The following is a 144,179-nucleotide window of genomic DNA, read 5'->3' as shown; positions in this document are numbered from 1 at the left end:
TCAGCCCAGCTGAAATTTAGAGCTAAAAGAGGCCTGACGCGTTGATCTATCAATCTACCAACCAAATATAACGTATCTAAGTCGAAGTTGGTTCGAAACCGACAGCAGGCCCCTGCCAACTAGACATTATTTAATTGTAGGATCATCTGCCAATGAAGATCACAGAGCACTTTTTTGTAACATATTTACCTTAGCGTTCTCAAAGACCCCAACCTATGCCTAGCCTTGGGTGCGGCGATTCTAAAGGGCGAAAAGGCAGCTGTGGTCTCAACTGGCATAATGCCATTCTGATGTTACACATATATGTATGTATGTATGTATGTATGGTCAACAAGCTGTGCTATTCTCGAGTAATCGAACGACTCTTGATAGGGCTTCGCTTGAAGGCTGAATAACCCTTTAATAAAAGCTGTATTGACCGTTCTTAATTGGGAAAGGAAACATTCAAACGTTTTTTTGCCAATGGTAACTCTTACATGATATATTAATGATGCCTATAGAAAATGAAAGCACTGAAACGTGCGTTAGGTAAAGCTCCAAACACGAATGGCAGTTTTCATTAATGAAACACTACGCTGAAACGTGGCTCTCAATTTATCTATTGGATTTCATATTGGTTATCCAAGGAACATTCACATTTGGATTTAGATAATGGTAACTTCACTGGTACAAAGTTATATAAATAAAGTTAGATAAATGCACCAGCTTCTCGTGACATTTAGTAGAGAAAAAAGTCAAATTCAGGTTAAGCGTCATTGTCTCTATTAGTAGGTAAGATAATAAGGGGATATAATACTCCGGTGAGCATAAGTAGCACAATCGAAACTATTATCAGAACTTTTTCACTCACTTAAGCCCCAGTATAATCCAAATAAAGTTAACTAACTGAAAAATATAGCCTTTGTACCGCCAACAGATATATCTCACTTTTCTATCTTTGTATTCATTCCCCGAATGATTTTCAAGTCTGAATTTAAAAATGGTTCTTGACGGTTTCTTGTCACATAGACCTTGAAAAATTTGGCAAAAATAGCCAGAGAAACGGGTTTCAAAATGGCCATAACGATTATCATACATAAAGAATAGGTTGGTGCAGACTGAAATGACTACAATCGCAGAGATCAAATCTTATATTCATCTATGGTACCCTTCAGCTAGCGTACCATGACTGCGAGAAGGCTTCAGTGAGGAACACATAGCGACTATACCTGCAGGAGCTATTAACGAAGCCGCACGAGAGGCGACAACCGCTCACTTTCGAACAGACCCGAAAGCGTGCAATATATAGCAATAGGAAACGTCGAAAGAAAGCTAAATATATTTATCTAGATGTTGTTAAAACGAAAGATAGTTCTGTTCACCGCTCGTTAAATGGCGAAACGTGTTATTACTGCGTCGTTGCAGGTATGCCAAATAATAACTGCTTCTGTCAAACGTAACGTGGTGTAAGATATGACTATTGTATCTATACTGGCCTATAGAAGCAGGTCCCACTTTCCTGGTCAAATCCAAATTCCCAAATTTCAGGTTAGGTCAAGCTATCACTAATCACTGTTCCTGGACGCTATATAGGTAAAAAGACAATAGATTGATTGCATCGTAATTTTTCAAGGAAAAAACATATCGAAAAGTTGAGGACAACGTAAGTTAAGGCATCTTTGAAGATCTACTCCTGGTGATACGAAAATCGCCACGATAATATAGCAGAAGGTTTGCCTTCCGCGGTTCATTCCAGCGTCTAACGTTTTTCATTACTTTTCTGATACATTAAACACAAAAAAAAAAACGCACGCCATAGTGACAATGACAGTAGAAAAAGTTAAATAGTGCTAAGTAAGCAGTCTTATTTCTGTAGAATTGTGTAGCTTAATGCAATTAGCGAAAGCATAGGTATTTCTAAATGCCTCTAACTTCAGCCGAGGAACTTCGTTTAAGAATTCAAAATATGAAAGGGTTGCCATTTAAATGGCTACTAACAGAACTGACTGCCGTGTTTTTGGACCAAATAGACTCACAGCGATTAATTATCTATAGTACTTAATAAATTTGTACATCAGGCTACGTCCGTCGTGTCTTGCTGAGACCAGAGCAGCGTTTTTAACCTTGTATGACTCTTAGCTCTGAGTAATAGACGAGGAAGAAGAACTTTGGCAAACTCTAGCTTGCCTAGTCCGAATATATGTATTGCAACACCTTCACTTAGATCAGCTTCAGCATATCTATGATGAAACGTGTCAAGACCTTTAAGAAGATTTAAAGTTCGCTAAATTGTGTAACCTATTTTAACAAATCGGATGTATAACTTGCCTAGGAAGGATGTGGTGCAAAAACAATACACGTTTGTATTGCTGATATAACCATTGTGGTCAACCTTTCTACAATTCTAAGAATTTATAGCTTGTACATATGGATATATATATATATATATATATATATATATATATATATATTGGCTTTTGCCGTGGTATTAAGATGTCAGAAAAGATGGCATGAGCCTAAGTAGAATAATATGTACCAGCAGTTACTGGTAAGTTTATTTACGTAGTGGTGGAATGCGAATTTGGAATTCCTTCCACATATCTCCGCCCATGTTAACCTGAACTTAACTTTACACCCTTGTTAAAAATCGGCTAAGCTGAAAACACAAACTTATATTCTCACTAGGACCAGGTGCACGATATGTGTTCAGTATATTTCATACTCGTTTGGTTCAGGCATCAATTATGTCGCCTACTGAACGGCTGATAGACCTAGTGATAATCCTTTTAAGAAGAGCATACGTCTATCTTAGATTTTGTAACATAGCTAGGCCAACTAGATACGGTAATACTTGCGAACTGGCAAGTCTTGTCGCGCCTATGCGGAAGAATAGTAAAAGTGCCCTTAACAATATTGTGGTACGATCAAGGTCGCCTACCTGTTTATTCATACGAAAACGCGGAGATCTTGTTTTTTTCGAGAAACGCTTCGAACTAGCTGGAAACTACTCCGCCCCTTCGTCGTTCGCCGCCAGGCAGACTGCTTCCGTGTGTATGTAGCGATTTTCTTGTGTATTCATCATATACCTAGGTAGTGCAGTCCTATCCTTAATCCAGCAAAGTAACGTTCATTTCAAGAATCTTTAGCCGCGACTGAGCCCTTTCAAAATGGATATAGCTAATCTTTGTTCAGGCCTTTATTTTACCGAAGCTGCTCAATTAGAGGACGCAAATATCACTAGTATATGTTCCGACAATGCTCTTTTTGCTTATTTAGGAAAATCTCATTTCGTACTGAGAGAAGAGTCGAACGATAAAACACAACTTAATACTCTATCAGTGATCATTTATAGCTGCACACGAAATACTAAGCAGGACAAACACATCAAACAATTACGGTCTATCGAATTCATACATGTCTGTCATTTCCACATCCGCCTATATGCATTAAAGTCGTAGAGAATACGGTGTGCGTTTTGGCTTCGGAGCGAAAGGTCGATATCCTCATTGAAGAAAATCTTGGCTCATAATCATGGGATTTCAAGAAAAAAAAACGAGTAAATAAAGACGATACATATTTGAACGCTTTGTAATTTTGATAAGTCTCTAGCGTTATCTCTTTTTATGTGTTTTGTCTATCGAGCTTGTCGTTGTGCGCCGCCCGACGGCCGTATAGGACACTGGCCTACGCTACGTATGCGCAAAGAAAGTTATTAGAATCCAACTAAGACTTCTCTGAAAGGGACGTACGCGCTGATAGGTCCACATACAACACTAATTTTGTTGTTATAATTACAGGATTGTGTAATTTCTGCTCGATGGTGCGGCTCATTGTTTACAGCTACGTGAGGGATGAAAATGCAATCTTAACGAAACATTTCTCTCAATGGAACGATCAAATGTACTGTTTCGAAGGGTAGCTATTGGTCCGCATTAGGATGATGAGCGTAAGCATTATCCAATGCGTATTATATAGTACACGTCGGACGAGTGGGTAAATTTACGATGTAATATCTGGCCGTTGTGGTAGGAAGGAGGGCCATCTGGTACTTGGAAGCCTCAACGAGTTTGGCTATCAACATCCAGAACTACCTGCTACTTGAAAGCCTTAACGAGTTTGGCCATTTAACTATTGTGGCACAGTAGAGAGCCGTCTGGTACTTGAAAGGCCTCAATGAGTTCGGCCATCTGGCTATTGTGGTAGGGAAGAGAACCATCTGATACTTGAAAGCTCCACTGAGTTTGACTATCAATATCGAGGACTACTTGGTATTTAAAAGCCTTAAGAAATTTGGCCGTCTGGCTATTGTAGCAGAAATAAGAGTAATCTGGTATCCAAACGCCCTAACAAATTGAGCCACCTGGTCGTTATGGTAGAAAGGAGGGCCATCTGGTACTTGAGAATCCCATTAAGTTTGGGCCATCTGGCCCTTGTGGCAAAGAAAATAGCCATCTAGTGCTTGGAGGCCCCAATGAATTTGGTCATCTGGCCATAAGAAAGACGGCCATCTGGTATTTGAAAACCTCAACAAGTTTAACGGTCAGGTCGTTGTAGCAGAGGAGAGAGCCATTTAGTACTTAAAAGCCCAACGAGTTTGGCTATCAGCATCGAAAACCATTAGGTACTTGAAGCCTGAATGAATTTGACCATCTAGCCATTGTGGCAGAGTCATCTGGTATTCAAAAGCTCCAACGATTTTGGGTGCCTAGCCGTTGTGGTACGGAAGTAGGCCATCTGGTACTTGAAAGCCCTATTGAGCTTAGCGGTTTGGCCGTTATGACAGAGGAGAAAGCTATTTGGTACTTAAAACTCTCAATGGGTTCGGCCATCAACATCGAGAACCACTTGGTACTTGAAGCCCGAACGAGTTTGGCTCTCTGGGCGTTGTGGTAGCAAAGAGAACTATTCAGTATTTGAAAGCCCCAATGAGTTTAGCGGTCTAACTGTTGTGGTAGAAAAGAGCCATCTGGCACTTTAAACCACAACGAGTTTGGTTATTTGGCTGTAGTAGGGAAAAAAGCCATCCAACCTGAAAGCCCCAGCAAGTTTGGCTATTTGGCTGTTGCAGCAGAGAAGAGAGCTATAAGTACTTGAAAGTCCCAATTAGTTTGGACGTCTGACCGTTGTGGCAGAGGAAAGAGTCATCCGGTATTCGAAGGCCCCAGTGGGATTGATTATCTGGCCGTTTTGACAGAGAAAAGAGCTATCTAATACTCGAAACCTACAACGAGTTTCCACACAGAAAGAAAGTTTTTGAAACTCGAAGGAATACCTAGTTTCAGGGTATAACAGCCATGCAGGAAGAAATTGTTAAAACTTAGAGGAGTATCTCCTGACTCAATTTTGAACGGAATTTCTATGTACAAATAAATTGCACCCAAAAAACTTGCCGCGTTTCATAATCGATTTGCCACATACAAAGAAACTGTTAAAACTGAAAGGAGTAATTTCTGGCGACGCTCCATAACAAAAATTTACAAGGAACTTGTTAAACCTCAAAAGGAGGCGGCTGGCCCAGTTTCAGGGCAGAGTTCATATCAGAGCAGAAATTAAAGGAATAACTGCGGAGAAAATCTTAAGGCAAAATCCTTATACATAAAGAAGTTGCTAAAACTTGAGGAAATAACTCTAGGTCTTGGTTTAAGCGCAGGATTTCCGCGTATAAATAGTTTGTTAGAAACCAGACGAATAACTGCCGATTAGATTTCAGGACAGAATTCTCACATGCGAAGAAGTTCTTAAAACTGAAAGGAGTAACCCCAGATATTATTTCGGAACAGAATTTTCACGTACAGGCACGCTGTTGAATCTCAAAGGAATGACTATTGGCCTTTTAGGGCACAATTTCCACATATAAAAAGACTATTAAAACTCAAAGGAGTAACTCCTAGCAAAACAAAATTCGCAAACAGAGAAATTGTTGAAACTCAAAAAAGTAACTCTTGGATCTGTTTTATGACAGAGTTTCCATATACAAAGAAGTTCTTAAAACCCAAAGGAATTTTCGAAAGTCAGAAGAGTAACTTTTGGGCCAGTTTCAAAAAAAAATTTCCACATACAAAGAAGCTGTCGAAACTTGAAGGAGTAACTCATAGCCAAGTTTCAGGGTGGAATCCCCATATATAATACAATGTTTAAAGCTTAAAAGTCCAGTTTCAGGACGAAATTCTCACATGCAAAAAAGTTGTTAAAACTCGAAGGAGTAACTGCTGACTAGAGTTCAGAGCAAAACTACCACACACAAAGAAATTGTGGAAATTGGAGAAATAACCATTTTTCTGGACGGAAATTCCACATGCAAATAAGTCCTTAGAGTTCAAGGAAGTAATTATTGGCCTAACCTTAGGACAAAAGTCCTACATGTAAATGAATTGTTAGAAATTGAAGGAGTAACTCCTGACTATGTTTCAGGAAAGAATTCTTCATGGAAATAAGTTTTTCAATCTCAAAAAGTAACCCTTAGCTAAGTTTCTGAGCACATACAAAAAAGACCTCGAAAGAGTAACTCATGACCGAGTTTCAAAACAGAAGTTCATCATAGAAAACAGATGTTAAAACCCAAAGGAATAATTTCTAGCCCAGTTTCAAGATAGAATTCCCACATACAAATAAGTCGTCAGAAGTCAAGGGGGTAACTTCTGACTACATTTCAAATCAAACAATTGGGCTCTTAGAATTTATAGAAGAAATTTTTGGCCTAGTTTAAGGACAGAACTCCCACATATAAATAAGTTGCTGGAGCCAAAAAAAATTAATCTTGGCCAACTTTCAGGACAAAGTTCTCATGAACTTCTTTATATATCGAGAGTTGCTTCTCTAAGTTCTAAAATCTTTTATATGTGGAAATTCGGCTCTAAAACTTGGCCAAAAATTCCTTTTGTGAGTTTTAGACACTTCTTCGTACGTAGGATTCTGTCCCGAAGCTTAGTCAACAGTTACTTCTTTGAATTCTAACTATTTATTTGTATATGATTATTGTACCCTGAAACTTGGCCAAGAGCTATACCTTTGAGCTCTTACAACTCCTTTGCGTGTGAAAACTTTGTCCTGAAACTTAGCCAGGAGGCATTCTTTCAGGTTTTAACACCAAGAGTTATTTCTAGGTCCTAGCAGCTTATTTGTACATGGAAATTATATTCTGAATTTTAGTGAAGAGTTGCTTTTTTGAGTTTGCAGTTATTTTTGTATGTACGTTCTAACAACACCAAGATATCTTTCAAACAGCTTCTTTGTATGTAATTAGTGTGCCTTGAAACTTGGTTAAACGTCACTTCTCTGAGGAATACTGTATTTGCATATACATTTACTACAACTCTACCGGCCAAAGACTCTACTGATTTGAGTTTTGTGACGTGTATGTATTAACAGCAAACCACTCGTTTTATTCGCTTTTTTTTCGGTTCGGGATGTCGTCGTGGTAGTACATTAATGTTACCAGGGAAGCCACGTCCTTATGACACTATTACTGCTGTCATTATGTTATTGCCAATATATAGTCTTCACTTGCCTTGCTGCGCCAGTGTGATGGCAAGTGCCTTGCGCATTGGTGCACTTATTCGTGCGTTCTTTACTAAATCGATCCGATTCAAGTGACGAACCCGTACCGCACATTCGTGAGAGGATATAACGACGCAACACATACGAAGACAGACGATATTCTACAAATTGACGTCGTTTTGCGTTTTTGACGATTAAGGTTGATTCCTGACTGTTATTTATTCCATCCCTTACGATGGCTGGCGGCGCTGTTTCAAAAATTAAAGAAACCATTTGTGTTGTTTATGTGAAGCCTATCGTATTTTTTCTTATCTCGCACTGCGAAGTCCTTTCTAGTACCTGACAGAGGTAAATTTTGGCTTAATGTTAGTGTAGGATGTCCAAGAAAACTGACTGTTATTGACATAAAACGAGTATATGATGTTTAATGGGAGCCATTGCTAATAATGCCGAATAATTATATGACATTTAAGAGTAATTAATATTAGTGCTGAGTTAGCAAAACAAGAGTATATATACACCAAGTTATAGCGACCCAGTGGAACTGTTTCGCTATGCTCCGCTATTATCTACCCTGCTGTAGTGATCATTTCGTGTCGGAATATCCCAGCAGTTACTTTTTTGTAATTAGCCCATGTATTTTAATTGTCATATTGTGACCAACCTATAACTGCCCCGCGGAAATCATCTTGCTCCTGTTTACCGTGGCTTAACTTATTGCTAATGTGACGTCCACTTTAACAGAATCTGTAACTTTAATACATTTAGTATTGTCTATCCCGTTGCAGTTGCCTTCCTCCGCGCATTCTGTTTTTCCATTGGGATGTTCCAACAATCCTTTTGTCAGGCCGCAGCTATCTTACCAGCCTGTTCTGGTACTTACAAACGTAAAATATTATCGAACTGTACATCGACACGTTTACTATTATCCCTATTACAATTACCTCAATATTCATATCATCCAGTCAATTTCTCACATCTTGTCAGTGACGCTGCTTTTTGGTGAAGTTCATTTATGAACTACCCTATGTTAACAACTGATTTCCCCCTGCACTAGCTGCGTTATCCTGATGAAACATAAAATTTCCCATTTGAATATCTAAGTCGCCTCCTTATTTTATCGGAATTAATTGGTATCCATATTGCAAGTATCTTGCTATTTGGCGTCAAAATTATAGGTAAGTAGCAATCAAATTTACCACATTTGTACACGTAAAAGTACAATAGCTGCTTTTATGATCCTCTTTCATTATTTCAATAAACCTGTTCTCCAAATTCTGCATCATATGCTTCATTCGGTATGCACTATTTCGGCAAAACTACTATCTTAATTTAAAGTTCTAAAGATGGAAAAAGCAATCTATTTATATGCAGTGCTTAAAAAGGTAATCTTCTAATATTAACTATTCATATATTCTTAACGCTAGTCGAAGAAATCGCCAAAAATAGGCAAAATTGCCCAAGCTAGCATTATGTTTTACAAAATAAATAATTTTCTCTCAAAAAAATGTTTTGATTTCTTGCAAGTGCTGGAGTGCACACCCAAAATAAAGCTCAACCAACCCATAAAAATTAGCTCAAAGCCATTTTACGGAGGCGATTTGTTTAGGACCGGCAGCAGACACACAGAATAGCAAACACTTGATTTTAGTACCCTAATAAACAGATAAACTCACATTAGACAGACAAACTTCACACAGATGAACTTATAAACGACTTTTAAAACATAAGAAAAATATAATTGTATTAATTATTGAGATTTTGTAATTTCAACTACAGTGACGTAGATTTGCGATATTTTTACAGTTACGTAAGTATCAGTTAAGCACAACATCCAACTTTATTCTCGTGGCTTTCAGGAAGATTGTTTATCCAGAGACTCTAGTTTCGCTATTGTTCTTATTCAGTGAATCTAAGGAAATGCTTTTGCTGCGTACGCAGCCTTCCACCACACATGTGGCTGGATTTATTCAGTCACTTGTTATACAAAAAGTAGCACTCATATCAAAATAACAGTTCTTGAGCTGATTTAATTACGCTCAAAATCCGCTCTATTTGTATAGACAGCTTTGAATCATAAGGCTTGAGCTCTAAGCTGTTATCCTCACTCACAACGAAGATCAATACGCGTGTGCAGTTACCATGGAGACCCCGTATCCTGCCTCTGACAGAAACCTTTTGTTAGGCTTACACTAAAGTGGTGTCTTTGCTGAAATAACCCTGTGAGAATATCGTCCTTTTTAAATGTCGATGATGCTATGGTGTTGTCTGACTCGCCAGTAAAAAAACTATACAAATATAGTTACTAACTTTTTAAAGAAATCTCGACGCGCCAAGTATCATCAATGAAACCATACGCTATGGTGCTTCCTTCAACGTGAGTGGCCTAGATTTCCTTTTTAAAAGTTATGTCTGATGACAACTGAAATCGTCACAGAACCTATGCTTATGACATTACTTTCAAATCTTGGACGTGTTTTCCATATTTATTTACGCATTACTGAGGCTTCTTAAGAAGAAAACTTCGATTAAAACCTACTGCTGGTGGCGCAGTAAGGTTCGTTTTGAATATATTACGGATAGAGATCTTCTTTAATACTTAGATCTTTATTTGAAACTATTAGTTGGTCTGCAACGTTTCAGAACTCCTATTAGTATAATTCACAACGCTGCGTGTCCATTTACAACTAGGCGTCAATGACTACTTACCCTGTGTCCAATTAAACATTTTAAAAGCTATAGGGATGCCCTTGTAGAATACTTCTGATATTGGCTTATAGGAAAAGTACTGGGCATTTTGAAGCCAAAATTAAAAAAAATATTTGGTTATTTTAATATAATAGAACTAAGCTAAATAAGCGCTATTCTGATAAATTATGTTCCGCCATTTTTTGGTAATATCATAATCCTAACACTGTAAAACACTGTAGAACTGTGATCCGTGGACGAAAAATTTGGTTCACGTGTGTCTAAAATACGACAGGTACAACAATGACTATTGTAGCCATTTAAATGATTTTTTGACTAACCATAACAACGAAGTCTAAATCTCATGTGATAAAGCTAAAGTAGTAGGAGTCCATTTGCGTGGGATCTGATATTGTACCTCACTGGCCATTTATTTGGCAACTCTGTATTCAGAAATTTGCGCCAGGTTATTATGTAGAAATTTTTCGTTGAAAAGAGGACTTCGCTACTGTATTGTTGAATTAGCCGTATTAGGATGATGTCTCGTAGTATAGAGAAATACAAGCCTTGCAAGAGCAGCACGAAAAGAGATAGGACCAGTCACCTTTTTAGACGAAATAGCTGTCTAAACACCGATTGTACAATACAGATATGTCGAAGATACACTATGCTCAAGAGGAACTCTTGCCTATGTTCCAAGTTTTTCAAAAAACGTTTGACTTACTAGTATTTGATTTTCTTCGTGAGTGACTGTTATTGGTTTGCGCGTGGCATGCCAAATGAATCCAGTGGCCTCAAATGTATCGCGTACATGTAGACTCTTTTCTTGATGATGGCGTGATTTCAAAATTTTCAACTCACTTTACCAGATTTGTTCGGTGTTTTGCCTCTCTCAGTAGATGTTTGATAATCTACTTTTTTTTCGTTCGGTCAAAATTAATTAAAATATCATCGGTGTACAAAATCTACAATAACATAAAATAGTCAAATTAGATCATCAGAGCGAAATATCTGGCTTGTACTGTATGCGGTACATTACTACCAACTTTTGTGATGCTGAAAGTGAAGTACATTGCCTTGTAATACATTAGCTTGTAATACATTACGGTAGCTGCCTCGGGGCAACGAGTTTCACTAGTTGGGGTGTAATTTGGAACGCTATAAGCTATTCCGCTCAGTGGTATGCAGTATACATCCGTAGCTTTCTAAAAACACGATGTTACGCGAGGACTTATCACGTAGACTTTAAAAAAAAATCCAATGTGGCCGCAAGTATTGGCTATAAGAGAAGAGAATTATAAGATGGAGTGTGAAAGACTATCGATTATATGTAGTATGCGCAAACTCTAAAAAACCGTAGCAAAGTAACGCACTTTTCGTAAGCTCTAAAAACGTCGGCACAATAGCTCGTACATAAAAGCTATATATTTGCATTTTGTCGAGAGTTAGCAACTTTATCTTTCGTATTCTGTTGAAATAAAGGATGATGCAATTCAATGCACTACTTACGAAGACAAATTGTATTCAGAGGAATGTTATACCACATATATATATATATGTGGGTCGTGGTCTATATATACATATATATATATGTATATATTGAAATAGACTTTTAACAGTAAGAGAGGCCCGAGGCAAAATTTGCGAGTCGGCCTAATCTATTATATGTATCTATTCATTCATCTCAAATCGCTTCCGTAAATTGGCAAAGTGGAAGTTTTATTCTAATTGCGTAATACGCGTAAGATCACACTGATTGTTTGCACATTTTTTCGGAAAAGAGTTTCTTTCTTTCATATAACGTAGTACTAATTTGGGCAAGTTTACCATTTTTAAAAGATTTGTTTCCGCTTCCAGTTCTAGAATCATATTTCTATACATGATATATATATATATATATATATATATATATATATCTATATATATATGTATATATATATATATATAAAGATGGCTACACTCTCAAATGGACATTCTAAAAGTTGCTCCACTGCCAATCCCCAACCCAACTTGCCACAGCCGTGCTACACGACGGTCGACACATGGGCTTTACAGTTAGAATCCATCGCCTGTGCCCAGAGTTGGCTTTTGGGCAAAACCGTGGTTTGAAGCATGGAAAAGGCGACGTCCGAGGCGGCGCCAACAGCGTGGGCAGTTAAAGACAAGGCCGTCGAAAGATTCCCAGAAGAGGTGGCACATGGCCTTGGAGTACGATGCCAGCAAAAGGCATCAGAGAAGATCAAGAGAAACAGAGAAGATCCGTCCAAAAGGACGGATTAGGACGTCTTCGAGGCTTTTCTAAGGGACAAGATGCGGAGTAATAATTTCATCAACTACTTCACTAGGCTCTTTCGGCAAGTTTGAGGCGCTTGCGCAACTCCACCTAGAATATCGGAACTAGGAACCTTGAGCAAAAACAGACGAGAGTCCGTGAATGGTCACGGACGTAACGCGGCGGTAAGGCTTGATGAATGCCCAGCAACTAGCCGCAGGTGCATCAACTCTGGATAGCAGAAGGTCATTTAAACGGTTGTGCACCAGGGTCATTTTAAGCAGAGGATAATTTCAGTAGAAAGCAAGACGGAACTCCTACACAAAAGAAAGTTGTTAGAACTCAAAGAAACGGCTCTTGGCCAAGTTTCAGAATAGAATTCCAAGATACAAGAAAAATTATTGAAAATCAAAGACAGACCTTCTGTATAAGTATCGGTATGGAATCCCACATACAAAAAGTTGCTAGGAGTAGAGAGTGAAAATTTTGGCCAGGTTTTGGGGCAAAATGCCCACAGGCAAGGAAGAAGCCAAAGTCGGAACTGTTGTTTAGATTTGTGGACAGAATCACTACATACAAAGAAGTTGACTGGAAAACGAGTAGCTCCTTCTCAAGAATCAGGATAGGTTTTGAAGAAAAAATTATCAGCCATATTTTGGAATGGAATTTCTATATACAAAGAAAACTGGTGAATCAAAGAAGTAACTCTTAACTAAATTTCACGACAAAATAATTATATGTAACGAAGTTGTCGGAACTCAAAAAGTAACTCTTGGCCAATTCTTAAGGGCGCAATAACGATATACAAAAAAATTGTTAGGATTTAAAGAAGTAACTACTGACTAAGCTTCAGGATAGAATTCTACACATAAAAAAGTGTTTAAATTTTGACGAAGGAACTTTTGAATAATATTAGAACACATACCGACGCATGACCAGGAAGAGAAGAAGATGCCGATTTAGTAAGTTCTGTAGTCAGAAAACGCTGGCTGCCATTATACACTATCGTAGCAAATGCCTAAAATTGAGGCCCAATGTTCGTAACCAGGATTTTCATAATAACCTTTTAAATCATATCACTAGAAAACGTCGTATCCCAGTAGCTTGATTCGCTGTCTTGCAGAGCTGCTCGCTATATTTTGAGTTTTACATCTAGTGTTGCCTTTAAGCGTTTCATCACACGGCTGGCTCCCGACGCGAAATAAAGTCTACCTACGCTCGGGTTCGAACGTAGACCACAATATGTCCCAAAGACTAGCAGCAAACACGCTACCGACAAATCTACCACGGGGACTAGCACAGCTCTCCAACTGGCTTAAAGCCGCTCATCATTCACCTTCAGCTTATGTTAATATATTTCCCACCGACACCTCTGGGCAGTTTTGCCTTCTCTTTCTTATTTTAGGTGCCGACGTTGAGTACTTTAGCGCGTTCGACTATAGCCTTCACAAGCACATCTGGTCTATGAGTCTTTTACAAGTTTTTGAATAAATTTCAATAATTTTTTTTATATTCTCACAAAAAAATATATTTCCACACTAAGAAAAGGATGAGAAAAACAATGTGAGTTTTTATTTTAATTTATGTTTTTAATGCTCTCGGCTAATCCAATTATAGGGACAATCTCTTTTTTTGCTCTTCATTTTTTGCTCTTCAACCTAACAGGTTGACGAGCAAAAAATGTGCCACGTTGGGTCCACTTGAAGCCTCGTCCGCAGTTCATTAACGCATGTCACGAAATATGAATTAATCCCATATTTTTGTTTACGCAATACTATATTTAGCACTTTATAGCTAATCGATATGAACCTTATTTGCAAGATGTTTCAGATTTTAGGATTTTTAGTAACATGTTTATAATATGTTGTGAATAACGCCATGATAACAAAATGGTTGCAATTACACATTACCACATGCAGCTTGAGCACTGTTATTATTATTATCAGTAATAGTAGTAGTAAGTCCTATCCTTTGGATTTCATTTAAGAACTCAGTTAGAACACTTACATTAACCTATATAAAAAATAATGAAACCTGACATATTTTTATTGTTTTAGTTGTTCCTCTAAATACAGCTAAACATGTAACTTCCGATACATTCTGCACCTAATCTATGTTTCGGTATCATAACAATTCTTGTTGTATAACTGTTATATGTTCTGCGTGTTTGTAGGGCATTCTTCGGGTCCTCCGTAGGTAATTTTTTTGTGAAGTCATTTAATACCGGAGAGGCTTATTTGCTTTTGCTTCTGGTCCTTGCATTTACGGTAAGTAAATATTTTATTGTCATACGTTTTCCCCTAAATTTAGAAATGCAGAACTTTAACATTTTCACTGGGTATGTGTCGTAATGACGATAACTATGCATTGCATTAATTAATTCAACAGATCCTCCTAACAAGAAACGAAATATAATTTTTTGGTTGAATTTTAAAGATTAGTGTTACAAACGCCTAATTGAACAGAAATTCCTTAGGGTGCACGAACGGGATTCTTCGAGATCTTGTGCGCCGTTTATTTTCAAAGCAGACTAGGATGTACTCCAAACTGGTTCTGCCTATGTTTATTCTGTACCTGCAGCAAGACCTCAAATTTGGAGATTTTTAAAATTATACTTAAGTTATGTTAGAATATGGACCTGATGGATAATGTGCAACACCAATTTGGCAGCTGAATGCGGCAAAACCAAAATCCTTTTTCGAAATTTCGCCAATTTTGTACAATGACGATGCCCAGCGCTTTGGAACCAAACATATTTGTGACAACATTCCATACTTCTATCTTACTTCACCAACGTCACCGGTTACACAACGCATTAAACCTTCGAAAACAAGTTCAATAATACCAAATGCGTATATTTCACCAATTATATTATAGGTATATCTATTACTAACTTGTTAGACAATTCTTTATGGATTTTCAAGCATGTGTGCGTGTTTATTCGCTGTAGGCTAATAGCCAATGTATAGCTAATAAACATGATAACCTTTCGTGCAGCTAGTTCTGTGGGAATAATCAGATGCGTGGTGAGCCTGACACACAATGATGGGTCTACAGGGCTTCTCCATTTCTGATCAATGTCTGCGTTTGGCGCTGCTTTTTGTGCAAAAGATCGTTACGTTGGTACTATTTAAGTTAGATCTTCGTAGTGATCAATTAATTATAAGATATATGTATCTTCGAGCTATTTACAAGCTCGCTTCGCTCGATGTTTGGGGTCGCCGTCCTCCAGAGATACGCCATTTGAGAATTCACTTTATCATGTTATAGTCTTTAACAGACAGTCCAACCCATAATAAAAATTACCCATAACAATCTTCATCATCGTTGTGGCAGAATCCTCTAATATTGGTTTAAAAAATACAGTCTTTACTCTCGTAGTTGATGATCCGCTTTTCCTACTTCTCTTTTAAAAATAAGGCTTATGAGGTTACATCCGAAAATGTTTTTAACTTGATGTCAACTTCCCGTTACTCGACAGGCAGCTTATACGTTATCATTTGTCTTCTTACATTTGATTGACGTGCGAGTTACGTGGGTTTATACTCTGGCACTTTACACAATCCATCAGCTATCTATTACCCGGAGTTAATGAACAGAATTAAACAGTTCCATTGTCGTACCATAAAGTTAGACACACTCGGCGCAAACATCAAACAATACCATCGTTACAAAATTTCTGTGCACGCCTTATTATTTAAAGTCACCTGCGTCTTGATTTGCCCTTTATGCGTTGCGAGCTGCACTTTGGAATAACCATTCAGGCACCACATCGGGTATCAGCAGCACGCTTAGCAATCCATACCCTGAACAGCGACAAAATTCTAAATAAGCTATTATTATTATCGCAAAAGATAGGAAGTATCCGAATAGAAAAGTACACTTACGAGCAAGGTGCACATTGCATCTTATTAGTAGCGTACATTTAAGGGATGAATACATATAGTTTGTTTTGTTTCATACTATAATTTTCCTCACATGGCTGTTTAAAGGATTATCTTAGCATTCGTCCTCGTATTTAGGTAATTAAGTAACCCGAGCTAAGCGGCCCACTTTAATGAAATTTAATTACAGGCGAGTTAGAATTTGAGCCGTTAAACTAGCACACAAAAATGATACCGTTTCGCCGGGAACAGTCATAGTGATCAAGTGCATGCATTTTACAGATGACCTACGGGCTAGGATATGTGGTAATGTGCAAGATTTCTCCACACTACAAGGAGACAATGAGTCCACCTCTTGAAAAGGCAGAGGTCATTAATAACAACGTACAAGTTTCTGACATTCCGCATGTTAATACCCACGAAAGCAACAAAGTAAGTTGAAGTTCATTAAAAGACATAGAAAATAATTACGGAACCCAACAGATTTGTTTTATAATAATAAAAATCTTCAATCTATAGATCAGATTATAATAACTTTTTATGAAAACAGCTTTCTCATAAAATATGACACTCCAAAATTGTTCACTTTTCATAGTACCATATAACATGAAGGCTTTTAAATAAATAGATTCTGCATTAAAATGGCGTATCAGACTGTCCCGCATTTCCAGGCGGCACCAAAGTTTATAACTAGCTCTCTATCTAATCTTCGGCAGGAAAGATACTGCAGACGACATTTCAAAATGAAGATTCGTATAATCATATATTTTTTTTATATGTAGTAGGTATTAATGACAGCTGAAACCTACATGCAGCGTTTTTACAACATCGTGAATTATATTGTAAGAAATCTATTTGATTAGCAAGACTGGAGCTAAAATTACGTAATTGCTGGGAATTAATGAGGAGCTATTTACGGTCACTAGAAAAGAACGCTTGCGTAAGCTATCCCGTGGTCAATAAAAAAAAGGGCTCAAACAGTCTACGTTGTTGGCCTTGACTACTAATTGTGAGAATTTGGTGGCAAATAGAATTAATTAGGCGATAGAAATGCGCACGCATACTGGAAAAAATTTATTATCCGACTGAGCAGAGCAAAACCAAGTGTTATCGTGTGTATGGGGAGATGACTAATCCACTTTGCTTCACCACGAGTCTTCCAGCGTGCTTCAGTGAATGTAGTGGGCTGCCGTGAAAAAGTACCTATGACGTGCAGTAGTGTGTGAAGAACAAGTGAAGATCTGTCTGGCGTTTAATGAGAGGGTGATTCTCCTGTTGTCGTCTTTGACCTTGGTCTATTGCATCAACCTTGAAATATGGTAGTGCGAAAAAGGAACTATGTCGAACTAGCCACCCGGCATTGCAACTGGATATATGGCTTTCGATAGTGAGTACCTTGTGTATTGAAGAAAATCACACATGCTTCGTTTGTCTCTGCGCTAACATTGGCCCGTCAGCGCGGGGAATAGACTGTCATCAATGGACAGACTTTTTTAGCGCGTCTTTGCGTATTTCTCTCTTTGGATTGTGTATCTGGATATACCATAACAGACAGCCATCGGTAGACGCGCTTTTTGAGGATGTCGTAGTAAGCTATCACTAATGAGTAGATTTGCTGATATTCTGCGGCCTGGTAGCTGGTTGTACTTGTGGGACAACACTGGGTAGAGATATTATGGTTAATAGCACTCTCATAGTTTCTGTCGGTTCATCAATTACAACAGTCGATATAGGCATGGATTAACTGTGAGTCGTCGTGAGTGCAGCTACATCATTTAGCGGATCTTGTCAATTTCGTTGGCTGGCGAAGTAGTCAATTTCATAGCTCATAAAAATCCATGTGAGCTACACACGATAATTTAACTGAATCTCAGAGTTAAGGGTTCGTGAATACCAGATATATACCAGTCTTTCGTCCAACACGCTAGTTAACCTGGTTCGATCTATTTCCCAGCCGGAAACAAACTGGGTCTTCTCTCAATATTTACTGTACTTAAACCTTTACATATGTCCCTCGTGTTTGTAGCGTGAAACATTACCACTGGACCATCGCAGGAGCCTCGACATAGCTGTATTAAGAAGCTTACGTAATCAGTGGCATAAAAGGATAGAAAATCTTTTGTGCTGCTAGCATAATCTTGCAGACTATGTCTTTATAGTTTATTTAGTTAAGAGAAGTTGATTTACTTTTTATATTTTAAAACAGCATCCTAATTGTTAACGCCGTAGCGGACTGACTCTAGAAACCCCCGGTAATCGTTGTAGACTGCCGTTAGCGCTTACAAACCAGCTTCCAGCTAGTTTTCAGCAAGGAACAAGTTAGGTCTTCTCCCAATATCTATTTTTTTATATATGTCTCGAAAATTTTTAGGCGGAGACATTGTTACTAAACTATCACACGGACACCAATGACTGCCTTGAGAAGCTGGCGTAATGAATGGCTTTATGCACATACAGAAACGAAAAACCGTCTTTGTTCTTTGCGGTATTCTGTCGACTATTTCTTACAGAATTTGAAGGAACTGTGCACATCTAACTGCTAATGTCATGCACTGGACAATCTACTAGATACTTTCGTGATTTATGTATATAAGACGACAACGATGTTTTGATCGTTGTGTAGCAAAAAGGAACCGTTTGGTTGGAGCCACATATTTCCGAGGTCCATACTGCCCACGTAAGACACAAAAAACTTAGTCAACCTCCAATATCGCTCACCTTAACCGTTTGTGCATTTACGGTTAAAATTTAAAAAAAGATCAACTAAATCCCCGGTACAAAATCCGCATCAGACACGTTTGGGGTGCATTTTTTTTTCTCAACAAATACTTTTGGGTTTTAGTCATTCAAATAGCACAATATTGTTCGTTTGCAAAGCCATTAATAGAAACATTGGCCTCACCGCTAAATAATTGTGTTGGGAACTCCGCTCTTTTACTCATTATTGTTTATTTACCTAATATGCGAATTTTTTTTTGTTATGGCCTGCAGACCCAAGATGTTGAGTCAGCTGACCTTTATGGACGCAAAGGCACAAATCTTTTGTTAGAATACGTTGCTTAGTGCTTCGTAAAATGTTGCACACTTGATCTATCGAATGGATGTCTCCGCATTTGCAGCCAGAGTCTGACAACAAATTGTGTTGTTTTCTTTAAAGCGGCCTAAACGAGCAGGCGTTGACGGTTTGATATCAACACTGGATCTTGTCTTCGGTTAATGGCCAAATCTAAGCGCAAGTTGATTGGGTGCCATGCCACTTAGAGGCAGACTCTTGTTGCAGCCGCAGTGCTGCTAGTAGTGGCAGGTTGTAACTGGTCACCATCCCTTAAGCAAGGGAAGGAGGGAAACTTAATTGCGAAAGACCCGCTTTCGAAGAAGGGAAGAAAGAGATCAGACGAGACTGAACGATGGTGGTAGCTGGCTGTGTTGTGCTAATCAATGTTCTAAAAAGGAGTTTTTCTTAAGTATCCGTTTTTTCACCATTAAGTTAATTTGTTAGGCCAGCGTCAACTGCCACAAATAATGAGAACCGTTAAAGACTTTTTCGAATTGTCGACACTCCAAAAAAAAAATCTTTATTTTTCTTGTTTGAAGTGTCGACAACATTGACAGCAACTCTAGCAATGGTGATTATCTTTGGTGGCTGGGCTTGGGCTAAAAGCTTTATGATGAGAAACTCAACTCGAAAAAATTCATTTTTAGATTTGAAATATAAATACCTAATCTGAAAACTTAAATTGCTCGATAACACTCACTATACAAACATAAGGAAGCTCGACACACTGTTGAATTATTTGTTTTCTTTGTATCTAATATTTGTTGAATATTAGGTACAAAAATCTCGCTAACGTACATATTTCGCACGTCAGAAATTAAAAATAATACTATTAGTGGATTGTTGTAAATAAATATAAATATCGTAATGCGTTGTAAAATGCAAATTGTCTATAAATCATCTATAGACTGATTTCTAGTATTGTAATCTATAGGTTGGGCAACATTTAGGTACGAAGGGTTTTGCTAAAGCAAAATACATTTTCTAAAATGGCGTTATAGTTGTCGTTTACATTCTGGTGATTTTGGATCAATGAGTCCATGAAGTACATAACACATAATTAGATAAAGTTTTTTTTTGCAAATATAATCTGTATTGTCAAAATATCGTTATGTTTCAAAAACTTGGTTTCGCTAAAATCTGGTGGCACAACAATAACAAAATTGTTAATAATTTGGTTAAAATCACTAATCTTTATCAGAAAAAAATCATGTTTGGTACTACTTGCGCACAGGTAGGACAGTATACGGATTGATACTGACTATTGTTTACGTAAGAACTTTGGATTTGTTTTTAATTTCTAAAAAAAGAGCTGCTGTTACCCAATTTAGTATACAATATAATATCTAGTGCAGGTTCAATAGACGGAAAAGCTATCGTGAACTTGAAACCAGCTTTTCTAGCCACTTCCTTCGATATGGTGTATAAATCGTAGACTTCCAGTTTCAAGATCAAATTGCCTGTTCATCACAAAATATAGATGTTTTTTTATAACACGCATTTTTTATTTCGATAAAGTTGTGGTGGAAAGTAATAATGTTATATATTTTAACTATAGATAGCTATTTTACGCTGCGTAATTTCCAAAAACAATAATATCTATATTAAAAATAATCCTCTTCTCAAAACGAGCTTTTGTATTGAAACAAATCAACTTCTCATTTGGCATTTTGAACTTTCCGGCAAATTACTTTTTCAGACAACGACATTAGAGGAAACGGAGGGAAAAGATACAGAAGACGACTCTGACCAAGAACTCGGTACACAAAGTCGTCCCTTAAAAAAAGGTCTCTATGACGTAGAGAAAGACAGGGAAAAAACGGCGGGGTTATCCAAAAAGGTTAAATTAGATGACGAATCTCATTGCATTGACAAAGACGCCGTAAAAATGTCACCAATATATCCCAAAAATCTAAGGAAATTAAAAAAGAAAAATGATTTTGTAGTGCAGTGGTCTGCCTAGATGCAGAAAAAAAACCTAAAGTAGAGAGTGTAAAATGATTAAGTATTACGGAATAAGGTTTTACGGAATTGCCAGCGCTTAAAAGAACTGCACTATGGTAAATGTTGCTCATGGCACTGACCTCGATAGTATAATTCAGTTGAAAGTGAAGATTCAAACTTAATAAATTAATGCGTCGCGTTTTACACTTGGAACCGCATTAGTATTGAGTCAGGGCCTTTCCAGCCGTGAACTAATTTGCCTATTCTATGATCCAAGGCCAAGATGTATATGGACATACACCTCGTCGCTGTATCGAGCAGATGCAACAAGTCTATTGTTTCTTTAAAAGTTCGGTGTTCGACAGGAATCTGCAAGTCACGGCAAGAAGAATGCTGGAGTTAGTGGTGGCCAAAGCAGGAGGTGTGTGAACCGCGGTGATCATTGGCGCTACAATTGCAGAAAATTGCTGCGGACGCCAGGAAATCGTCATAACTTCCTAAAAGTCTTTGAGGTCACAGAGCAACAATTGTTTAGATTACGTAGTCAGACGATTGACAGGTAACCACTATGTTCAAACTTGTCATTATATATTTACCATAATTACATTTGGTTATAACGTACTACTTAGTATGTAGTTAGAACACTGGTTTGCGCTTATTTACCAATTCATAGGTAGGCGCACAAATAAAGCCATGAAAAGCATTATGTACAACAATAGTATATTTTGTCACTATTACTTAACGCAGCAACAAGTCTCATTCATAAGGTAAAATGCTTATTGTGCTTGGGACTTTACACAAATCGACTTCCAATGTATATTTTTGTTGCTTAGAATAAATGTATTTGTGTCATTTGATGATTTATGCTTTTATTGTGGTTCCTTGATTTCTGGCGTAACTTGTTAATAAGTTTCAAAAGTATGATACCAATAAGGAGTCCTAAAAATAGGCTTCGCTATATTTTTGACTCAGGATTTTGAAAAATCCACAACCTTTAAAAAACAAGAACAAATATTATAAAAGGTTTAATACATTTTTACATCTGATTATGTCACTTCGATTGTTTAACGATCTTAGTTGCCTAAATGCTATAAAAAAATGTACAATACGAAATGCAGGTCAATGTAACGCCTCAATACTCCATTAGATGATTTAACGTGTTTTTCGTATTTCTTCGATCACAGAGTGCTAACATAAAAATGACGACAAGTACATGTGGAGTTATTGGACAAATACGAGCTCCTGTATCGGCCCTATGCGAAGCTACAGTGATACAATAGCAAGTGAAATAATTCGTTTGTTTAAGAAAAATTTCACCAGCAATGCGCAGACCTCTAAATAACGGAAAAACATAATGGCTGAATATCTGTAACGGATTCACATTAATACTTGTTACAGTTTAAATCATCATATAAACTATAAATATATATAAGCTAAAAACACATCACCTAAAAAATAGGGGCTACTCTTTAGCGTTTATTCTACGGAGCAATCTCTAAAACGCTAGAAGCGAGTACCGTGCTTTTAGGAAATTCTCCTTACCTAGTGGCGACAATGGGTATCTGTATATTCTGATAACGTACACTAAAATGATTCGAGCAATCATTTTATTGCACGGTACTACAGGTTCAAGCGATTGAGTTCGATATTGCTTTCAAGATCCAAGGCATACATATTATTAGAATGTTCAGTAAAAACAATACGTTTAAGCTATTTTAACGTCAAACTAATATAAATTGAATAATATAGTCTTGAAACATTTTACAGACATGATTTGAATAACCTCAATTATATCCGCGTATTGCTTGAAACGTGGCTGCTAAACAGGCGAGAAATAAGTCAACTTGGATAGCATCAAAAATATACAAACGTGAATATATTTCTTAACGACAAAGCATTGGAAAATCACGTTCACAAACATTTGAGTAGTGCTATTTTATGTTCCTCGACGTTTATATTCGCGGCCATAAAACTACCTGAGACTGTGAAAAATTCTACCCTGTTGATTGTTTCATTCAGTTTGTACAAATTTTGTTTATGACATACTTTCGGACTGAAAGTTACACATTGTCTTCAGCGCATTATCTGGAAATGATGTTAAACATGCGATTTAGAAAAGGACATATCACAGTAAATTTTTAAAACGCCACTGTATGCAAGACGTTTCTAGTGGTAAGTAACAGCTAACACCAAGGATAAAGGTGAGAGACGATAATAGCTATGCGCACCTTCGTTGAATTATCCCAAATCCCAGGGGCTGTAATTCGTTCACAAGGGTACAGACGTTACGGGTTTATATTTCACTGATACAACAGACCGGATAGATAACAACCGATGAAGGACAACGACACATAATACTTCACATTAGAGTTGACTTTTTGTTACATAAGCTTGCTCCGCGCTGGTTTCGGTGAGCAACTAAGGTGGACCCAGTTATGGGCTTTCTTTAGGATAATCCCGCAGTAGTACTTTACGCTTCATATGAGAAGTTATTTAACATAATATGAATAAAGGTTAAAAGGATTTCTAAGAAAGCAAGTTTAAATCAGAGAATCACTTAAAATATGCAGCAGTACACCTGATTCTATACCTTAGTTATTTTAAAGAAAAACGTTGCCGACCACCATGGCCACACATGTAGTACAATTGAAGAACCCACATAATTGCTCACTTAATTTTTGAGGAAGAACCATCTGAAATGGAATGGAGCATCACGACAACAACCGAAGAAAGACCTTTGAACCACCACTAAAAGGTTCAATTTTGAGGGAGATCGAGTCGAAAAGAAATATTTCTCGTTATAACCTTAAATTTGTATGCATGAAGAGTATTCCGGTGGTATGGCAGATACACGGTAGAAAAAAAGCATCCTCAAATTATATAAACAGTTAATCGACGCTTATTTTCATTTCTTACATAATCCTGCTTTTGTAGCTCATCGTATAAGCATTAATAACTGTTATGTGGCGTCCCATAAGTCTTTTGGTATCTCTTAGTAAAATCGCCTAGCAATTGTTGGACTTTTAGCTCTAAGCTAGGTGGTTCCACCGCTGAAGACAAGGCATCCACGCTGTGCAGATGTGTTTAGACCCGGAATCCCGTTTTCGAGATCAAACAATAAGGAAATTAGGCTTTTTAACAGTATATCGGGTTGTGTGTAAGGTACGTTCTCAGCTTAGGACACAAACAGGGCTTATTTTACGGTAGCTAAATTAGACATTCAGTGTGTCCAACAACAACTACGGCGATATAACAACTTTAAAGTAGGTGACCATACTCCGGGCAATGACATCTTGACATATTTGTGACTGGCGGTCCTTAATCAAAAGTTGGCGCAAGATATGCACAGTCTTTTTTTACCACTCTACAGCGCTTACTGCAACAGAAATTTTCCTTTTCCGATCAGCGTTATCTTTGGCTGTTACTGCGAAGAGCTAAGAGATAGTATGATAACTGTTTGATGATTACCAACTCGTTGGTTTGAATAGATCAGACGGTTAGCAAAACAGCGTGAATTTATCTCTAACAAGGCAGTATTTTGTTTATCCGCTCCGTGAGCAGGTTTTTCGCAAGAATCATGAATGGTCCTTTGCAGAGAACAATAGGACGGTACAACCCTAGAATTCTCCAAAGGTTATTCAAAGGAACCATACCCACGAAAGGATAAACTTTACGGTTTAAATCAGGGTGAGATAATGCGTGACAAGGCGGAGTCTAGTACGAACCACACCTGTCGCAGCAGGAAAGGGAACAAAGCTCCCACCGGTGGACATAGAAAACAAAGTCGACGAATTTCTGAGAAAGAGATAATCCAAGGTCATCAAATAGCACACAAGTATTAATAATAGCTTACTTCGTTTAAAAAATTGTATGTTCAAGACCACATAAATTTGAATTTTTCTAACCAGATGCGGTTGGGCAAAAGGCGCGGCATCAATAAAGGCACCCAATATCATCAGTTCTGAATAACATAGTTTCCAAAGTAGACAGTTTAATCAGGCTGCCCAGGTAACATCCGGACATATATGAAGGTCGCACTCAGAAAATTATTTAAGGGTGTACCTAGGATGAATGAATTATATAAGAGACAGTTTTGACAGAAGAGAAAGATGAGGCACACTGGAAAGAGGACAAAGCCCACAAGGAGAAAGTTAAAAGAACTGAAGAGAAACCCAGATGATTGCGAGAAGGAAGCAGTAGGTAAATACAATCAAAAAGTGAAACTTTTGTGCACAAAGTGAAATGTGGAAAGTTAAAAGAGAAAGACTAGAGTAAGCGATGATTACTGGAGGCAAAGCGAAAACACTAGTCAGGGATTAGCCGAATAAGCTCTTCCTGCGGTCTAGTGTGTGCGACGAAAGCATCCAAGCGCTTATTCCCAACCCAGAGCTATGCTCTTTACTAAAGCCTCTGATAAGAATGCGGCAATTCTTAGACGATTCACCAACCAGTTTCCGTTATCTCCTAGAGCATGTGTTCTCTCAATTGACTCCACAGCTGTTCGGAGAAACTATGAATGCTTTGAAATGGTCGATGAGAAAGACACACAGGCCCTGATGCCCTTTGACCAGTAATGCCCACAATATCTCCATTGAGTCCGCAGAGGGCTTTTTTAGAGTTATTTTGAAAATGGTGATCAAGACAAAGGAGCTAAGCATAAAAGATATCACTTATTCGTATCTTGGAGGAGTTTAAAGTGAAAAAAAAAACCGAAAAGCGTAGATATGTACTCCCGAGAAAATAACATCAACCAGATTTTGAACGGGATAAGCAAGATGCAACGCTGTTCGAAACACAGGGTATTAGGTCGGCGGAATATGTGGGATTAAGCATAATAAGTTTAAAAATTGAGTAAGGTAAAAAAAAAATTGAAATAATACTCATAGACATAAAATTACATATGCAACCAGAACAAGCGAATGCAGGGAAAAAAGTTATCAATGAGATACAGGATGAAGGCCTGCTGATCAAAGTGCGGGAAACTAAGGTGATGAAGTGAGTTTTTTGACGCGACCATAAGCAAAGACGCTAGAGCTCAAGAATATTTTAGGAAGGCTGTTGTCTTAAAAAACGGTGACTCCTTTTTAGATGCCCTTATAGGAAAAAAATAGGAAAAAAATGAAGCCGACACACTGAGTTTTCTTAGGGGCATGAAACATCGTTCGTTGAAATCCAGAAACGGCATTGAAGGTTCTTGATCTAGTACAGTAATAATTCCTAGTAAACCGGCCAGAAAACTCCTTTTGTTGAAAAAGGTGAAGCTAGGAAGCACGTATCGCTTACCAGAAAAATAAGGTTACTTGTTGATATATGATTGCTACTAGAAGGTGAGACACAGCGTTAAGGAATTTAAAGCAACAAAGTTGATGGTACATGATGCTTCAAATGTGGCTCGCTTAGACACGTAAGTCAAGACCGTAAAGGTTTAAGGCCCCATTGCTGCACGTGAAAAACAAATTAACGCGCAGAGACTTCATACAATGCGTTAAATACTGGAAAGTAGTGGAAAAAATAAAACAAGGCCCTGTAAGACCGACATCTCACATGCGAGCCGAACCGAGGCACGTAACAAAGACCAGCAAGTACAGGAAAAAGCTAAAAAGAAATTGACAATAGTCAACTTGCAGTCCTGCAAGTCAACTTGAACCGCAGCGGACAAGCACATGGCCCACGGACACAGTGTGATAGTGCAAAAATTGAGAATGAATATGAAGCCTGCTAAGCAAGCTAAACAAGTAGTTGGTTCATTAAAATGGAGCTAAAATGTGCATTTTTGATAATCGTTCTGATTCGGTCAAGTCGTCGTCGAGAAAATGTAATTGTTTTGAATTTTTCTTGATGCAGAAATCAATCGCAAAAAAGCACTGGCTTGCACATGATCCAAACAATGTTCTTATAGATTAATAATATAATAGAAGTAATTTCTATTTTAATAATGTTCATATTGGTGTGGTGTTCAGTGCAGGAGACGTCGTATTCTTTACAGAAAGGCAATCAATGTATTAGCTGGAAATCTGTCGTAAAATAGTCATAAGTATTGCCTTAAATATGCCGTAACTTTCAACATATAAGTCCGAATTAATCTTGGAGTCAAGCTTCCACATCTGCAAGATACACTTCTTGAAGAAGACATATTTATAAAAGTGTACGAAGACTAATGCCTTAAAACAATGCTTCGCCTCTTTTAGAGTATCTGAACAACGTTTTTCAACAGAGTACCTGAACAACGAAAGCCACACATCACTTTTTGCGATTAAACGTTATTCAACAGTAACTGCTATATTTCGCGCTGGAAATATTTTATGTTATGCGTGAATCGAGTTTTATTGGCGTGCACAAAAAGATTACTTATGTTTCAGTTTATATTTTAATGTATTCCATGTTCTTGATTAGTGTCTTTCAGAGAGTGAACGAATCATTAATTTTTGAGTTAAATTTTGAAATAAAGTGGCAACTGGTGAAGGTACGGCTTTATAGACGTCACCTGGCTATGGAGAGAATCATGATGCTGGAACGAAAGTACGACCTGTTTGACCCTTAAATAACAAACCTACCAGGCAAGCAATCGATTTCCTACCTCACTGGAAAACATTTGTTCATCACAACTAAAGTTTAGCAATAAATCCAGAAGAATGCCTCGATGCATTGCTTAGACTAATTTTTAAAAGTACAAGCGAACGTCTGTCGCCTTAGCAGGGCATAGATGAAAAATCCTACTTCAATAACTGTACTCGGTATTTTCAATAAACAGACTCACTTCCTTCCAGAAGTATCTAGATCATTCCCCCCGATGTGCAGCATGGTCATATTCTGGTCAAGGCTGCAAAATATTGTAACTTTTGAAAGTAAAATAGTACACCACCAATATTTCTTACACGGGTTCTGATTCACTCATGAAAGTTCTTTGACGATTTAATTAATGGCTATACAGAATGGCTTATTTAAATTCAAAATTTTCCTCATGCTTTACTTCCAAGATAGTCTCTATAACATATATCTAATTTTTTTCGCATATGTAAATGCACAAATGCCGTGTTGAGAACACGAGTAAACAAGCAGCGTTGTCATGCCTGGACTTGTCGGAATCACGCTTGATGCACCATCTTATTAAAAGACGTAAGGCGTTCCTATAAACACTTCAGCTATCCAAAGTCGCACAAGAGCCTGCGGATGTTGATACGTTTGTCTTTCTGATAAAAAAAAATATGGTAGCATGATGTAGCCTTTGTCTAGATTCAGAATACAAATATTAGTCGGAAAACTGCTTTTACTCATAATAGTGATGCTTTTTGAATATTGAGCACGACAGCGATTGTTTCTGCAGTTGATGTTTGCATGAATAATGAAAATGTTTTCGTCAGAAACAGCCTGTAGTTCTATTCTTAAGAGAATTTCGAAGCAAACGATCGATCGAACCACTTGAATTGAAAGTTCTCAGAAGGCATCTGTTTAACTTTTATAACATATGACGTAAACGATCGTTAATAATGCACCTTTGAGCGATATTCATTGAGTACGCACTCATTTTTCTGCCTTGAATTCTCCATTGTGCTATATTAAAACCTGCTTTTGTTTCTTTTGCAACCGCATACTTATCTGCAAGGTTGTAAGCTGTCAATTCCGAGCAGCAAAAGAAGCCTATAAGTCTATAAGCGCGAAAAGATTAGGATATAGTTGATTTTCGAAAACTATACACTTTTTTTCAAGCTCAGTGGATGTCTGCTATACCGACCGAAAAATGTCGAGAAATTTATGCTTATAACCTTTAAATTTTTTCTACAAAATGGTTATTTAAAAGGTCTTACAGGCACCGGTTTTGATCCGCTGTTAGCAAACGAAGCAGTCTTGTTGCGAACCGCTGATCCTTCATTAAATATTGTGCAAAATACGTTACATTCAGTTGATTGTTTGACAAAAAGAATTAGAATTTCCTTAAAACTTCTTCCAAAAGCGTTCGAAAAAATTTTATCATGGAATGCCCGTTCAACCAAGTTTAACTACAGAAGTCTGAAGTAACTATAAAATATTGAAGTACATGAAGAAGGATTACCATTAAACGGCTTTTCTTCATGTACATCCAGTAAGACCTCATTATGTGTACATTGAATATGGTTCCGCTTATATGTTTCGAGCTTTTAAACTCTCAAGGTAAAAGCAATATATGAAAACACAAGAGCATATCTTGGTGTCTTTTCTAGCTCTGAGCTCCAACATAACACTTAAGTTATTCAAAATCTTGATGGCTGCCAGCAAAAGAACGGATGTTTCTAATGACACCCAAATAATGTGGCATGCAGCATTCTTTATAGACCATTTCTACTACTCACCTAGTAAACTTGTGCATACATAGGACGTTGCAGCGAGGTAAATTTGTAGAATTCTCTCTTACTAGTATCATACATATTGCTGTTTTTATTCAAAGTGTGGGCAAGACTTTTTAGGAATTTTGCTATCATATGTTCTTTGGAACATTGTCTAATATGCACTGTAGTGCTTAGTAGTGGATATCTACAAACTTGGCATCGAAGAACTCTGTTGGAGAAAATGACAGCTGCAATTTTGTTATTTTGTGTGAAATCGTTCGATGCCATTTTGTGTCGTATTGATCGTAACTTCTGAACGCTGTTTCACATCGGGATATCACACCCGTTCTATCTGCGATAAGTATTGTCCAAAAAATATAGCACACATTAATAGAGTGGTAAAGGAACCTAATAGCCATTCGCAGTGTTTTACTTGAAATTATAGTACCTGTTCCAATAGAGAAACAAAATATCCTTCTTTAAATATGGTTAGTTATTGAGCGTGTCTCTAAATTAAGAAAATATAGTTTTAGTACTAGACAGAATTGCGACCTTGGCCCCGCGCCTGTTTTGTCGTTGATTCATTAATTTAATCTGACTCATATACCTGAGTTTACTAAAACAATAGGTCGAATGAAGATTAACAGTTATCTTGTAGCAATTGCCTTTCTCCACTTATAGTTTACTTCTCTGCAGTTATTTTCGTAGCCAATTTAATATGTTCGCCATATAGTACACCCAACTTTAGATGTGTTTCACTCGTTATATATTAGCATTTGGTACATTTCTGAAACGTGACTGTGGGTTTTTTTGGCTGACTCTGTTCCTGAAATGTACGTGAATGGACTTAATACTCAGCCGATCTCTGAGGTATGTACCTGAATAGAGTAGCCTTGCTCTTGATAGAGTCGACTAACATATTCATTGTCCTGTTGCCAGGACACCATTAAAGCTTGAGGGTTTTCATATTCCCTTTTTTGATAATAAAAACCGCTCAAAACGCATTTTCAAAAAATAACCTATACGACCGACAGGAGTTTTGCCATTTTCATTTAAAAATAGGCATTTCAGTTATAATTGTATGTATTGCATTTTTATTTAGACTTATCGATTGGCGTCAAAAAAAAGCCCTTTATATAGTATATTCTAGTATTCACTTTTTAAATGGTATTTTCGAACCAAAACTGAAAAGTAGGTATATAAACACGTATGAATTTCGATTCAGCTTATGGAAAGTTTACAAGAAGCACCTTATCTAAATATAATTTCATATAAAGTGTTTCATCCAGTGTTACATGAGCGAAAAACTATTACATTTGAAATTGATTTTGGTTATAGGAAAGCAATTTTCATTTTTGCTCAGTTTGTTAACATCTGTCAACTGATGTAACTAGTTGGCCTCGAAAGAGTTGTACTTGCCGTAGAAAGGGATATTTATTTTTGTGGAACTTTTTCAGAAGATCTTTTAGAGAATATTGTTGAAAAAATGTCGACTATATGCTGCTACAACCTCCCAGTTGATGCTAATTAGAAATTCGTTTAAAAATAACTAAAAGTAGCTCGAAACGAGCTTCCATCCCACTCCCATGCGGGCGAGACAAAGTCCTTAATGAGTTTTGGCCTTCTTTACGCTGAAATATCAATTTTAGCTATAAAAATATGCATAGCATTCTGACTCAGTTCGGCAGAGGCTCTCAATTAATATTTAGAATGGACCTTCCTTCGTAAACCTCTTAGAAAACACGTTATCACTTTATCAACAAAAACATTTTCGACTAAAATCTTACAAAAATATACCTCATTCATCTTTATTCCCAAATTTTTTTTACAGACATTTGTAAAAGATTCCTACAAAAAAAAAGAGGCAGGAATTATAAAAAACGAACAACTTCCCTAAATTAGCATTACACCCCACAAAATATTAAAAACAAATTCCCCCGAGACAAAGCGGTCATTTTACGGTTTTGCTTATAGTGTATTCATTTAAGGTTTTGATTTACGGATAGCTTTTCTCAGAATGACATTCTACCGCTTAAAAATAGCACAATTCAACCATTTTGAAGGGTTGATTTGGGTCAGACGAATAGACACAGACAAAACAGTATACTAGAAGGGGCTTATGGACTTCGCACCATTCGTGTTTTGTTGTCAAACATATTTTATCTCACTCTTATAGAGATAAAAAGTTGTATCTATAATAGAGATAACGAAAGACAGAATAACGGCTTTGATTAAGATTGAACTTATGGTTCCTTTTACAATATAGTGTAAACATAGTTTTGCACGTAACGTACAGCTAGCTTGAAGCCGGCCGTTGAGCATCTGGCACGCTTCGCTCCGGTCCTTGAAGTAAGAAACAATGTATGTGGCAACATTAAAGAAATTTTTCGTGCAATGAACCTTTACGTTTGCCCGAAAATGGTCATCTGCTGGAAGCACGACGCAGTGACTAAGGTACCTAAGGAAGAAAAACGCGGTAACGCACGGCAGCTGTCCTGCAAGTCAAATTCCAAAAATGGTGAAAGCGGCTCAACAACATGCTAGCCAGAAATTACCAATAGACGTTTTTTAATGAACAGATACAAGTCTGCAAGTAGTTGCAGTGTTGCTAATTCCCCGCATGCTATTCGCAAAGTTGTCAACATATGTAGAGATATTGGCTGTGTGTTGTCGCAGTATTACAAGAGCGGTTGTCAAACTACATATATAGAAGCGTTCAGTGTAAAATACTGCCAATCGCAATGTTTGTTGTAGTATTGCGTTTGAGAGGCACCCTGACATTTACGGGCACACAGAGACGTCTGATAGTAACGTAGAATTAGCCGTAGTTAGTCTTCAACATAAGTACTTTATCTATGGTTTGGCCTTATTTTTTGTGGGTTGTCACTGCAAAGCAGTTGTATTGGAAATAGACCGAAGCTAAATAGTACATCAGCGTCTTCGGAAAAAGTGAGAGTAGCAGCACAACGTGGTGTATGAATCAGTTCATTATAATTTCAGCGGCAATTAGATGCGAGTACAGATCGCGCACGACTTTCCTGGTGCCGGTGAATAGTTTCGCAGAATCAATGTTTTTCAGGAAAGATATCGGGGCGCCTTTTTATGTTGAAAACTGTCGATGAACTGGATTGTAAAGTGTGCCATGTTGACGTCACCTGATGAAACGTGCAGCATATCACCGCATTCCCCGATAAAATGACGATGCAAGAATTTTTAACGTCTCGGAGCATTCGATAACTGTATACATTTATGCATGTTATGGGAAAAGTATCATAGATACTTTTCGCACTTTAGACTTTGATAGAAAGTCTCGAGGGAAACAAGTGTGCATATTTCGTCGATTCTTATCCACTATATTCGCGCTGTATAGTATTATGTGCAGAATAATCATATTATTGGCAGTTTTTTAACGCCTGTTCCTACTAATGTCTAAAAGGATCTGGCAACAGTCGGTACGAATTGTGTACCGTGAAATTTCTCCATAGATGAGAATTCTTACTACTTATACTTATCTTTAATATTGATATATGTGTGGCTCCTTACAACAGGTAGCAGCTGGTGAACATCACCACTGCACACTGTCAAAACTTCGCCGAATGCCAGTGTTGTGTATGCCGCGGAATGATTGGTTAATGGTCCCCAAGACTTTGCGTTGAATCATAATAAATGCTGTTAGGCAAAGATAATTTCGAGCTCTAATGAGTACTGCATAGCATGTCTTTGCTAATCTGTCTGGTAATCTTGAAGCGGGAGTGTGCAATGCAACCGTCGAAAAGTGACTGCAAACAGCTCCTTCCCGGTAGCGAGCACCTCCTAAAGGCTAAATTAACAAGGTTATGTCATAATCCCTAGGCTTGTTATCGAAAATAATTTTGCCTAAGTTTGCCTTTAAGTATGTGCAGACATTACTGTAGATCACGCTCTACGCGTCATTTAGAAGTTACTCATGTATGATTTCGTGCATTTCAGCAAGGTCAAATTGGAATAGTATGGCAATATCAGCGTTTAAGTTCATTCCTGGGTGTTGTTGTTGTGGGAAAAGAAAATTGAAGTTACGTAAAGTTTTGTTGCACTTCGCCAACTCGCTCTATAGGTACGTCAGCACTTGGCTGTTGTAGGCGTCAGCGCTCGGGATATGTCGCGTATCCACACGTGTGCACTATATAGGAAATCTTTAGCTATTGTATTGGTATTTCTTCTGCGTGATTCACAGATGAAACGGATTGGGTACTTCCTCCGTCATCAAGAGTACCACAGATAGATTTCGAATTATGTGTGGCATCAGTTTGTTTGGTCCGATATTCATCGTCGAGAAGAAGTCCTTCCCAGAAAATTCAAATGTATTAGAGCGCTGTGGCCTTATTGAAAAATACTTAGCACCTCTGAGGTAAGTGCCAGTGAAGTCGCTCAACAAGTTCCGTTCGAGAAGTGGGGAATCCAATACTTGTGAGACAGCTTAACAGGGCCCGATGTGTTTTAAAGATAGCCTTGTCGCTACCCTTCAGTGTGTACTTCGTAATATTGACCTGCAAGAAGAGCATGTTTCGACGTTCAAGATCATGCATAAAAATTTAACTGTATGGTACAGAACGCATATCATGTGCTTCAGCACCGCCTGCACAAATTTGTCGTACGTTTTTACTGGATATTTGAAAGGTTTCTTTTTTGGTATTTTAGGATGGTAGATATACGATGGCATTTCCATGTTTTTGCATGTGATAACATATGAAAAGGAACTCTTAATCAAGTTTGGCCAACCTTCAGACCACTAACCATCAAAGTGCCGAACAATACCTGGCTGCCGGGCGCGCCACTTGATAATTTGGTGCGATGAAACATTGCTGAAAGTGCTGATATACGTTATTGCATTTGTGTAAGTCTTGCCACCTATCGTAAGCTACTTCTAAACGTCGAGGAAAGGATGCATTGCTTTTCCACAAAGACTAGGTCAGGACATTGTCGTTTGCTATATTAAGACCCTATATATTGTTGCTTGGCGAAAATATTGATTACACTGAATATGATGTATTCCAACTTTACTGCCACGTCGATAAGGTACTGTCGGTACAGGTGGCTTGATTGATGTAGACAGTGAAAATGGTAGACATTATAGCAGAGGGCGGTCAGTTTCTTGTTGCTTGTCCGTCGCTGAATGTGCCATAGTCACAGGAACAGAAGAATCTACTGAGGATCGCCAGAGAATCGGTGTCATTTTAAAATGACCTGGCATTTGCATTGTGCTTAATCATCGGGATGTCTCCGAGGTGCCGAGGTTTTACGGAGAGGCCGCGACCGCCTTGGATAAAAATTTCTACCTCACCGGCCGTCGGTTCACTACATGTGTGACTGTATGAGCCTAGTAGCTATCGTTTCGGATTGACAATGATGCGAGCTTCTCAAATGCTTTTCTTTGTTGTGATGAGGTCATGAATGTAGGAGCACAAACCTCTAGATATTTGAGGATGGGCGGAATTTAGAACAATTCATAATAGCCAATCAGATGAATGCACTGCCAGCAGGTATGTTGGTTCTGTAGGGCGCGACGAGCTTTGTGGGCAGATTGATATTATTTAATTTTATTTTACCTTCTATGCAACAAAAACGTGGGTTTTCGTCTTTCAACAATACAGCATTAAGATGACGTGACACCTGGTTTATTACGCGAATACTTGCCAACAGAAACATAATTTGATGCCCGCTTCGTTAAATGAGCCATTGAATAGAAACCGGAGAGGATCATAGAAGTGTTAATAATTCTTTGGGTAAGATTTGGTTGTCCATTTCGTGCTCTATTTTTGAATATATAAATCCAAGTCAATATTTGGCTTCTATTGAAGATCGGATTCTGAGGTATAGGCATACAGGGCGGTATGATCCAGACAGCGACTATCGCAGTTGTGGCCAAGGGCTCGGAAATTGCTTGGAGGGACCATTGGCAGAGGCTAAGTTGTTCACTATTATTTTCATTGTGCTTTCTTGCGACTTGGTTCCTTAGAGCAGCGGCTTTCGACCAGCGGGGCCTTGGTCTTGTGACGCAAGTAGAAGACGCTTCGAACGTCGCGACACGCTTTTAATTGTTAGCGACAATGATATTTCTCAATCAATCGAAGCAGCGTGGACGAAATAAAAGGAAAAATGTTCACAGAGTTTTAAAGACACCACAATTTGAGTATACGGACACAGTGTTTACCTCTCAACAAATTTCTCAACCAGTCTTTTTGGAAGCAAAATACGTGTCGAACGGATAAATTAAGACGAAGTTATACGTTTAATGATATATTAGCGTGAGCAATGCTAATGAACGTCGTGATGTTTCTGAATGGTCCTGTTTTGTTTTCAATCGAAAAAAATAAGAAGTTACTATCGTTGGTTCACGATCAAATAAATCAGCACTACGCTTGACGCAGAAACAAATTTTTCCCTGTACGAGTAAAAATATTTGACAGATAGGTTTCATTTTCTACGTTTCTCTTCCCAAGAAAGAACTATGTCATAAAAAAGTCAGTCTAATCTGTTAACATTAAAGGGTCGATTTAAATCGGACACAGCCTGCTACTCCAATACTATCAGTAGATAGACATATAGATAGATTACATACAAATAAAAAACGAATGACTAGAATATCTATGATGTATATAATGCGCACCCGATAATGAGTGTAATGAAATTTCTATTTTTGGTCAGGAAACAAGAAGAAATCTAGCGATTCTTGTTCAGAGAGATGTAGCCGCATGGACAAAGGGGTTTAAATTGCGAACATACTTCACAAACCAATCATGTGAACTTCTGCTATGGGCATGTTACACGGAATAATTGTGGAGTCATTCTGAAATACATATTATTGAATTACGGTATTATTTAGAAGGGTGAATAGTATTCTAAAATAAAGCACTGACTCAAAGATATATTGAAACTATCCAGCAGTTTAAGAGATAACTCTGCACGTAATATGCAAAACATATTATATGCTTCCGTAACACATTATAATAAACTTGTTTACCGGCCATCACCTACTATCTGTGCCCGTTGCCCGCAAGGATTTATTACTGTAGTGTTTCGTTGTCATGGCGACGCTTTTACCCTCCCTGAAAGAACTGTACCGAGATGAATGCAGGACACCCATTCTTGTACTGGTTCACTATTCACTATGGAATGACAGTTGATTCAATACCGTTGTCCTGCATTTGTCTGTTCAGTCAAATTCGACCACGACCGGCCGCACACATTGTTCTGAGATCACCAGAAAATCTTTGATAATTTTGCCTTTTTGGACCACGTTACGTGCATTATTGTCCGCGGCTACATGAAGTGAAGCGTTCTAAATAGCGCTCTATCACCACTCATTATAGCACAGGGGCACGTAAATCCCTACTACAGTACAATAAAGGTGAGCTTATAATACTGTGAAACGGTTCTGTTTCTATTGCCGAAGTTTCTATTATTCGAATGTAAGGGCTGTTTCGACCTTGCAGAGGATTTCACAAGTTTCCAGCATCAAGAGGCGAGTAAAACTCGGAGATTTTGTTTATTGTTGTTTCACAACTAAGACATTTGACGGCCAAAACTATTTATGTGTTAACATAATACATCAATTGAATAAAAAGGTCAAATATATTTCATTATAATTTTTATTATTAATATAATTATTATTATTATTACAGAGTATCAATAAAGTACTAGATTTAACAAGGATATATTCTGATTAAATGTACTACGAAAGTGACTAACGCCTATTAAATTTGGCACAGCTTGATACAATAGAATACAAAGGACTGTCAAAACATTTATTAGAAAGAACGTTTTTTAAGTCAAGTAAAACTATTAAAAACGTATCAAATGTGTTCAATGGTCGAAAATGCGTACACACATCTCTCATCAGCAACTATTGCGGTGTTTACCTTATGATAAACGTAGTAGACAAAGCAGATTTTTTTTTGCTTTTTCCGATCTAGTAATTACTTTATTGTGTAATAAATTATGAATGTATAGTAATACAAAGGTGCGCAGAAGAAATTCATTTGTCTCAGTCAGAATTTGTCATTTTTATGTTATGAATTACCCAATCATATTCCTGTATTTCGTGTGGTTTTAAAAAGTCTGTATGTTTTAATAAACGTGGGAAATGTGTAACATTTTTTAAAATTTCTAGTTCAAATTTCGTTTTATTCATTATTTATATAATAAATGGCACTTTGCCTTATTACACATTTTAGTGGATTATCTTGCTGTTTTAGGTTTAATTCTTAAAACGAAATGAGGCAAATAATAACGTTTGCTTTTTTTGAGACAAAACAGGAATAATTGTTACATGTATATTGCGTAATTGCTGCAGATCGTTAATATGCATATTTACCTGCTTATATTGATTATCGAACAACTTTTTTACAAAGAAGCTTGCATCCAGACCTCAAACGAATAGGTATTTGTTGTTTTCTGTGTGGTTTAATTTGAACGACTATCAGGGTTATTCCATTCGGGTACCCTGTCCCTGCATCCAAAAGTTCGAATTATATTGGATATTTCTCAAATTTATAAGTTTGTATTTGGCATGGCTTCTGTATTTCAGCATCTTACTTTTCAATGTCGTTTTTTTGCGAGCTCTTTTAAAAAAAAATAATTTAGCGCAAAAGTTGTTAAGATGATTTTTGTGAGTCTTTGACTTTGTCGGTTCATGCGTATGTGTTTGGCGACGATTTTGTTTTGGTATATTCATTGAAAAATTTAATTACAAATAGCGTTTTAAAAAGACCATATTGTTTAAGATAGACAAAGAAATCAAAATATATTGCCCAACAGAGGCAGCCATATGTACTTTAGGTAAAACATTCGACAAGCATAGTAAGGCTCGCAATAACGAAAAACAGCACCTAAAACCTTTCTGGTGAGCGCAAGTTTTTCAACGGTATGACTTCGTTGCTTACAGTCCAAACGCGAGTTGTTATTTTGGGTGGAGTCATGTAGAGGCTAACGCGGTATGAATTTACTACTAACCGCTCACACATTTTTCTCGAGCAGTCTCAAATGTTAATCTGAGCTTGAGGCTGCAACTCAACTAGTTGTTCAAAAATTGTATCACCCACTTCTGCTTTCCATTTTTTCTATATTCACCTATGATGATCAGTATAGTTGATATGAATAATCGGTTGGACTTTCATGGTGTCATTTAAAAATATAGAACTAAATATGAAAATATGAAATAGTATATCTAAGCCAAGCTTAACTTATTAATTGTTAGAATGAATTCTCTCTTACCGTTTATTATATAATTTATATGTGCTACGAATGGGACAGGAGCAGTAAGACTTTATGTGGTTGTAGACAGATCAAGTGTCAGTTCAAGTTTAGTAGTTGGTTTAAAATTTTTAAATTACGATTATTTGAAGTCCTCCATAAAAAATATATTGTTTTTTTCTGCCTTCACAAGTGATCATAAATTCGCCGAAGGCTAGCAGCATAATACATCAGTTACATCTGACACAGAGTCTGCTGCTGGTGAGGACAAAGACAAACTACTTGCAGTAATTTTACTTCAGTGATAAAAGAAGCTTAAGGAAAAACGGTTGTTAATAAAAATATTTTTTTTAGCAAAAGTTTGGCATTCAGCTCACAAAAATGTCATCTATTGTTAAATAAATAATTGTAAGATAAAGTAGTTGTCTGCCATTTTTATTCAAAAAGATAATATTTTGTTATTGTAAGCATGAATATCTTGATGGAAACCAGTTTAATAATAAAACGAATATCATATTCTTCGTTCGGTATGAAAAAATTTTAATCCCGGAAAGTAGAGTATTTACTATAATGCGTTTCATTAGTGATTACAAATATGTGTGGTGCATTGACCTCTAGTCTGTCACAATATTAGGTGGTCGAAAAGAATCCTGGTAAAATATGCGGATCCGACGTGAATGGGGTCATCTTTGGGGTCCTCGGTGCTTTAAGTAGGTGGTGGCCTTCTGCTCAAGCGTTCGGTCCAAAAGAACAGGTCTAGCTGGATTTTCCGGTGTACTGTTGACGACGATTTCGAGTTGTTCATACCAATCTATCAAATATTATATTTGTATATATTATCACATAATACTCTATAGTAGTATATGTTCACATAATATTTCGTTTGTAGGGTTGGGACAACATGATAACAGTACGTATCTGATCTAAGATAGCAGTTTTTAGATAGCATGGTAGTATTTCACCTTTCGTAGGTCAAATCCGAGCGGCCTAGTAGCCTTGAATTGAAATTCAAGCTTTCTATATCTTTCTAAGCTATTATAGTAACTTAGCGCCGTAAAAATACTTTTTACCTACTCAGCAAATAAAATGAATCTCATACGTCAACTGTTTTACCTACATATATAGTTTTTGGGCAACACACGCGTGTCAACGAATATGGGCAAGGGTTTTCAAACTTCAGTTCAACGAAAGTTACGAACTGGGTTTGGGACATAAAGGTTTTTTATTGGTGGGTCAATCTTACGTGTTGGTTGCCTTTAGGTAACGTAATTTGATCTATTATAGTATACGATCAGCTTTAATAGTTTTTAAATCTGTTTTAACTTACTAGCCGTATCTACTTCGATAACTCAAGCAAAATCAAAACTTGACCGCGAGCTTCTACATATATCTAAAGCATCCCAGACCAAGTTGTACCTATCAAACTATGCACTGACAGAATGCACAGAAAAATTATGATGTCGGTACCGTTGGCAAGCTAGGTACTATAAACTTGGGGACACAAAGGCATCAATAAAATCGTATGATATTGCTCGGAGCACTGATTGCGTCGCTCAACTATTAGTTGATAGATAGACAACGCCATTGGTGTCATTTCTACATGTTGCGCATTATTCGTCCTTTTTGTTTAACATTGTCGATGATTGCGCATATTTCCAAATCAAATTATTCGAATAAACATGAAGTTTCTTGCATCTCTGACTTGTAATGACAATGGCATTCCTTACTCTCGCCTGTGATCTGTCGAACAATCGTTATCTGGCCCGACGATGTTCTAGTGAACTGTTCTTCGGGATTTTAATACTGCGTTTTCTTGTGTTCCACTGGGTTTGCCGCTGCAGCGGCAATGTGTCGTATCGCCCATATATGCGATTAGTAGAATACGGAATATATGGCATTTAATACTACGTAAAATCCACGCTGTATGATTAAAGCACAGAGTCTGAATATGTTGTGTGACTCTGTTTAAAAGCATACGCGTTTCTTTGATGTTAATTCATGGGTTCTATTAACATTGATTCTGCTTGATTTGAATTATCGTGTTGTCGAGTTGTTGCCCTCTCAGTTATGATCTATCTAAGGCGATACTGTTATTCTCCTTCTGTTGCATATGTGGCAGGTTTCCTTAATGATAAGCTCAAGTCTTATAAGTGATGCCAGGTAGTCACTTTGAATCTGGTAATTTGCAGTTCGTGCGCTAATATTTTCTGGGTACTTTGGCTCTAAGTCGTTTCAAATACCAAATAAAGGTAAAAAAAATGCTTCAAAGCATCGAATAAGAAGCACCTTGCACATTCTTTGTAAATTGTTCTAAGTAGGCGAAAATTCGAAGACCACAGAATGTAGTATAATCCTTTATGAACCCTTTACGAACGAACAACAAACCGAATAAAGATTGAGCTGGGTGTGATCTTATTGGCATACCAAACTCTTCTACCTTTTGTGGTCAACACAATCGTTGAAGAAGGAAATGTGTGGCTAGCCTTCATTTTCCTGGAACTAAACGGCATTATCCATATTTGGAAGATCTAACGCGAACAACTCAAAGCTTTCCAACATACAGTGAAAACATCTGTCATTTATTATTACTTTTCGGCCGTCGAATTATCAGTTATTATCGTAAAAAACATGTGCAAGCACAATCCGCCCTTGACTGTAAACCGCTCTGTGTTGGAAACTTAACACCCTTATGTTTTTAAGTATTACAGCCTACGCTTTATGGCTCTTTTCAGACTGCTTACTGTTTCGGATATAGCATTTTAATAAAGAATGCACTGTAATTCTACCACATTTCTCTCACTCGTGCTATCCGTCTCCGTCAACTAAAGAAGCCCCATTCCTTTCTCTTGGAGCTTAATACTCGGGTGCTATAGTAACCACGGGCGATAGAAAACCACCAAATCCTTTAGCAATTTTCTCCTTGTCTTTTTAAATATATATCTTTATATATGAAGGTCAAAATAATTGTGGAACGCTATGAAAGATTAACTAAAATTTGATGGTTTTAGAAGTAACGTCTAAAGCTTTTTTTTTGTTTTATAAATAGCGATGCAAATAGTGACAGTTTATTATAAGATAAGAAAGAGAGTATTTGCGAAAACTCAATTCCAGGATACGTGGAACCGGCCATTAAGTTTGGCGCTAACTGAGGCCATTTTTGTGGACTGTTTCACTTTTCCTTTTTAAAAATGTACGTTATTATTTAAACATATGTCTACAAAACAAATGTATTGCAAAAAAGATTACTTTCAAACTTAAATTAGTACTTATAGCTTTGCGCACCTTTCTGAACGCCCCAACATAAGAATAAACATGTTCGTGTCCGTCGTGTCAATCTAGTTTATCAAGCACGCGGTTAACTTTGCCGTAGTCAGGCCCAAATCTGCCTGAGCTCAGAAAAATAATCTTGCCTTTAATCTCGTATGTTATTCGTCGGCTGCCACTGCTCGTCTAGTCGTAAGTGCAGTATTTGTGTTTTCTTGATTTTCGAATGTTCGCTTTCGTCTAACTGCTATTTTTCCTTATTGGCTTCTGTGGTGTTTTTTTTTCAATATCTGTTCCTATCTATCAAGCAACTTTGTTTGGTCCTACCAAGGCTGTTTCTTTTTTTTCTTTAGTTTCTGCATTGAGCTTTTATCATGCTACTTGCCCTTCATTGTATACTTCATTGTATGTTTTGGCCTTCTACACAACCAGCTAGAACTTGTTTTCTTGAGCTTCAGCGCCTTTTTGTTCACACCAATTAATGGTTTCTCAGTTTGGTGCCATCACTTCTATGCTCGCATCAGTGCCTCTAATGTTTGCGGCTTTCCTCACTTTGTGTGTTGCTAACCTCCCAGCAGCAATTTAGAGCTTGAATCACTAACAGTAGGTTTCAATGTACAGCCAGTACAAACGGAGCCTCCATTCAAACACGTTTATCGGTCTCTCATTTAGTTTCGATTTAAGTACAGTCACCTTAAGTGCCAACTTCCAAGTACTACTGTGGACCTGTTACTACCGACAGCAAAATCGATAGGCTTTTCCAAGGTGGTATATTCAAAAAATTGGCTAAGATATTTGCTATGTAGTGGCTCGCACCTATTTCCTATTATTTTTATTATCGCACTTCTTATTATTTTTGAACCTATACGTTAAATATGCTTGTTATATTGAACAAAGTCAGGCGAAACGTAAAAATATATATGTATATATATTTATATATTGGCTGATCGATAAGGTATCGACCGTTTTTGAAGAAATTTTGAAAAATTGAAGAAAACATGTTTTAAGTTCCAAAATAATACTACTAAACTGAATGTGCGCCATATTTATCGACAGAGCGTTAAAATCCCATCACTGTAAAATTTATGGGATTTTCGGGAAAAAATTGTTGAAACTAAGTTAAAATCAGTAGGGTAGTTCTGCAAAAACTGAAATAAATGATAGTTTGACGGTGCAGGATCCCGGCTAAACGGCGGATGCATCAAAATTTTTCACCCAGGTTCTTGCAATTTTTACTGGGTAGCTAAAAATGTGTATGGTTTGGCATCTTCATGGTATAAGACGACGCCTTTTTTATTCGCTAGTTTTGGTTGATTTTTCTCATCTTATCAGTTATTGACAATAAAAATCCAAATCAGTCATTTTACTAAAGGACAGGATCTCATAGTGTACGTACTGTTTCCAATCCTGCCAAGCACGTCATCTTCTTTAGTGTCAGTTTGGGCTTTGTTACAGACCGCAGAACATACCGTTTTAATTTTCTTTACACATAATTATCGTAAAATGATCTACTTTTCATCATCCATAATCAATTTCTTCTGAAACGGCTCGACTTTATTGTGTTCCTGTGGAACTTCACAGAGAGAAATACGATCAAATAAATTCTATTGCGTTAGTTTTGTGGTATCCAGTCATCGAGATTTTTTTATAGTTAGCTTTCTTCAAATCATTTAAAACTGTTTGATGGTGAATACTTAGTTTTTTTTGCTATGTCAGAATTACTATTGTCTTGGTTTTCTTCAACTTCTTCTGTAACTGGTCGATTCTTACTAGAAGTATCGAACTTTACTGAACAAAATTGAGCAAAATGTCTTTGGACCGTGCCTTCTGTTAACACATCCTGATTATAAATAGAATAATCTGTTTAAGGGGCTGGACACCATTTGTGCCCTTATTGCAATAAAACTGAAAAATATTATGAATTTTTCCAGAAATTTCATTAATTTTCAAAACATTCTGTCTCATATATTAATAAAAACATTCCAACAATTTAGTGCATCTACTATTGCCAAATACAGATTTTAAATGATACCAACGCCAAACCGATATTATTTATATTACCTGAGATATGTGACTCTAGAGCCATCTAGCTAAAAAAAAATAATTGATACTTCTTCGACAACCCAAAATATGCATGCAAATTGACCCGATTTGCTACAGGCATCACAAATATGCTACCCATATATCAAAGAACTAAGCACACGCCCGTGTATTTCATGAAAACTGGGTGTTGAATTTCTTTGCTTTGGGATTTGTTTTAGCAACTACGCATTAAAATATAAACTGTGCGTATACGTGGAAACCAAAATAGAAGCATATCGGACAAAAATGTGAAGGCTCTCGGTAGAGACATAGAGAGGTAACACTCCTTTTGATTTGGATAAAATACAGCTTCCTTGCTTTTTTATAATTATTGTATATGGAAGTGTAATTTCCTGAACACTTGGTATATTCTCAGATGCCGCTAAGTGATCAAGCGGTGTCCAGTTCTGCGCAAGGCACTGCTAAATACCCTGCGACAAGCAGGTCTCAGCAAACCTTATATGACTACTGGAGAACGCTTTTAATGGAAGAGGAACGTAATGCTGTGAGGAATGAACGACTACTGCGTAAATTGGAAGATATTGAACAGAGGACCAATCTTCTTTACCACAGGACAGAGAGGCTATCACAACTCAGGGTTAGTGACACCTCTTGTTATATTTGCTCACATAATAACAAATGTATAAAGAAACATACAACAGAAATTATGATATTCACTTTATAAGCAAAAAATGATGATTTCACAATGGTGATAACCTTGAGCGTAGGTTTTGCCTTAACAAGGATATTCTTTATTTACTTTTGGAAAGAGTTCTTGGCTTGTGGCTTATCTCTTAGGAGAATTAAATCTGATAAATGCTAGTTTTTTTAAATGTATAGTGCTAGCGGAGCTGGCAACTTTAATGAACGCGAGAGTACAGAAAATTAGTTGTTTAAACCGGTTTGAATGGAGTCTGTCTTGTTTAGAATTAAGATATTGCAGTTGGCAGTAATTAGCTTCCCTACCACGCATATCGCCCGACTTGTAGGCATATCCGAAATACTACGAGCGGCATATATCGATAACAAATCCAGTAAAAATTTTTATATGACCTTGGAAGTTAAAGGCGATGGGGTTGTTCTCGGTACATGCGAAACCAACAATGGGAGCTAACGCGATTTCCCTGAATCTTGAAGGAATTTTCTTTGCGGCTGCAAAAGTACGTTTTCCCGTGAAGATTGACACACACCTGTGGGTACAAACAGGAAAAAACAATTTTAGGTTGCAAAAAAGTTTTCCAAGGCCGCTACTCTATGTCTCTAGAATTAAAACGGAATATCCTTTCGGAAACACTGTCGTTGACCGAATTCGGCACCGTGTTTTCAAATTCATATTTCCTTCCATACAGCCTGCTGATCGCATGCTTTTTAATTAATTAACTTAAGTAGGCTGTCTGCGGCTCAACTCCGATGATTGGACTTGTCTCTGCCTGTATCTTTGTTCTTTAGTTCTCCATTCCTCTTTAAAGCTACTTCATTTAACAGGCTGATAGAAAGGAGTGGCTTGGTTACCATGCTGGGGTTACTTCGGTTAGATCTCCCACTTAACCAGACGAGCTGATTCTTCACACAGAAGCGTGTCCTACTCGTGTATTCTCTAAATGTAACCCCAAAGCACCGTCCAAGACGTCCCCCATGCTTCCTAAACGTATCTTGATCAGGCGATCTTTTTCCTCCAAAATCGCTCTAGTCAAGGTCTCCTTTTATCTTAGCACCGGCGCGGTTAAGTAACGTAAAATGTGTTCCCGGTTAAGGCAGTGACCGCGGTCGTGCCAATAGTGCGATACGCTAAGATAACTTTAACGCTATTATTCGGGCTTTTCATAGTAACTCCTTAGTCGTATTGATCATGAATTCTTGCAAGGTTTAGAGGAGAGCCCAAACACCGCAGTCGATTCCACGATTGTCGTTAAAAGCTTCCTCTTTTTCTCTCTAGGTCCGTGAAAGTTTAGCAAAATCCTGAATATTTCTAGAGATACCCTGATCGCTCTTGCCACAACCTGTCTTTTACGGTATACTCCCTCCATCGGGTGATCTAACTGAATTTCTAAATATGTTGTCGTTGTAGCAAAGCTTATTCTCTCATTATCCGGTACCAATGTACGTAGCAAATATTTCCTTCTGTCAATGCGCAATATGGATTCCGATTTCGTAGAGACCAATCGTAATCAACAGTCTTTCATCCATATCAATATTTCCGCGAGCGTTTGATTGGCTCGTTTACTCCAGTGTTCTTATTCGTAAGTGACAGCTTGATCATCTGCGTAGACAGAAATTTCTGCTTTCAGCAGGAGATATTTTTATCACAGGACTTCATCATACACCAGGATTTACAGTGGTAGACCCAGTATGGACTCTTGCAGGATTACATCAGTCACAGGGAAAAATAATTTTCACGTTGTCTTCCAATCTATCCTCGGCAAAGCATCTTTAACGTTTAGAAGACCCAATAAAAAGGATCTCTTGAGTCTATTGTATATTCTTTCATTTTTCCGGCCCTTAAGAGGATTTTATCAATGATCGAAAATGCGTATCTGTGTGCTCTATACTTAAGCTGATTATCGCTCAAAAGTCCTTTTTCTTTCACCAACGTTCTGAACCTTTGCTCAATGATAGCCTCAGCGCACTTTGCAAGTGTCCCTAAAAGATATAGGTTGTAGGGTCAATTTCTTGTTGGAAATAAGCACCATCTCCCTTTTTTCTCTTGAGGAATAAACTAAAGACATGTGTGACCACCACAGCCACCATGTGCAAAAACTTGTTCAAAAACGTTCTCGTGACTCTGATTGGGACTATAGAACCCTTACCTAGCTTAACTCGTTAATTTGCTTGTAACACCTTTTTCGCATAACCAATTGGATGTTTCTGCCGGAATTCTGATCGCTAAACTTGGTTCTATTAAAGAAAAGACGGAATAAAAACAAGGATTTGATCATCCTTTCTTCCTGTTCTCTCTTCCTGTTTGCTTTTTCCGTGGGAAGCCTGTACGGCTGATCTCACGGATCTTCTTGTATCTCCTCTAAAAGCTCATTTCCAACAAGCCGAATTGTTTGTTTCAGTCAGCCTCCTAAGCTTTTCTCTTTTTTGCGTGTATTCGTTCAAAACTGCCTGTAACACCTTTGGGTCTCTCCTCATCTTATTCTGTTTAACTTTCTTTTGATACCGCTACATTCTTTTCGCTGTGATTCAATCCCCTCCCTCCACCAGTAGCCGAGTTTTCATTTTGGATTAATTGAACTTTTTGCACTACTAACATATACTAGGAGCTGGTGTAGGTGCCTCTTGTTTTGCGTAATGCCGCGTTCCTGTACTTAGCGATTTCTAACTGCCACTGCTTCTTCCGTTTTCAAATATATCAAGACTAAAGCAGATCGATTGCGGAATATATAGTGTTGTCATCGCTTAGACCTTCTTCCAGCACCCTCCAACCGCTAAGGCAGTCCATCGGTCAACCTTTCACATCGTAAGATCTGCGAAGAAAAGCCCTGCGTGATCTCGAAAGGTTATATATAAGACCCATGTTGGGCGTAGCCGGAGTTGTGTAGCCATATACTCTAGCAACTACTGATTTCTTTTTTCGATCCTAAAAATTCTCCATGCTTCTAATACCGCGTATAATGGTGTATTAACCATTAAAACACTTCCTACTTCATTTATCAATTCTGTACAGGCTGGATTATTTATCTCGTCTAAAATTTTGTTTTAGTCTTCTATAGTCTCATTAGGACTTGAGTACAAAGAGTAGTAGTCTCGCGATAGGTTTCCGAGCTGTTACTCATGGTAAGTATTTCCCTATTTTTTATGCACGACGTGTCGTCAAAATACTAAGTTATATGATTGTTCCGTAGGTCAGCGTTAAGTTCACTAATAATTAGGAAGTCAGCCCCTTTTCCCGAGCTAGGTCCTCGAGTAACTAGTGAATGGTTTTGCTCATGTTACAATTTAGCTAGACCATCCTAATTATTGTTCACTTGTCCTAGAATTTTTTTGTTCCGCTACTACCGTTGGGGAAGAAGTTACTGCGACTTTTCCGCTGTCCGATTTTGTCTTAGGCTTTCATGGTGTTTCGAGGTCATCGTCTCTAATGACCTTCTCAAAAAGAGCGGGTACTGTAGCCCACGTATGTTTTTTGAAAAAATTAGCAAGTGGTTTATGAAAACCATTTACCTGAACTCGCCTGCAAGTTTCTTTTTCGATATTTCTTTATAATTTAGACAGTTTGTAGAATATGCAGGATGATCCGCCCATCCATAGTTGTAGCTGTAGGGTTTATTCCTACACATATCCTGTTAATCCGCATCGGTGACATTTGTTCACTGTGATATCAGGCTAGATCACTAAAGTATCCGTGCTTAATATTTTTATATCATTGTTATACTTTCTTTTCCTCGAGATCCTTTATAAGAACTTGAGGCGCTCCCACGCATGCATCTTTTACATTGATATTCACTTCACTCTTTCGAAGAATTTTAGTCCCTGTGAACTCGTGTTATAACGAATCCCGCCTTGGCTTCGTCAAAACGTCATCAAAGAAAATATTTCCGTAAACATGCCTCAGTATTATAGAGCTTGAGGCAGTGTCGCATGTCCCCTTAGTAGACCACAATATCAGCGATCTTTCTGAAAACCCCGTAATTTTCTGTACTTACAAAACATGGTATCGAGCTCTTAAATACACGTTCGGACCAGCGGCTCATTAAGTTAAAGGGTTCGTTGAGAAGGCTTCCAATTTTGGTTAGTGAGGCCTTTTGCCTCACGCGAACTGCAACCATTACTGTCATTCGCAGGGGATACCAGTGCGTATATCAAGTTCCGACCACCTTGTAGCCATTCGAAACTACGACGTTTGAAATTATTTATGAGCCTCAACACGTCACGTGTTTGGTTTGGCAGACCACTTGAACGATTTAAAATAATGACCATTTCCTATGAGGTTTTAATCCGCGCTATTGTAAAACAAAACAGGTTACCTAAGAATAATAATAAATTGCCCCAATTCTAGTCTATAATGCTAGTAGCAATAAAATGGCGATTTGTATTTGTCCGACCGCACCTCGCGTTAAAATTGGCGCTAGGCTCGAACCGCTCGTCTGCCTGTAATCGCGGCGCTAGAATTTATTAATTTGACTAGAAAAATATTGGCAAGTCGCTAATCTTACTACTTTGGGTTCCAACTCAATCACGAGAACGCTATTTTCTTTGAAGGTACTTAGGCAAAAAAGCACTAACAGCTCAAATTCCATTGATTTTCGGGCGCTTGAGTGAGACACGCGCGGTCTTTACAGCACCGAAACAGGACCTATTGGCCACATACTGGCGAGGAGATTGCCAATCTCAGTTCATAATTTTGAAGATTTACAGATTTACGTCAAGCAAGAGGTTCTACGAGGTGTTACTGTTTGCAAATCTGTATACTGTAAAACGAAGCTTTAGAATCGGTCCCACGGGCTTTGGACAGCATCAATACATTAGATATACGCACCTTGGTAAACATCAACGCCGTCATCTCAAAAAGCTGTTGATAAGGGTTCGATTATGCGTTTGATGGTCTATAAGATATATTTAGTGGGCCACTTCACACACTCAAGTGACAATACTCAATTCATATCTATGAAAGACGGACTGTTTGGATTTCAAGCTGTTTTGCTAGGCTTAGGTGAACCGTACGCATAGGCGAATCGCTGTTAGATACGAGGCACAAACGGTTACATCCAAATTTACCTTGCACGATTGATATTTCTCAACAATAATTGTTTCTGAATGTTTGCGGCCTTACTTTTTCATTTCTAGCTAGTAGGTAGTCCTTTCAACAAGCTATCTATATTCAGGTCAAACGCCTCTAGAAAATCTAATAGGTTCGTTTAAAGGGCAAATATAAATAAACAAACTAATATTGTTTAATTTCTTTCTCAGCGTAGGTTCGCGGAAATGCTTCGGCAGCAGTATCTCAATGATCCTGATTTCAAATACGAGGATTATCCTTACATATTTAAGGTACACACAGCTGATTTATATACGTTCAAACGTTTTAACTTTTACCTTTGACAGCTATATATTTTGTCAGACAGTACCATATAAATTAATAGGTAAATATTTGAGAGAGAAGTAGTGTTTGCTTTAATCAGACGATACTTTTAACTGTATCAAATTTAAGTATGTTTCCTAAAATGTTCGTTTCATATTGAGAAAGTTTTAAAAGTGAAATTTAAAAGCTATCATAAAAAACATTTTCTAGGATCTCAACTTATATAACTATACAATTGCTACAAAATCTAGCGCTGCCTCGCATAAGTTCATAAAAATAGATCTACTAAAAATTTGTTAACTTGCTTTTTTATATCTACGAAGGGCCATTCGTTAAATGAGTATAAATGAACATAACTGTACAAATATATTCCTATTCTGTGCTGATGTGCTCTGTTTCTTCACGATAGAATCACAAAGAACGAGGCGCTAATTTGAGGATCTTCCTCAGGGGAAACTAAAACATTTGCAGTTTTGGTGATAATCGAGTTTTGAATATTTTTAATTTGGCGTAAATATGCGTATATAAAGAAGTGTAGCTGCTGTTTGCTTTCGTTCAAAAGCTCCTTCTTATTTCAGGTACAAGTCCCTTAAATGGGAAAATTCGTGCACAAAATTGTATTTAACAGCGATGCTTTAAGAGTGTAGTACATATATAATCTTTCTACGATGCATCGGCCTTAGGCTTCGCTGCCGGTCCCATCGGCATAAAATTGTTATACTTATTTAACGATATTTCGATTCCGAAGTAGTCGGATGCAAACAATAGTCTCATCCTGGTATATAATGTATTAAGTATTATAAATTAAATAATTGGCAAATAATCTAAAGTGAGGTCGCTCCGTCCCGGCAGAGTGTCCATAGCTAATTTCATTACAGTATTGCCCGCTAGATTTGAATGTTCCGGTCTGCGTGGGTGCTCGTAACTAAGACTGCGGTCCTATCTCGTATATTTTATAGTTTACATATCTTTTAAATACTTCAACGTCGATGGAATTGCGCAAAGCAGATTGTATATTATGCTCTATGTTTGTTACTGATCAACAAAATTAACTTACTGTTAAACCTTTTTTTCTAGTGGTTTCGTACTGGCCTTTTAAGATAAATAGTCTGTACCTCCAATAATGACTACACAAGATCCAGTTATAACTGTTCAACATCATTATAAGTTTAGTTTAGACTTAACATGTCTATTAAGGTGCCTGGAATTATTTGGTTAATTAGAAATTTGGATAACTCTTAAGCTGTAGTAGACAAAGTTTAATCAATACATTCGTCAAGCCTTTGGCTGTCTACTACTACTAGCACATGGATTATAATGAGAGAATTACAAAGTTAGAAGCAAAAGTTTTTTAGCGCTGAGAGCGAACGCTCAGTGATTGTGTATGTGTTTCCGGAAAGTGAAAGCATTGAAAATAAGAATGTTAAAGCAAAGTCGGGACAAAGAGGCCTTAAGTAAAGCATAGTTTTTTTCTAATGCAATAATGTTAAGAACGAAAAGTGAGGAGACAACGACAGACCTTAGAGAAGCCCTTGAGCAAAAAAGGGTATTTACAACACGGTCCTTATCGGTTCAGTATGGGACATCCTTAACACGTGTTACGAAATTTCACAAAAATAACGAAGATGAAGGACAAAAGCAAGAAATTATTTCTCCACAGATTGAGTTCAGGGTAGGTAAAAACACGTATGGTGTGTTCTAGAGAAAATTTGCATAAATATTACCTATTTGAAGCATACTGTTGGCATAATGGAGACACAAGTGGGTCTGTGCCACTTATTAGATTTAGGCGAAAGAAAAGCATGAAATTAAAAAAAAATCGGTGGTAGTGCTGAATGAAACCGGGCGTAAACTAGCTTCTGAAAAACCTTATAAATGTAATTCCTCATAAATGCGGAACGCGACAATCGATAGCACGTAGTGTGATTACTCGACAAAAATGCACAACCAGATGGCCACGCATTAATCGCAGTATGAATCGAGACAAATAAAATTCAGTGATGGCTTCAACTCCCACATTCTCCGGATTTAAGCCCTGTGATTTCCATTGGTACCTAAAAAGGTACGATCGTTAGAGTAGCATATCTTACCGTCGGTTCTCTCAAAGAAGCTATAACGAGATTAGATATGGTAACGTGATTTCAAATAGATAGCTGTAGAGAGGCTCCCATATTAGTGCGTTAACGTCGACGTATGAACAATAAATTGGAGTACATCTCCTACATATCAAAATATTGCTGTTCCATGATATTTAATATTTCATTAATAGAAATATCCGCTGTTCACAATTTCTGGACAATCAGTAAATCATTCTGACGTCATAAAAATCGATGTGGCTTTATACTCACGGGTTCATTATAAAGTATACTGCTCGTATTACATAATGTTGAGTGAGGAATAACTTGAATGGGTTATAGGCTTAAGATGTATGTGGAGATAAAATTATAAAGTTAGACAGCATTATTATCTCCAGTGTGGTCAATTACGGTTTTCAATACTGAGTTTTTTTTACTTTCTTTTACAGGCAGATCAGTATGTGGCGCCATCCTATATACCGGATCCAATTTTATTTGGTTTAGATACTCCACCATGGATGCCATGCGAAGATGATTTATTTCCGGCCAGAAGATCTAAAGAAATCTTAGAGCAAATGGATGCTGCTTGCGATTCTCATAAAAAAGCCGGTACACAGTCGACATTAAAAGATCAATGTCAACAGGGCAGCGGAAGTACCCCCAACATTCAGGAAGAGAAAAAGGATCAGGAGAAAGACGTTTATAACGGTGATTAAAACTGCTTATATGAATAATATAAGTCGGTATCCAATTAAAGAAAAAAGACTCAGGTTGTCTCAACTTTTAAACCTTATTGCGCAGCACTAAAGCAAGATGTTTTTAAATGGTTTGCTGCTTATGAAAACAGAATTATTGTTCTTTACAGTAGCATCTCACATATCAATAAAGACATCGGTAAACATTTCCCAATGTGATACGTAACACTAACATGTCGTATTTCAGTGATCGATTTATTAACATATTATTTCAGCTTGCTAGAATCGGAATCCAGTAAATTCAACATTCATATTTTACAGTAATACCTCATAATATGCACAGGCGGTAGGTTCTATTTCATCATCTCTCTGTTTCAAGTTGCACGTCCGGTATTCGTTAGGTATTCCACCCAATGACTGGGTCTCAGTATGAAACGACGCGTGTCTATGCTTTGTTTGAACCTGAACCACAACGTGTTTCTAAAATGAGTAGGCAAAAACGTTACCTACTAAGCTATTACAGGTAGCTCATCGTCTAACATGTCAAGTAAATCTTAAATGAACTTAACTGGTTTAAGTGTTTTCTGGTGATTTTGCATATTCACATGTGTCATGTGTGAAAATGAGAAGAGGAACAGGTTTGACTGGAAAGCCGAAAACAGCGATCAGCGAATTGCTTTAGCAAAACCAATGTTAGAAACTGAGGGAAAATTTCTCGGTATTGTTGTATAAAATCAGTAACAAAAATCGTACTACGGAGCGTAAAAACTGTGTGATAGTTTACAAACTCCGAAAAAAAAAGCCAAAGAAAAAAGGACTGTGTGAAAAACTACGTTTCGCTGCCGATTTAGAGGCTGGGTTCAAGAGAACTGCCTAGAGACCTTGCTTGGATGCTTAAATTAAACGAGTTCGTCTTCGTTGGGTAAATTAAATAAATAGGTGGGCGCTTGAGAACTGAAAAAAAATCAGTTTTTTAAACAAACCTCCTTTTGAATTTCGGGAAAAAGCTTGTGGTGCTTTCGAACGTGTTGGTGAATGATTTTCCGAAAACTGCGCTATGGCAAAAATCAAACATCTTTTAGAAGTTATGATGCAGTTTTTAATTTCTGAGAAAGGTGCTGGGATGATACATTTCTTATAGGGAAGTAAAACAGCAGGAGTATACTGAGGTTATCGAGATACAGCCTCAGGTACGAAAATGGTTCCCGCAAGGTGACTAAGTTTTCATGTACAATGACGCGCCTCGTCACAGAGCTCGGGAGTTTGTAGGGTACTCACTGCCAATGAAGTTCAAGTGCTGCCACCGACCGCTAATTTGGCAGACCACAATACAATAGAACATGCCTAGAGAAGAGTTAAAGCACGGGTTCGGAAAATACAGCCACAAAATACAGATGTTTGCAAATAAATCACGCCATTTGTCAGCATTTTGAAAATGTTTGCTGACTTCTTTGTCGACATGTAGGAAGCCATCGTAAATAATAATATTGTCGCAGTCGTACGTCAAAGAGCATTTAAAAGTATCTTACTTTAGTGCTACGCAATTTGCTTTGAAAAATAAAAGTGAGCACCGATTATATATATATATATATATATATAGTATACTTCTATTACATTACAGTGTATGCTGTGGGTAGCCGGTTGAGAAGATGCCTGGAGAGAATTGCATGTCTGGCAACGAACCAACTGTGACGCTAAGACCGTCATACGGCAAGTGCGGCCTTATTCACATGGCTTTGGTCCGTTGCAAATCGAGCCAGAGGTACACAACTGGTATATTGCTGAACCAAAACTGAAGGAATGTTTCTCCCTGATGAGTCCCCCCCCCCCCCCAACAGATTCTTTAATTGTGTAAAGGAAACTTCATCAAGATCAAACGGGTTCCAATATATGGGAGCTAGATTAAGACTACATTGATTTTTTAACATGAAGAAGACAGTGAAGTCCGTCATTTTCAAGAATTTTGTCTGGGCAACAAATCTGATGAGGCTTATGCATAGGTTTGACGGCTAGGAAATAAACCAAGGAAATCAGCCTTTGGCTGACAGGTCTAGCCGCATCGATTGTGCAAATTGACAACCCAACGTGCCGCCGCTGGCAAGAACGCGAGCATTGCTAATTACCCGCGCATGCGATAGACAGGCGCCGGATTTCATCAGTTGGCTTTCCTAACTGTCCAATTTGTCGGAACTGATACCCCGTCAGAGAAATCGACATCAAGCAGTACGGGCTGCACTGCATACCGGCGCTGCAGTAAGTGCCTGTCGGTTGTACTTTCGAATCACACCGCCGTGTGACCTCGGGTGCAGGCTGCCCCAAATGCCCGTTTCCTGCCCAGACTTTTCGCTGAAGTAGATGTAAATTTTATGGTACTGCTGCATGTAGTGAAACATGCTCCTTTGTTCGTTATTGTGAGTATAGACTACTGCACTTGTTTCATTCACCTGTTCCCAGGTCGAGGAATGACAACCCGAATCGTGCAAGAGGCACTGTCTGCTCTTCAAGATCGTTACGGGGCCATAGATGCCGTCTTCACAGACAACACAAGCTACTTACGGGTCAGTGCGTCTAACAGCATTTGACGTGTTTTAATACTTGGCATGTAAGAACTGCTACAGCCCACCCGCAAGCGAACGGACTGGTAGAGCAGAGGACCCGCGCAGTTATGGAACGGCCGTTTGCGCGGTTGCTGGAGATGCCCGCCCCTTCCGTTTCCGTGGTACTTCCTTAACGCCTTCCTTAGTCGCCTTAACGATGAACACAACGGTAAGCGAAGCCCTAAACGCAATGACGTGCGAATTGCTCTATGGGTTCGAAGCCGTATTGTTCAGAGCCGCGATCCGTCCAACTTCCAGGTCCCTCTGTGTCTAAGCTACGCAAAACAGCCTGCATCCGGTTTTTCGGCGGGGACAGATACCCTAAAATAAAACCCCATTCGCGCCGATCGCCTCGGTTTGGGGAGCCTCACTTTTTACACCGCCCTCTTTAACACTTCTCAAAAACTGATGTCTAATTGAGTTGCCGTCAGTCCAACTGCCTAGTCTCCCTGTGCCTAAGCTTTGAAGGGCAACTCACATCCGACTCCTCGATGGAAAGAGATCCGCAAAACTACACCCCCTTTACCTCGGTCGCTTTGGCTTGGAACGCTGGGCCTTTTACACCACTCTCGTTAGCAGTCCCTACAGCTGCTTCTTAAATTAAGCTTGCACAGTGCGTGGAGAACATGCCGCACCTTGCCTTGCGTGAGTTCAGGTTTAAACAGAGCGTTCGAAAGACTTGCTTCTCTACGCTTGGTCTAATGAAGTTGACTTCAAAATACATATTGATATAATTTCCCGGCCGGTTGTGAGTGTAGAATACTCTCCAGTCTACCGACTAACCGTTTGTTGCCAGAGGTCTGACTAATATTTAGTACAAGTGCATTATATAAGGCCGCTACAAGCGATTCCGGCTGACCTAAAAATTGAACAACTTTTGAAAAAAAAAATGGCTGGCAAATACTAGAATCTTTTAAAAACAAATGAAAACCAGTTGGGTTTATTTTAAGTGAAATGGGTTCACAACAAAGAACCTCACATATTTTACACTAAAAAAAATACTGAAAATAAACAACCTTGGATGTTTCACATATACTGAAAAAATACGATAAATGCAGAAACTGGATTAAAAAAATGGGTTTTCCGTTGACTTCAGTGCTCGTTGGAAATTGTGTAATACATTCTATGTACAACTTGCCTGGGGCGTAGACGAATCATGGTTCAATCTTCACTGCCAACTGGACAAGATTAAGGCGAGAGAATGACGTTGCCCTGGAGAAAAATTTGGTTCGGTGGCTGTGTCTAGTAGGTTTAGGCGTAAGGGATAGTAGTACTTATAGTCGCCATCAGAAGTATTTGAGAGATATTCACCAGAACTGAAACAGTGAACGGAGATCGCGATCAAGTCATTCAGCAGACTTATGGACCGTTGACGCGCCTATTTGTCTGACCGCCAAGCTTGCAGTCTGGTTACTTGGTGACAACGTTAGACCTACGGCCATCCTTAATTCTTAAGTCTCAATTAGTTTCTGGATTGCGCAAAAGAATACCCAGCCTTAGCTTCAATCCATTTATATCCCTTGTCTGAATCCATGCACTTTCCATGAGCTTTCCATGCACTAGAAAGGGCAATTGCTGGACAAATATATCCCACTATCCATTTACTTCGAGAAGCCATAGATAGAGAAATTAAATATAAGGACGCGAATGGGAAGTATATAAGCTGCTAGAACGCTGCGACAAGTAAAAAGTAAGAGTTATTGTTACATTATGGTATTAAAAAAGCATCATTCTCATTGAAATATTTTAAAAATCTGCGAGATTCACTTGTAACAGCCTACTCTATTAATTTATCATGTTGAGAGAGGGCATATGTTAAGTAATATTAATTAATATAATTAAAAAATAGGTATGATAAAATACTGATAATAATTTTAATAATTTCTGGAGCACTTAAAATGGAGCCTTGATCTTAACCTATAATATCTTAATACATATTTTAAAATCATAAACCAGTGTATATTTCCGTATCCTACTATTGATTGCATGTGGCAAGTTAGTCAGTATGCATATTACCGATCAAAGACATAGTTTCTCCGCAATTTAATGGTAGCGACAAAGTCAGTGCCAACTCGAACTTTCTGGCGGATCCGAAACTACAAGAAGCCAATATACATGGGGGAGCTGTGATATCTGTATTATATGCTGTCTGAAAAGCCAACAATGCCAAATACTTGGAAGGATATCATCGGCTGCAGGATCAATAAAACTGGAAAGATGCCATGATCACAGAGCCGTAGATTTTGGATCTCAAACGATGAAAGAACGCGTCCAGCTGCTAGATACTGTTTGTAGATGGACTGCGTCCAACTAAGGAATTATGTAAGCTGTATCTAAGAGATCTGGCTGTGAACAATGTACGATCTACATTGATATGGTACCTGGATAAGAAGGAATTACATACCGCAGTCCTAATTAAGTGGTACACAATTAACAGTTGTTTTTACTATACCCAAAAGGCATATCCTAACATATCATCCATCGAATACCTATTTCCTAACGAGAGTTGACGAAAGTAATCGAAAGGTATCAAATGCGTAAATTCAGCAATAATGTTGTGATGGTTGGGGTAGATTTTCAGCTCAGCGAACGTGTTCTGACTGAGCTTCTCGGCGAGAAATTCAGTAGTCTTGAATTCTAATGAACTGTTTTAAGTTAGTAAACAAGGTGGACGATAAGAGGTGCACATAAGATGCGGAATGTTGCAAAAGGTCGAGGTTACCAGCTCCATGGTGCATTACTGCGTTCGAACTTTACAGGATAGAAAGATGATGCAGTGATCAAACTGACTATATAAAAGCCGATACAGAAAACTAAAATATCTAGAGTAGGAAGTATTTCATGTTAAATTATAAATAAATTGAAGTAAAAGTCGCTGTTTTTTCTGCAGCTGAAATCCACACACGTGAAAGATAAAAACGAATCACCGATTCCTTATTTACAAGAAAAGTCGAGCCGTGGATCAGCACACTGATCCGGTGCGTAAATTTTAACCTAGCAGCTGACTTGCTGCGGCATCCTGGACGGATATAGCTCTTGGGCTGAAAAGCCGAATACAGCTCGCATACTGCATCTATCACACATCTATTCAGTCTTATTAACCTATCGCAGCCTTTTCAGGGTTCCTGCGAGAGGTTTCTTTTAGGATATTAGTCCCCGAACCACCATATTGTGAGTTATAGCGTCCTTGATAGTCTACTGGGTATTTCTTTTTAGGCCCTTTAATGATTCTACAAAAAAAAAGCATTTGTATAAGGCAATTTGTCGTTCTACCTGCTTTCTGCTTGAAGCACCAAGTTGCCTTTTTCGGTGGAGGTATCCCTGCAAGAAACCTGCTTGCTGTCTCGAGTTAACAATACGTAGTCTATATCCTCAGGCACGGAACTCCTTTTGCGTAAAACACAATTCCAATGAAAGGAATATCACTGGGCAAAGCACCGTGAGCACGAAAGTGTAAGACAGGCCGACTTCTGAGGCCATTCTTCACAGTGTCAGCGGATGAGACCGAGATCAAAATGGGTCTAATAACGAACTTTAGGAAAAAAAGACTTATAAAGATCTATGGAATTAGATTTTATAGACATAATACGCAGAGGTGCGAATAGTGAAGAAGACGTTAATGAGGTGGTGCGGTCAATTATAGTAGTGATCTTACGTGATGCCGACATTTATTTAGATTCAGATGGGACCGAGTATGTCTATAATCGAGGCTCAGACTCCTACCAAGCATAAAGTTCCGTATAAAAGGTTTCAGATTAAAGGGAAATGTTTTATGGCAATAGCTCGTTATATAAGCTATGGAGAAATTTAATGAAGAGTGCGTTAGCAGAAATGACAAACAGGTTCGAAAACCCTGCTGCATAAAGTGTTGTGGGAACAAGTACAAGTGCTCTTTCAGTTGTTCTAATTTGTAGAGAATAAACTACGGTGGCTTTTACTATAAACAGGTAAAGAGTTAGCAGACAATGTAATCGGAACGCTAGTAAAAGCTATACTCTGGGAAAACCAGGTGTACCAACGAAGAGCAGTACCTTCTCGATAGGGCAATTATAACCACAGCGACTCCAAAAGGAAACGTCATAAATTTATGGTATGTTCGGTTAAAATTAGCCAAAAATGAAAAAGTAGCAGTTTCTCCTACTAGATTTCACAGGGAAACCTACAAAATACGAACGTACATATATAAGGTATACTGGCGAACCTCATAATTGGTAAATAAAACAGATATGTTATTTGAAAAGGAGTTCATTTTTATTTTTAGGAAAAAATATTGCCCACTTCTAAAACCTAAATCTGTAAATAATCCTACTGGATAATATGACGAGATATGCCAGTAGTGTATTCGTTAAGGTATTTAGCGTTATATTGTATATCATATCCAGTAACTTATGATTATGGTTTTTGTTCTTCTACAGAATCCAATACAGAGAAGCGTTCTACCGTGGAAAATGCTATCACAGTGAAGCGTATAGTGAGATCCGAAGTTGACAAAACACCGCAAGAATCAGATCAGTTGACAGGTATTGCGGATCATCGAGAGCAAGAGATGGATGATGACCTACAAGAAATCAATCGAAAGGTCAATGAAATTGATCGGGAGATAGAACGACTCGAAATGGAGGTATGTTGGGCCAAGTCATTTTACTGGCAAGCGTAACAATGAAATATAAATGGTTTTAGTTTGAATACCACGGAACCGACCACATGCGTACCGACATGGTACTGTACTTCTGAATTTAACATATAAATAGATTTTTATTAATATTTTAAAACATGCACTCTAAAGAAGCTCTTTCCTTGAAATTTCACCTTTATATATATATATGTTTATGCAATATTTTTATAACAGAGGTTAATTATCTTTCGATATATTAGTTGCTACCTTTGATCTTTCTATTTATGCTTTGTATTTTAATTACTGCTATTATTATGTCTAGAAGATCATTATAACTATCATTGCAATACTCTTTATTAGAATACTTGTTATTTATACCTACTGCTCATAACGTATTTTATGTGCTTATTATTCATAATATACTTTATTTATTACATGTACGAAGCAGCTTATTTTCGATTCCTATATTGCTAATCTTCCATTTAGTTCTTCTTAGTTCATGTTGTCTCTGTATCTTAAAACTATGTCTGATAGCACCGCTCAACTCCTTAAAAATCTCACAACATGTCACATTGTTTTCCACAGTTCCGTTATGCATACCATATATACATTTCTTTGCTCCAAATTTCCATATTCTTCTGATTCTAGTGAACTTTATCCTCGTTTTTAATACGCCGCTCCTAGTATCCAACAATAAACCTAATGCTAATGTAAATTATACGGAAGTTCTGAAAGCAACCAAACTACTTTTTTCCTTTACAGCCTTGAAATGGTTTTTGGTTACACCTCTATTTTCTTTTTTGTCATAAGCTGTTCGGTGTATTCGTCTTTTGGCATATTTCGTTATCTTTTTACAACTGTCAGTATTAGCTTGATATATATATGTGCACCCATTTGAATGATTCGTGCATGTGAGTTGCAAATCATACATTCGAGCGTTGAATTCCATCTATTCGTTTTGCTAGAGTATGTTATGATAAGTACAAGCAGGCTTTTTTTCAACTCGACATAACAACTAAACCTGTTGCAAATGCTCAAACGCAACCACCACAATTTTTCATCTCTTTATAAAAAACATTTAAAAAATATACATAAGACAATTCCTAATCTTTTTTTAGATCACATCTGCATTGCAAGCTCAATTTCTTGCCTTTTATTGTTATTCTACTTTCTTTTCCTATATAGATAACTCCGCATACTGTGCGTTAACTTCTCAAGAGATTACGTGTTTGTAAATTGACCTGTTGAAGGTAATACGATATGTATAGGATATTTTTATGGCAACATGTCTACACATGTACAAATCGCCATCCACAGTGGCACCATCGAACAAGAAATGCTGTTTAGCCCATTGTTAATGACTTCTTTGATAAATTATCTTAATGATCAATTTATAAAGTCATAGGTGTTTAAAAGATTTTTCCCAAACAATGATGCTCTAAGGTACGGGATCGCGAGGTGCTCCGAAGAAGGGAATCAGAAGATAAAGAAACGCTCTCTCCTGAGATAAAAGAAAAGCTACACGTGGAAGGGGACCGATTTGAAGTGATACGCAAAGAACAAGAAGTGATGAGAAGTGAGGAGCATTTAACACCACTCAGCGTCGAGGATGTCTCTAAGATGAAAGCTGAGGAGATTCGGAGAAAGCAGGAAGAACACCATAAAAAGGAAAATGAAAAACTTCGTCAAAGGGAAAGTCGAGATAAAAAAGGAAAAATGCACCAAGTTGAAGGGAATAACGCAGCAGAACGAACTTGCAGGTAATAAGATCCATAAACACCCCTCATTAGCATACTCGCAGCTTATATATAAAGGATGGGACTACATGAACCAAACCGTTTATTTGAGTAAGGGAACCTTGCTTTCGAAAATAAATGCTGTAAAATTTTCAAAAATTTTGAGTTCGGTAAAATTAGCCTTACTGGATCGTTTTTAGTACCAAATTGTAAAATGTGCTGTTTTTTGGAACGACTGAATGTTTTTTACATCCCTATCGAGTTTCTCCTAAGCGATACAAATGCAAATGACCAGCCTATTTTCTTACTACAGTCTTGCCTGCTTTACAGCTATATTTTTAAGGCAGACTAAAAGGATGTTGCGTTTAATAATTTAAACTATATTTAGGGGGGGGGGGGTGTAGAAGACAGGCTGAGTTGCCAATTGACAACGAAACTAAACAGACACACAGAATAGGTGGCATCGCAACCGAAGTGCAAGAAAGTATCGGGTGGCTCTTTAAACACGGCTCGATCGGCTTTCCTTCCGGCAACCCAACAACCTATACTTTGCACGTTGATGAACTCTGTGCAGAAAGCGTTCGAAGTTCATTTTGGTAACAATTTTTCATCTTCAAATCTCTTTAATTTAAATTCTAACTAATTCTCCAAAGGTAATCATGCACATATATTGCCCGTTTGCTTGGGTAATATCACAAGAACGCGGGGATCTAATTAAGATGCTTGCCTTCATTCCCGTAAGTGGGACATTCCCATAGCACCTTATATTTCCTAAGGTGCACTAAAGGGAATATATGCTAATGGATGCACTCGTGAGAAGCCAAGGTTTTGCACAGTTGTCCGGATGGTTCAAAAAATGAAATATCTAAAAATTGTCATGAATGTTTTATTGTTTTCGGAGAATCACAAAACTCGTACAATTTTTAATGTGATGAAGTCAATTTTAGAAAATGACATCTTCATCAATATACTAATCCCACACTAGTTAAAGAAGCCACAACCTTTACACGTGTCGGACTTTGGACTACCCACAGCTTGGCTCTGTATAGCTAAATAGAACTTTGTTACGGTATAAGAATTGCATTTCACGACGTATTCCGTCTCGTTAAAAGTTCATACAAAACATGATCTAAGATAATAAGAATTGTTGAAGGATTTTGGAAAACAGGTATTTTTCTACAGAATGAATCCAGACAAACGGGGAATTTGCGTCTAAGTCGTGAATTTGTTAACGTACGATTCTTCTAAAGGGCAAAAGCGGGAATAACATAAAACTTAGTAAAGGTGCACGAGTTAATCAAACAGCGAATAGGAAGTTACAAGGTAAGAAACGTATAACTGCGTCCTGAGCTGACAGGTCCTCACGAAGAAGGGAGAGGTGTCTTTTATAAAAGGAAAAATGCTATTGATGTTACGCCGGAAGGATATATGTGAACGATGTGTGGTTACGAAGTTGAGCCGACATACCTCCTCAAATGTCCCAAAAATCTCAGGAGCAAGAAACTGAAAGGCATTTTTGGCCAAATGTCAGCTGCAGGAAATTTTTTTAACAAGCAAAGCTTGCAAACCATTTGCCATTCTCACAAAAAAAAACATTGGTAGCTCAATTTTTAAAAATTCTATCTTTCCTTTCAGCTGTCAAATAAATCAGTTTCAATCAGTTACGTTACCCAAAAAGTGCTGTGTATTGAAAACAAAATTTGAAAAAATCGATCCGTTTAGCAAAAAATCATTAATGACCTCACTTCTGTCCCATTAATTCCAACTAATGGGACTATATAGGTCAACGACAGAAACATTTTTGATCGATGATTTTTCGAACATTAGCTTATTTTGCTTCCCATTTTAGACGACAAGATTGAACGACGACCAAGTGAACCTTACTTTTCGACACACTGCTTCTCTTCCAATCGCGGTACTGTGCGATAACAAACTAGTGCTCTCTAAATCGCTATAAGCACCTCTTTTATCGTAATGTTCTTTGTTTAACCCGTTTACACTAGTTATCCATAATTCGTAGATATAACACTTAACATAGTTTTTAGAGTCAGGGAATTTACATATATATATACACATGTATATTGTTTGAGCTCAATAAATTTAAAACCATTTTTAGCTACCATTGAATTTTTAAGTCGTTTAGGTCCTGAACTGTAGATATTTTGTATTTAACACACGCACACATTTTGATTACTAAGTAAGATCATCGTATGAAAACTGTTTATGTGATCGCAAGGGCAGAAAAATTACGATGCCCGTGTTAATTTAGATCCTTTATTTTTTTACCACAACCACACTATTTGGGTCGTGTCTAAATTTTCAATGAACTAGATTGCCTGATACCGATTGACTGATAACTAAGACCGAGAATAACCGATTTTTTGCTTCTAAATCGACTGTGTTTTATTAAGATGCTCATATTTAGGTTATATAGTAGAAAATCTTGATTGCCTCAGCATTTATTTCGTGCAGGTATAGAAATGCAAATCGATACATGTTTTTTAGTTATTAAAGATTTTTTTCATTGTTGTCTTGATTTTGCGCGAGCCACTGGTTCTCTCAGTGTACTCAGTGTTGAATTTTCATTACACTCTATAGCTCTTCTTATACTCCACGAAAGATTTGTAGTAATGGAAATCTTTACCTGTTTTTTCAGTTTTTTTAACTAAACTTTTTTGTTATAATTTTTGACTATTATTGTAGAGAGTCATCTTATAGTTATTTCTAGTAATTCGTAATAAACCAGTTAATAAATAACCAAATAAAAATATTTTTCAAAGTTTCTGAAGTTTCTATTTCAAAAACAAAAGCTAAGGCTTTTCAGTTATTTCGAGTACGTTTTAAAAAGATACACGGCTTTAAATAATGATCGGAATGTAAATAGTTTTCCCTTTTCCATAACAAAAAGACAAACATTTTGGTATGCATTGCTATTTTTTTGGGAAAAGGCTGTCAAATGCAATCACTGTTCCATGTAAGTTCTATTGTAAATAATGCTCAAGTTGATTAAGGTGACACATTGATCGAAGATATCCAATAAATTAAATTAGTCGAAAGATATTAACTTCGGAAAAGCGTTAGATTATCTTTACCAAAAATTAAGAGCTCCATTATTTGGTAGACAAATGCAAAATATTTGTTCGATAATCACTTTGTATGAACAAAAGTTCGGTCGCATATTGTACATGTAAGAGGTTAAAAAGACCTGCGAATATATCTTTGGGGTCTAAACTTTTACGGTATCGCATCCTTGTGATAATCATGACAAGAAGTTAACAAAAGTCTAACGCTTTCTTATTCCTAGTTAATGACTACCTTGTTTTTCTTTATTTGAATCTTAGGTACTCTGTAGGAAATGGGAGACTACCACGAACTTCAGAGCGTAAGAAAGATATCGATAAGAGACACAAAAATTTAGAAGCGCCCGACGGAGGCCAAACGGAGCAGGAAAAGGGGAATATTTTGATAAAAAGCAAGTCATCTTGTGAGACTGAGAATGAGCACGTTAAAAAAAGCGTATCAAACGATGAACAGTGCAGAGAAATTCAAGAAAACTATACCTCAGGGGATGACAAGAGAGGAGGAGGGGACCGGAATACTCGAAAGGAGTATCCAATACAAACTAATCTTTCAAATGACACCAGCATGATGGTAAGTAAAAAGCTTCGTAGAAGATTTTGATGGGAAAGCTTTACTTTTTCCCAATATAAAGCTCCACAAGGTTCTAAAAATACGCCTACTGTACAGTACAAACTTCACGCCCAATGCAGGAATTTATTTGTAACGAATTCAAATAATCAAGGATAATATAATAAGTGATGACATTTAGAAGAGACATATGGGCACGAGGATTCCGTTACTAACCAAGAAGTACGGACTAAAATAAGCAAGCTAACAAGGAAAAACGCGCAATACTATATATAATATCATATCAGCGTCATACAAGAACGTCGTCTAGCATACATAAATAATCTTATGATTGGGTCAGAAGGAGTGGTGTTTTCTCGTTCAGGATAAGCTCACGAAATCTCTGGAGCAGAAGCTGATTGGTAGAAAACAAATGACGTTTGTTTTGCATTTTTACAGGTTTTGTTTTCTGACTTCTCATTTGCTAATGATACAAAAATTTAATTTGCTTACAAAATTTTAAGCTTGCTTCAGGCTCTAATTTCGAATAATAAAACGGCATTTTCCAATTTTTTCTTATTTGAAAATTATTCTAATGATGTTGCGGAAGTAACCCAGGATATATGTCTCGCGTACGACAACGTTTTTATAGCCAAAATATATAAGTTTACTTAGCAATGATATTCCTCGACGAAATTGACAAATCAACTGGAAAAGATTATTTAGGTCAAAGATACTACTTTTAAAGTTAGCAAGCTTTCTGTAGCTTTTGAGTCGTATTATTAGCTGGCACATATCGCGGAACGTTCCCGTGGAATTTTGGCTTTTGAGAACGACAAATATAAAATGTCAAAGATATTATTATTTCTTTCAGACATACCTATGGAAAACCGTTGAAAAAACTGGAACTGCTTATATACCAACTTAACAAAAAAAAATTTGATCAGTGGATAACACGGATATAAGAAATCTCACTGATTTCGGTTAAATATAATGTGTTCGAACACATGAATCTTAAATTGTTCTTACATAAAAAAGATACATAAGCTTATGATAATCACAGAAATAGTTTTGCTACATTCTCCTGATATCCAGACAGCTCTCCCAATGATTATCAGCAAAAACAGTGACTAGACGATGAAACAACTTAATTAATGGTAAATGCAGGACACGGGCATAACGGCATTTTATGTGCCACCTTGACAAACAACATGGATGTTTCGACTGTACAAAATTTAAGAAGATTCCAGGTGGCGAATTGGTCAAAGAACCCAAAGTTAGGAGCTTCTAACCAATGAATATTTCCTATCGACTTGCTAAATGGTCTAATTGAGAGGACATTTGACAATACTCAAGGTAAAACAAGCAGTAATAATATAACGATATGTATGTACAAGGCCAGTTAGAAAGGCTTCATAAACAACAGTTCCCACTTTCGCCAAAAAGAAAGATATTTTATTGGATTTGTTCTAACAAAATTTGGACGAACTTAGACCAAGTCTTAATTGGATTTTAGAAGCTAACAAACATGTCAATTCTCGACAAATATATAGAGGAACTCTAGCTAACTCCTTAAGAACGGTAATTTGAGTGAAAGAAATTACGGCAAACACATAGATTATAGTTCGACACTTCAAGTAAGTTCGATAAGTCAAGGAGGTGTGTCTGACGAAGCAAGGACGTACTGAGTACGGCGGGCTAGGTCAATATTTTAAGAACCTCAGAGAAACAAAGAAAAAAGCAAAGGATTAGGAAGGATATACCTTACCTACTAAGCTATTATAGGGACAACCACTTTACGTCTAGAGAACCTAAAAAATTCCGCTAAAGTGAAAATGTTTAAAATCTCTATACGATGAAATGTAAATAATATGCACTGCCAATAATGTAAGCATGCTTTTATCTAATAAGTTTAGAAAGAATGGGCAACATCTGGTGCAACTTCACTAAGATGACACCTAAGAAGCTTAACCCACATGGTCAAAGCATCTACAGTAGAAGAAATAAGGCCTCTAGCCCATTAGAATTAACAGTAAAATTTGAAATACGTATGTTATGTTTGAAATCCATATTCCATTAATGGACTACATATGCAATAATTAAAAAAATTTATTATAAATATTGCATACAAATGCGAATTAATGTGTATGAATGTTATCGACTCCTTTGGTCTTTTAATTTGTATGATGTTTAAAGAAGGAATTATTCTTGCACAAAAAGTAGGTAAACCTTGCCGTCAGTTAGTTCATCATATTATCAAATTATCGTCATCAAATCATGTGCTCTAGTGCTTTACAGTAGTAAAATAAGCATTCTTCTTCTTCGGATAATTCTTTACTGAAATGGCGAAATTTTTATTAACATAACGGATGCGCAAAAAACAGATTCTGCTTAAACTAATGAAGCGGCTCTTATTGGTTAACTTGTTAACCGTCTCAGCCGTATTATATCAGACTGAATGGCCTATCGATGGTTTAACTACAAGTTCTTAAGACGATCGCCTGAATTTCTGCGCATTAAAGTTATTCCTCGTATCCGGAGCTTTTTATACATGATCTTTCCTATCAAACTAAACCTAGCCACGAGGACAGTGAAAATCATTAAGGCCGCTCTCAAGATTTTCTGCATACCTGTTGCGCCATCCCTTCAAATTTTCTTAAATTTGATATGATGAGAAAAAATAAAATAAAAAAATCCCCTAAATTTATAAATTAAAAAAGCCACAGGCAACAAGGCCGAATAAATGAGTGGATTAAATATGAAAGATTATTTGCTTCGAAGGAGACGGAAGAAACTAAGAGCAAGCTCTACTAAGAACAGTAAAGGATCAGAGGAATTCTTCCAAAGTTTCGATTATTTGTGAAGAAGAGACTCACGCGATTTCTCCAAAATTTCGCGACTTTATTCTTAGATACTGTAGGGCCTTGAGACATAAATATATATTAAAGAAATGCCTTGCAGCAGCAACATTGGTGAGAAACATCTTAGCGGTATGCTACTTTATTGTTAGTTTGAAGCTCTTATTTGGAACATGTAGTAACCATAAAGCCGTAGCTTGTCGCCTCAAGCTCCTTCAAGCACTGCTAAATCTTTTTTGACAGCTAGAAGCTTTAATGACACGACTACTGGACAATGTCGTTCTGCTAAGGATATTTCTCTAAAAACATCTGTCTTGATTTTCGCTACATATTTGTTTACGACCTACGTAAACAGCGGTCGGTAATAATGGTCTCCTATTCGTCACGAAATCGAACAAGTAATTAGAAATTTGAATGATACTTTAGTTTCCTCATTATTTAAACGTTCGGTGCATGATATTTCTTTCACGACACAAAATGTGCGCATGCTTTTTGTTTTCTTGTTTTACACTTGAAAGTTCGCCTAACATTGCAAATTGTCTAGGGCGTCTCGACGAATTGATTAGAGGCCTGCTTCGTCTGGACTGTAAAGCGTCTGCTCGAAATAGCGTTTTTATTTATCGAGAAAACAAAGTTAATTGTATTTTCCGAACTTTAATACCTAGAAAATGTTTAATTTACGGGAAACAATAACCAAGAATGAGTCACCTTCATTGTTGTTCAGCTGGCATCTCGTCCCGAGTCGTGTTCCTTGACATACGTTACGGATCAAAGTGAGTTCCACCGAACGACGGCTGAGCTCGAGGAATTCCGAGAACCAGGATGGCATAGCGTGGATCCAAAGGATCATAGCAGCCAGTTTAAAGGCAAGCAAGACAGTCCCTCTGAAGCAAACGATAACGACTCGCAAGCTTATCGATCTGTTGAATACAGTCAGCAGAATACCGCAAATCCCGAAGACCAAACGGTTTATAGAGAAGTGCCAAAAAGTGGCCAGCATACCCCACGGCACAACGTCTTGCAACCAGGACCGGGAATCCTTAAAAATAAGGTGAGTCTTTAAGACTATCCATTTTGCGTAAGACGAGCGTGGTAGGTCTTTTTTTGCCTTTTATGCCGAAGTTATGCCTTATCACAATCTTTGATAATTATAGGTAAGTAATGTTAATATTTAATACTGCACCAGAATTATACAAAACAACCAGGTTGTAATGAGAAATCAAAAAATACCTATTTCTTTAAACTAATTTATTGACATAAAATACAAGGTAAGCAAGCTAAAATAGGCTAAACCTCGCAAGTTGTGTCGCTTGTGTCTACGAGCGACACAAATCTTGAGTGCATTTGTAACTCAAGCAGCAAAAGTTAAATAACATGTTTGGGGCATCCAAAGCAGGACACACAAGGCCTTTTGGCATATCTTTAGAGGCAGTGGCTAGTGGGCTAACAAAAACGTTTAATGAACACAATTACTGAGAGCGCATACAGAAATTATTTCGCTCCACTACAATAAGCAATTTCGCTGTAGAACTATTATAAGAAATTAAAGTATCAATAGGCAAACAGTTTCAGCAAATCAGTTATAATGAGACCTGTATTAATTATGGCCTATACTCGCTATCATAATTTGTGATTTCGAATAACGGGCGCTGTAGAATCGTCATTGTAGACTAATAAATCATACATACTCGCATGCATAAGGTACGTTTTAGTAAGCTGTAAGCCTATCTCTTACATTTATCTCTACATTTGTGATTTCTTCGCCTCACTTGTATCTTCTCAGAATTTGTAATTTTTGATTCATCACTTTGCCTATTTTGATGTGTGTTCGAGGATGTCGTAGCAGAACCTCAGTAATTCCATCTCGATGCTTTATCATTGCTGTAACTCTTTGTAGGGGCACGACTAGAAATACAGTATTGCATTGGTATATAAAGTAGTCCATGTATTATGTTTTACAATTTGATGTTTTGAATTGTGTGAGTCTTTTTAGAAATCCGATTCAAAACCGTGAAAAATCCATTAAGAATGTAGAATGATCATAGTGGACTTCGAAATACGGGAAATTATACGGATAGTAATCTTACTACATCGAAGCTACAATGTATGTGACAAAGTGACTGAACTTCAATACCGACTTCTATAAAAAAAAAAATTACTTCTCGATTGAACCAAGTTACAAGTTTCAACTATTGATTTGTGTGTGAAAAAAAATTGCTTTCTTAACAATGTATAATATAACCAATTGCGGCATGCTGCGTATTTTACATACACGTTTCAAATACCCACTTGTAAAACTGCAGGGGGTTTCTGGTATCTCTGACACGAGGCGATCTTCATTTGTATCACGCGGAGCGGATTCGACAATCGTGGAACTCGACAGGCCACAAGATGATCCTTCCTCCACACCACTTGTACCAGTTTCTGAGCTCTATAACAAAAATAGCCAGGCACAGACGGATAAGGCAACTGAAGATACCGTTGAATGCAAAGATGACACGCAAGAAGGCTCGGAAAATAAAGAGTCCTTGATGATCGAGGAGGATCAAAACGATATAGGGCGCAAAGTGAGTGCTCAGTCGAAATAGCTATCCATGGCGAGTTGTATTGGACATTGGTATTTTCCCATGATACGCGAAGATGTAATAATGATTTCAGTTTTCAAAATCAGTTTTGAATTTAGACCACTATATTGTTAATCTACGACCCGCGACCTCCTTCACCGACTCCTTCACAAAATATTGGGTTGCGGAGAAAGTATTAAGCGTTTTGTCAGATAGATAGCTTTAAGGTCACATATAATATCGGCTTTAAAAGTGGAAATTTGACAACAGCAGATGTACTAACATTATAACAATGCCTTTCAGATTTAAAATAAAGCGCCTTTTGAAAAGAAAAAGAAGTTTCCGCAAAAATTCGCATGTTAGTTTTTTTTTGCGATAACGGCACAAATGCTGTCCAGACCTTTGAAAACTTGTGCTGTTTATGGGCAACATGCGTTAGCGGAAAACACGATTCAAATAATTTTGTCTCTTTCGTTCTGGAGATTTCGATATAAAAGACGCTCGTCGTAATGGTTGATCAATTACATAAAGTGCGTACAGAATATGAAAGCACTTTTAATTGTACTAAACATTCTGTTTCACTTTTGGGATTTAAAAGTATAGGAATCTAAAGGGGTGTAAATTTAAATCGGAAACACTGATACGTAGATAAAAAAGAGTTAAGTTACATCGCACATGAGCCATAATATTGATTCTCCTTTGAAGGCTCAATATATTGAAAAAGAGATAGAGAGAAGACGTGGAATGATGCAGCGAAAAACGCAAGATGGATCCGTATGTAATGAAGACGAGGCACGGGAATGTGGTGACCCAGATGCGAAAATAAAAGCACACATACCGTGTCAACATCAAAAAGGATTCTGGCAACAGACGTGGGAGGAAAACCATCTAGATAAAAACTTACGGGCTGAAAGCAAAAGGTGAGTGTGCATTTTGTAAGCGCTTAGCATGCTGTACATGTTTTGCTATTTATTAAAAGATACGATTAAAGAATAGGCTAACATATATTTTCCTAAGCTGCCAATGTCTGTTAGTCAGGCTGTTCGCAAACCTCTACTATAGCACATCTTATGAGGCGTGTGCGTGTTCATTCATATCTAATGCTTAAATTATTCTCTTCAACTCATCTGTTTGTACTGTAAACATTTGGTTCGAGCTTTACCCTAGATATCCCAAACGTGTGGGTGCAGCTCAAAGCAGATGTATTGTATTATGTGCAGGTAAGGGGCAGGCCACCGAAAAATGAAAGCCACTTTATGTTCACTTGCGTTCTGTTAAAAAATACATTAAAATACTGTAAGCTTGGATTCCAAATTAATGTCAAAAGCGCTTCATCGAAAGCGGTTTTAAAAAATTCCTTGTATTTTTTTTTGCCTTTCTATTAATACAAAATGCCGTAGGTGCGTCAACTATTAGACTACTACTAGATCTGAACTGCGTTTTTTTTATTCCCAGTAATAGTTTCAACTAATTGATACTTTGGACAAAGCAATGCTGCTACGCGCACAAACGCAGCTTCATACGCCATTAATACATCATGACTAAATATATAATTTACAAAAAAAAAATTATGCTGACTTATTTCTGATGTACGCAGCTAAGTTGAGAAAAGTAAGAACCCTACTACGAATGGAGTAACTTAAAATTAATAATTAGCCGTCAAACGAGAAGGATTGAACATGATTCACCGCCTATCTAACTAGTGATATAAAATATATAGGAAAAATAAATTTCTATAGTGCAAAGACACCGAATTTTGGCCCGAGATCTATCCTTATCACATTTTAAACGCTTCAACTTGCCGTTATCATATGGCGCCTGAATGGAAATCCTGTAACCAGTAGGTCACTTTTATACTAGAACTTCATTATTATCGGCAACATCGGAAAAAAAATTTAGCAGTTCACTAGTTATGATCCACGCAAAAATTTTATTAGGTTCCAGCTAATATTTGTGGACAAAGAATTTTTCGAGGAGGGCTTAAAAGACCCTAAATCCTTTTCCAGATACACGAAAAAATTCGGATGTGTGAGACTTAGTTGGCCCTGCTAGACAGGTCTAGACGATTTGTTTTACACACCATGTGGCTGTATTTGATTTGTATACCTGTGAATAATTGCATTAACTCTCACGGTGTGATTACATCGCTCTTCCTTTACCTGGACCGCAATAAGCATTCGGGAATGTTTTCTAATCATATGTACCAAAATGTAGCCCATTTCAGCAAAATCATGGAATTATGAAGATCGCCGAAAGAGCCAAAAACAAAAATGCAATTCATAGTCAAATGATGGCTACAATTGTAAACACAATGGTGATACAATTAAAAAGGTAGAGATCAAGCACTTGAACTGTATTAGCTAGCGCAGTGCTTGATTTTTTTTGACTAATTGTATACTGGTTTACTTCACTACGGGACTACAGAACACACTGAGGCATGTAAGACGATGCTCGTGGCTGTCATCATAATGCTATTCACCGACGGTGTTGTAGTTGCGGTAGCGGTAATTTCTAAACGTCATCATAAATGACGAAGAAGTGCTGTTGTTGTCGCGTTCGTCCCTTTTTAACCGTCAAAATTCATAAGAGCGTGTATTCTGTTTTGACTATATCATCGCGAGCTTGTAGGCCTCTCTAGATTAATTCCCGTGTGAAAACAAGATACCGCTGGAGGAGAATAAATTGGGGGAAAAATCCACTAAAAAATAGCTCAGTCAATTTCGCCAGACACTCTTCAGAACAACGACAAACCATTAAAAAATCGAAATAAAAAATGCACTTCATAAACAGACAAAAATCAATAATGTCAGTAATAAAGTTAGTAGGTTTAAAATAAATGAAAATCAAAAAAAAGAATCTTTTTAAAGGCCCTTTTGAAGCACTATAGGCAAACCCAATCCAATTGTTTTGATTGACAGCTACCTGTGTCACAAACAAGACATAGCTTTACGTCATGTCAAGAAATCATCCTTAAAATGCAAATCTTAGTTCCGGCATATGGTACACGTAAATAATTAGCTTGAAGTAGCTCACTGCCTATATTTAAAATGCTCTTAATTAATCACATATAAACGTTCTTATGCTTGAAGAACTAGAGAAGATCTGCATGGTTTTATAACACTATTTAAGTCATAGCACTTTATAGATGACTTATATATAAAACTTGGTTTTAGGGATTCAGTTACTTTTTACTATTTTTATTTTATTATTCCTGCTAATATCACATTAGATTGCAATACTTGAAAATAGTCTTAGATTTTAGGAGTCGGACATTCCATTACAGGCGGAAAGCCGAAATAGTATGCTGATATCCATACGACAATTTCTATGCCAAAATATCAATATCCTTGGTATCACATTTACTATATATAGAATAAACCAGCAGCTAATACCAGTTTCGAGCGTTATTTGAGGTCTATGCCTCTAAGGTCTAAGAAATCCCAGCGAATTTCGCTTTTAATAGAAGTGTTACCAATATTGTTAAATTATTTATTATCAATCATTATGTATATTTTATTTCTAAAAGGAAGGTATTTTACAAGTTTTTCTTGGCAGGTTTCGTATGCACAACTCTAAAGTATGGTGGTTGTACATGAAGAACACCAGTGAAGTATCGGACGGTGTACCATATAAATTTACAAGACACCTGTCCAAGGTGCAATATTCCAAGAAAACACGTTGAGATATCAAGTTTACACTTCTATGGCAGAATTAATCTTAAAATATATATAACTCAAGAAGCTATGTGCTTGACACATTTTTCAATTTATCTCGAAATAATCTCAAGTAAAGTAGCGGAATGAATGAATATCATGTTTCTTGGCTCAAAAACGAAAAGAATCAATTTTTTTTAATTCTAGAAGTGGAACATATTAACTGTGTGTGGTAAAAGACGCATAAATGGCTAGGACAATCATATGCAATTACATACCTCGGGATCTGCAGGTGTAATTTCTCACTACGGCTCTAAAATTCTATAATTACATGTTGCAATTTCTTCTTTAAGCTTTTTTGTTTGCCGAATGTAAAAATATTCACATCATCAGTAAACGACTCATACACGGCTGAAGTCAACAACGTATGTGTAACAAAGCGCGCGTAATCAGGAGACCCTCTTCGTCTTTATCACCATCGCCCTAAAATATTATAACTGCTTGTTGCAGTTCCTTCTTAATGTCTTTTTGTTTACTAAATATGCAGATAATTAGGTTGTCAGCAAACGACTTCGCACAGCTGAAGTCAACAGCGTATATTTAGCAAAGACTACCCTAACAGGGCTTCATATAGACGAAGCATAGTATTTCTCAGTATCGAGCTTACGTACGAAATGTTTTGTAGTAAATAACTGTTTTATCATGGACGCTTTGTGGCTTACCCTGTCGAACGTACGTGAGAAATTGAGGAATTAGCGAGCCGCATCGATTTCCGCCGGTCATATATACTTCAGCAAACCACCTGGATCGGTGCCAAATATTTGTTATACCAGGGGCAAACGTTTGACATAAAATTTAGAACTTTTTTTTGACACAATCATTTTAAATCAGCCAAAATAAGACGTATGATTTAATTAAATTTAATATGAAGAAAAGTACATCTGTAGCGCAGTGTTATTTAGTGTAATTGTTCCCCAATAACTATGATGAATCCATTCTGTGCAAAACATTAAACTTTGAACTCAATCGTGATTGTGTTATTCATGACAAATTATAAAACTGTACCATTTTGTTAATACGTATTTGAATATTGTTTGTTTCTTTATTTTACCACACTTATCGTATAATGCAAGAGTAGTCTAAAAAGTTTTTAGCTTCAACATAAAGATGAAGCTACTCGTTAGAACTGTCATATCGTTTCTACAAAAATTGAAAAATTGAATATTGCGCCGTCACGAAATGTTTGCATTTAAAAAGGCAATGTATGGGTACACCGCTAGGTTTCCGAAAGCATGGAATACTCGAAACGGCCGATTGCAAACGCTGAACCGACTCTAAAAAAGGTGACAGCAGCCCTATCATCGGAAAATAATGAGTGTTTTTTGAGATATTATTGATTGAGTTACATTAACTTTACCAGAGCGGGCTTCCAGCGACCTTTTTTTTTAGGAGGTTAGGGTTTTATCGAGTGAGGTGGCCATCATATTCGTATTTTGCAGGTCAAATTGCAAACTTCTGCTTAGAGAAATTATAGAGTTGAAAACATCACTGGAAAAATGTATAGACTTATAAGGAAACTTACGTTGAGAAATAAAACAGCATTTAGGAAGACAGAATTCGTTTCTGTTCAAGTTATGCAGACTGCGTACGTAAATGTCGCTGGCGGAGTTTAAACCAGCGACTCCGATGTTTATCAGCGAAAGATTACACTATAGGTTAATATTTTGGTAAATCTGCGAAACTGTCGACGAAATATTAACTAAGTTAACCTTTTTTGCAGTTTGCCTAACAGTCGCTGAAAATTTGTGAAAATTATTATACTGGGAAGTTTTCGTGTTTTCAAATTCTAGAGAATACTTATCATCGAATTTGAGAGAAGACTTCCGTCTTTCATCTCCTTGCTTGATTTTGCTTAAATAGTTGGAAACTGATGAAACATGGATTATCTCAGTTTTGTGTCTTCTTCAGCTGGATGTATATTTTTCTCCGGAACATAGGATTTAACTGAAATAGAAGAAGAACATAAATGCAACATGCTACCAAAGTTGCGAAAATCTGGTAATGAGAGAATGGAAATCACTGCAGGAGGGTTTCAGGTCTGGGTCAGGTAAAATCCTAGACTAACGCAGCCTGTACTGTCAGATATCAAGTTTACATTTGAAAGTAAAATAAAAAGATTTGAATATATATTAGCAATTTTAAAGTCGAGTTCAGTTATTTTCTCAAATAATGAGGTACACGCAGTGCGTTAATAGATTAGCTAAAACAAAGCAGCTAAGTTAATGGGACATGGGGCATTTTTAGGACAGTCCATAGGAAAGCGAGATCATTCCAGAAAGATAAATATTTACTGAAATGAGTGAAATAAGTCCACCAAAATAACGAAAATATTGACTTGAAATGAGAAATTTATTATGCCGATAGATGCAATGGGATAGCATAGTTAACACAACGAGGCAGGGGAATCGCAACATTCGTAAATATCTCAGTTTGCAATCGAGCAATACCTTATGCTACTGGAAAATTAGAGGATCACTACCAGAGGAGAACTACAATCGATCGTTGGATGCGACCAAGTAAAATGGAGTGGTTGGTCGCATTAAGTTGCACAATGTAACGGGGTTGCTGAGGGTATTCTAAACGATTGGTCGGCTCAGGAAAAAGAATTTCTGTAATGAAGTAGCTGTTCCGGGTCGATGAACTTGGTATATATAAGTATATATATATATACATACGACTCGTATTCAAACGCTTCCCTTCAGTAAATATACGGTTTTCCCTATAGAACACGCTGATGTGTTAGCTTGAATGTTAAGCGGCATCGCATCGTGAATTGAAGGTTGAAACATGAAAAAGAGAAAAACGAGGAGTCTATGTGGATGGAGTGATTTTCAAACTTGACGTCGCTTAGATGAGTAAAGAGTTGAGGCGATCTTCGACAGCGCTCAATGCGATGCTTTTTAGGTAGAAAATTCCATTTTTAAACAAGTGAATTTAAGTAGTTCTCTCAGTTACAGACTTTTTGCAATATACACCCAACTTTTTTGGGATTGTTTTCGAAGCACTTTGGCCTCGGTGGAGCGTTTTTTACGACTCATAGCAGTTTCATGAATAAAAAGTCAAAAACGTCAAGCAATAAACAAAAAAGATCATAAGCGAATAATACTGAATGTTTGGGACACATCGAAGCTAAATTGACGTCGCTTGTTTATTGGCTGCGTCTTAATGAGGACAAATTTTCAGACGTATTTTTTTCATGCACCGGTAGAAACACACCTAACGAACATGTTTATTTCATTGAACTTCTCTTTGTTTGAAACGTCACGTAAACCAAACCGAGAAAATAAGGACCTGGAAGTGAAGCATTGTGGCTTACATAAAGAAGCCAATAGCCTATCAATAATCCCATTTCAAGACAAGCCTTTAATGTGCTGCATTAAAATTAGTTATTAACATCATCATACATGGAGTTTGTGCATTTTTTAACGAACTTTGCTTTTTTGGTCTAATCCCTATTCTGGATCTTGCGTACTGATGTATAATTTCTTACATCATTTGTATACACTATTATGCCTTGTTTTAGGCAGTTAATTTTAGTTTACTACCTTGGTAACAATCTGTCCGGTTTGAAAATAGTAGACCATAGCAGAATTTTTTTGATATTTCAGAAATCAGGCCCCGACCGCCATAATAATAAATTAATCTTTCGATTCTAAAGTACACGGGCTTTCTTCTAACACCAACAGCTGTGAACAAATGCACGCCCGCTACAACAAGGAACTGGCAAAAATGTACCCCGAACACCTCCGTCTTAATTTAGCATTTAGCGTGATCTAGTGTTAGTACACCAATTTACGAGTGATTATGGGCTTGCAGATAATATGAAGGAGCAATACGATCGAAATTGAAATAAGCGCAGAGAAAGTAAGCAGACATAAGTTTTCGTGGTGACTTAAACCTTTGGAATGCTAATGGTTTCTTTTAAAATGCACACTAGTAGTATATGCATACACATGTATAAAACCGTCCAATTCTCGTTTAGTGAAAACTACGTTTAGAGTTACGAAAATAAATTAAGTTTAGAATTGGAGTGAACTCAAGAAAAAACAGCCTACCTTTTTCTAGCTACGAATTTACCTCTTGATTCTACCTACTCGAATACAAATTGTGATTTGGTGAAGTAATGTTGAAAGATAACATGAACGAATGTATTGCGCTGATACCGATAAAGCCTACTATTCGAACTATGAGTGTAAACTCTAACGTTACGTTTCAGTGTTATTACACTTTGGGTCTATTTCAACGCTATTTCAACACTGTGGCCTATCTCTTTTCATTGATGAATAAAGAATAAAGGAAAGTCTGATGGCGCAAATGAGCGAAGAACAGCATAATATGGGTCGAAATGACCAAAAGCAGCAGTCAAATAAGGGAGGCGGACAACTTGGAGGTCTAGATCATACACAAAGGAAAACTAGTAACATTAGGCAAGGAGGACTGAGTCATAAGGAGGAATCTCAGAAAAAAGCCAGTGACCAGGAAACTGAACGAGATGCAGGCGATGACACTAAATGTGAAGAGCATTCTCCACAGGTAAGACAATTTCGAATTTAACTATTAATAATGTCCTACACAGTATAATTGTATTGTGAATACAAATTGCTATTTATTTTGAATTTGAAATATACTTACAATACTTGAAAGTTCAATTGCTGATGGGCAGGCTGGTCTTCAGATGCCTGGCGTTTGATTTAGAAACAAAATGAATAAATCGCAACTACGGTTGTAACGCGTCTTGATGTTGCGAGATTCATTGCAATTGTTGCTGTTGTACGAGATTTTGACACTATCTTCATTTATCGATAAAAAGAAGATACAAAACCCATTTTACATCATAGATCTCTTAAATGTGCCAATGTTTATTTTCAAAAACTATACTTAACGAAAATTAACATTTTCGTTTGAGACGTGAATAACTACCAAACATGCGATATAAAAATATTATTCCACCAAAAGAAAATCCTGAAACAGATAGAAAATATTTCGAAATCAATTGCAACGTACCTTCGATTCCAAAAGCCCTCGAATATTGCTGTAGTGGCATGCCAAATATACTATGCGATAATTACAGTGTAAGCATAATCGCTATTCAAGGAAGACACCTTTGGACATGAGCCTAAGTGGTGTCATCGAGAGGGGCCACGGCAACGTACGCAAATGTAGGTTTCGTTTGGCTCATGATACGATTTATTAGCACGTACATGGTGGAAGCTATGCGCTACGTCGCTGATTACTTGCCCTTTCTGTGTAGCTCCCTAGATGTTTTTTCACCATATATTCGGAAGAAAAAACTTTAGGTCGACGCTAATCATTTGTTTTTCCGATTGTCGTACGAAGTCATTTTTAGTAGATCTAAGTGGCGTTGAAGATCTTTAACAAATCGAAACGTATCCATTAAAAAATACACGTAGTGATTTTAACTGGATGTGTGCACGTCCAGCGCTCTTTTGGGAAACGCAGTACCTAATTTAACTTATGCCATTTAAACTATGTTAAGGTTCCCCAGACGAGTTTGATGCCATATAAGATCATTGCTGCGAGCTTGATATTAAAGAAAAAGTACAGGCCTCTTTACAGTTACGCTCGCAATCTAACACATTGTATAACATTCGGTGTAACAAATCCTGGAAGAGGATATAGCCAAACCTGCGTGGCAAACATGCTTCACATATTCTAGTGGGAAAAGTACAATATCTAGTATCCGTGCCTTTCGAAACTTCATAGCTCTTTGGTCTTTTCCGAGTTGCTTCCTAGATCACGATTATCACGTATAGTTGAAGGCGGGCCGATGTCTGCCTAACTTCACCCCGCCCGTGAACCGCGAGATTATCATCGTCCAGTAGAACATGTCAGGTCTCACAGGGTTGCGGGTACCGACTATGCTGCTTAGGAAATCGTTTAAGAGAATTGAGAAAAGTAAAAGCTGAGGTTATTGCTCGGAGCCTCTCCTGTCATTTGGTGAAATGGATGTACTGTTGGTGGGGTATTTTGTATCGCAATGGGCTTCTCCTTGTAAAACCAAAGCCCTGAGTTGGATGAACTCTTATGAATTTTTGCCTCGACGGTTCCAAACTAAACCACAGAACCAAATTCAGGGCTCTTGGTATTTCGTTAAATCGTCGTGAAATCGACGAGTACAGCCTAGATAAAGTATTTGGTATTTTTTATCATTTTTAAGCAATCATTATTATTTTCCGTTCTGTTAATTTCCGTTAATTCTGGGATCATGCCTTGAATTTCCAAAAAAGTGGAAAGACGCATGAAAAATATGGCAGAAAGTACCTTGCGGCAATAGCTTCTTTTACCAGTTAACCTTTACAAGCTTTACTTTCGAAAATCACCTTTACCCGTCAGGATAACGGCAAAGGGTATTTTCTGCAACTTATCCGGTTTATTCATGTAAACAGACCACAATTTAATTCGATCCTAAGCCTTGTTAGTGTATGTTAAAAATACAACTCACCAAAATTCAATTTTCTTAGCGAACTAATCCGCAATTCCTTATTGTACCTCTCGAATATGTTACATGTATTGCTGTACATATCTGAATACGTTTGATCATCAATACTTACGTTGTTCCTTGATTTTGTTTTAACACGTTCGTGGACCGCGTACAGCTGCAAGTCTCTTACACGTCATGAAACTGTGTCTCTCTAATGACAGCTAGTCATTAAACATACAGTTTGTAATGCACCGAACTGTGTCATCTCTTGTTTTGAGAGAGTTTTAATAACATTGTTACTAGCGATTTCCTCAAAAGACTCGCATGGTATGTCGCTGTGCAACGTAGTAGAAGTTAATAGTGGTGTACTGTACATGGTATAAATTAGAGACTTCGCATCGCTCAAAAAAATACTCCATGTTATTGTAAGTGTTGAAGGCTGAATATTTCAATACGGTTCTGACTGACGATAAACGGAAGAGTATGATAAAATAACACTGGAAGACGAAAAGCTGTAAGCAAGACAGATAAAAGTATACAAGAGAACCACATCACCGGCTAAAAAACGATACGCCCAATATGCAACAAGTTTGAAACTCTGGGTGCAGACCCTCAAGTGTCGCATAGTTATTATGTCGCAGAAGATGCCTACTTAATGTTAGAACAAAAACTGGATCAGCCTAAGGTCAATGTATAAAAGGGTGATTGACCCTGTATTTTCTCATATAGTTGTTACAAGAGGTGATACCTCTTTATGCTACGCGATATTATTCTGCCACTGCTCAAGAGGCAATATTGTTGGGGTGTTTGTTTTTCAGTAACTGGCTAATACCTTTTTGTAGTAACCGTGCATCGAACGATATTTATAGCAAGTACGCTACATATAAAAGATTCCAAGGGAATCAAATTTAGAATTTTAAATAAGCTGGACAAAATTCAAACTCTCAAAATAGCCATAGATTTCAAAAAATGCGGAAGTATCAAAAAGACTAACTGTGGTAGCATATTTCGACGGCTCAATCAATAATTAATATTCTCCATTCTAAAACGGCAGTTAATTTTTATATAAAAATCTCTCAAAAGATAATATAAAAAAATCTCGAGCTTTCTGAATCAAAACTTCGCTTAAGATCATTGCGAGGAGGACTTGTCATACGCAGATCATCCTCGGATTGTGTACAAACCACATCAAGCTAGCAATAGCGTAGGTCGGTGATTTCGTGAAAAAGTTTTTAATTTCTGTGGAGTTCGTCCAGCACGAAGAGGCTGGGTAACAGTTTGTTGCCTTGTTCAAGATTTTTTTCTTGTACTGAAATAGTGGATGAACACAAGCACATACGACAGCCAGCCACCCAAAGTGTGTCTTCACTTGAAATGCTCTACTATGTACATATCTGTATGTCAAAAATATTACTTTTATAGTTTATATATATATATATATGGTTTTATAGGCTTTAAAGTAACATATTTCAGATAATATAGGTCACGTCTATTGGCACTGCTGTTATTCAAAAGCCGATTTTTGAATAGTTGATATCCTAGGATTGCTGGAATGATTTTATCCAAACTTTAAATAAAGCGCGTCGATAATAACTAAAATATCTCCGAAAATTCTATGTTTGTGTTCTATGCTATGTTTTACAATCTCAGTACGATAAAGCACATGTTGCCTAGGCCCATGTGCTGTTTATAATCAAGAGACGTAATCGAAAGTAGCCTAAAGATGATTTTTTCGCTGTCGTCCTGGAAATTTTGATGTGAAGGATGCCTCTTGTAGTATTGGACCACAGGTAGAAAAAGCTGATGAAATTATCACGAAAGTTAAATAAGACTGAGACATCAGTTGCCACGATTTTATCAAGGAACGTCACCAGTTTATCACCAGTTATAAAGCATTTGGACACACGTGGATACAAATCTCGGGTGCCACCCAAATCGACACAAAAAATAATTACAATCCAGACAAGCGCAACAAGATCGACCCATTTTTAAAGCAGTATGGGTGCTAAAAAGTGGATTGTGCACAATAATGATATGAAAATGAAAAAAAAAAGTAAAAAATGTGTTTTACAATCTGTGGCCAAGCCCAGACTGACGCAAAGATGATGCAGCATGTTTAGAAGGAATAGAAAGGTATCGTACATGATGAGTTCCTGCTGCCTGGTAAAACGATTGCTTCTAATTTTTACTGTCAACAACTAACAAAATTACAAGTCATTGAAAAAATCCGAAGCTAGCGAATAGAGAAGGAGTCGCCATTCACCGTTAAAATACTAGACCGTATACATCTATAGCTACTACAAAAATTGAAAGTACTTGTGTTTTGATGAATCAGGTCTATAGCACTTGATCTTTCATCACCAGGCTATCAGTTATTTCGATCTCTGTAAAACCTTTAATGGAAGAACGCAAGAATCGCTTGTGAAAATTTTTCATCCAGAAAGCACAGATGTTGCAGTGTGGTGGGATTATGGTCTTGGAAAAAAATGACAACAAATCAAAATTACGCATATTTAGTTTATTATTTTAGAATACAAAAATTGTTCACTTCAATTTTGGTTTGATAATGGCTAATACTTTTTTTTCAACAGCATAATATATATGGAAGAACACTCGTTTAGCTTTGTCATTGGTCCGGAGGAACGGTTGCTTTATAGCGGTAGAGGTTAATTTACTCACGAATTCACGTTATAATATTTGATTCACTAAAATTTTGCCACGCATACCCGGTGAGGTATCTTCATACAGTGGTTGGTATTTGCTACCATTTAATGGTTTTAACTCTGCATTACACAATTTAGGCTATTACGTGATTTTATCGCATGTATGTGGAGCGGGATTTGATTCTTTCAAAATCGACCAGCGGGCGGCGTAAGCACGGTCCTTCGACACCGGGGAGGAGGGTGCATGTTACAAGTCCGCCGTAATAGGTCACCACAACCAAACCTCCCGTCGCTTTGAAGTACATCCTTTGTCATGATAGTACTCATATTCATTTTGGCCGTTCGCCCTACCCAATAGACCTTCTACTCATTTGGATTGTCGTCGGAGTGCATACTTTCATGTATTGTGATTTTTTTCCGCAAGCTGCACCGGTGCACAGCTTAAATATTTCTGTTTAGAATATAATATGCTATTAAGCGACGGACAGTTTTCTCTACACTTGATTCACCCTGTATCAGTTAAAAAAAAATTATGGCCTCGGCTGCCCGTTGAACCACGAGTTGTTAGGACGGTAGAGGAATCTTTGCCTAAACAAAAAGAATTCTACTTTCGCATTTCACTAATTACTGTTGCCAATCGATAGATCCTTAGTTAATACGCTGCGATGTTCACATCGTTGTACAGGTTTGTGGTAATCGAGATAACGGGACGATAGTACGAGCTGCACTCCTGTTACCAAGCAGGAAGGGGCTTAACGCTGAAACAGCACGTTTTCTAAATACGCTCCCTTCAGCAGGTGCCCGATCTTTCTGGTGTGTAATCTTGAACTACGTAGACTAATTCAGCTTAACGAGTTAGCCAGTCGTCATGAAAAAGAACGAAATGTGCCGATCTTGCGATTCTTCAAGTGCTACCAAAAAAACTTTAAACTGGAAGTTCACATTTAGCTTATTAATTAGAGACTCGCTGAACGACAGTCCTCTGTAACAATACGAAACATTTAAACGAGCCAGCCTCTTTTAAAGGAACGCGTTTGTATGGATTTATTTAAAAGCTACCTTATGTCTCCCCTGTACCGATTTTGAAATCCAAAGTCCGGGCCACTTTTGCATATATGTTCGTGCACGTCCCAAAATCATTCATTCCTTCAAGTTTTCATTCCTTCGCAAGCTACTTATACTCCACAGTCCATCACTAGGGATTCTCCTAGTGGAATTTTACTTGGGGGCCATTCGCAATTACATAAGCAATAACTTACCACACCGCCAGTCATTCACCTTTGTCACCAAAATTAACGGGCTGGTCACGTGTTATTGTTAACTCGCAGAAATGTCTCAGAGTGACTCGCTCTTCGCTTACGTAGCTAATTTCCTATCTTAACATTTGACCCATTATATATATATATATATATATAATGGGTCTATAATATATATATATATATAACGTATGTATTTGTGTTTCCAGCTTGCTCCGCTAAATACTCATTTATCTAGAGGATCATATCCGTTACCTGCTCGCAGGAACGATCCGATCGAACACGAAGTTGTTCCAATGGTTCTCAGCCCGCGCACCCTACGCACTCGACGAATCGCCGAGGCAGAAAAGGAGATGCAACTCAGTGAAATTGCCAACAACTTGCGAGATGATTTACATAGAGAGATTATTCAAAGACAAATTGATCATCATGGCGATAACGTAACAGAATTCGTAAATCATTATTCTTGCTACCTTCCATCAATGCGAAATCCTAACGTGGACGTACGACGATTCCAAAGGGTTGGTAGTGCCAAAGCTTGACTACTATTTCTCGTTTGATATGTTTTATGACTTCAATAGCTTTAGGAGATATTAAGAGGATTTAATGAAGTTAAATAAATTGTATGTTAGTTTCTAGCTTCAACGTAATAATGAAACGTGGCTGTTTCGGTGCTAAATTCTCTATGCCTGACAGGGTAGATAAACAGAATGTATCAGTTTTTTAGAAGTTTCCCGACCTAATTATCATAAAGTCTTCTTTCAAAAAGGGACAAACGCTGTTGCAATTAAAATACATAAAAGGTATTCAATCTCACTATCTGTGCTTATAATTTTAGAGCCTTAAGCCCATGTAGCTGCCAAAGAAGTCAACCTGGTATCGAGTTCTGAAGAAAACGTAAAAATGGATTTCTCAAGAATTGAGCCTCGGATAGATGAAAACACGCCTAGTATACCCTAAATATAACTTGCGCAACTATTATAAGCAAAAACCGCCTCTAGGTTAGCCAAAGACAAGTAGCTCATCGTTGTTTTTGTTGATGTTTTGAAGTGCAAATACAAGTTCCGTGGCTTTCAGTTCCCCGATCCAGTTACACCAGTAACAGACTGCTATTTCACTTAAGGTTTCCACGCCCGGTGTCTTTACAGCCCTTCAATAAAATCTGCTAACGCTCTCGTAAGAAACTCAATGACCGAGCGTAGTTTTTGGGGTGAACGACATCTTTATATTTATACCCATTATTCTCGAATGATACTCAGTCAGTTCATAGTTGTAGATAGCCATATTTTTATGCATACATTTACGCAATTTTGTGCGCTAATGGTACGTAGTTTAAAACCTATTCAAGTTTGTCACCCTTGCAACACTCCGTGTAATTTAATATACCTTTACGGAGAATGGGCCAATGGTGGAATATAATCGGTGGAATATTGTATAATTGAGCAATGTTCAGTTAATTGCAATAACTGAGCGATTAAAGCAAAGACCGTGTTTGTATCCTACCCAAAAATTGTGTACATTACTGTAAAGCATGCCTCTAAACTGACTGAATTTGACGCCTTGAGAATTAGACTATAGAGACCCAAAGACCCCCAAAACGTAGAAATAATTTCGAAATCTTTTTGTTTTTTTTTTTGTTTTGACCGTTGATTCATCAGGACTTGTCGATGTGTCCCCTTGAACCACGTAGAAAAATATTCTTTACCATGTCTTAACGGATGACAAAAGCTTGCTTGCTTTACGTACCTAATTTTAGCCAGTAAAATCACCTTAGTCGGGCAGATAGAAGGTTCAAGTGCAAACGTTTGAAATTGCGGCATCCAGTTGAACCTGATTCGTTTGAGGTAATTGATGTACCAAACGTTGCCAGCTCACTGGGTACGCTGGCTTGTCGTAATTAGAATTAACTTACTCGAGGCTTTTTGTGTGTGTCCCAATTTTCTGAGTCGGTACGCCGTGTCGGCTTTAGAATACTTTAAAATACATCTTTCTTTCGCTCGGCTGATGAAAAATGCTACAGCAATTGCGAGCATAGCAACTTGGAAGTCGAAATTGTACCCAAGAGCATATAACTTAGAATTGAAAAAGGAAAGCTTACACGGATTATGTGATATACTGTTTTGGGGATTAAATCTTAATAGGAAAAATGTCAGGTGTCCAGATAAAGGCACTGCGATCTTGAGTTTTAAAATTAGTACCATTTCTGCAAAGGTGGTAGGCCTGAAACGCTCTCTGCTATATCACTGCTGTGTATGTGGTTTTGTGTGTTTATATAGTATCAAGCTTATTCAAGATTTCGCACATGTCAGTAAAAACAATCACGAGAGAGCTACATGCTTTGGTGAATGCAGAAATTTACAATTATAGTGAGCAAGCTTAAATGTTTCGAGTCTTATATCCGGTATTGGCGCAAAAAACTGTTTCGAACGGCTGGCTCCCAAACGGCTGGTTCTTAATTTTTTTAAAAGCGTAATGTGTAAATTTGGTTTACAAACAATGACATTCACATCTAGGTATTCGGCACGGTTGTATGGAACTGGGACATATTTTCTGGCTACAGTGAGATGCAAATAGTCAAAGAGCAACGTTTATTTAAACGTCGATATCGATGTTCTTCTTTTCTTCAAACTAAACCTTCTGAAAATTTCTTTGGATAGCTTGCATTTTAAAACGAATATAAGTTTGATTGCATTTTTGATCTGTCACTTGAATGTCAATTTCTCCAGGATGTGCATACACCAAATCTAGAGGAGTTAAATATAAAAAAGACGTCGCAAGTGCTGATATCAGGTATTCACGGAGCACCAGAAAGCGGATGTTCTGATTCGAGTCCTCCACCCAGGTGCAATATCTCTCCTCTAAATCTGATATCACCGCCTGGGCAATATACATTATATCATATCATGGAAGGCAACACTCAGGACTATCTTCACCAAAAACTTTCAGCCGAACAGGTAAGCTTAGTTCTAAAACTGCTTGTGTACTTAACTACTCTTGTTGTAGAGTATTTCCCTGGTGCTTCACTCTTCTATGACAGCGACTGTCATATATGTGTACAATATATACAAGTAATTGTGGCCTAGAGGCGATACGCCAATCATGTCTTTTTAACAAGATAACGTACGTTTTAGAAATTTAAAATAATTACCATAATGTGAGATAAATGAGGTTTGCTGTAATTCCAATAACGACATTATCATGTACACCGTACAGACACCGCTTTCACCTGCAGTAAGCATCGTCAACATTAACTCATTATGAATCGAATTATAGAAGATGTATTAACAAAGCCAAGTCCGAGATTATGAGGTTTAGAGCAAACAGTAGGCTCTTCACTTCTTCTACTTGAGATGCAAAATAAAGTCGAATTTATAAGGCATTTTTAATCGACTTTGTGTTATAAGCTGTTTTTTGGTTCACAGGTGCGAAAAGAACAAATATGAAAAGCCTTTATTGCAGTCTGGTATTTCTCGTTAGGAAGTTTTAACTGAGCTGAAATACGTCACATATATATGAAGAATGTAGTTAAGTATAAATCCAAATCTTTCCTACCTTTGTTTATTTACCCATCTCTCTCCTCGAAAATTATTTATACTCTCCGGTAAGGTCACTGTAATTTCATTGGACAGAATATTACGTCGACTGCAGGTTCTAAAAGTGGGGTTTACAGGTAGAAAAAAAAAAAGCAATACTATTCTATTTCGCCTTTCGTCGAGGCTAAACAGCGGCCGAAGCAGCGCCGAATATTTGTAGCGTGTACAGAGAGGACTCTGGGAAACTGGTTTGCAAAGCTCAAGAAAGCCGTTCTGGGACTGGACGATACACTTTTCCCCAGTCGGCCACTTAAGGTTGCTAAAGACTGATTAAAAGCACTTTTAAGAGAGAACGGCCGGCAAAGAGTTTGTGAATTAGACTGAACTGCAGTCATAGAACCATTGACAGGTACATAATATCTATAGGATTTATTCAAAAGCTAGAAGCAGGCATGCCTCCAAAACTAAGTGAACACCATAAAGGAATACGTCTTATAATTGCTTCTCAACATTTTATCACACCGAGCAATGCTCGGTCACAATGACAGGTTTCTGCGCAAATTTGCCACCGGTATATATCCATGTCATTGTTAAGTAAAGGAAGAAGTGGGTAGCTCCAGAAAATATACTTAAGGTCAGAGTTATGTCAGATCTTTATTCCAAAAAGGCCATGATTTGGTGTGACCCGAAAGGTTTATATACGAAGCCATGTTTGGTAAAACAAGAAGCTCCTATATATAGCCAGCTGCACCGGGTGAACGTGGCTAGCCACCAGAGTGAGCCTCTCTTACACTCACAATATTCCCCAGATTTCGTTCCGATGGATTCTCACCTTTTTGCGATGACTGGCGAAAGGAGTAATAACGTAAATGAGACAGTGAAGAGGGTCTTGAAACCTGGCTGGGCAAGTTCCTCAGCACCAAGCCTAAAGATTTCTGGCGAAAAGGACATAAGTTGGTTGAGAGATAGGAGAGAATTGGGCGAGAATATAATACAATTATTTCTAGCGAGAATTTGAATAAAGGGTGCGTTTTATTAGATTTATAAAATAAATTACTGCAGTTCTAACCTAATATAAGCCAATTAAGTAAAGCCACTTAGAATGCCACACAGTGTCTTATTTGATGCACACCATAAATAAATATTCGCGTACGGTAAATTTCATGTAAAAGCTGCCTTCCTCTACCTTTAAGTGGTTGCGCGCGCTAGAAAAGTAGTTTTAAACTGCTGTGAAATAGAAGGCTTTTACTGATACGTGTGGTGCAATGTCTGTTTATTAGATCATGTATGAATATTCGAGCCATTACGCATATTTCGGATCTCCGTTTCCGTTGCAGGAAGAGATATGTTTCAAGATGTATAGCAACTAAGTTACCCTCTCGTCTGTACGCGGACAATGACGTTGTTGTGCTGAATATTTTTAAAAAATTTCAGCCATTTCGGTGGTTTTGTGATTACATAACGAACTCGTAGTGGGATTATGAAAGAACCTTACGAAAGCAATGAACTCTAATAGCCAGGCCAATAGAAGAAAAGTGATCACGAAGGGAAATTTATAATAAGTATCAAATATAAAAAATATAATCTAAATATCAAAATGTATACTTAACAGTACAGCTCGAAAAGCTTTAAGAAAAAGAGAGCAAAATCAAAAATGGTGCAAAAGACAGCAAGGAAAAAGGAGTGGCAAAGCGCGAAGTCACTGTGCATAAGGATCCCCTGACACCGTACGGCTTTAGATGTCGTAAATCAGCCAAAAAACTTTTGTGAATTGTGCATAAGAGTATGTTTTGAAGGGGCCAACTTTAGAATTAGAAAGCAGTGGCATAATTCCCATTTGCGATGTGAGAGCTCTACGTTTCGTGAACGCGATTATGGAAAAATGACAACACAGTGAGGCGATTCAGACGAAAATACTATCTCAGATAGTTGCCGGGTACAATATGTATTCATGTATGACAAGTCATTGTGTCATAGAAGAATGTGACTCAGGTATGTTTACTGCTAACAATGCTGAAGTTTTGCCATAGCCCGGAAGTTCACTCGATTTGAATCGGGCGAAAAACATGTGACAGTATATCAGAGGGTGGGTCAGACTCTGAAAGGACATCATGAACAACTCAGAAATCAAGAACACAATGTTCCAGTTATGGACCCACGACCTGGCTGTGACGGAAACATCCGGAAGTACATTCAGAGCATGCCAAACGTAAATTGCAGCTGTGGTCGCAGAGAAAGGTGGAAGGACTAGAAAGTAGTCTCATTAATCAGGCACTGTTAGCCCGATAAGAACTGACCCTGAGTTTTGAAAGAGCCTGTACATAGATTATATATAAAATAGGCCGTTGGTTAGGAACCGACAAAATTTTATGGAAGCCACATCTAAAAAGACATCCGTATATGTTTGACGGTATTGCTGTGTTATATTGTTAATAAGCTGTTTAGAGACGTTTGTTTGATCAAGTGTCTATTATTCGATTCATTATGATATCTTTGTTTCTTCACTAAACATCATGTATCATAAATGGCATAACTCAATAGATGATGACTCGCGCAGGTTCATAAGGAGCTAAAACATAGGAAGAAAAATTTTTGTAGTCTAATACATCTTTTTGTAGTCTAGTACATCTATCATTATTGGTAGATGAAATCGAGAAGTTTTCTGCAAAAAAATTGAGCTGACCGCCTATGTTGCTTTGTGATATAGTTATTCAAGTCTTGCAATTACTGCGCATTAAATCATAATTGGGTCAGAATACGCACAAAGCCGAGCCGTGTCGTCATATACAGCCGTATTTTGGCTGGTTATCTCTTTATTTCTAATCTATTATTTCTAAAAAGAATTTCCAACGTACTTAGCTCTCATCTCTCGTTCACCAGGTTACTTTCCAGTCCCTTATAAGCTGTGTTTTACAATCTGGTTGCAATCGTGTGTCTGTTGTTTTAACATTATAATATTTTTTCACTTAGTCCTTTACAATTTAATCTATATAGAACATATACACATTGTTTTTTTTCATATCATTAGTGCCGTCTATTTCTCATCGTTTAACCGCTGAGAAGGAAAAACATAGAGAAAACAACTTGTGCCCTCTATATATAAAAATATATATACGAAAAGAAAAATAGATAAGGCAAAACTGACTATGTCTGGTAAAAATTTTTAAAACCATTTTGTTTAGCGGCTGAATTAATATGATTGTGCGCAGCGTGGAAAGCGGTAATGCGATACAACTGTGAGCTGACGTTAAAGCGGGCATTAATCAACAAACTCATTTCGCCAACGCAATCATGAACACCATAACACGTTGTTTCCTTTCTTAGCTGGTTAACACAATACACCTAATTGTGTATACTAGAAAAATCGGCTTCACCTTTTATGTATAGTATCAAGATGTAATATTTCCAAAAGAAATAATAGACTTAATTTTTTTCATGCTTCAGCCTTCCGAAAAAGATCGCGCTGATAAGGGGTGTGCTGCAAATACTGAAAGTCAAAAACGTCTAGCAACTTCAATTAACGAAGAAAGATTGCCTGATAGCCCCAATGTATCTCATAAAGGAAGGAGGGATTCAGCACCAAATCACTTCGACGAAGAAAAGGTATGTTTAGAGGTTCAGAGAGACTTTGTAAGGAATGTTGCTAGCAAAATTATTCTCAAGGAAAACAAATTCATAGCAGTTAGAGACGGATGGGACTAGCCGGATAGTGCTGGTAACAGTCAGGCTGGGTAAATATATTCGTTTTTTTATGAGAATAAGGAATTTTAATCAAATGCCACACATCGTTCCGGTTGGTTGAAGTCGGCATCGGCAAAACTTGTAGAAGCACCTTTGCCGAATGACTAAATGGTGGAGTCTCTGAAGAAGCTTTATGCTCCTGTCGATAAAAGCTTGAAATTGACGGTTACGGAAAGATAAGAAAGATATACTCCCAAGCTAAGCGACTTATTTCTGCCTAGAAGGTTGATTCTATTCTGGTCCACATCACAACATCGATGACGGAGTTGCCTTCTAACATACGTAGGCTAATCAACAATAGTGTTTGATTTTTTTGGTAAACTGAATCTTTATGAATGTATATTAAACTTATAGAATAATAATATAGGTATATATATCTAATAGGTTATCTTTACTTATAGAATAAATAAAGATAACCTATTAGACATAGATTCGTATAGCAGTAAAAGGGTGTAGCAATAAAAAGGTCTTCCTAATTTTGAGCGTTGAGCGATCACTTAAATTAATGGGAAGTAAAAACTTTTTAGTCACGACTCCAAAGAATTAAGCAGGCAGATCAGCTAAAAAGGAGCACGAATTTGTGAGAAATGAGAATCCAAGCCTTAGTCACTGGTTACAGCGGAGAGCCATTTTTCAACTTAACCCAAATTTTCAACGAAGTTCACAGGGCCTATCACGAATAGCTAGGGGAGTCTCTCCTTTAGAAATTAGACTGCTCGAGTTATCGAGCTTTTGTGAGATCATACACATTTGCTAGTGACCAGCAATGTTCGACTTTAAAGATCACATTAGCCCTCGTCGGCTCTGTTGCTGGCTCGTCAGCAGTACGTGCATCAAAGTTTAAAAGACTAGTCAATCTGCGCGTGGAGGTATGCGCGACAGCCATGTCCAGCAAGTCGCCCACACGCGTATTTGAAGTTAGAAAGGCAGCAGAGTTGAAGCAGCTAATCTAAATAGGAAATTTATGATCATATATAGTTAGAATAGAATGAACAAGGGTGTATAAGCGTTAAATAGTGGTTACGTATGGATGGCCTGAGGTAAGAAAGGCTGTAAAACAGATTGTGACGCTTCAGTGTTGGGGAACAGATAGGCCTTCCGTCTTGATGGTTCGGCACAACATTTGGACATGGCGGAACCTGGATTCAGCGATACACAACTTGCTTCATAAAGTAACCGTTCCGAAACGGTCCTTCGAGAAGCTGGGACTGGGTGTTGCCCCAAGAAGCAGCAAGCCTTTTGCGTGTAGTCGCCATGTTAAGCCGGTACTCTGTATGTGCTTGATCGATTGACTGACATCCCGGACTAGATTAGAGTCAGCCACTTCTGGATGAATTAGCACCCAGACATCGAAGGCTTTCATAATTAGTCGGCACAAATCAAGAATTGTCGGTAGACCAAGCAGTTCTTCTTTTGTTTATCTGTTAAACAGGAGCGTCATTTTATAGCTAAATTCTCAATTAAGTGCGGTTTTCTCAAAGAATGCTGTTACGTAGTGCACTAATGAATGAGCGACTGTCGTTAGCCGTCCGGCATCGTCTCATACAAAGCTGGGTGGTACATTCATCTCGGTTAAGGGTCACAGTACTTAAGTCACGATAATTCAATAACGTAAAATCAAGATCAACCTCATTCGATTAATAGTAAAGAATGCAGCGCAAAAAACGATGTCCACACCTAGTAGCCACCTCCTTAGCCTGTGAATGTATGCTGAAGCCAGTATGAAAACGTTTCGAAATCTGCTGCACAGTTTTTTTAATTGTTCTTAGCAATTTTTTAAGTAATGTAATTCGAAGAAATGGTAGTTTCGGCGGCAACAAAACGTCTTTCTTACTCTGTCAAAGAGTTCACTACGGAATTTAGCTTTGCAGTTTAGACGACCACCTCGTTTACGCTTGTACTGATTCTCAGCAACTCGGCGTAGACGATTCTATATATACATATGTAATATATCATACAGTCATTCCTGACATATTGCACAGGATACGGATGGGTTGATGAAAATAATAATGATGCAATTGATCAAAAAATTTGCGGAGACAGGCTCACTCGTAGGACCGAACAAAAAAGCTTTAACACAGGGACAACGATATACACGCCTACCCAACGATCTTAACGCAAGGTTCGTAACACATTCGTTAACATCTGGGCCTGTGGAAACACATTGTGGTACGGAGTTTGAAGCGAATTGCATTTTCATCTCTAGAGGATGTAGTTGATTCAACAATTACAGTTCCAGGACTATCATACGTGTCAATTATCCATCGACCGCATATTAAATAACAGAGTACATGCCAGCGACTTCTTTGATCACTTAATCTTCTATGTAATTTTCATGGTATGTGAATAAGCAAAATTTTGCATTTGCGGCTCACAGAATGCTAGGGCAACTGTCGACCAACGACTTCACTTAAACGAGGAAACGAAGGTGTGAAGGGGGTTTGTTACCTTGGGATATCGCGACAGAACGGCAACAGTAATGAATAACGAACCGCACATGTTTCAAACAGTGGACCAGTATAAAGGCATTGGGTATCAATGACTCTTGGTTTTAACAAGATAAGGCAACACAGCGAGCGTAAAATAATCAATTTGTTTGCAACCACGTTTCTAACCGGACTAATCGGATGGAGTAGTTGTGATACCACGTGTACGCCTCAGCCCTAATGTTTGATTCGCTTCGAAATTTCATGAGGAGATATGAGGAAGACAGTGTGTGTCAAGCATCGCCGAAAACAATTCGCAGTCTAAAACACCGCATTCATAAAATAGTCGGTAAAACTGATGCATAGTAATATAAGTCTGTATATATATAATACAGAACCGGCATCAATATGTCCTTCTTACAAATGTATCGGACAGATAAATCCGCTTTTTTATATAATAATTTGCGTATCTTCTCCTACTTTATGGAATGAAAACTCTTTAGCTGTCAAAAGGCTTTTTTAAACGTACTAATATACTTCTTGTGGGCATCTTCACACTAGACCGGGTTACAAGAGGACGACATACTCGTTCACGCCCAGCTGGCATGTGTATATCGGCCAGACTGTACATTCGTGTATGATCTTTCATTATTGGCTGATATATGATGACGCGTGACTACGATTTCTGGGTCTTGTTATATGTCTGTGTATAAAGTACACGAAGTTATTTTAATCTGTCATGTCTATAGCGATAATAACTTAAGTAATCATCATGTTTGCCTTTAGGTAAACGAGAAAAATAACGCGGGTCGAAAGAATAGTGTCGTTCGTGGAGCGTCTCCCGAATCGCTGAGTTCACGAGACACGGAAGAAGTAAATTTAAGATTCCGTGTTAAGGAGAGTGAAGCTTCGTCAAGGTCCGAAACGCCGTCGTCGTCAATTGAATTAATTTGCTCTAAAGATGATGGTATGGGAATTGAGCAACAGTAATAATATGAAGTTTTTGAACTTTTAAAACTGTTTGTTACTGTTCAGGCTAAACAAATACATTTCGTAGTAACAGAAGAACCTCAACCCTTGCGTAAACCTAGTCTGTGTTTGGCTCAAGTTTATGCAGCCAGTTTTGGCTATAGCAAAGCTGACTGCATAAGCCATTTTCAAGCATTCTTACAAAAAATTTTTGCACGTATTTTTTGTCACAGAAGATATCTTGATAAACGTTGTGAGAACGAATCGTTATTTAGCGTTAATCTATAATATGGAGCAGTCAACAAATACGAGCGATTTAGCGTACAAATTTAAACCATTCAGTAGAGGTTTACGTACTCAAAATGTATATAGTTCGAATCTTCATATTTCGTTGGCGCAATGCTTGTGATGTCGCACGTTGTTGCTTTTTTCTCAGTGACCACTGCGTGGCGCAAATGTTTCTAACTTTGAGCACTTTGAGCACCTTAAATTGTACGGCCAGCACCAAATATAAATGAATACATAAATATGTAGAAACATTGGCTCTAATGAGACTTAATGATGGGCAGAATAAATAGAAGCTTCCCGTACCCAATAACCGTTTGTAATTTTTAACGCAGTTTCGCTAAACAAGTTTAATATCGTGAGTTACTGTGATCTTTAATATAGAAAATCTGGAAAAATGGAACTGAGGCATCATAATGACTAGATGATAAATATCGGTGCATACTTCGATGAAAGAGGCACAGCGGGGCAATATGGCATGTAGTCCAATAAACATATTTTCTGCCGATTATGTTATGATTAGTAGAAATGGAAAATCTTTTCTTAAAAGCTTTAATGCCATTTAATTCGCGCGTAAAATATTTGTTCGAGCAAACCATGAACTTATTAAGCTTATGCAAACTAAAGGAACATCTCATCTCCAGTAGATTACTGCGTAATATTATTTCTTGTAGTTCATTTTAGAACTCGGATATTTCTTCAGTCGAAAAGTCGAAATATTTCAAGAATCTTTTGTTAGAAAAAAAATGCCTCAAAAAACTCTTGACATTAGTTTTCTTTACTATGTAAGGCCACAAGGAACGCTGCTATTTTTGTACCAGAATCACTTAAACACCGTGTAAGAGCTTAACGAATACTTCAATCTATTTTGCAGGTAAGGATGCACGATCGGAATACGCGTTATTGATGGGGAAGAAAATAGATGAATCACCAAAACCTACGGCAATTCCACTTCCGCCTCCCAGTCGAAGACCCTCGTTGCGTTCATCTTTTAAAGAAATAGAGGACACTAGTGGTGAAACTTGTACTTTTACTCCAATGGCGGTTGACCTCGACTTCAAAGTTGACGGGGAAAACTTGAATACGGCTGTATCCGATAAATCCACGTAAGTTAGGTTCCGCGATTTATAACACGTACTAAAATGTACGTGGCTCTGGGTTCTCCTAGGTAACCTAAATAGTTAAATCCAACAAATGTCTGGTGACATTTTTAAATGCATCTAAGCATTTACTTAACCAGAGGAAAATTATCCCCTAATTCGCCATACATTCTCTTTGGAATTATCTCGATAACGATCTATCACACTAGGCTACTGACCGTTATTACTAACACAGATTTTACAATAATTTTTTTACTAACATAGATTTTATAATATATTAATAATATATTATAAAATCTATGTTAGTAAAAAAATAATAATATTTTAAGTCGGCCATACGAATTTTCCTAATTTTTTCGTAACCGCTTTACTATTATTTTAAATGTGATAGGCATGTGACTATGCAAGTGAAGATACATTCAAATCAACCCAATAACTATAGTCTAATCGATTGTGAGGCCATAGCTTGCCCGTATTAGTTGATTGAGCTGGCTATTAAAGCCACGTACTTGAAAAGCGTGCCTAGGCAGCAAAAAAACCGGCTAAGAATTTTATAGGTGGTACATATACGCGGTTGGCTTCATTTTTTTGACTATCGTTTTTGTGACGTCCCAATTTCATTTTCAGCATAATTTTCTTGTACATGCACTACTTTCTGCTCTAGCAATCATGGGTATTTATTAGTTGTTGTTTATATTAATTAATATATCCGCCTATTAAATATAATCGCAAGTTAGCATGACTGCCACTAAACTCGGTGCTAATTTGTGTGTTATTCGTTGGAGGGTTGGGCGTACCACCTGTGATACCACTAAATGCTTTAACTCGATGTCAGGGATTTACTTAGAAAACCTTTCATAACAATAATGTATGCTTACCTTAAAAAAATTACATTTGCGTTTTCATAGTGCATTTAAGTCTTTAGTTATGCTCGTATATTCCTTGAATTTTGTGTTCCTACTATGACTGATATTTTCTACTTGGCTTTTTTTTGGCCAGCATTTTTGTAGAGGAACCTGGGCAAAACGCAACTTTTCACTGCCACTAAATAAAGCGCTTGAAAAAATGAAGACCCATTCTATTACTGCCAGAATTCTCGCCGTATTTTAAACTCAATTCAAGCCACATGAATCCTGGTTATTATGTATTGCTGTTTCTCCGAGAGGCCCCCTCTCTAACATGTTCTATGACTAAGCCACCCATACGATTGATTCGATTACAAAAGTATATGCGCATTTATAATTATGCTTAGTGTATTATATTACTTTCCTAACTTTACCTAGGACTTTTATGTTATAAATAGAACTCATAGATTTATTTGCCTAATTATTTTCTATGAATAGCTGATGTTCTCGACAGTCTAAAATTTCATTATATATGATCCACTGAACCTTTTCACCTTCAAGTGAAGTTTTTATCAAACATGGACACATTGTTAGGCCTTTTTGCCGATAATAAGGCACAGCATAGGCTTCTACAGCCAAGTACTGAGTAGGCGTATACGCTAGTGCGTTAAAAAGGGATATCTGGGCAGTACTGCTCCCAGTTGCCTCACAGATGGTATTTGCATCTTGTAAGGAGATTTTCTTGACTAGTAACCAAAACCACAAATGGTGTATACCTATCATAGAGTTACCAGTGCCAGTAGAGTGCCAGGCATTACACTGTTGTTACACTTATTGATGTAAGATCTAACCCGACCATTTTTCTCAATAGTATTTCTGAACCTAAGGATTGTCCCTACAAGTATATATGAGATCTATTATATTTTACTAAAGCCCATTATTTTTGGAACATTGCGGTAGAACGAAACGTTTATCATCAAAATTTATATCAAGGCAAAAACACGCTTACAAAATTAATTTCGCTAACCTGGTACTATTGGAAGTAGCAGCAATTTATGGTGATCAATAATCGGCGAAATTAGTGTTCAAGTTGATGTGTTGCTCTTTACCCACACTTGTCATGTGGTATATGTCTAAATAATATACACATAAGAAATATGAATAGCTTTCAAAGTATAGCAGACATGAGGTAAATTCTATATGGATCTCTTAATTAGGGTTCCGTTAGTTAAGGACGGTGCAGTTGCAGCTAATACTCAGCGTCCTCTAAAATATATTTTTGAATATCATTTGCCTTTCTTTTTCATTTTGAAGAACATCACTATGTGAAAGTACATCTAGAGAGCAAAGAAGGAAAATAAATAAAGTGGAAGTGTACTTTTGAAATTATTTAGTTCGGTTGGGTAACGTTCTGAACATTGTACGTATATATAACGTGTCTTGATAAAGAAGGGCCAAAGCTTTCTAAAAATGTTCTTCTTGTGTTAAAAATGTCAACATATTAATTTTACATTTCTCATCATTCTTAAATGATTGCCAGCGTATTTGATTTGAATGACAAAAAGAGCCATACTTATTAAGGATTCAATCAGTAGTCTTTTTCAATAATTCAATAAGGCCTTGTGGGCCATTCCGGTTTCACTAGTGTAATAGGTGGTCAACATGACACTCATGAAACACAATTTTGCTGCAGTGGCTTTGCTTTCAAGTTTGTCTTGCCTTACGGCGATAAGAATGATGAGATGAGGGTGTAAAACTCTTTCACGTACAGGTGTTTCGGTAAACTCACCATTAAGATCACCTTTATCCGTTTCATATCTAAATATTCAAATAGACTTTTCGGTCATCAGTGATACAAGAATATCCGCTTAGTTTTTTAACCATCTTAGGGAAAACTGAGTAAGTCAAAGATCTGCCAATCGCTACTGTAATTCTTGATCTTGACGTACTTCGAAACACTTCTGTGGGAGAACATTGGTCACAAATTTTTGTAACTTATCTTTAGCTCTGCCGACTACTATACCTACTAGCCAATATGAATAGCTCCATATGGTAAAAGGTCGGAGATGCCTACTTCTCAGGGAAGCCAAATGGCATTTGAGGTATGAGGTAATATTTGTGTTGATTAAGACATATATCGCTAAGTAAGCAGAAGTGCTTTGCTCCCTCAGGAGACACATTTTCTAGAATATGGAGAAGTACATCTTCGGTTTTGTTCGCACCAGGCGTACCCCCACGCCCAGTCCACGTGTAAAAATAAATGCTTTTTGATTTTTGGAAAAGTTGATTACCTCAATACTAATAATCTGCATATTCTTCCCGTGAAAGTAGTTTTATTAGTGTCTTATTAGTGATGTTCTTTCATCCGAGATAACCATAGTTTTTGACTTTACGTACAACCAAATATTAGAATTACTTTTTGTACCTGCTGGCTAGATGCAGCCTGTAAGATGAATATCTTGATGGAAGGCAGAACGGAAAATGGTAACGCTCAGGTCGATGTTCTTATAATTATTAGACAATATCTTAGATATTTCTAAGCTTCCGAGATTTCTTTCCGGGATTGAGGTTACAATAGTGAATAGTGCAACGTGGTGTGACAGCGCGCAACGCCCTTTTTAAGGTCTTTTGGCTACTTCGGTACCGGGTGCATGCATTGAATTTTCGTGCTACTACATTGTTTACTATAGTTCTTTTTTGAGTCTTTTAACAATGGACTATAAAAAAAAAGCTGCTTCTCAATTTCATTTGGTAAACCTGAGAGGTCAGTGTCAATGGCCTTGTGGTAGACCATATAGCTTTAATATAGTCCTAAAACATATATGTGTAAAGAATATGTCTAAAACGTCCTTGATGGCATTTTATCGTGCTTGGGCCAGCCCGGCCGACTTTGTACAACTCAGACGCTGCAAGGACGACTCTGCTGATATGCATACGTTCACCACAAACTTCATTTTGGTTGCTAATTATCGGTTTGCGCCAGACATAACATCCAATATATAGGAGTAAGAGAATGCAAAGAAGGTGGGTAGAGCTAAGCCGATAGCTAAGGAAACGCCCATTCCATCGAGCTGAACCAAAAAGCTTCCCTGGCCTAAAAGATCCTCGTCGAGGTCCAGGGAATTCATCAAGATTGGAACAATCATCCTTCGAGAAAAGACCCTTGGCAGCAATTTCATGAATTCCCTGATGTCGCTCTATTTCTTCAAAACCTCATAGGTAAAGCTCGCGTTTTGGTGACTCTACCTACAAGCTACTCCACTGCTCGAAGGCTTTGGCGAATCAACATCATCGAAAATCACGTGAGTATTAATACCGAGCAGCGTGTCATCATTGGGATAGGGAAGCGGTAGCGCAGTCCCCACTTATGCAGTAGTAAAGTGAACGCAAAAAAAACCTAATATTTCTTTGTCAAACCCCTGCATGAAGGGATGCCCTTCACATGTTAAAAGTGTGACGCCTGGACGCAATGCACACTTTTACACCTCAGCAATATTTCTTATTGTTCTTAAGAAATATGTTTGCTTTATGTACGGCGGCACAAAAATGTTCCATTCTGTATTGAATAGCATATCTGCCGCGGCTGGTAAACCTGGACATGAGTGTTAGGTAGCATTGTTATATTGTGATTTCATCGCTTGTGCAATCAACAATCCAGCTGCGCATTAAGTGTACACCTCCTCTACTCGTGGTAAAGGAGTGAATCAGTACCTTCTTCAAACTGGAGATTTATACAAAAAGTTCTATGGATTGCACATTAAAGAACAGAAGCATACATTATATTGGTTAAGTCTTTGCCATTTCCTGGGTGTCTAATACCATCAGCATATCCATCATTAGATTCTTACGTTATATTCTTAAATTACCTTATGTATTAAATAAATTGCTTATAATCATATGATAGCAGATATAATAAATAATGAAATCAGATTCTCTCTTGCATGAATTTATAGAACTCGCCTATTTTAATACCTTGTAGACACATCTCTTACACATTCACCCCCTTGTCATTGGAATTCATACAACTTTCGAGAACATGAATGACGTCGTCATACTTCGCACAGATTTCACAAAAGGATTTCGGCCTACCTTATATTTATTAGACGTGCCTCCAGCATGTCCCTTGTGGACAATAGACTTTTACAGGTACTTTCTTTATAGTTATAAAATACAAAGCCTAGGGAACGCATGAAGGGTAAGAAATGAGGAAATTAGTATTTACAATTTCATAAATTGCTCTAAGAGTCACTCACACAATACAGTTATCCGGTGTGAGGGTAGAATGTTGTTTCCCGTTCATGGTTTATTTTTGTACAATAAACGAAAAATCTTCGAGCAATTTTTACATAATAGGTTAAGTACCTCTAACAGTTTATTAACCGCGCGCAATTAACACAGCGCCTACATTCTCTCGTACCGGATGAGATTTGCGCAGTAACTGTCATTGCTGCTTCTGTTAATTTAGAGGATACGGCAGAATTCGATGATCTGTTCTTTCTAAAGGATATTTAATGTAACGTGCTTCACTCACTCTGTGATGAGCTTGCTTTAGTCCTATTAAACGGCGTATTTGTTCAACTTCATGATAACTACTAGGCTTAACTTTAAAGCCCGTTTTGCATAGCTGTCAGAGGTTACACTTCTTACTTTAAAAAGTAAGGAAGCCCAGACCTGCCGACCTGTAGTATAGTGTTGCGAAGAAGATATGCTAAACCGTTACCCTTTTTAATCACGATAATACTAATTCGGTTTCTTAATATCGTTGGCGTCAGCATGAATTTCAACGCAATCGATGAATCATGACGTCGTATAAAACCCTGTTGGCCAATATTAAGCATACTCTGATTAAGGAAACTCACCTATGTCCAACATATTTTCAGACTTGAAAGCAGCTTTTGATTCTGCGCCAAGGGACGTCATTGCAAGTGAATTTCCTAACGAAGAGGAGGGTCCCTTCAAAAATTCTGTAGCTTCTAATGATTGTCCTTCACAAAAACCAGATAAGGATTGACAATGGCGTGGCAGAGCTTTTTCCTTTTCTCAGACATAGGTTTCGCAAATATTCTTCAAATGTTCTTTGCGTTACTAACAGCATATCATCAAGAGCCCGAGGCCCCATAGACTTGGTAAATGTAATTCTTCACGGCGACGATTTGGTTATCCACGAAAATGGCTAGACCGCATGCGACTTCTGCAAACCTGACAGTAAAGGTGGTAATCGAGTTTGAAACGGAACGGTAAACTGCATCTCAAAACGCATTTTGTTGTGAAGTCGCCCGTCGTCTATGCAAGTAATTTTTCCTGGCTCGGGCTACCTTTGTTAAACAGTAAAAGTTGATTGTCACATATCACAGAATGGTGCAATGGTAGCGACGTCAACTATCAGAAATGCGTACTTTCTGCCAGTCTTTACCGACTTTTGTCTATTTGACCTCAAAACGGCCCTAGTAGCTCCATGCGGTGTAGAAATCATATGGGAACATTTCTTTGTTGCAACTTGGAAACGCTAAATTGAAGTTGTCTATGCAAGCGTGCTCTTGGACACTCTTGCACGATTAGCTCGCTAGGACGCCCCTGTTTATTGTAGACTTACGATGACGCTTCAAACTATCGAGTACTCCTTTTTTCACCAAATGCCCTTCAATCTGGAAAAACAAATTTGCGAATTGTTGCCGTGAGGTTTTACCGGTCTAAAGCTGGTCTAAATCGTAAATCGCACACTGAATCGCCCGAATAGCGATATTTTAACCTAGGCACCCGGGGCATAACTTTTACTATAAACTTTGCGTTATCTCTGGTTCTTGTGAGCCAAATGAAGTCTATATATACAAATGCAAAACATACCATGGTAGATAATATTATGCTTTTCAATGCTTCATGTGATCTCGTTAGGAAGCCTAGAATTCTGACCAACTCAAGATAAAAATTATTTTGATTTTTCCCTGAATTCTTACGAAAATATATTTATACGAACTGTTGTTGTATAATATTATTTTATCTTTTCAACAAAAATAAGTACATTTTACTCAAGATTCCTTAGTGTTTTTTGCCGTATTTCATGCTCCTTTGAAATTTTCGTTCTCTTAGTTCACTTTATCTTATTGAAAGCGAACCCCATGGAACCTAACCAACTTGATTCGCTCTAGCAAAGCGTTGATATGTTTTAAGCTCACACACTGCCCTCATAGGATGTTGAATCGTGTGGTTATGCGTGCTTTAATGACTACAGTAAAAGCCGAGGGTGTAGGATACACTTTTGAATCCCATTATTATTACATTACAATTTAGATTTACAATTAGAATTACAAATACAACTGATAATATTCCTCCGTGTGAAACCCTAATTCCTTCTATGTAGCACTTCCAAAAGTAAGTTCCTGGCTGTTTATAAACAGTTTTCGTTTGAACAGATACGACGAAACAATATTGTAGAACGAGTAGTTTTATATACACAAAACTTTAGTCGTATTTGCTGAACAGCGGAATGCTTAAGGTCATTATAGGCGCATTTGACAAGGAAGAAAACCTTTATGAAACCTTTATTCGCATGATCGAATATGTTCTTACGGGGGTAAATGTAGTGGTTTGTACGTCGAGATCGAATCAAATAATGTGAAATCAATACTTGTTTTAATTTTGTACTTGTTTGTGGTTAATGGTACCTTCTCGCTACGGTGGCTTGGACGGTTGAACCCCTGGCTGAACGCCGGTTGATATCGCGCCGAGCACGTATACTACACGACGAGTATGATTAAATAAATAAATAAACAATGTAAATACTACCTTAATTCCAGAGTGCCTCTTTTTGTTCAACGTTTAACTAATTTTGCGCACTATCAATCCTGCTAGTTATCTCTGTGGCTAAAGTCGCCTCCTTCCAGACAATAATCTCTGATATTAGATCATCTGCATAACATAGCATCGTAAGCAGTGCCTTCCTTTCCTCGAACTTATCACTCACTTAGATACCAAGCAAGAATGCCTGGGAAATATGGAATTTTTATCTTTACCTTCAGCGTCTCCTAGTTAATCAAGTTAAAACATTTCTGAGGTTTGGAATACAAGCAAATTAGAGAACTAGAATTTGTACCGCCTTTTGCCCTTTTTTGAGCATGCTTCTGGGTTAGTTTTGGGGAAGCCCATCTTCTAGACATGCGTCTTTTTCTCCTTTAGCTAGTCATTCTTTTCATTACAGAGGCTTCAAGTGCTTGATTTATTATAGTTTTACCAGTTCTATAAACCAAAATATTGCATATTGGCATTGAATTAGGCTTTGCCATGAAGGCGGTAATAATGGTATCAGAGACTTTTCAAACCCACATTTCTCAACGAGTGGAAAAAGTGAAGGGTAGCATAGGTTAAACGGCACACAAGTATAACAGCAATATGTCGTATTAAAATATAAGGAGACAATCCTACCGTGCAGCATGAAACAATTGTCGCGAGCAAATAATAAATATAGACATTAATCTTAAGATGCTAGAATCAAATTCGGTCTTTTTTAAATGAAAAAAAATGCTTATGTTCTTTAAATTTTTTCGAAGTGTCGAGGTACTATTTCCTAAATACGATGCAAATTGACATAATCGACGAGATTAAATACGAGCAAGGTGTCCAAGACCACAACAAAAATGAGGAGTAGATAGACCTTATGAACGTGTATGTCAAAGCACTCCGTAAAATTTTGACCCAGACAGCTACGAAAGTTCCAAAAATCAAAAAATTATCTCCATATACAGGAACAATCTAGACAGCTTCAACAACGACCATCATAGTTAGATACCGTCCGTTACTAACGTTACAACGTTTAAGCTGAGTTGAAGGCGATGGCTATTAAAAGTTTCCACATTTCGTCAAAGCTGAAGTTGCGAACAGGAATGCCAGAACACTGGTGACCCTAACATGTCTTGCTGTTGACTCTTAAGATCAAAATTCACATATTACGTATCATATTCATAGCAGTTTCTTAAAGAGTGGTAATGTAAGGAAAAAGTGTTAGCTATTTTGACAAGTATATATACGGATAAATCAATAACACGGAGCTAAAATAAACCTTAAAGTTTATTTGCCAAGAGTGAGCTATATAGGAATTTGCAACCCGGTAACAGATACTCTTATAAGGCAGCCTTTGACGGCAGCACAATGAAAGAATATTCGCTTGGTGCTGTTCTTTCACGAATTGACAATATCTATGAGTTTTATAAGGCTAAGTACAAGCCCGCAATGCGAAAAATTGCAATTAAATAGCACGAAAAATTGTTGCGACAAAGTTGCGTTAAGTGCATTGAATACAACTAAATATAATAAGAGATTTTTTAACAAACATTAATTCAACAACTATATATTGTTGTTATTATATATAAAACATATTTAATATAATAATAATATTTATAATTATATATAAACAACTAATTATTGATGTCGATAATGAGTAGCAAGGCAAAGGATTTCCTTGTGTGTTAGACACCGACTTTTTGAACGCAATAATTAATTAAACAGGGAACAAAGGATTTTTGCGTAAAACACCAAAAGTCAATACCTCTACCATTCACAATATGCAGTATCGTGGACAACAAACCGTATACGATATGAGATCTGTTTATTCTGAGAGAGCGTTCGCACAGAATCGATTCATAATATGGTACCGCTCAGTTCACACGCTCCGATTTTGCAAACGCTATTCGACTTCTGGAAGTGTATGTCGGAGTAAAGTGAGTTGCTGATTACCGTGATCGGAGTAGCATGATAAAGTGTGTTAAAACAATTTTAAATATTAGGTTGATACTTAAGAAATACCGGTTCTTGTTTTTTGATTTTCATTTCTGTTAGTATGTTTACTGGTGGTCAGATCTTATACACTAGCTTCTTTACTTTACAAACATACTGTAGTTGTTTTGTTTGAAGTATAAATCTCTTCGCTAGTTCGCTTTTCTAATGTTACTATTGTATTTTGTAAAATGTGATAATTTGGAGATTCTATAAAATAAAAACCTCCTTTTGCTGGACCTGTGCACTCCAACCAGTCACTTTTGGAGAAAACTCAGTTGTGGATAAATCTATTTTTATAAAAGGTTAAGATATGAAATCCGTATTTTTCATAGTAGTGTGAAGTTTTAATCTAATTAGACCACAAACCAGTCTCATTCACATGCATATATATATAAATTCGCAAAAAAATGCCTATAATACAAAGTATTGCATAGCACATCCAGGGGAACACAAGTCTTTATTCGTTTTAGCATTCTGTCGGTATTATATATATACATACATATATATTAGTTCTGGATAACGGAAAAAAGAGCCTCCGTAAACTTTATGCAGCTTGGCTCTCCTTTACGTGCACCGTAGCTCTTTGAATAGAAAATCATCATGAACACGTGAATCTCTCAGTAACTCAGTACACGGTATTCCAACACAGCCATATTAGAGCGCAAAGCTCTAATGAACTAAACATGGACTAAACAATGATGGTGTTTGGTGAACGTCATGTACTAGCTCCTTTAAAAGAGGTTCCTTTTAAAAAGTGAGACGAAAAGTAATATATCTAGTAACTTCTATCCGGGTGTTTGTGACTTCGTATGTTCTTAATACAACCTACGAATCAGAATTACTTTGAAAGGCTCTACTTCTAAGGCATTGCGCACCAACGAATGCCCTTGCAGTCGGCAACTGCCAATTTAACTTAACTGCCCCTAAAATCTTTTATTGGTTAATCGATAATGAATTCGTAAGAAGTTTCGGAGGGACGTCTGGATGCAAATTTAGACTCAATGCCGTAGCAGTTCGCTTATTTTAAAGCAAATTTTGAAATTTGTATGTTCACATGTCTACGATAATATGATATACGGATAAACCTACGGTATTTCACATAGTTCAGGGATCTTTACTTTCTCTATGTGTGTGTTTTCGTCTAGGTTTTTGTTTGTAAAAGCTTATATTTTTTGCTTATCTAGTTTCTATTGGATATATGTACATATAATTGGATGAATTGATGTATACATCTGTATTGTCAGTTGTTATAAAAGCACCTACCTCAGCCAAAAGCGGGAATGGAGCCAAGTGCTGAATGATGCGTTTGAATTTTTCAAAATAGGCATTCATACCCGTTAGAACGGTATAGAAATGTTATTTTGACTCGACCAGACTTTTTGACTGACGACGTGAAAGCTTGAAGCAATAATCAAATAAAAGTATCTCTGCAACGCTTGACGAGCGAGTTCTTAGAAATGAGTTATGTCTGAGAAATAGAAATTACAGCTTATTATTTGATTTGCTTACTAATAAGATCTTTGTCTTATTTTTCAGATATAGCAGCCTGGGAGATACAACCAATGGGTGCGCTTCTGGCAACCACAAGCAAGCCTTTAGCTCGAGTCCTGTAGCTTATTCATCAAAGTGCACGGCCGCATCACACGTTAGAAAGCTCATAACTAAAAACGTCAAACACCATGTCCCTAATATAGTTTCCAAAAGGGGTAATTATCATTTATTGCTTAACATTATTAAGCTTGTTTGCATTTGTCGATTCTGCAAATATTTCGCAAATGTTTTATTCTAGGGCGTAACGAATTCGGGGAATATTAGCTACTATTAAACTATGACAACTAAATTGTTACACTGCGAGAGATTAGTTTTATTCGTTCAAGAAAACGGTAAATGTTACCTAGCTATGAAGTGCGCCTCACTGCAGTAAGATAGAGGAGTTTAACATGGCGTGTAGCAATAGGGCCGCTGCCATATTATCCAGCCAATATTATTATTGTGAACAGTACTGTTTCGGATAATCCTAATTGTTGCCAACGCATTGAAATTGCATCTAAACATAAGAAGAGCTTACCTAGTAGCGTCACCTGTTTACAAATTATGGTACTGTGCCAATTTGTTTTTATGGACTAGTTTACTCAGCATTATTTGTTTGGCGATATTGAAATTTCGCACTTTTATGAAGATTCCTTTGAAGTTGCATGAAAATATACAATATTGCGCTCTGACTGTATTATAGCACCATTTATTTAGTCACAAATGCGAAAAAATTACAAAGACTACAGTTACATCAACGCTCCTCCTTGTACTATTGCTGTAACACGGAACATGACATAATGGTACAATTTATCAAACAACGTGTCTTGAAAGTTCATTTGTAAACAGATACATTCGAGAAAATAAGTTGAACCTAAATCTTATTTTCATGACAAATGTTGCTATTTACATTGAATTTCATACTATGTCTTCTAAATACTGGCTTACCAAGTCGTATTTACACTGTCACCACTATATTTCAGTTTTGGGATTGGATCTGTACAGTGGCGACGCGCCTAGACCTGAAAACTCCGACAACGATGAAGATTCATTCTTTGGTTGAATACAAAATACCGCAGTCAAAGCAATATGCATTCTTACTATGTATTAGGTTTTTTGGTAAGTAACGGCGGTTTTTCTTTGTTAATTTCTTTCTAATTTTTCGTTTGCTGATAGTCTAGTGTTACATACCAAAAAGTTCTTTTTTACTCTGCAATGCCTGACTTTGGATTACAAAAACGGGTTTATCCAGTAGTAAAAAGAATTTCTTAAACTTATTACGCCTGCTATACAAAGGCCAAAAAGCTGCCGGAACAACTCTGGGTTCGTCCGTGTGTACGATGAGGGCTTATCATTCAGCGCACTACCCAGAGAGTTTTTTAAGAGGGGAATTTATAAACCTCGTCTTCGGATATCACACTTCTTATCTAGGCATTTGCCACGTTAACTAGTATTTTCTAACTACAGTACCCATATATTTTACACGTTCTGTATCCCTGGTTTTGTGTCTTTCTATGTTTTAATATTAGTTTGATTCAGAAAGGAACCATTTTCCTACTGAACGTGAGCTTAGAAATGCTAGGCTTTCTACCTGTGTAATGTTCGCTCCTGTTTGTTTTTGAATGCATTCATACCCTTTATTACGTTCCCGGATATTGCAGTTTAATTATCTTCACCTTGAAGCATCCATTTATTATGCACATATTATTATAAGTGAATACGCGGTTTTTTCAACCTTTATGTATTCATACGTGTAGTATATTCATATGTGTAGTATATATTCTCCTATACGCCAGCATTGCACGTGATGTGTGAACTATTTGGCGAATTTTCTATTTTATGAAGATACGCCTGACAACATCCGTGGCCGGTAAGGACCTTGAGCAGGTGACAGACCACTTCTCCAAAGCACGCCCCGTATCTTTTTCGTTTTTTGTATTAACCTTCCAATCCAGGCAGCAACAATTATTGTGCTTTTCAGCTATGGAGGCAACGATTCAGGGGGTGCAGATTGCTCTACTTGCTCTACTACTTACTCGAAGGGCTAGCACCCACTGTGTTCTCTTCAGGTGACATTTACTTCTTTATACCTTTATAGCCTTTGTTCAGATGGGAGCCACTCAGAGAACTACGGAATTTATTACCAAGGCAAGCTGTCTATTCCTTTTCTCACCCGGTTTCCTAGTTATCGGTATCAGCTTGCCAGGGCGGCCAAGAGAGCGTTCTTCCCTCTTTGCACCATATATGTATTCTATCTGAACTCAGCTCAATCATTTTTACCTAGTAGGCTTTGTTTTCTAGTTTCGTCTTAGTTCTGGCAGAACTCATGATGCCAAATCGTTTACAAGACTACCGTGCTTAATCCATAGTGGCCTGTGTGCTTCGTCATAAACAAGATTCTATTGGTATCAAGTATTGGTCCCAAGATAGACCCTGTAACAATCAACGTTTCTGCTGCATTCCGTGCTTACTACGGCTTTGCGGTCGTCTCTAAAGAAACCGTTCACCACCCTTTTATCTTCACTACGATGTACCTCAGCAGACTGCACCAATGGTATCAGTTTAAGCTAACATTCCTGGGACCTTAGTGATGACACCAATTCTAGGAGAGCCTTGATCGGCGTTGGACTTGATGCCGTCTACTAGGACATTGTCCCTGGCGTCAACTGTTGCTACCGCTTCTAGTGGAGGGACTGTGGATGTCTTGAACCTGATTACGCTTGGCGATGGTCCTTTTTTAATAAGCTCTAGAAACCTGTCGTCGCAGTCACTTCGCTCCGCAATTAAAGAAAGTGTCTTCAAGAATTTCTTTACCTGCCATATTTATTCTAGCGTATACCTTTTCTGGTCATTTATTCTTGAGCAGAGATGTAATCCTCCTTTAAAAGATAATCCCTTTTTTAGTCCTACCATGTCTTGAATGTGTTTCTTTCGAGTTTCTTTTTTGTCGATCTCTCTTATGATATCGACTGCGCACCATTTCCATCTATTCTATCTGGTTCTTCGCTTAAATCTTTTGTTCCCCTTTAGTGGCTCTACGTTTGTCTTCTTTTATCGGAGTACCCGCCTTCTTTACGGTGTCTTTTCTTGCTTTCTTTGTGCTCTCGGGGTGTTTGGGACCTTCATTATGGCGAAGTTTTGAATAGTTATAGTGAAACTAGCTTATGGAGCTTCATCCAAATCGTATGAAGTTAGACCGGACTTCTTTTTCTTCAGTTCTCTCCTGTTTCCAAGCATTTATACTTAAAAATAGAGCCTTTCCCAGTGTTCATGCAGTGACCGTTTATATTTTAACCTGAAACGGTCTAATGTGTCTTGGATCTTTGTCGGCTTGCTTGACTGGACCCTGGCTGCAATCACCACAAAGCGCAAATTTTACGAGTAAAGTGGAGTTTTTAAGTTGTCGGTTCCCTATATGGATGATCAACTCCCAATTTTTAAACAAGAGTTTTTTTTTTAACAAAAATTGCACTCCTGCTGTTCAGGCATTTTTAGGGCAAACATTACTAATTAATACGAAGTTTGAAAATCCACTTGCTCATTCGCGCTGCAAAACGTGAGAAATAAAAATTTCTCGCTGATCTGCATTTTTCTAGTCACATAATGACGTATTTTACATATACTTTGTACTCTCTTAAGTCGCTCGGAACCGGTATATTTGTCCGATATTTATGGACCGCTTTTTAAATATAAGCGTAGATAAGGTAAGCACAGTTGATTAGCTTATCAGTAAGGTTAGCTTGTTACATTCAAACATGATATTGTGACATAAACAATGCACTTCACTAGCTTTCAGTTTTGACAGCTTTTTTAAAAGAAGATAAAAAATGACTAGAAGTAGTTTTGGAAAGCTCACTCTAAATGGTGTGTTGTTATTTTATTTGTACACTTGCAAACATTTGCACCAGACTGTTGCATACATTTGTACATTTAACGATATATCAACGGAGAGTGCTCTGTACCCCGTGTCTCTAAACGGTATTGCGGCGGCGTTGTGTTCACACTTCATAGATAAAAAAATAAGCGTGTTTTCAGGTGCTACCGTCGCATTTCCATCGTGGAGATCTAAGTTTAGGCGTGAGAACGTGTATCGCATTTTGATGCAGCTCATTAAGAGCTTTCAATTGGTATTAAGATCAGGCCTCCGTAAAGGTCTATGTAAGACTCCATGTTTGCTCGTTTGTCCACGATCTAACCAGGAGAACAAACTGTGGACAAAAAACCCCACCCCTAAAACTTAGTTACACGCATCCATTAGAAATTCCAAACAAAAACCATCACAAAGACTCTGAGTACTTACTCTAAGTTATAATAATAGACTGTACACTAATAAACGAGTGAACTTTTAGCACTAAACTAAGCTGCACGACAATGTTAATGACTGCAACTTAAGTGTCGTTTAACTGCGTGACGGCGGTGGAACCGCCTTCAGACGCCGGCATCCCACATGAAGAAGCGGCGCTGTTACCGTATTCGCCCCGTTTTTGAGTGGGAAGACGTCGGTTTAAGTATAGGAACTTGTAGGTTATTGAGTTTATTGCAAGCTTTTGATTGGCGTGAAGAAATACTATGGCTTTCATATGCCACACATACTCTTAGCATACTCCTAAATCAACTCATCAAAAAAAAAATAAAAAATCGGACCTTACAGGCAGGCATCCACACAAACACCACTAGCCCCAATAAATATAAATTATATTCGGTAGATAGTAGATGAATATGATTGTTAGACGAGTTCATATATTAGCTATAGTCTTCACAACGGGCGAAACAAATTTAGCGAGTTGCTTCCGCAGCTTTCCGGCATCGGCAAAAAATCAATTTTACAAATTCACTTCATAATATGACAACTTTAGAGTACATACCAAAAGTAAAATTTGTGAACTCAAAAAAGCGATGAAAACTGTTTTATAATAAAAGTAAACAAGAATGGAGGTTTTCAGAAATATCTAATACCTGGCCATCAGCAAACGAAAAATAAGAGGAGCGAGACAATAAACAAAAACCGTTATTACTTTCAGCATGATTTAATAACTGCTACTAATGGCACAAGATGTTTCTTCTAACTTTAAGCTTTGTTTAGCTGAATCATAACTGTTCAGAACTTAATTGTTAACTCTGGCTGGATACTGGAAAATCAACCAAACAACCATTTGTCGGACATGCGGCTCAAAATAGAACACCATCCTTTTGATAAGTTTAGTGTACCGTCAAATGATTAAGACTAATTTCATACCGCTTCAATGACAAATGGCGGATGCTACATGTCGCTCAACGCTGTCAGTTATGATGTATAACACAAATGCCACGTAATTTGAGGTAATATACAGATCATAGTACAGATTGTGGCTCGGTCAAGGACACAGTCGACATCATAGTTAAGGCTAATAGAAAAGTCCCATATCCTTGTTATCGGCTCTATAAGTAAGCAAGGTAATGTTATTATAATATTTTGCCTGGTGATAGGTGTTTTGTTGATGTACGCTAGGGGTCGAACTAGCAATGTGCCTGTCCCAGCGTATCAGTAGCGGTACACCATTCGCTTACTTTACTTCACCGTATAAAAGATATCTTTATGTTCTCGTTTCTCAAGGCAGTTGCGGTAATTTGGTTAGGTAATGGAAAGTTGAGTTATTAAAATCCTCATTTTGCTCATCGAAAGGCCTGTACTCAAGCTATACTACGTACCATCAATAAGCTATTATTGTATATAACCAATAAGATCCCTCGAAAAGACACACAACACAAGAGCTTGCGAAATACGTTTTTTAACATGCAATATGTTTTTAAATACACTTCTTTCTTTACAAAATGGTAAAATACTTTAATTAGCAATTGTTTTCGAAAATAATTGTTAGCCTACTGTTTCTTTTTGGCACGGTTAAGCAAGCTTTACAATATCGCCTTTTTGGTAAGTTTCACTACTATTCACGAAAAATTCCACACCAATATGTTAGGCTTGCTAACAATATTCAGTTTCAATAAATTGGAAAAATATATAGTTGTCAACAATAAAAGGCCTTTGTCGATCAGTGCAGTTAGAAATACCTACAATAAAGATTGATGTCATAGTATTCCCTCGTATTAACTTTCCTGTTAATACGGGAGAATCAAGCAACTAGACTTAGTCAGATATAAAGCAGCTATTCACGAATCTTTTTATCGGATTGTTCAAAGCTATTTAGCAGGTCTAAAACCCCAAGTAACGTTTAGACTGTATAAAGTAGAACAGCGATAGTTTTGGGAAACATAAGGAACTGAGACGATGGTTTGTTTCAGTTTTTTCTTAGTCCAGGCCGTAATTGAATCGTGGCCATAAGGTCGTGTGTTGTCGTTGAACCACACATCCATGAGGCTACTTAGAAATTTGAAACTTGGCAGCATTGACTTTTTTTTTGACAATACTTCATAATATCAGATCATTTTTGATTGCGAATATGATTGGGAGATTAAACTTGAAGTTGTTCGATACTACTGCGGAAGTTTTCTGTCCTAATCAATACCATTCCTACGGCCAAGCCTTTTCTAATGCGCGGCACAGAGTGATTTATGTCTCGTTCATGGCGGCGGTGTTTTCTAGGCGGATATCTTGTAAGTAATAGTTGCGTAAATTGTCTCTAGAGTACACCATACGTGTTGCCACCTCAGTTCATGTATGTTTGCTTTACCTTTTTATCTTCAGTATTTTCATAATAATTTTATAACATATGGTTCAAGGAATCTTATATTAAGTCATCAAAGGACTGTTTTTTTTCTTTTAACTCAAAGGGCTGATCATAGCAACTCGTTCTTTCCTTAAAAGCCGCGAAATGTATTCGTTTCCTAAGCGGCACTCAATTTCACACCGTTTTTAAAAATGATTGCGTTAGTTACGAGTTATTTCACTGAACGCTTCTTGTATTTTCACCAATCCTTAATAAATTCCGTTGGCGCTTTTACCTTCGAGAAATAGAAACTTAATCACTAAGTATTGATTTTCAGCATTAAATTATATCGTTGTGCTTGCAGTCGTTAAGGAACACCTCGTAGTCCGTAACAGTTATATCAGTACATAACAATAAAGTAATTTAGGTATTTTATTTTTGGTTCCTTAACACTCTGGTATGCTCAGCCAGTCGATACGCGACAGTTTGAACTCACTCGATATAGTTATAGTATTGTTGCATTTTATTATTCCACCTATTTTTTTTGGTTAGTGTTAGCATACGGTCCACGAAATCATTAGCTGTGTCTGTGGGCGAGAAAAAGACGGATACAAGCTTTATCACACTCTGTGAAAAAGTGATTCTACTACCAACGACGTCGAACAGGAAGGGTCATATATCCATTTTTAAGCACGGTATTTTATTCCTTACAAGCAAACTACTCAAAGCCGTAATCTTCTGTCTCTCCAGAATACTTCTATGAAGTCATTGCAGCTTCATTCAGCGGAAATTACCTGTTCCATCGAGAGTCATGTTTTCGCTATTAGGGCGATGCGTACCTTTTGATTTCTAGATATCAGTGGGGAGCGTCTGTAGTCCCATTTTTAGGGAGTGAGCGTGCATTTAAGCAACTTAGATTCATATTTATGGGAGATATAACCTGGTACGTTGTTGCTGTTGATTGCTAATCATTCCAAGAATTTTGTTTACGGTCATAAAGAATATTGTAAAACAATCAGACCGGAAATAAAAGCAAACAGGTCGCTAATAGATTCAATTCACTTTCATTAGTATAACATATCATGAAAACTTGTCTATTACTCAAATCAAGGGTGTGTATTTAAATAGGCATATATAAATATCAGGTAAAATTATTAGGTGAAAGAGCATAGCACAATAAGGGGAATTATGTTAGCCGTTGGCTATAAAATATACATAATAACGGTATGAACCAGATGCTGTTGCTGTAGTAGTTGCTGACCTAGTATTAGTTATTTGATTTCAATGCTTAGCGTACGGAAATTTGAGACACAGATAAGACCGTTGTTTTTCTTATGACGGTGAAGATAACCTTTTTATCATATATGTAGATGATACAAAACGTGAGCTTCATTTGCAAATGCCTGATTTTTTCAACATTCAAAGTTAAACAAACTTTTTTTAGATACTACGAGATGCTAGAAAACCATTACATATACACTTTTTTTTGTTAGCTGAGATGTCGGTCGTTCTAGTAAACCAAAAAATATTCAGTTAACAATAATAAGGTTAATACCCAAATTTAAGTACGGCTAGTGTCACAACAGGTGATTTTCTCGCCTATTTAGCTTGAATCTGTTCATATATGTGTAACATCATCACACCGTATGCGGTGAAATTACATAGAGGAAGCCTCTAAAGTACTGTCAAAGCGGCTTTTAAGAGCACCCTAGAAAAATCTGTTTTAATTGTTGCCATTCTGTGTATTTATATATGGAGCTCTTGAATACCAAATAAAGTATCGTCTTGTTACAGATCAGCATTTTCTGTTAAATTTTAGTGGTATATAAGACAAGGAATCATTCATGTAAAATTATATAAAGCCCCGTTTAATTGTTTCGTGTTTTGATGAAAAAATTGACCTCAATGCAACTTTTATGGAAATATCAGCCACATTAAATTTCTTTACTAGATCATACAATAGCGTAGTCCACCGATCTCGGAAAACAAAAATATGAACATTTGAAGTTCATTACTGTAACTAATGAATGTGGAACGCCGTATGGAGCGGCGATCGTAAAGCTCTTGACATTTACGTAAGAAACCTGTATTAACTTGAAAGGAGATAAGAGACAATGGGTCGTCTGATTTCATGTTTTGTTTTTGGGGCGCCTATTGAAAAGCGGAGGCGATGTGGATACTTTGTTAACATGGTGTTTTCTCAGAATCTCAATCATTACGACAAGATTAAAGTCTTAGCTACAGTCTACGTGTATTTTACTTGTTCCTTAAAGATATTTTGCTTTAAAACAACAAACATATAAAACTGTCAATTTTCTTAGCAGTTCAAAACTGCTCCATTAGTTGAGCGATACATATATATATGTATATATATATGTCATTTGCATATTCCGTCTGTTCTCCCTCGGTTAAAGATCGTTACGGCATGCATCCTGCATTTGCAACCACTAGTGCGTCAGAAGCATGTTTAAACAGTTGGTTAACATAACTTTTTTTTATAAAATAGTATGAAATATACTGTAGGTATGCTTATATATATTACTTATATATGGTTTTCGTTTCTTTCGCCAGCCTAAAATTTCAATTTTTATAGATTTTTATCCATATAATGTTTATAAAATTATTAATCATTATTCGCGAGTAGACTACGATAATTAAATGTAGCTTACTGTTCCGTTGGTATATATAGCATCTAATGCCATTCCGAGACAAAAACCAATTACATTCTTTAAAAAGTAAAAAAAGTGTTATTTAGAAAGGGAGAGAGAATGGATGCCGATGTGTAATATGTTAGAGAAAACTACGGATAGTCGACTGAGACAGCTTTTAACGATGTTTAGAATGTTTGAAACGTGAAAATGTCGTGTTTACCTCGACTGTTTACTTTCTCGCCAACGTCGTCTATAAAAAGGAACTCAGACATGCCTGTAGTTGAGAGTTATTTCTTGTTGTCACTATAATGCAGTCCTTGTACAGTAATAGAGGTTCATATCTCACAAGAAACCCAATTATTTTGTATCATCTATGCAGGTATGTAATTAGTCCTCAGGCTTTAGCTGACAATTCAAAATCTGGTAAATGTCAACGTTCAGTTAGGACAATGTTCTGACAAACGGCTGAGTGAAAGTAATGAATGGTTGGTTAAACGAAAGTGTGATGTGAGCAAGATGGTAAGCGCGAAAAGCGTTGCCATTTCGACTACGGAATGGCTACCAGGCATCGAACTTCGCAAAACATTTTCTGAACTTGTAAGTTTTATGGGAAGAGTGAGTAATGTAGCCCTCGCCGGTGCCGCATACGAAACTGAGGTTGCTGAGCAGATTCCTGTGAAAGAAAAAAATGCGTATTGATTTGAAGTGGAGAACAGAAATGCTCAAGAACTAATTGCACAGTTCTGTGCAAGGCAGAAACGAATCGATTGATCATTACGTTTTTAGCAGGGAAGCGATAGCTGTGTCACTCGGCTTGGATACTGACGATGTCAAGAACGAAACTCATCATAAAGTGGCAATAAAGCACATTTTTACGACAGGTGATGTTTAAGCTAAGGTCAATTGTGCCTATAACTGCAAAAGGATCGGCACGAGTAATGCGCCTGTTCGGCAGAGCTTAGTAACCAACCGGCTGTGTGGACGAGCTCATACATAACTATGTAAAGTCACTAATGCCTCCTGATGACGCTCTCAGTGGCTAGGTGATATTAAAAGGGTAAAAATCTAGTAGATCACAGAAAGTTGGGACTGTAAACAGACGAGGTTAAGCTAGACTGTTCGAATTGCTGAAATAATATCAGAGCGAGCCGAGTGGTGTTGAAGTTGTGTAGACTCTCCTTATCATAGAGAAAGGCGTTACGCATCATATCAGTAAGATGACAGTGACGATTTGGTTCGATTTTCCCAACAGCCATTCGCATACCTGGTACTGTTAAAAAGAATAATGGTGCTTTATTCCTAATATGCAAGTAATGGTATACACTAAGCGAATCCGTGCCTTGCATTGATCCAACAATCTGATTCACGAAAGCCAGCCTTGCTTAAACTACAGTATATACCAACATTTACCCTGTCACCTATTCCGCTACTCTTTGGCTACTACTTAGTCAATGGTATTGTGGTCTTGAAACTGAGGTTGTAGTACAGGAATATGTGTAGCATTTCGATTCAGCTTAGTGAGAGCTTCCAGTTCGTACAAATAAATATTCTTTGACACAGCTTTTGACAAAAACTTACTAAGACGTACCTCACACCAGCTTTTACGACTCTTCCTTATACGCAATTCCGAACAAAAAAATACGATGTCAGAAGTGGACCCCGTACTCGTAGCAAAAAGAAGTAATTTTGCTCCATACCTACTCAAAGATTACAATTGCAATATCCTCCAGTGATTCGTTCGTCGCAATTCATGCAGCACCAGCTTAGTTATGCTGTTGCTGGTATCCCGTTACAGCGATTCTAACTTTCTGATTCTGTTAATCTATTAGCGACATCTACTCCATTGCAATTATCTGCTGTGTAAAGAATTTTTTTAGCATCACCCTACATATTGAGAACACTCTAACCTAAACGGCCCACCCTCGATGATTTTTAATCACACATATTCGAACTTGAGCTTGCAGAGAGATGTTTCAATCCTACTAGTACTACGGTATCTCATTAACTATTCCAATATTTGATTCGTATTACAGCTAATTCCTATGCTAAGCAATTGCATTACTCCTAAAACCCTGTATATTATTTCCTCTTATTATTATTATTATTATATTGCCTCTGAACGAATGATTATACTTCTTTGATCTGGTTAAGTTCTTTCTTGTTATTAGAGACTCCGTCAGTCTGATGCAGTTATTCTATTATTCTCTTCCAACAGTGATTAATTACCTTGCGATAATGATTTCGCTCCACAACTAGGATGTTGTGGTAACCTCTTTACTTTATTGAAATTAATCCGATTATGCATGACGTACATCATGATGTTTAAATAATTAAGCTTTATTTCAAAACTGCCAATATAGGGCCACATAGCCTGTACGTATAAAATGAACGTGCAACCGCGTACACGACGTTAGTGACACACAATGTTGTGTTTTTCTGCAGTTATTCCCGCTCTCCATTCGAATCAGCGGTATAACCTCAATACCCTGTTAGACTTATCCTGACTTCTCATTTCAGTGTCAATTCGTTCACCCGGAAAAAGTATTCATTCAAATATAAAGATATTAATCATATTCTACAAAGTGATTTAGGTTTTATCAACTATATTTACGAATTAACTAAACTAACATCACGCTTCCCCTATAAGTGGAAAAAAATTGTTTTCCCTGCCGAAAGAATCTTTGCAGACTAGGAAAAAAACTGATTGAGATATAAACGATTTTGGTAAAAATTGTCACTTAGCGGTTAAATCGCAAAAATGTAAAAAAAAAGTTACTAAGTAGATGTCGCGCCTATCTTGTGCAACTATGTTAAGAAAAAATAAAAGAAAACTTTAAAGGACAAGCTGAGAAATTTTCAACCGTAGCCGAGCTAATCGCCAAAAATAGTCTGTTTATTTAAATTACCATTACACTTTATGAGATAAAAAAGCAAACTGCCCCCCAAAAAAAGTATTCATCCAGTCCGCTCCGTCTTCCATCTAGGTCTTCCCGGAAAACTCTAACAATCCACAAAAAATCAGCCCAGTCGGACATTTTTAAATCGTTGGGTAAGACAAAGCCGCTGTCTAATACCTTTAGTATGATATATATAAACCAGATGCACGTTTCGTTTTCGTTTACCACGGATACAACCGCTCGTTGACCAGAAGTAAAAGACAGATTTTATTTGATATTTGGGCTCGCATCTGGAAACTATGAGCCCAGCAGTTGCTTTTAGTACTTTTAACGCTGTAACCGAAAGTATCAACAATAAGGCTGAGTAATTTCATGCTTATGCTCTGTAGAGAGGTAATAAGGTTTATGGAGGCTATAAGTGGCAAGATCGCGTTCCCGTCTTTAGGTGATCTAATTGCGGCAAGCAACCTCTGCAAAAGGCACCTAGGACTTATCAGGCAAACACTATGCTTTGTGAAAAGTTTTTTTTTTAATTTAAAATGGCTGGCTTTGGATGACTTCTCCAAGCCTTAAGCACTCACGGGAGTATTCGCTGAAGACACTAGGGAATCTGAATATCGATATAAGAACATTAACAATCTAATGTCTGAAGGTATTGGTCACTGTGTGCTGGACGAACGTCTTTATTTTCAGTCCCATTAAATTCAGATAACCCAGAAACTCGGGCTTATAGATATAAGTGGAACTTAATGTGGTGTCACATGGAAAAACAACTGTATTGCGATCCCATTTTATATTAAATTTCATCGTATCATGTGATGCCCCTTGGGCTGTGGATGGGCTAGTGAACAAACAGAGCTCCTAATATAGGCATACGAGACCCTTGCGCTATTTACGACAATCAATTTGTGTTGGACCGGAAAATAAGTAATAACAACATTTCATTTAACAAGAAAAGCGTTCCAAAATGTTATGATTATGATTCCCGTTTTTCAAGGAATTAAATTATATCCATTTGCCGTCGCTCTTCACGTCCTTCTTCCGACTTTAAACTGATATATTTTTCCATCGGCCTAGAAACTTTGTCTGTGTTGAAGAGCTTGTCCAGCCGGTTGTTGACGACTTGTTTATTGGCGTATGTACTTTTAGAATTTACATTAATTTGTACAAAGTAGTAAGCCATTAATGTGAGGTCTGGAAAATAGTGTGGGTGCGAAAAATGTCGTTTTAAGCTACGACCTTTGTCTGGCACCGTCGTGGAGAACAATGGCTTAGTTTTGTTGGGTCTTTTATGTTAGATAGTCCCGTTCAAACTACGCATTTGGATTATACATATAAATTCTCATTAACGGTCTTGTTTGTGTCGAAATCGTCCCGATGTATGAGGTCCTTACAGCTTTTTTAGAATATCGTTCCCATCGCCTCGAGCGGCCGATTGAAGCGGGGCTCATTTTTTAACTCAAGATGCTAATATTAAATCTTCGAAGTTACCTTTGAGCAGTCATCTCAGACATGATGTTTACGTATAACTCAATCTAAAATTTTATTCACTGCACATTGAAAGCATAATGAGTTTACGGCATTTTTAAAAAGAAAAGTAAGCAGGTGGTATACAAAGAAAGGAAGCGTATGAAAAAACAGCTGTTATAATGCTTATGCTTCAACTTAACGTACACTAAAGGAATCGTACGAGGCGAATTGTAGATAGCTAATGTCTTCGTTTTGACCCAAACTTGACCTTTGTGTCAAGTTGAAGCCATATACTACAGTTCAAAATTTTTATGTAGAACCTAGGTGCTACAATTGGCATTTATAAATATTATCTATTAATATAATTATTACTAGTACTGTATGATTCTGAAACAGTAATTAAAACGCAGATGAGGATAACAGTGGATCAGAAATAATATTACTATTAAGATTAATTACCTTTTACTACCTTAGAATCACACGAATAACTAGATCTTTTTAAATCAAAATAAACGTGGTACAACGCCCTATCAAAGTGCTAAACGCTCTGAACTGAATTAGAAAGTTGATTAATTAATAATAATAATGATTCGGTGTGGGCTTCATATGTAGACTTGGATAATTAAAGCTATTGACAAGGGTACTACAAGAAAACATATCGGAAAGTGCTCTGTGAAAAGTTGGGACTGATGGACGGCCCTCTGTCCGCCGAACCTTTAGAAGTGATGCCCCACCAGTCTTTCTTGTAGTTGATATATAGCCAAGATAGATACGCCGTTATTCGAGTTAGTTTACGTTGTTCGTGCTTTAGGCAAAATTTGTATTTTAAACTTATTAACGTTTTTCTCTCTTGGGTTGTCCAAACTTACCGTAAGACCTGCAAGTAGGTCGATAAAAAGCTTCCTAACGGGGCCCAGATCAGTGGTTTGTCCATTATTAGGGTTTCGGATTTCTGTGTACACACCGGAGATGTTACACGATTCTGCTGAATGCTTCGCATATTTCTCACTATCAAATAGGATCTTCGTTTTAGGCTATGTAATTCTGACCGTCATCAGTTCGGATCACCTGGTTGATGCTTGCATGGCGACTTGATTATAGCACCCGGGTCCTGTGGATTGCACCTCTCTTGAACGTTGGTATACAGGTAATACAAATTGTCGATTAAAATCTTTGCATTGGGCTCACAGACGCACTATTTCCCTTGTCACTTTAACATACCTGGGGCGTGGACCTTAATTGGCTACTAGTGGCGGCGATGACTTGACCGAACAGACGAATAAACTTGCTTTTGAGCTATGATTTTAAGCTATTGGTAGGTAAGACATGCAGAAAGGAGAACTAGCGAATTTTAAAAATAAAGGTTGCGCAATCAAGACTATGCAACATTTGCAGTTCATAACGTCATCTTTCTTGGTCTTGATTTTCCCTCTAGAATCTAAAGTCGAAAATGTCGCTTGGTGACGTCTAAGTCCTAGGCACTCATATACAGCGTGTGTACGGTTTTTTAATTCTCGAAAAAGCTAAAATCACATATAAGACTGGCAAGTAAGACAAACCTTTAAATTTAGCGTAATATAAGAAAATATAACTGAAACAACTATACAAAATGTTTTCGTTGGCCAGTAGTGAAGCCCAACCCACCGATGTCTATATTGCACTTCGTCATAATAATTGGCTTTTTCGGAATCGATTATAGTTCATTTATTCGTGTACATTTTAATTTGAGAAGCAAAAGGCGCAACTGAAAATACAACATATAGTGCGTTCCGACAAATTGGAAAAAAAAAACTTTTTACGCACTTTCACCGTCAAAAATGAAATTAAGTTTTCCCCTAAGTTCGCATCCAACTTTAAACCGGTTTACATTTTGGCACCATAACTAAAGTTGGGTAGAGAATGAGAAGCAGTTATTTATTGTGTATGTAGGGCTGTCTTCCGATTTCTGGAATCTTTGTGGATATAATTGTACATTTCAGTCAACTTCAGTCACAAGTTCAAAAAAGGAATTCCTAAAAAAATATTTAAGGTCGGTTTTAAAGATTTATGCTTAGAGAAGGCTTAGAGAATATATTTGTGGAATACATGAACCCAATATAGATAGAGGACCAAAAGATCGTTCGTTTAGTTTCCAAGTGGTGATTTCAGCATGAACCAAGCTGCACAAAAAAGAAGCATCCAAACTACGTCTTCAAAGATATCTAACAAACAATTTTTATATCAATCAAGGAGACATCTAGATTCCTTATAATCTGACTAATCATCAACTGAACTCTTCATGAATGTTTCGAACAACGAGACTGTTACCACAGTTAAGTAGTAAGAACAGCTCGATCGTTTAAGACAATACATTCGATTAGGGCTAAAAGACGAAAAGCCATGTTTCATTGTGACGACGTCCAGGTTCATACTTTTCTAGTGACTTGCCAAACATTGTCGAAAATTGATTAAGATGTTTTACCTCAACTAGTTTATAGTTCCGGCCATGCTCCTTTCGATTATTACTTTTTTCTTAGAGAAACTTCCTTAATAGAAGAAATTTTATATCTTTTAAAAGTGCAAAAACCGAATGAACTATTTTATAAAAAATACCTTTGAAAGAATAACACTGAAAAACTTCCTGTAAGATGGGCTAGGGTCATCATTTATAATATTAAATATATCATTCATTAAAATTGGTCGGGTCAATAACTCTCTTCATTCAAAATAAGGTGAAATTCTGAAACGAACTTGTAGGATAACCTAACAGAAGCCAAATCAAAGTTCAGCCTGTTTGCAATTAAAGATTTTGATACAAAATGTAATGATTAGATCCTAATTGTTTCAAAAATCTTAAATGCAAGAGTTTTGGAACAAAGCTGTAATAAGTATGATAATACGTTTATTTCCTAGAATTAGGTACTGTAATTACTAAAGCCCGATTATTCAATTTACGCCCTCTCCTGCCTTCAGGCCATGTCGCTGCAGGTGAAATTCACAGAGCATAACCTGCCACGGGTAGTCGTATTCATATGTTTTTTAAACTTTAAAAAATTTTAAACAAAACCTGTTACATGTTCGTTCAAACAGAATGTAAAAATAAAAAGACGATTTGTAAAAATAACAAAATAATTTATTTTAAAACTAATCGTGTGCATCACTACGCGAATGATTGTTTTTGCACTGACGAAAACTTCAACATTAGTATTTATTTGCTCAGCTAGATATCACGGTTTGCGTACAATATTGGATAACATTAAGTAATTACTACAAGGTTTTCTCCGTTATTTGTATAAATAGATTCTCTTTGGTTGAATTGATGCGGGCTTATATAGAAATATAAGTGCTTTAAATCGACCAAAGGTGCTTCCGCGTTTGGTTAAAATTTTGATGACATATCTGAAAGAGCGATCCATTAATTTAAAGAAGATGTGCATATGCTTAGCTTTTTTTCAAAGTTAAAAGCGTGCCTCCAAATTTAGGGTATCTAAAATATATCGCAGTAGTTTTTGGCTCATATTTTTTCATAGAATCGCTGCATTGTTTGATTTATGCAGATACAAATGTTGAGCTTACATAGTATGCCAAATCTAGGTAAATTTAATCTTACATTTAATCAGCCAAAAAAGGCAACTGTATTTGGCTTTTCTGTCCTGTCGATGACGGCTTATGTGCGCTAAGTTTTTGTAAGTTTGTCCTTCATTTTAGATTTCCTAAGTTTACCAAAGGTGCAGATTAAGTTAACCATAGTTAAAGGCAATAGCCAAAAACCAATATACTGCAACGAAAAGTAAATGGAGTTACACTACTCAAATGACGAACTAAATTTCGAAGTTGTTAATTTGTCAAACTTGTGAAATTTCCACGGCATACATAATTAATGAAAATCTCAGCGCATTTAATTGTCAAGGATGCCCCGGTGGATTCTCAGTGACTAACCTTTGAAGTAGTATGAGTCTAAATTCAGCAGCCTGTTATATTCTTCCGTATATATATTTTCATTAACTTAAAGGATCGCCCCTTCTGAAAGACTAATAGAAAAGTAAATAAAACAAAAAAAAAATCAGAGAAATCTCACATAACGGAATAGAGACTATAAAGAGATGACGTTTTCACAATGTTCAGTTTATGTTGGAGTACAGAATGCAGCAAATTCGAGGAATAGTCATTTTTTTTTTATCAAACTTTGCAGCGCTACTCGGTAAACCTTTCGGTGCATACGGATTTTACTCGTTTTGTGTCAATTAAATAATTCAGAATCGGATAGTTTGAAATTTAACAACATTAAAAAACAAGTACGGGAAGACATGGTGTATATACTTGAGCGCTCTGGATCGGTTATAGCCGATGGACTTAATATCACTGAAAAATGGCATTTTTCAAGTCAAAGATTAAAGGCCATGCTGTTATGTAAATTTAACTGAAATTTGTTCGGGTATATTTGCAACGTTGAAATCGAAAGGCAGGTGCACTAACTGCTATATTTTTTTAGTTACATTTAATGTATACAGAATATATTTCTCTAAATAAAACTATATTGAATTAAAACTGTTTAATAGTACCAACATGATGAAACATGGGCAATTTGGTTTAAATGAGTAATGCACATCTCTTCGAATGCTTTGCTATGGTAACCATGAACATGCGGTCCTGGCCGGTTGCTATATCAAATTGTTACCATGCCGTTTTAGAAGTCTGTTGGAGAATCTCTAGTCAAATCGATCAGTATCTATCCCGACTAAAGGCTATAGCCGGATCGGGCCTTAGTGAATTTTGAAGCGCACAGTTTGAATCAGAAATTCACAGAGGAACCTTTTTTTTTATACCTGTTCAGTCTCAACATGCATTTGCAGAGATATAATAATATACATATGAAATATGCGCAAATGTCACCTTCCAGGCGGACGAACTTTGGCTAGCCCCCACATGAAGTTAAATTTGATCACGATTTTCTACGTATAAAGGTGAGCGATCAACGAAAATAGAGCTCCAAATATGATTAGCTGCAGCTAGCCACTGTTTTACCGACATAATTTTATTACGATCTATGGTACATCTGTTTGTCTGCATTTATAGTTGTTTGCTCACCAATCATTTAACATTAGCTTACTAGTACCAATTCACTCTACATGCATATTAAGGATATGTTTGAATGGAAAACAATATCGAAAAGGTGTTCACATACTTGCCTGAAAACCTATTATTCTTTAACAAAGACATAAACAAGTACATTTAACTTGATAAATGAAACATTTGTTTTTCTGTGATACTTTTATAGTATCATATAAAAGGTGCGTTGTGCAATTATAAGGTTTCTCTACTCTACATGAAAACAATTCAAACTATCATAAAGTCTTACACAAAGTAGATTTCCAGACTTAATCAAGCAAACACAATAATTTCTCGTCAAGTTCAGAAATATCAACGATCTAAATGTCTTCGTTGTAACACAGCCATTGTCTCGTCCATTGATGGTCCCCTTATCAACTTCGGCTTTCCTCTGCTGCTAATCGCTTGCTAATAAACTTGACCACTCATGTGGCATGAGTTAAACCTTATTTTTGATATAACTGTTTCACACGGTACGGTTAATAAGTAACTTAAGTTTGTGATCTATAGATCATTTGTAGTGCTTGTCTTTAGGTTTCAAGATTAATTCCCTTTTCATTATTTATCCGTCAGTCTTAATAGGTACAATCCTGGTCTCGATTGACGTGATCCTCAGAATGCTTTACGGTCGACCGGATCTCCAAGAGGGCGCATTCCTAACAAGTTAAGAAGAATTGATTAATTTGGCTATAATGTTACCAACAACTAGGATAACTAGTAATATAGGTAATATATTATGTAAGCAATTTGATAATGTCATTGTTTATGAATTTTACATAGAAGCTTGTTTAGTCCTTAACGTTCGTTAGGAGGCGTCCACATAGCATATTACGTAGGCATCTTATTAGATAAAGAAAACATTACTAATCAAAACCAAAGTTAATTATTAATAGATATTTTTGTAACTTTCTTAATCTAACTGATGTTGCATTGGTCTATTTGGTTGAATATGTGTGTAAAAAAGCACCTGTACGTGTATAAGTTTCAATGAGAAATATACTACTTGAGCGTTTCGGTGTCTTTGTTGGTTCCAATTTCGCGATAACCAACGACGTAGCCTTAGGAATTCCCATTAAAACGTTAGATTACCAACTTTAAACCAGATAGGTTTTTCGAAATGTTTTAATAACTTATTTGTTAATGTGATAACTTGGGTTGCTTAATGATACGTGTACGGAGGTGTAGAATGGGTGCTAAAACGTAGCACTGTGAACGAAAGGTCACACAAGGTCAAGTGCGTAAAGCGTAACGAAATTACATGGACGTAATTTACTGGCGAAATAAGCCGCAGAAAAAGTCCGCAAAGCATAAGAAAAACAGTTGAAACTATACTTCGGAGAACATACAAAACAACTCGAATTTTTCTGAAAATAGTAATGCGTAGAGAGTGAAATTTTATCGATAAATGGCTCCGCTGGTAAACCACTAACTATACCAACTAGGGTAGCGGCGGTAGGATGCAATAGCTTTAGAACAAGACACATTTGCTCACATCAATCACTGTGCTGAAGAAAACGCGAAAAACGAATGGTAGCAATCTTTTTTAGCAACGAACAGGTTATACCTGGAAGCAAAGAAGATACGGCTCTGACAAATCAGATTCTGCATTACAGACAAGAACAAAGTGTCTGCTGTGAAATTAGCGCGGTAAACCTGAGAATGAGGTGTACTGATAAAGGCGCCTGCATCACTAAATCAAACTATTACTTGTACGACTTGATTACACAAGGTCTTAGCTACATCATGGATCAACTGTGTAGGATTACAACGACCTGGCACGCGAGATGGTCAGAAAACAACTTTAAGATATAGTAGAACTGATCTCACCTCGAAAATACTTGTAGAACTTCCCACCGTGAAATCTATAGCATAATGCACAATAAATCTTCTTAGGTCCAGAAATTTATGACCTAATATCAGAGTTACCTCTGTTGCAACAAAAAGCGGTTTCATAGGTATTGCAGTAAATCAATAATAAGTCTGATTAAAATGATTTTCTAAAGTCTAGCAATTCTTCTTTATACAGTACAATTCACATATATTTCGCATTTTTTATAAGAAGTTCGTTTATTGGTGATTTGCGTTGTCAAATCGTAGATAAGCGCTATATATTATCATTATTTGAGCTAACTCGTTAGTTGAGGATGCCGTTTTAGGATGTTATCATTTTTTTTCTTGTTTCGAAGACTCCTACAGATTTACAAAATCACTTGATATAAGAGTTTCATTTTGGTTTTGAAGAATACGAGTTTCTCGAGTTCGGGCCTAAGGCAATAATCTTGTAACCTTGATTATAGTTGGTGTATGCGTATGGCCATATCAGTTTGTGATGCACTCTGTGAAATATTTGGTTAAATAAATTTCACTTGTTCAATTTTTCGAGCGATTATACAATAATTTTACTACAAAATTTTTCAATAATCTTCATAGAACAGGTTTCCTATATTTAAATATACAGTTCTAAAAAAGATTAAAACTTAACCATTCAGATGCAGTCCTCCGTTCGATATGGAATAAAGGCTAAATGCAGAAAAAAACCTTATGAAACATAACCAAGAGTAGATCTGGTGAAACCTACAATTATATTAACACAAAAAAATAGAGATTTTTTGAGACAAATTGACATTGCTTGTTTGTATGTTTTGCGAATAAAGGCATTCCTCCATTTCCATACCAGACATTTCGGAATTTTCGTTAATGCAGAACTTGCTCACATGTCATTTTCAAGATTTCTTTCAAGTGTAACATTTTTAATCGTAGTCTAACACCGTTACCTTCTACACCGTTCTAGCAACTTAGATTCAAATTTCCCGACCAATTAGTAAAATTTCATGCTTCATTATTTCAACCGGACCCTTTAACAACATATATTTTTACTATTGTTATAATTAAATATTATTTGAAAAAAACTGATACCCGAAGACAAACAATACTGTGTGTCAGTTAGCCGATCGGATCAGTCCTCTGCCGCTTAGACATCTCTATTCATCGATTTAAAAAAATTATGTAAATCTCCTTGAGAAATACAGAGCAGTACTGAAGCTTATTCACATATATTTTGCCTTCTTATTAAAACCTTGTAAACCCGGACGATAGGGCTAGCAAGCTATTTACAAAAAAAATTATACACGCTCCGCTTAATTACATCTTTAGTATAGCATCAAAGACAGGAGTCTTTGATGCTATACGATGCTGAGTCTTGCTGGACTTATCTGGGCTTTCTCCATCAGACCTATGAAGCTCTATAGCAGCCACCAAATAGCTATTAGCGTAATGTGTGCTTTTCCTTTGTATTGATAATTCCTGGTATTTATTCTTTCGTATGTTTTTCAACTAATAATTTTCGACGCTAGGATTTAACCAGCTTGACTGGATGTTTTGTGTTCATTGATAGTCACCATAGCAACGCACTCTAAAGGATGCGCATTAGCCATCCACTTTAGGCCGGCCCCTCAAACAGCTACTTTAAATTTCAAGGTATGTAGAGGACCACATAATAGAGTTTAGTATCCTACTTTATTGGTAACAAAACTTTTGCGTTCTCACACTTAGCATACCTGCTTTCGTAGTTCTTCTTGTCCAGATGGTTCTTGGTGGCTACTACTAGCTTCTGGTCGTGGATCGCAATTAATAGTCATCGGTAAATCATCTTCGTCATCTTCTACAAGCGAAGTTCGCTCCTCTTCCGCAACAGAATCCTCTAGGTCGTGTGGGATACGACGCCTGGTGTTTTCAGGAGAACTTTCGTCCTCGGTGAATGATTCCTCTTCGGGAATTTCTTCAAGTGGCGACATGAATTCCTCCGGAGGAGGCGGTATTATCTAAGAAAATAATTAGTGTGAAGTTTAGACTGAGAGGTATCGGTGACAGTGTGGATAAGTAAAAATTATCTATTGTGGGCAGTGGACGGACTAAGGTACATAAACAATTATAGTTTGAGACGGCTGTCATATATAAATATACCGTCGGTAAATTTCATTTTGACAAGCCTAAAACAATGTAGCAGCTCTTCTGAGGATCAATTATTCAGTTATTCGTTATATCAACCTTATTCAAGTTTCGAATCTCAAATAACATGCTTTAAATGACCCTAAAAAATAGATTAGATAACTGATTATACATGCGAGGAGTGTGGGCAAGAAGTGACTGCTTTTTTCGAACTTGTATGGCTTAATGTACTTCCAGTGTTTCGGTGATCATAAATGTTACATCCGTATTCGTTTAGAAATTGCAGAGCAATTACATTTTGTATTAGTTCTCTAAAAACATAAGCTAAGAAACATTTAAAAAAATTTGTTTATGGGATTGACCGTTGTAAAGCGCAGAAAGGATATTTCTTGCATCAACAAGTCGCCTACTTTCTTAAGAGGAACAGAGAATGTTGGTAGTGATGAACTTCCCACTAGTGTTCTCATTTGGAACTACAAAGACAACTCTCCTTATGAACCTTGTATTCGGTTAAAGAAGATGACGAAGAAAGATTCGGTGACTCATTGAGTTGTAACTTGTGATAAAAAGAAAGTGACTTTCTACGATTATCGCTGATGGGCAGATCAATCAGGGATATTCAATGACATCGTCCTGAGGCAAATATGCAGCAGTAAAGCTTATGGTCTCTCTCTGGTAGTTTTGTGCAGGGGTTATTCGCTATAGCTTCGTAAGTCCTAATTTGTCGATTGTGGCTGAAGTGTACTGTCAACTATAGGTAGCCATCTTTTTCCAAATCTCAACAACGTCTTAATTGGAAAATTATTTTAATCTCAACGTATTGCCAAAATTACATTTCGAAACATTATATATGTTCGTGCACAAGACTCCGCAGCAGCGAGTTAAACTTTGTTTACTTCGCTGTCTGACCTGCAAATGGCAGAAGGTCATGGCTAATACTGCGTACTTCGACTTTAAATAATTATGCTTTTGAAAAAAATCCAGGTATTCAGGATACATCAGTGTATACCGATGATACTCCTTTATCAAGCAGCATGTTTACAAAAATTAAATAATTTTTGAAAAATTAATAAATGGAATCGCCTACATTATTGGCTCATGCAACATCACAATATGGCTTACATGTTGGGCATATATAGGCTGTTGTTAAATACATAGGGAGAAATTAGAGAAAAAATGCTGGTTTACTGAAAATTGGCTGTGATCACAGCTAGAGAAGACGTTGCTCTATTTTTTAATTTTTTTTGTTATTTACAGCTCATCTACCACATCTATGCAGTGTAAAGTCAATATTAGAATGGTTCAAAAACTGGCGAATACAGTATTCGTGTTTCTTCGAGAAGCAAAGTAAAAGTACAATAATATCCACATCAACCTTTGAAGCCAACTATATTCTACTATAGCTTGTGAAGTTATTCATGATTCTGATGCAAGGGATTATCCACAATTAATCCATGATCGTTATTATCCGACATGTGTGGGCGTGTTTCGTTACGGTTGTTGAAAATTCTTTTAAAAGCAACCATACATTGACAGCAATATGTGGTACAACGAGCAGGATGGCTTAGATTACTTTGACATATCAGTGTATGTACATTTCCATAAGGCTTTATGCCCCAAAACTAGTATATTATTTCATTATTTTTTGACATATTAACATTGTATGAATTGCACTACGGAAAAATGTATTTTATGAGAAATCTGAGCCGTACATATTTCAAAAAGACTAAGTCTCCCGAATTTTACGTTTAAAAAAAGCGCGCTTTTGTTAGACAAAACGAAATAGCCTATATCAATTCGATGTCATATAGTTTCACAATCCTTTACATCGATGGCTTTGTGTGCCTCGCCGTTAACCTCGAAGACAGCTGTTCTCGAAGAACTTGGGGAAAAACAAAATATCGTTGCTGTTTGACAGCTACAAGAGCACTATTTAAAGTTCTCAGTTGTATCAAATGAAATTTAGGTCATCTTAGGCAACCTAAGAATAGTTTGATAGAATTAACCACATCAAGCCTTATACTTTAAAAGCATGCACCGTGCAGCATCGCACACAAACAGGAAATTTATTACCAAAGCTAGGTGGTTTAATTATTACGGAAACACCGAATAACTGGTCAAAGAGGATTTACGGGGAAACTAATGCTTTCTTAAACTACAAGGGTAGATTCGGCCCACTTTCTTTTTTATTGAAAAGAAGCATCGTTCAGTACCACAGATACAGGCAAACGTTTGAATGCAACTTTTTTTTTTTCGTATTGAACTACGGGTGCGGAAATGTGGTAGAGGACGTCGATCGTGATTACGCATGAGGTCTATGCGTATATTAAGAATGCTCATTTTAAAGTTGTATCGAGGTGGAAGTGGAGTAAACAAGGCAAAGTTTCTTTCCTATCGTTTACAACCATCCTCAAGTAAATCAACAAATTTAAATGAGGATCATATTTAGAACGGTAAAAGGCGGTTATTATTAAATAAATTGCTATATATCCATAACATAATTGTGGTAAATAATACGAGGGAAGACTAGACCAAAGAGATCAGTCACTGTTGTCTGGGATGCTTGTAATCTGACCCAAATAAATTAATTCAGTTGTTAGGGTAACAGACAATTAATACAGTAACTATTCCGCCTTCAAATCGCGTGATTTACATAGAAGCCCGAGATAATCAAAACGAGTACTCCGTCTTGAATAGACACGCATATACTATCACTTTACAGTACCAAGTAGAAAAGTTTCAAGTTATGAATGCGTCGGATGAGCGCACTTGCTTAAGAAGGCTATATATATCGTATAATAACAGTTTTTTTTTAATTTATATTTTCTATATATTTTTAATAGTATATACGAAACTATTTACCTTATGGGGATTTCTAACGTATGGAACGGTAGCAGCGATAGCACCGGATGCAGCCAGCATAATACCAGATACAATGAATGGACACTGGTATGACCCGGTGAGGTCATACAGGATACCTTAAAATGTGTTTGAATAGTAAAACAAGTAGCTTAGGCATAGTTTTGCCAGTTTTTTTAATCGAATAGATAATAAACAATTTGTGAAAATGCGTTACTTCAAGATTAAAAGATTTTAAGATTAAAAGTACGTACTGTTAATTATATATATATATCGATATATATGGGTACTATGGCAAAAAGCATACATTTGCGCAATCGATTTATATAAAATTTAATATCACTGCACCGAGATGTATCTCTTGTAAGAAAAAGTTGTTTTGTCTTCTTGTTGACAAGAAACCGAGTACAAAAATAAACCATCGCTCCACATTGAGCATTTACCATGATAATTTTTAATCCTTTAAGTCTGTTTATCGTCATTCTGTTTATTTAACCAACCTTTTTCTTATTCCTAATAGCATTCATGTTTAAAACGAAAAATAAATATAACATTATATTAGATTCTTCATACATACCAGCAAATGGAATGCCAAGGATACAGGCACAGCCTCGTACTAAACATAGAAGTCCAAAGGCATTGGTTAAACGCTCGAGGCCGAGCAGATCCACCAGTATGATTGATGTCAGTAGAATATATGCAGCAACTGCAAGGGTTCAGAAGAAAACAAACATATAAATCTTACAATCTTACAAATGTATAACGCATCTTAATCATATTTGACAATACTTTAGGTTACGTTTGTATTGAATAGACGATATGGTATTGATTAAGTAGACCTAATCGTCACAACACTTTATAACCTTTTCAACGTCTCTCATAGAGATAATCTGGTGAGATCTATCAGTCTCTTGAATCTGATTCTTTTCCTATTATGCACCAGTGTTGTCTTGCTTTATATTTATCGTGAACAACTGCGGCTGTTTTCTTTCCCAAAACACAGCCTGCCAAACCAGAACACAGGTTCTATCACAAACCATCGAAGTTAATAGATAACGTAATCATACAAACAAGATCAGCAGGTCGGCAAAGTACCTATGTGGAAATCAATAGTTCTTAGTGTGTTTTACGGGATTTACTCCACTGATCACATCCGCGTTTTATGCAATTCTGGATTACAACACCTACTCTGGGTCTGATTATACTGTCGTTCTGGTTTTCACGTATGAAAATAAAATAATATCTGTATTTTTTTATACCTACCCATGAAACCAAACAAGGCACATACGGTCATTGCCGCAGTATACCCGCCTATCACCAGTGCTAGCGGTGTAATTGCAACTGCAATTCCCGATATAGCCAAGGTCACGTTGTTCACCGTAAGCGAGTTCACGTGAGGAGAATCCGAGATTCGGCCGAATAGCAAGCGACCCAACATATTTGTGATACCTGGAAATATGCACAATCAGAGGATTTTGGAGTTTGGTTACATTCAACAAACAAGGCACAAGGTAGAAAAAAAGTACGTTTACGATAAGGAATGACAATTGTTTGACATAAACAAAATGTAGATGGCAAATTGAAGAACTTGTTGCTTCAATTGCAAATCAATCTTTGTCCTCATTTTTTTAATCTCAGTACACATCTTTTTTGTACAAACCCGTTTTTTATCTGGTAAGCAAATTTTCTTAATAAAAATGTGAAATAGGTATTACCCCTCCTGGTAGCAAATAAAAATATCCAAAAAAGCAAAGATTTGTAGAGTTTACGAAGGTTTTTTTACTTTATTTAAAATTTTACGATATGAAGGTGCATAAAAAGTGTAATTTATGGTCGAAATGCATTATCAGAAGACACGGTCCAAAGATGATTCTGTTGTTTTCGTTCCCCTAAAAAGTGCCCCTCGTAGTGGTTGACCAGAAAAATTGACCAAATCATTACGAAAAGTTTAGGAAAACTAATACGTGAGCAGGCATAATAAGGAACTAAATGTCTACCACCAAATAGTTTTAAGCTATTCAAACGAAGAAAAAGCTCGATGTTTGGGTGCCACACGAACTGACATCAAGTATTTACTCGATCGTTCCATCGTTTACGAAAAAAGCGCGGAATTGAGTCATTTTCAAAAGTGGATCATTATGGACAATAATGTGCAAATAAAAAAATGTATTTCGCAGTCTGTGGCATAGCCCAGACTACCGCAAAAAAAGATGACCTTACGTGTTTAATAAAATAGGAAAGCAACTCTGTGTCATAAGTTACTGCCACTTCCCAAAACATTTTCTATTGTCAACAATTAACAAAAACAGAACAAGCCATGGCAAAAAAAATCGGCCAAAACTAGCCAAAAAGGCGTCGTTTTTCATTATGACAATGAATGAATCAGACCATATACATTCTTGGCTACCCGACAAAAACTAAGAAAACTTGGATGAGAAATTTTATTGCGTTTACGGAACGGTACTATTAGACAATCATCTATTTTAGCCTCTGCAAAACTCTATTAATTGTGTTAATTTAGTTCCAATAGAGGGACGAAAAATCATTTACCACATTTTTTCGCGAGAAATTTCACAGTGATGGCACTATGGTGTTTCTAACAAAAATAGCAGATCAAAACGACGCATATTTAGTTTAGTAAAAAAAAGTAGTTTCAATTTTGGCTTAACCTTTCAACTATGAAATATATATATATAAAATACAAGCCTCAAAGCCATATAAGTTTGAAGAGACTGAGACCAACCATAAGTTAAATTAGAGTCTCATTCAACATAACTAGTATATAGCAACAACAAAATAAACGTCTTAGTAAATAATAAATCCTAATAAATCCTGGCAATTGTTCCTAGAAAGTTTGCTATGGAGAGTATATAGGAAGGTAGGAAGCTCTAAAAGTATTTATTTTGGCAACTGGCAGCGTCCTGGAGAACTTCTAAGAAGATTCTAAAAAGCTGGCAGCGGTGCAGATTTATGCAGTTTGGTTTGTGGCAAATGTATACATTTATTTATGTAGGTAACAACAGACTTGAAGTGTATTTTGCTGCAAAACAATAAAAATTTCGTATTCATTGAAATGGCTTGACGCGCGAGCGACCTTGGTAATCCAAAGATAATCCAAATGCCATTATGCTGCATCTTTGATACCATATTTAAATACCAAAAAAGTTTAGTGTCCCAAATTACACTAGTGTCTCATAGGTGTCATCTTTAAAAGACGATTTGCAAATTTGTCTTGAGTGAGATCATCAGCAAAATAAATGACGTGCAGTTTACTTTCACGAGGCGCAATGTGGAGAGGCAGTATAGTAGTATAAAGGATAAATACAAAAGGGCCTAAACTGAACTTCGTGGAACCTCACGTTCTAATCCATAATCCTTCAAAACCGCACTGTTGATAAACAGTTGAAAAGCGGTTGATTAAGTAATACCTGAATAAACCGCCAGCAACATAAGAAAAATAATAATAGGAAATCGTTTCTAAAAAGACATACTGCGAGATAGTGTGAAAAGCCTTTGCCAGATCAATTGCGGTTACCAAATGCGCAGGTGATGTAGTTATAGATATCACGAAAAACCACATCACGGGAAATGGGGCAAAACATACATTAATAATTTGAGGAGAAAATCATGTTGAAAATATGGGTATCAAACGGATGCTTAGCACATTTTTTGGACAGTTCTGAACTGGAGAACGGTTTACTTAAAAATTGTGGCAAGTAGCAAGTTTGCCGATACCGACAAGTTTTCTGGCAAAGATTTGATATGGATTTTGCCTACTTCCCCAGTTATCTCGAAAGCTGTTGGTGTAGCCAAAATATGTATATATGTACAAGCGGCGTCTTTCAAAGCCGAATCTAGCCGTCTAGCTGTAATCTAGTAATCTAAGCGGTGCCTTCGCATCCGACGCGGTTTAAGCTGTGGAGAAGCATCACTATATAGCCTTAGTAACATATATTGCCGTTGCTGTTTCTTTGTCGTTTATTAAATCACCTATTCCGTTTTGGTGCAAGAGTAATTGAAATTCATACTATGTAAAGAGTTAGTATATACTTAAAGGCGCTTATTAATTTTCTATGGACTACAGAAGGATTCTCTTGCTTTTTAAATAAAAATTAAAGGGCTATTTGTCGCTTGCGTAGACACCGAGCTTTCTCATTTCCTAGAAGGGTAGCCGGCAAGGGATTTCAACCACCATTCAGGTCAGCTTTGATAAGCACAATCATTTGAGACTGCCTCTCCGCTATTGCCATTTCCATTTTTAATTACTCCTAAAGATGACTGTTTTCCAAGTTATTTATGCTTCTGAATGCTTCGATGTGGACACGCTTCGTTCAGACACGCGGCCATTTGCTGACTGGCATGTCCCACATTCCGACGCCAGTATTATTGGTCATTTATGAACCGGTCCTCTGTATATCAGTGAGTTCTCTGAGGAACGGTGCGCACTTCTGAAATATAACACCTAACGATTCACGAGGTGTAGAAAAATCATCACCCTCAAATGAGTTCGACCGCAGACTTGGATTTTGCGCGGTTTGTTGCTATTGTCGATTGTATTATTTAAATGAGCTCAATTACAGGCGCACCTAACGGGAAAAATATGTGGTATGGTATTTGAGAATACATTTGGCAAGTTGTTTAAATCATGCGTCCATTTGGTCAAAGGGAGGCAAAGATCGCGTTGTACAACAGATGGAATGCACTTTGCTGGAAAGGTGTGGTCACTGTTCCTATCAACAACAGCCCTATTTCCATTTAGAAGATGAATTCTTCGCAACCTAGTGCTTGCCTCTCCACTTTGGTGAGCTTGTTGCGTGCATAAAGATCATCCATACGGACGCGCAGCAAAAGCAATTTAAGTCAAACAAACATAGATTTTCGATCTCCATGAGGACCAATTCCACATAAAAAAACAACCTGACTATTGCTAATAGTACCAACAGGCATGGTTATAGTCTTTGTCGTTAGCCCTTTTTGGTAGCTGAAATATACTTCTTGACATCCCTCAGCTGTCGACTAGTGCTAATTACGAATTGTTTTAAACCTTGTGTTTGTGCTGTTGTGTTTGATATTTCGGCGATGATAAGCATTGCCGTTGTGTTCGAAAATACTGAAAGTACCGAATGCACAACCGAATGAAATAATGATCAGTCTTACAGTTCCAGCATGGAGCGGTACAGTTATATCAGCGTGCTCAAAGGTTTTACATCCAAGCAGAATCGATATAAAAAAGAGTTCGCTTCAACGAGATCTGGCTGAAGACATCTTCAACATTGTATTACTACTTTTTTGTATAATGACATGTACCAAGTAGCTTATACTCTAATGATATTCAGTACAGACTAACCTATTTCATACATTTGGGGGCAATAGGTTAATTTTCATTTTTAAGTAATATTAATAGTGCGACCAAATTGCTTGGGGGCAGCTTTAAGTTTTTTTCGAACGGTTACCAGCAGATATGCTAATCTATATATTCTAAACTCGATTCTGAATTACTTACATACTGAATCCACGTCTGGTGTCCCGAAGGTGAAAGCTAATAATTGTCGAAATTCTCTTAAAAGTTGCAACATACTTTTTTTTGCTAACCGTTAAGTAATTAGAGTTACTGAGGTAAACTAACGACTATAATGACAGTGTCGAGTACAAGATTGGCTTCTACTGAGTTCTCCAAAACTAGTTCACAATGTATCTTTTGGCAAACCTGAGGCCTTTTTTTCGCTTCGGAATTTCTGTCACTGGTGACTAGACTGAAAATTAGGCCATCCCATCACTTTAACAAAAACGCGAATTTTTTAAGGGTGTGTTATCATTACAAGCCGCTGACTCTGTATATATATTGTGTGTTAGTAAGTGAAAATGTAAGTCCTCAACATCTGAACTACCATATACTTAATAATGTTCAAAATAGTATGAGATTTCGGTTAAATGTTCATGCTCCGGGTGAGAGCAGAAATATGCGTATTTTTTGATAAAAATACGCGTACCTCTGCTTATGTCATTATCAATACACACTAACATGCTTCATTCACAGCGTGCTAAGTTACGCTAAGTCCCATCATTTGAAAGTCAGTAAAACATTTGATATCTTAGAGGTTATAACCTGTAAATCCAGATGTCTATAAATAAGTTGACACATGCAAAAATATTGTGATCGACTCCATAAAATGCCTCTGAAGTAAACATAATAGAAAAACATTTCTATACGTAGTTTAATCCTGTACAGTTGCATCCTTTTGCGTTGCTGTGCACCTCCCCTTCGAAAAGCACTACTAATTTCAACTAGAAGTTTTGTTCGGAATGAGAACGTGAGTATATAATATCCTAGCTTTTCAAATAAAATATAAACAAAGAATCCTAGAGCAACTACTATCTATAATTCAATTTTCCTCCTTTCCCATGCATCAAGATTGCAGTCGAAACCCTAATATACCTCGGCATAATAGCGTCTTCATATGACTTATTAAACTACGTGAAGAGTACTGTGTGGTATTGAAACGAACTGATATAAAAAATTTATATTATGATAAGTGGTTTTTGACTGTTTAAAGCACTGCAGGAAGCTAGATATAGGCTGCCTAATCAACAATAAAGCTACAATTAGCACTTTATATCGTCCAGAATCTTACAAAAAATTAAGAACATTCAAGGCCTCTTGCGGCAGCAATTGCAGCATATCACGCTGCGAGTTCTTTTTTGTACTTAATTAATACGCTGAAGGAAGACTAGGAACTTGACCGGATTTGAGTTGTAAAATAAGCCATCTCGGATGGTAGAAGTTGCGCCCGGTGTTTTCGCACCAGGTCGAATCGTTGACGTTTCCAACTGTCCATAAGCTTATTTAAGCCCTTGTTAAACTATTCGCCAATTATAGGTACTGTACCACACAGAGAGAGGAACTCGGAAGTGAGTCTGAGAACGCTTCGACAATGGCAGCATTTGTCTGCTATAGCGTACAATAACGAAAAAAGGCCGCTTCTTGTGCTCTGAGAACCATCATGGTGTAGCTTTTACGTAATGAATATATCAAAGTATCTACGCATGTCCCGAACTTGGAACATATAAAGATTCTTCATTTCGTGATTTCTGAAGAACGAAAATCTGCGAAGGACAAAGACAATGTCGCCGACGATTCAGATTCGCAATGGTACCTTAAGAGAACTCAGTTTACGTACGCCGTTCGCAACAACCGTTTTTCCGGCTCATCCTAAAGTATCAACAAGGATTTGTTTGACGACGTCAGTAGAATGTAGCAATCCAAGAGCCACCGGTTTATCCTGCTAGGGTACTGCACTATTAAATATGTGTTAGTTTTCCGATAACAGCTGATGCTACTATTCCGGGCGTGATTCTTAGTATGACAGAGGAGATGAAAGGAACAGCAGGCCAGTAGGACCGAAGGGCAGAAGAATGTGCGCAAAAATGATATAGCATGCGTGATGTTGGCAGCAATAATACTGAAACGATCCGTGTACCAGCGAAACGAACTGTTCGAGATTAAGACAAAGAAACAAGTTGAGAAACAAGCACAGCAATACAGCATGCAGCATATTAAAAAAGACCAACAAATCTATTAATAGGAGTACTCCGTTGAGTTGAAAACGATTGATGCCAAGAGGTCCGAATGACGATATAAACCTATATTTTCGTAAATCTATACAAGAAAGACCATTGAATGGGCACACTCACAAATGTAAAAATGGTAAGGATTATATTGAGATTCGGATGAGGTTACTGAATTTAATAAACCCGTAAAGCATATAGAGACATTAGTTTACTGTACCGCAGTATCAAAGATATTAACGATGTTTTTTTTATAGTGCTAGTGAATTCCACAGTTAAGTAAAGCCCGAGTTAAACGATCACACCAGTTCGTCGCTGTTTATCAAGTGCAGTGACGTGGCGACTAAGTGTAAGAAGTAAACAGGAAAAAGTACATAGAAAAAGAGCACTTGTTTCCAAGGGCTAATAACGGTAAAGAAAAAAGGACACTGATTAAGAAAATAACATAAGAGTAAGGTTTCCAAGGGCTAATAACGGTAAAGAAAAAAGGACACTGGTTAGGAAAATAACATAACAGTAAGGGAAACAACGAGATTCGTTTTCAAAAAGAAATAACGGTAAAATTTAGAAAAACAATTCGACAACAAAATCAACTACAAAACAATTTGCTATTTGTCTGAGATACAACCAAAGGATGCCCATTATAAGAAAGAAAGCTTTACAAGCCTATATCAAACCAAGTTTGAAAATCACTTGAACCGCACAGCGTTACCATTGGGTACTCAAATCTGCTTAATTTTTCAGACACGATTACATGCAAGACAAGTAAAAGTGCACAGAAGTCTTAAAAATAGCGAATTTGTTAAACCAAATCGAAACGGTACATAATCTACAGTAAGGACTGCGTACGCATGGGAGTATCCTTAAGTGACAATTGAGACACTTCCAGATAGGTAAAAGCAGGTTTACATAAACTGCTTTAATTTAACCCCACGGAGTATCATTCTAAATACAATAAGCCGCATGAAATTTGGTGATGCTCCTGGTTAATGTGATTATAGAGAGATGCACAAGCCGTTGAGTGACACATTGAAAGATGTGCACTGAGCTATATATAATATATATATATATATATATACATATAACAATACCATATCATCGTCCCATGAAGGCACTTCAATGCTCGAAGATAAAGTACGTCTTGGATTTTGTGAGCATTCTCTAAATAAACTAAAAAAGCTTTCCTACGTTTTCCGAATTAGTATGATAACCTATCGCAGCAGCGAAGGAACTAAAGCAACTCCCAACAAGGGGGAAGGTTTGTAGAAGCCCGATTTACCTGTGAATGCCATAGGCATGATGTCGTTATTCGTCTTGTTATTCATGGACGACTGTGACGTCCGACACTACGAACAACGCTTTTTGAAATCGCGAGGACAGCTTGAACATCGTAACCCAGGTTCACGCAGTGTCATATTTCGCAGCATGCTGACGGGGAAAATTCAGTCTGCTTAATCCGTCCATACTAGAGTACGAATTAAAGCGGATCTGAACCCGACTTGAGTTACTAATACTGTAGAGCAAAACGCAAAGATAATACGGGCTATAGTACTTCTTTTGTCTTTTGTCGTGTATTCCAGCTTACATGAGAATCTCTAAAAATAAACAAGTGATGAGACTTGCAAAATGCGCTACTCAGAAGATACCATGCACGAGGATATTACTGAACGCTGTGCAATCAGAGAGCAAGCGGATGAGAGACTGCTGCAATAACATATGGATCACAAGAAAATACAAAAAAAATTTTTAACTAGCGTTAATGGGTGTAAAGGTGCGCACAAGTGGAAATACTGGTGTTAGCGATTCTCTACAAATTGCAGTTATGGTCCTTTAGAATACAGAAGGCAGCATACAAATGTTACTTAATACAGCGGATAGCTTATGCGCTGCGTACAATGTATATAATGCAGTCATGCACGTAGGCATAGATTAAGATTAATGAGACGTCCTATAAGCTAAAAGTGAATTGAAGAAAAAGATAAACAGAAATCAAGCTAGTAGATCTGAATTGAACGACAGGGTTTGACCAACGTATACTGAAATGCTAATTATGGTCGTGATAAGAAGGAACGCAGCTGTCAAAAAAAATTAACGTATCCATAGGATATCTATTTAAACACATGCATGAAAGTGCGAGGAAGTATGTATGATAAGGTACAATGAATAAGGAACTTGATGTGAGGTAAAGTTCTAGGCTTTAGATAGAGCTAAAAGGCGCATATACATGTATATACGTGGGGACGTAACTAAGTCGCTCAAATATTTTGTATCCGCGTGTTCTATTGTATATAAAGATCAGCATGGCTTAGCTACTAAAATAGCTATTGAAGTTACATATTTAACTCCAGCAACGAAGTTGACTCGAACATACGTGCGCACATGGCAAACAACGGACGAGCTAGCAGGGAAGAATGAAAACGGCTGGCAGCCGAGTTTCGACATTTCTTTCATGGAAAATACTTCCTCCTATCCCACTGATAGCGGTGTCAAATGCTGCGATTGAGCGTTGAAATAGGCGAACTGGTAATCACTAATTAAGATATTCAATGGACATATCTGCACGACAAAGATAAATTGAATTATCTATTATGAGGGTGCACACATCAACTAGGTGGAGATTGCAAAAGTACCTAAGACTCACATTATGGAGGTCGAGGAACCAGTCAGAACCGTTCCAGATTTCCGTTGCGGTCGGGAGGAGGAGGAGTAACCCCTTCGTCACCCGAGAACAAGAATAGACGTAGTGAAAGACTGATCTCGATCTACAGCGAAGTCGACTAAGGTAATCAGTCA

At 37.2% G+C, this 144,179-nt stretch overlaps 3 protein-coding genes and 1 long non-coding RNA gene across 29 annotated transcripts in view; 3 read left to right on the top strand and 1 right to left on the bottom strand.

Moving 5' to 3' along the window:
- Positions 1–9,610: 9,610 nt before the first annotated feature.
- LOC111249721 (uncharacterized) lies at positions 9,611–22,191 on the top strand. 6 transcript variants are annotated; one of them, XM_022803967.2, is made up of 5 exons: positions 9,611–9,853; positions 14,610–14,703; positions 16,603–16,752; positions 21,075–21,162; positions 21,597–21,880. In XM_022803967.2, exons 1-5 carry the CDS (start codon positions 9,822–9,824, stop codon positions 21,746–21,748), a joined length of 516 nt encoding a protein of 171 aa, XP_022659702.1. In that variant the 5' UTR covers positions 9,611–9,821; the 3' UTR covers positions 21,749–21,880. The 6 variants fall into 6 exon arrangements, with proteins under 6 accessions (XP_022659702.1, XP_086844212.1, XP_086844210.1 ...); XM_086988086.1 differs by having other exon boundaries at positions 21,685–21,858; XM_022803968.2 differs by having other exon boundaries at positions 9,612–9,853; positions 21,670–21,858.
- Positions 22,192–36,719: 14,528 nt separating this feature from the next.
- Positions 36,720–114,337, top strand: LOC111250276 (uncharacterized). Of its 12 annotated transcripts, XR_015326084.1 has the most exons (19): positions 36,720–37,009; positions 44,576–44,797; positions 50,113–50,193; positions 52,749–53,007; positions 60,007–60,212; positions 61,650–61,966; positions 65,284–65,593; positions 69,152–69,478; positions 70,731–70,994; positions 71,697–71,911; positions 78,994–79,237; positions 85,275–85,586; positions 87,792–88,019; positions 92,043–92,201; positions 95,552–95,732; positions 96,894–97,125; positions 108,270–108,439; positions 109,247–109,382; positions 110,245–114,337. XR_015326084.1 is itself a non-coding variant. In XM_086986584.1 (18 exons), exons 2-18 carry the CDS (start codon positions 44,576–44,578, stop codon positions 109,324–109,326), a joined length of 3,807 nt encoding a protein of 1,268 aa, XP_086842710.1. In that variant the 5' UTR covers positions 36,720–37,009; the 3' UTR covers positions 109,327–114,337. The 12 variants fall into 12 exon arrangements, 10 of the variants coding, with proteins under 10 accessions (XP_086842710.1, XP_022660977.1, XP_086842711.1 ...); XR_015326085.1 differs by lacking the exons at positions 109,247–109,382; positions 110,245–114,337 and adding an exon at positions 101,184–101,266 and having other exon boundaries at positions 108,270–108,409; XM_086986584.1 differs by having other exon boundaries at positions 109,247–114,337.
- A 10,678-nt stretch (positions 114,338–125,015) lies between these two features.
- The window catches only part of LOC111250277 (uncharacterized), a 99,041-nt gene continuing 79,877 nt past the window's right edge, over positions 125,016–144,179 (bottom strand). For 7 of the 10 annotated variants that reach the window (XM_086985946.1, XM_022805248.2, XM_022805249.2 and 4 more), the window contains 5 exons: positions 135,084–135,269; positions 134,398–134,526; positions 133,824–133,939; positions 130,571–130,834; positions 125,016–127,669 (listed from right to left, as the gene is read on the bottom strand). In XM_086985946.1, coding sequence (XP_086842072.1) covers positions 127,589–127,669; positions 130,571–130,834; positions 133,824–133,939; positions 134,398–134,526; positions 135,084–135,269 — 776 coding nt within the window. In that variant the 3' untranslated portion in view covers positions 125,016–127,588. Of the gene's footprint in view, positions 127,670–128,505; positions 128,578–130,570; positions 130,835–133,823; positions 133,940–134,397; positions 134,527–135,083; positions 135,270–144,179 lie in introns of all 10 variants that reach the window. The other 3 variants (XR_002673274.2, XM_022805250.2, XM_086985945.1) reach the window with 3 other exon arrangements.
- The window catches only part of LOC147755963 (uncharacterized), a 1,085-nt gene continuing 975 nt past the window's right edge, over positions 144,070–144,179 (top strand). Inside the window, exon 1 of the long non-coding RNA XR_015325580.1 lies at positions 144,070–144,168. This is a non-coding gene — a long non-coding RNA (uncharacterized LOC147755963). The remainder of the gene's footprint in view (positions 144,169–144,179) is intronic.

Source organism: Varroa destructor, unplaced genomic scaffold (genome assembly GCF_002443255.2).
Source record: "Varroa destructor unplaced genomic scaffold, Vdes_3.0 BEIS01000004.1, whole genome shotgun sequence".
Lineage (NCBI taxonomy): Eukaryota > Metazoa > Arthropoda > Arachnida > Mesostigmata > Varroidae > Varroa > Varroa destructor.
This window is presented reverse-complemented; position numbering and strand designations above follow the sequence as displayed.

What these genes read in the sequence shown, in the direction of transcription:
- LOC111249721 (XM_022803966.2), top strand. Translation starts at nt 9,822, where the DNA reads ATGAAACCATACGCTATGGTGCTTCCTTCAAC. An exon ending in GCTATGGTGCTTCCTTCAAC is followed by an intron (nt 9,854 to 14,609) that starts GTGAGTGGCCTA and finishes GCGTGTTTGTAG; the next exon opens with GGCATTCTTCGGGTCCTCCG. An exon ending in TTCTGGTCCTTGCATTTACG is followed by an intron (nt 14,704 to 16,602) that starts GTAAGTAAATAT and finishes TGCATTTTACAG; the next exon opens with ATGACCTACGGGCTAGGATA.
- LOC111250276 (XM_086986584.1), top strand. Translation starts at nt 44,576, where the DNA reads ATGCCGCTAAGTGATCAAGCGGTGTCCAGTTCTGCGCAAGGCACTGCT. An exon ending in GGAGAAAGACGTTTATAACG is followed by an intron (nt 53,008 to 60,006) that starts GTGATTAAAACT and finishes GTTCTTCTACAG; the next exon opens with AATCCAATACAGAGAAGCGT. An exon ending in TAATATAGTTTCCAAAAGGG is followed by an intron (nt 108,440 to 109,246) that starts GTAATTATCATT and finishes ACTATATTTCAG; the next exon opens with TTTTGGGATTGGATCTGTAC.